The 144179-nt window shown below is 37.3% G+C and overlaps 6 protein-coding genes across 12 annotated transcripts; 2 read left to right on the top strand and 4 right to left on the bottom strand.

Moving 5' to 3' along the window:
• Positions 1-24655: 24655 nt before the first annotated feature.
• LOC110374811 (bifunctional heparan sulfate N-deacetylase/N-sulfotransferase) lies at positions 24656-120036 on the bottom strand. 2 transcript variants are annotated; one of them, XM_021332692.3, is made up of 15 exons: positions 119812-120036; positions 73435-74033; positions 68398-68589; positions 60258-60510; positions 58895-59057; positions 53126-53332; positions 52130-52307; positions 50276-50521; positions 48004-48166; positions 46493-46675; positions 41423-41643; positions 36736-36891; positions 32161-32277; positions 29884-30066; positions 24656-26668 (listed from the first exon to the last, which is right to left on the bottom strand). In XM_021332692.3, the coding sequence occupies exons 2-15, from the start codon at positions 73647-73649 to the stop codon at positions 26446-26448; spliced, it is 2700 nt and encodes an 899-aa protein (XP_021188367.1). In that variant the 5' UTR covers positions 73650-74033; positions 119812-120036; the 3' UTR covers positions 24656-26445. The 2 variants fall into 2 exon arrangements, with proteins under 2 accessions (XP_021188367.1, XP_021188368.1); XM_021332693.3 differs by lacking the exon at positions 119812-120036 and adding an exon at positions 81576-81832.
• A 426-nt stretch (positions 120037-120462) lies between these two features.
• Positions 120463-121355, top strand: LOC110374819 (large ribosomal subunit protein uL29m). Its single transcript, XM_021332706.3, has one exon. It carries the CDS (start codon positions 120559-120561, stop codon positions 121327-121329), a length of 771 nt encoding a protein of 256 aa, XP_021188381.3. The 5' UTR covers positions 120463-120558; the 3' UTR covers positions 121330-121355.
• Positions 121356-121425: 70 nt separating this feature from the next.
• On the bottom strand, positions 121426-125260 carry LOC135116731 (uncharacterized). Its single transcript, XM_064034191.1, has 6 exons — positions 124859-125260; positions 124349-124507; positions 123647-124098; positions 123366-123546; positions 122916-123036; positions 121426-122715 (listed from the first exon to the last, which is right to left on the bottom strand). The coding sequence occupies exons 1-6, from the start codon at positions 125126-125128 to the stop codon at positions 122069-122071; spliced, it is 1830 nt and encodes a 609-aa protein (XP_063890261.1). The 5' UTR covers positions 125129-125260; the 3' UTR covers positions 121426-122068.
• A 1129-nt stretch (positions 125261-126389) lies between these two features.
• Positions 126390-129336, top strand: LOC135116730 (cuticle protein 8-like). The gene is made up of 4 exons (XM_064034190.1): positions 126390-126573; positions 128506-128736; positions 128825-128998; positions 129182-129336. The coding sequence occupies exons 1-4, from the start codon at positions 126556-126558 to the stop codon at positions 129275-129277; spliced, it is 519 nt and encodes a 172-aa protein (XP_063890260.1). The 5' UTR covers positions 126390-126555; the 3' UTR covers positions 129278-129336.
• Positions 129337-129355: 19 nt separating this feature from the next.
• LOC110374835 (stomatin) lies at positions 129356-134157 on the bottom strand. Of its 3 annotated transcripts, XR_010276394.1 has the most exons (10): positions 134046-134157; positions 133799-133893; positions 133316-133471; positions 133075-133172; positions 132829-132990; positions 132469-132634; positions 132159-132251; positions 131952-131998; positions 131324-131415; positions 130991-131035 (listed from the first exon to the last, which is right to left on the bottom strand). XR_010276394.1 is itself a non-coding variant. In XM_064034189.1 (9 exons), the coding sequence occupies exons 1-8, from the start codon at positions 134080-134082 to the stop codon at positions 131978-131980; spliced, it is 828 nt and encodes a 275-aa protein (XP_063890259.1). In that variant the 5' UTR covers positions 134083-134157; the 3' UTR covers positions 130910-131035; positions 131952-131977. The 3 variants fall into 3 exon arrangements, 2 of the variants coding, with proteins under 2 accessions (XP_021188401.3, XP_063890259.1); XM_064034189.1 differs by lacking the exon at positions 131324-131415 and having other exon boundaries at positions 130910-131035; XM_021332726.3 differs by lacking the exons at positions 131952-131998; positions 132159-132251; positions 132469-132634; ... (3 more) ...; positions 133799-133893; positions 134046-134157 and adding exons at positions 129356-129520; positions 129610-129775; positions 130006-130167; positions 130601-130698; positions 131562-131824 and having other exon boundaries at positions 130880-131035.
• A 51-nt stretch (positions 134158-134208) lies between these two features.
• Positions 134209-142153, bottom strand: LOC110374851 (band 7 protein AGAP004871). 4 transcript variants are annotated; one of them, XM_049846927.2, is made up of 8 exons: positions 141527-142147; positions 141404-141445; positions 141090-141190; positions 140582-140737; positions 135472-135569; positions 135167-135328; positions 134506-134671; positions 134209-134418 (listed from the first exon to the last, which is right to left on the bottom strand). In XM_049846927.2, exons 1-8 carry the CDS (start codon positions 141576-141578, stop codon positions 134284-134286), a joined length of 912 nt encoding a protein of 303 aa, XP_049702884.1. In that variant the 5' UTR covers positions 141579-142147; the 3' UTR covers positions 134209-134283. The 4 variants fall into 4 exon arrangements, with proteins under 4 accessions (XP_049702884.1, XP_021188418.1, XP_021188421.1 ...); XM_021332743.3 differs by having other exon boundaries at positions 141848-142147; XM_021332746.3 differs by lacking the exon at positions 141404-141445 and having other exon boundaries at positions 142055-142153.
• Between the last annotated feature and the right edge of the window lie 2026 nt (positions 142154-144179).

The raw sequence follows: 144179 nt of genomic DNA, 5'->3' as shown, positions 1-144179 counted from the left end.
AATAAACAAAAAATATATTTACGACATATTCACAGCCATCTTTGCTACCGAAAATAATATGATATTTTCAGAATAAGCGGTTTGTTATTTGATTGTATAACACGGCTTGATAAACTATTATTATAATTAAGTAACTAGTAGTCAAAAGTTTACACCCAAGTGCAGTTAATAATTGCTTTTGACCCAAATTATTATAACGGATATAAAAATCTAAGCTTGTCGAGATAAACGATCCATCCAAATCAAACAACAGCAGGGATCATTACAAAATTTACATGATTGTTAGGAAATCAATCGTTTTATTGACATTGGTTCCGTAAGCTCTAGAATTAACCGCAAAGAGGTGTGACCGGGTACCATTGTCAACGACAAATGTAAACACGGTCCCTTGTAGGGGAACCGCAAATCCTTTGAGGGTCTTTATCGTACACGATACGACTACGATACGATATCGAGTGTGACGAACTGATTGGTGTAATGGATTGTTATTTGTCTTGCTGTTAAAGGAGAAACGTGATGTTCGAGCTGGTCGGTCTTTTTTTGGTCACGGTCAGAATTAAAATAATAACAATATACTTCGGCTTTCTTAAGATGACGTCATGAAGGCGATATTTTGGATTAATTTTATAGGACTGCCTGAAATTTTTCACGTGCAGTGTTCAATGCTCACAGTTGAATACTTACTAATTTTATAAATTCAGCACTGATTTAGATGTAAGAGCGATTTGAATAAACTGAAGAATATTATAGGTCCATCATATAGGTTCCTATATACTGTAATGTAAATAAGCTGTTTCAAGATGTAAGAATCGTACCCGTGTCGTTGCAGTTCCGTGTATTGTAAGTCCGATCGTGTTTCTACCTATAAGAACCCTTCTTGAGCTCTATAGCCAATATGACAGCATGCTTATTGATCCTTGACAAGGTAAGTAGACTTCTAGATTATTCCAAACCAATATAATATAATGTAGCCGGAATAAACACTTATATGTATTTGATATTCACAGTCTCTTGAAATATCAAAACAAAGTAAATATAATAAGAATTTCCGAGAAGATTATAGTAGACCTTGAGAGTAATAATTTACTGTAATACAACTCGTGGTAAGTCAAGCTTAGTAGCCGGCGGTTCTGACTTGCAGACAGCTGTATGAAAGTTGGTCACATTACAAAAACCTTATAATGAAACATGTCACAAGAGGAATACAAAACATTTTCCCGTAAGAAATTCTAATACAATCTAAACCACATTTAAAATCAAATAGAAAAAAAAAACAGAATGTAAACAAGTGAACTGATAACAGCAACGCAAAGCCGCACTAACTAGTTTATTAGTACAGTTTCGTAGTTTGACTTTGTTAGCAGTAAATTACGAACATTGTACCGCGTATTTTATGTGTGAATACATTTTATTGCCTTAGTTATGTATGGTAGACTGGCACGTTGATTTACTGAATGCAACATTATCAATTCATAGTCTGTTGTTGCCGGTATGTTAATTTTCATGGGACTGTCATTTTGAAGTGCTTTGTATTTTGTAACATACGTATTCTTATTTACTGCTCATTTGTTGCAAGTTTTACGTATGGTGTCGTGACCTAATGTCTGCCTTTGCTGGAAGCTGTGATTGAAAAATTATATGCGTTAAATGGTTTCAGTACAAACAACTTTGCCTAATACCGTAGCTACATTTAAAATGTTTTATTTCAAACAAATGTACGCAATGTTTTTATGCCTTCGGTACCTACATGTGGATTTCCAGGAATCCATTAAGTGAACATTTTAGCCGAAATAGTGGTACATAAAAATAAAACCAGTCAATTAATCAATTCTATTTGCGAGTGATTTTGACACTGAATGGAGGCGTTGGTTTTAACAAGCCTTTTAAACTTTATCACCTTTTTATATGTATAGCTATTTATTTTTCTGTAAAAATATCTGTGTAAAACAATGCCGAGATATTTTTTGATTGATCAAGATTTTATTTGTTCACAAAAAAATATACAGCCTTTAACTATACATAAGTACTTGTTCCGTTTTTAAATATCCAACTTTTTAAAATAGACATTTTGCTTTTATTTTGATTAAAGCGAAATGAAATAAGTCTAAAACATCAAAAAAAGTATTCGAGGTAAGTTGGAATTTACGTATACACGTCCCGTAAATAGAATCAGCATGTATATTTTTATGACGTGTAGTGAAAATGACGGAATATCCAAATGTTCCCATATGTCACCTTGTTCACCCAACCGTCACACATTTTTATGACTGACCTATTTTTATGGATATTGCGTTTTATAATTTATTATACGATATTCAAATTCGAGGTGTTTACCTGCCAGTAAATAACTATATTCCGAATTGAAGCCAAGTTTTTTCTGTCACCGCATATTTCTAAAATCTAAAATTTTCTGAAATTTTCCGATCCGAACAACATGTTGATAAGTCAATCCACAGCAAATTATTCAAATAATTGAAAAACATGTTAGTGTAATATTAAAATCAATTAAGTAAAAAATTTACAGAATTTATTTTGTTTATGTCATTTTATGCTATTGAAAAAATATTATTTTACTTAAAAAGTAGTATTATTGAGTGCTGTGTGCATTTAATTGGCATACACGACTGTAAATTGTTACTTTTATTGTTTTTTTTGGTATGTATTGCTGTTGGTTCCACAAATAAATAAATAAAATGCGCGTCAAGTCATACTAGAAATACTAAACGAAATTCCTCAGTCTGATTAAGTCTGATTCGGACATAATCTCATCTATCAAAGTCCATTCATCATGAAAGCTAAACACCAATTCCAGGTAGGTATGAATAGAGAAATGATTGACCAGCCGTCACAGTAAGCTGCTTGTGAATTCACTTCTAAGTTTGTAGGTTTCCGCACCCAGTAGTTTAGGACATTTACATTGTTCTTTTGACGTTACCTGTCGTTTGTGTGTCCAGTCGCCATCTTGTTGGTGGTGGCCAAATTAGTAATGGTTTTATTGGTCTACTAAAGACTGATACTGATAATACATTTATTTTAGAACATTCGTCATATCTGGCGGGCCAAATACCTGTCGGGGGTGCGGAAGAATGCTTTGGCGATACCCGTGCCCTCGACAATAGGTAATAGAAGGTCACACTGGGTGGGTTTTTAGCCGGTAAGAGTCCGGCACACCCCCTCCACCGACCCCAGGTGGAGGGAAGTCCATGAGGATTTTCCCCCTGCCAAAAAACATTCGTCATATACATAGCAAATACTAATACCTATAAATAATTCTAGTCATACATGTAAATAGTTCTCAAGTCCCAGGGTTGTATAAGTTTAACGCTCAATTGATGTTCTGAACTCAAGAGACCGAATTTCTCAAATACAGAACCATTACATTTTAGTTATTGACCAACTTAACTAATTCTTGTCAGATTGTTTACGGACCAATAATGTAGTTAGTGAGTTTATTACTTTTGTAGCAATATTAGTTTTACCAACATTTTGTTTCCTTTTACTTGAGTGTGTTTTGAGTATACTTGTGGATTCATCACAATTGTTTTTACTATAAGGTACTTTGACGAGAAGTAAGTGATTCTGACGGCAGTGAAATATTCGATGTTTTCTCTCTACGTGACGAGTTACCTCCTAATATTCGCACCTTCTCATATTAGCTTGCTTATCCTCTGTCGAACCCAATTAACGGCAAACGGGGTCATAATCCGGAAGGTATTCATTCATCTTTATTTGTCTAACCCTTCCCGAAAGTTATGAATTATGATATTATAATAACGCGCATCAATAAGTTATTCTGTTCACAAAATCCAACGAAATCAAATGTAAAAACGGCGGGAGTTTTGTTATTTTTATCTCGTCACGTACGTCTGTTTCACGGTGAACTAACTTTGTTCCCTACCTACAGCTCAGGGAGAACGGCCCGTCACGGAAAAGGATTGTGGAACCTTCACTATAAGTTATGTTTTTATTCCCTCAAACTATTGTTATTATTTCGTTAAACTACTGAATTTAAACCCCTGGAAATTATTGAGGCTATGGATTCTGTTTACCACAGTGTACGAAATATGTAAAGTAATATGCTTTTCACATAATTACAATTCAGATTATGAAAATTTAAACACATTTTAATACCACTTATTGTGGTATTAATGGGTAATTAATGATAATGTTCCGGGTAAAAATAATTGATTAATATAAATGACTGGAATTTGTATTTCATTAATCAGAATCGATTATTCATATCTTGGAGTAGTTGGAGTACTGCACTTTCCGCGAATGCATTAAAACCATGACCCACTAGATTCCCAAATGAGTATAATAAACACACTAAAGTTTGGAGATGAGCTCATAATTAATATGATAAGTACATATTCTCAATTGAATTTCCCCAAAATACTGAAGATTTAAATAAGATTTTTTCGATTGAAAATATTGTCACCGGCTGAAGAGGACGACCCTTTACAACTTAAATGTTATGGGCAGGTTAAAGTTAGCAAGAAATTCGATTAATAACCCGAGCAATTATAGGTTCGTTTTACACACACCGGCTGAAAACTCCTTCAGAATTCAAGTATTTCAAATTTCTATCGAGAAATAGTTTTAGTCGGGATAGCCCGTTCATTTTCCGCTCGGCGAAGGAATTCCGAGTCAATTTTGCAGTAGTTCTATTACTTTATAATACGAACTTCAACTCATATAACACTTATAATGATCCTTTTGCGCTGAATTGTAACTTTAATGCGATTTATATTGATGTAGTGTTATTTTGTGCTGCTTTCCTGGAATTTGAGGGAAATTGGTGCTTTGGCGGCGGTATTAGTGAGTACTTATAGAGAAAATATTAAATGCACGATGTAACGAGTTTTCTACTAAAGTGAAAGTTTAAAATACATGGAACACCGATTACGTAAATAACTAGTGAGATTAATAGCATTATTTTATTGTAAAATACGTAATACCGTATTTTAAAGCAAATATGTTGTAAGTAGGTAGGTATGTCCCGGATTTTTTAAAGGGCAGAAAACTTTATTTAAATGGTTCTCAAAGGAGAATGATCATTGTGGTCAGATGTTAGAACAACAATCACTTCTGCGGAGTTAAAGTCGTGACCGAAAACAGTCTAAAGTACATCCCTAATCGTAATTATTTTTATAAGCTTAGGAACAAGTTTTTTAACCATAATAGGTACCTACCTACAACGAAATTATTGAAAATAAATAACCATTGAATTTAAATTAAATTTTAAGGAGTCCTTTATTAACTAAATGTACAGTTTAAACAAAAAGGTTTTAACATTTATATGGATGTAATTTAATCAGTTATTGTTATTCTATTCCCATCCGCAGTTAGGCTGGTTAGTCGTATCATTTTCGCAAAAACTTTTGGGTTTGGGTTATGGGAAACTATTTCTCTACTTTTAGCTACTTTACACTCGTACATATTTGTATATATATGAGGGTTTCACCTACGGTAAACCATAAATCTATACAGGTTTAATCCGGGTCAGAAAAAGTAAATTCATATTTATAGGTATTTATTCCGAGAAAAAATTGTACATTTTTAGCATTGATTCAACATTTTTGTATGCTTTTTTGTAATTCTTGATCCATTTTATTCTCACGAATTTCAAAATTATTTTTAAAATGTAATTCAATTTATATGCTTCCAAGTAATTGAAGTAGCAAAAGTACATTTACATAATTTCCGGGAAAGGATTTACTTTTCATTCGACCGAGATGATAATTTTAATTACTTCAACGTTATTGATGGCTCTGTATTGTAAGGAAGATTATTATTACACAAAGGCTATGAGCGTAATTCGAGGCAACCACAATATAAAGGGCTTAACCCCATATTACGTAGAACATTGAACGCGGATGTCATTTGCCATTAACTGTCCACTTACCTTTCTTATATCATTTTATAGTAAATCCTTTTGACCTTCAAGTTAATGGAAATATCATTCGTAAATCAAAACCAACGACACCCATTGACTGTAGAACCTTTGTCTCTTCAACTTTCATGATTATTGGAAAGACATTTCTAAGAGCGCTTACTCAGCTAACCGATATTTTTATTAAACCAATGAAGGAGGCTTCGTTATGCCAAAACACTTCAAAAAAGCAGCTAAAGTGCTTTCATGAAATTCATGTTCCCAACTTTTATCCGTTTTTTGCCGGGCGCCATTGTACAGTCGCCTCTGAAAATCCTGCCTGGCTCAATTACCGTCATTTCTATGCCTGTCTTGTGGCGTCTAAAATTTTATTGGACGCTCTAAACCTCTGGAGGCACGGCGAAACTTTTCCAACGTACCTGTAATGTCGCTCGTAATGGCATCGATTCTGAATCAAAGTTGAGATCAGCGACGAATGCTTTAATTATGCTACCATACCTATTAAATTACTTACATAAATGATCGCGCCGAGTCAATTAAGTTATCCCCAAGATGAGAGTCTTGAGAGGTAAATTAGATGTTAACGCAATAAGGGGCCGCCATTTTGTGCCGGGCCCCTGACTGACAAGGTGCTTGTGAAACATGCACAACGTAAATTACTTCTATAAATACATTTTTATTCACCTTTGCCACCTAGAGCAAACATTTTCTATGAAATCTACTTTGAGTTTTTTCTGTTATATTCGTAGATTTTCAGACGAAAACTAAAAGTTGAATGTAAGGAACTATTCTAAGGAAATGGGTACCTACAACAAATAGTACACTACCAGAAATTCTCTATATGTATGTGACAATGTAATAAAAAGTAGGACAACCTTTTATTTTAGGTATATTCGCTCGATCACTCGATCAGCCACTTGATATAGCTAATTCAGCAGATTTTGTACGATTTGAATAGAACAATAATAATGGTCCCGTTGCCATGAAGTCCCGGATAAATAAAACTTTGATTTGGATGCTTTCGTAACCCTTTCAAGCTACACGGGGTAGGGCAACCCATCCATCTATTTCTACGGGTCGGTGTTATATTCGAACTATTTGTGTATTCGAACTCATGGAAGTGAATTGTTTACTTTCTTGCTGTTTCCTCATTTTTGCACGATGAGCAACGTGTCCCGTGTCAGTGTCATTGGATTTTAATGTGATTTTGTCGGATTTTGTCAATGAAAAAAAAAAACATAATTTGTTTAATAATTATGGTAGTTATATTAAGGAAGAAAAACGATTAGTATTGACAATGAGTGTTGAACCTTTTCTTTAAAGATGTTATAGATATTACAAATTCTTCAGCGTAATCCCCTTCTATAAGCTAAGCTACAATTACACCATAGTGTTAGATCGTTTATAGAATTAAACCAGGTGTCGCCACCGGTTGCGAGGCCTCAGTCTGACATAAAGTAATTAGCGAGGCTCTTTGGACCTCCTGATTGCATTACACACGTCCTACACATCGGCCGTCTTCCGACCACGGCTTTAAATATGGATAACCTCGTAGGTGATATGCCATGACTTAAGTGACGCTTTGGGATGGATAATTGAGCATATAATTACTTTGGCTGGTTATACTTGATTTTGTATGAGTTGTGGTTAATGAATTAAAGTCTAAGGGGGACAATGTAAGGTGGATTTTGAAAGGTAGAAAATTTCAAAGAATTATTGAAATGATAATTCCTTGAAGTTCTATGTTGTTAGGAATACCAACAGTTAGATTGATCAGTTGAGTTTTGCATGTAAGTTTTCAATCATGATGACTATGACAATATATATCCATTTTTTATGTACCAGGCGTTTCACAACAGTGCAGCTGTGAAATATTGAGAGATATAGTTTAGACATAATTTTAAAATGTTACGACACTATCTCTATTCGGCAACCGTGACAGTTTAAAGTGTAGTGCCAAAGTGGAAACTAGTTTCCATCCAATTTGGCGTGAGCTATGTGTCAAAACATGTCAATCATTGTGACTATCCTAATGGGCACCGATGTGCAAGTGTTGCAAATGTATGGCGACTAATAACGGTTTGCAAATCTGCGCTATCTACAGTACGAATTCACCGAATGCAATCAAAGCCCAGTGTGTACTGGCTTTCAAACGAACTACAAACCACAATACGAATAACAATTTTATTGAAGTTTCAACACTTCAAGATTCACGTGTCTCTGTATGCAGCAGTTTTCTATCCAAAGTATTTTTATAAGAATGAAGCCACCATTACATTTGTTATTTACATTGGTATAAGTTTGTTTACTTTGTTTACCGAGTTGAACATGTCTGCGTCACGGAGCACACAGAACTTTGGCCGCCATCCTTCCGCCTGATACAAACAGTTTCCTCGTGATTTCTCTCAGCACATAATCATGTCTTTTGAAAAATAATGGCCCTCTTTATTCTGCAAAACCTGGCACGATGAAAAGTTACTGCAGATTGAATCGCAGAAAAAGACGCCGGCTTAAATAAGAATATTCAGAGTTTGCTTTTAAAATAAATTTCGAACATCTTTTGCAGTGTGAGCAAATAGAAAATTATGCCGTCACCCAATAAGGAGGCTGTAAATCGTGACGATCAACTTCATTACGTATTCAGTTTTTATTTGAACGTATTTTTACTTTTTTCACTATAAAAGTCACGAGCGCTTTCCAGTTTTATGTTTACAGTTTGAAGAACTATGGTTCGGTGATTTGGTGTGGCCGTCCTGTCGATTGTAAAGCTACTGGTACACTACAGCAAAAATATTCTGTTTACTGCCGATTTCTTATAATGGCGTAGCGAAAAGGGACCGTGAAAGCCAATTTAATATTAATAAACGTTTCTTTATTCTGATTAAATTTTAGGGAGACGATCAGGTAGGGAAAAGTATATGAGAGCGTGTACGTAGTATGTAAGTGGCTGAGAGAATTCGCGAGCGGGCGGCGGGCGCGGCGGCTAACGTAAACTCACTACTTTACGTAACAACTACCTCTCCGCCGACAGTGCTCTCATATTGGCTCCCTTATGTATGCAGTGACCTTTTCGTGAATGCACGACTTAAAGAGATTTTTCAGTATTCCATTATATAGAGGCTCTTAGTTAATATAGCGCCATGCCGCGGCGTGTGTGCTCTGGTATTTTTATTTTATTTCCATTGGACGTGCGAATCCAATAAAATAACCTCGGGCCGGGCTTTGTTTCCCTGTACATACTTACCGAGGCTCGTGCCTGTGATCTTTGGCGAGTGTTGACACTGGCAGTCGATCAGCCGTGCTCGATACCGCACGCGTGGAAATTCCACTCCGTTGTGTGTGCGATTCGTGGTATTTACTAGTCCGCAGCGCTCACCGAATTAGTTTTAAATCGTTTTTTTCATGTAAGCCTATTGAATATCTTGATTGATAAATTCCTGTGACGCAATTGGCCGATATTTCACTCAAACGTTCACTTTTTGCGTGATTGTTTATTTATTTCTCGCAATAACATAAAATTCGTCTAAGTACACATTGTGAGTGGCGCTGAAGCAACGGAACCCTTTTAATTAAAATGTGAACGCGACTGTAAATTAGCTGCTCGTCTATGGGACAGTTGACGAGAGCGGGAAATGAACAAACTTTATATTTTGAAATGTACAAAGGTACGGTTACCTTAAGTAAAGTGTTAAAAGAAAACGTAAATTATTAATTTAATTAAAATGGTAAAAAACTACATGAAGTTTTTGCTTGTGCTATCTGTATTAGAAAGGAATTGCAGTCACAAAGGGCTTTCGTAAATTTTTACATATTTTTTTATGAAGTACTTAATAATAATTCATCTGAAAATTATAGTTTCGTTTAAAAGTTAAAATATAGGCTCTCCCTAAGGTATACTTATGCGAACAAAGTACTCAAAATAAATACTAAATAGTCAGAATAATAAATTTAAAATGAGCACAGAGCAATCCCAGAAGAGCATTCTGTTGATTTAAACTAGTCGTATACTAAACTGTTAAATAAGAAAATACACACACAGCAACACATACAGATAGGTAAAATCAAACAGAAGATATAGAAACATATAAACATAAGAAAATCTTTCTACATAGGTAAGTACAACTTGTTAAGGTTGTTATCGATGGCATGCATAAAATGTTTTAAAAGAGTAAAGTGTAGGTAAGTAGTAGGGGGTAGGGATGCGCTGCACTTCGGGGCAAAGTTAAGAGGATTGGACGATGAAGGCACACGTTTGTTCAGCCTTTGTGCTAAACTTCACTTATGACAATCGATTTCAATTTTACTTTATGCTGCTCTTCTCTATGCTTTGAATACCTACTATCGTGCAAAGTCTGCCATGGAATTTCGCTTGTGCTTAAATATATATATTAATAAATCCTTCATAATTATCATCAATACTATGTACTACGTCTACTTATTAAGTTGATACCAACTTATTTGATTCATAAGATATTGAGATATAACCTATAGGTATCGTTAATGAAAAAGAAAACTTCCCTCGTTACAACGTGGGCGGAGTTAAGGCAAAAACTAGTTCCGCAATAATATACGACGCTCTCGAAGGCAACATCATTTCCCGAAACGACCTTTGTTCCGAAATACTTCTCACAATCTGTATACTAAGTCCACAACTCAAAATGTAGCCACTTAAACAAACCTTTAATATCATGTTCGCATAACAACACGAAATTATTAAGAAACAGCTATTCGTTTTAATAATATCTGTTAAGGGGTACCGAAATTTAAGAGTCGCGTTACACTGAAATTGTTATCTCGGGGGTTTATTAAAATATTAGAGGCAATTACGCGGGTACACAGGGAACTCGGGCGGGATAAAGTGCTGATCGGCTTACTGCGAGCGTCAAACATCTCGGTCAAGAGGCTCTCCTCAAGAATTTTAACCGAGATTAATAAGCGTCGAGTACGCAGTAAAGGTGCTTCTTTTGTGTGCGCCATTAGACTATTATGTGTTCATTACCGGCGATACGCGTATTCACCATCATCTCAAGTGTTTGATTTACACAAAAACTCCGCTGATGTCAACTGTTTCTTTGCTCTAATGAGATTCAGTTCTGTCTTCGAGTTTGTTTTCTTCGTATCTCTTTGTCGTAGTTTATGTAGAAGTGGGTCGACTGAAAATATTTTCCATTAAGTTGTGTGTACACAGTACCTACGAGTAGTTTTTCTGTTTTTATTGCTGGTATTAGGGAAAGAGTGGCTCGGGTTGAAGTTATGAACCGACTGTTTCCAAAAATATGGTGCTCGGAAGATCGGAATAGTGCTTAGATAGAGTGCTTGTTTATTGCTTACGGACACTACCGTAATCTATTCCCCGCAGTTCACTTTTACGAGCTGCACAACTGATACTTGTTTATATCTCTTTCGGTTCTAGCATTCCACTTTGTGACAATTCACACGCTATCGTATAGCTTACGTATCGAAATATATGGCTTTCCAGAGACTATAAAAACACGTATCTTAAAAATTATCCTCAAGTCGCTGTTGCTATCTAAATCCACCTTTAGTAACACAATAAAACGGTTCCTATGTAGGTACACTTTTGTAAAGAAAACCTACAAATTGTTGCTTTTCGCTGCTCTGAAATCCTGTTTAACTGCGATCTGCAAAGTCGTATATCATTTTTAAGAGCAGATGAATTATTGCACCATTAAAATAAATTTCGAATAAAAGTACGCGAAAGCTCCCAAGCTAGACGACACAAAAATTACCAGGAAAACTGGACTAAGAAAGCGGAGTTGTTAAGTAACATTATACGATTAAATTGTGCGGTGGGCGGACCAAGACTGATGGGGATAGTTTTAAATTCAAACAATTTCTGTGTAATACAAGACTGTAGATTCATCGTGGAAGTGTCCACGACCGCCGCCCGCTCGGCACGTTTGTTTCCAATAAGCACGGATCACTTGGCAAATAGTTTGTGTAGGCAGAGGACGGCCACTTACCGGGCGCGCTCCAAAAGTTACCCACATAATATGCGCTGGTAACGCTTTTAACATATACTACACCGAATTCCTATTAAAACATGAGCGTTTAAAACGGACCTTTTTCAACATAAATATTTAAAACGGTAATATACAATTCGGTATTTCATATTTTATTTTAAGCCTTTTATTTTCGTACAAAACATTATTGGTTTTTGTACCACTACTGTACCACGAAGCTTAAAAGTGTTTTGTATTTTTTGTTTTATATGTTACTCATTATGAATTCTACATTTTCAAACCTGGCTTGTTTTATTTCCATAATCAAATATTTGTAATAACCATCGTATAGCGGGAAAATGGTATGTCGTACTGTTCTGTGGACGATAAAAAATTAAAAGCGTCCATACAATCAGATATAAATTATTCCCTGGTGATTTATGTAATTGTGACATGCCGTTATCACGTCATATCGTGCGAAACAAAAGCCTGCAAAGGAAAAACATGGAAGAACCGAACCATGTTTGTGCTGAACATAAAAAGATTATCGCAGCTATTTTCACTTATCAGTCAAAGGGTTTCTGAGAATGAATTCAGTTTATCTCGGGACCTGATAAACTTTGCGGACTGTTTCTAACATTAAAGCTGAATCACATAAGATATATTGGGCACTTAAATATCGTAGTGTGCACCGCAGTACATAAAAAAATGGAGGAATATTATATTTGTTCGTTGCTATGACTGTAATCGGCTTTTTAAATGAATATGGAAAGCTTACGGGGTTATTTTCCGTGTTGATTTAAAAATGAATTGAATGCGTTATTTTCCGAGAATAAATTGGTAAATAAACCAATTTACTTAATGAGGAACAATCATGGCAAGTGAATGTTTGTAAATTGTAATTTAATGGCTAATTATGTCATTAATCTTAGTCGGAGTGGTTACCTATGTATTTTGTGGAGTGGTTGTTTGAATCATCGCTGTATGAATTTCATCTTCATAATGTACAGATTATGCAAATATGAAAATAACATTCTCCTCTCATAATTTAGTTTCGGAAAATCTCATTTAGTTTTAATACGTTCATACGTCGGGGGAAGAAAACATTTTTGTACCCGTTTATTACATAAAAGCGTTGTTAGGTGCATTCATTTTAGATTGAGTTACATTATTGTATCCAGACTCGTGAATTATTAAATCTTTATTAAAATTCGATGGAAGGTGGAATATGGAGCCTGTTGCTGGTGTAATCTTTGCATTGTTGGAGATGATTTTTTGTCTGAAAACTAGCTATTATACTCGTACCTACATTATGAGTATCATACATGTTCGGGAGCAGCATCTAAAAAACAAATGAAGACCAATCCAAAAGCTTCAATAATGTACAGAACTAGAAAGAAATTCTTTGAATAACTCTGTAAATCTCCAAGCCACGAGAAAAATACTGCACCTACTTGAAGCACTTAGGTACTCGTTATTATGTAAGCCATTTCCCATACGCCACAGAACCGACAATTGCAGTCATATTCAATCAGTTTTAAGTTTGGACTTGTTATTAATGGCTCCATCAGGCGGACAAACGGTTTTGTCATTAGAGATTGACAGTGATTTGGACAATTAGCTGGCTGGATTTATGTCGAGCACATTATGAGGGGCATTTGTTATCGCACTGCTTTCTATCTGCGCTTGACCCGTCTGTTATTATCTACGAGGTAAATCTGCTGAATTTTGAGCTGGTAACTATGTTCTTGTAATTTAGTTAAAGTGCTATTTTAATATGGATGAACTTTAGATGTATTGCTTTGCGAGTCTTTGAGAAACAGTCTTACATTATCTTATATCAGGTGCTCAAAATTTAAGATGGAGTGACTTAGATAATTTTAGAGTACCTCAAAGTTTTAATTAAAAAGTCACATCGGTATTCTTAAGGTTTCAAATAATCGTGTTTCAGAAACGAGCACCTAAACCTTGGGGCCATCACGAATTCTAATAGATAACTAGTTGAAAATCAGTTCTTCCTGAGGCTTTACGAACTTTCCGAAGAGTTTACTCTTTGTTTAAAAGATTTCGGATAGATCCTTATAAATCGTAGGCATTCCTTTTGAAATATAGGGATTTATATAGATCGGAGGCGGGTGACGTATAATAATTTTCAATAAGACGGACTAAAGCAAGTTAAAGTACTCTCACAATGAACGGGTAGTATTTTCTTTGTGGCGGATGAATCGCGGTAGATATGTCCGGGGGACAGAGCCTCGCGCACGGCTTACGGCCCACGCTGAAGCCACCCACTATTGTTTGTGCCTAACACAACTTTTATATCCCAGTTATTAATCTGCGAAATTAAAATGCTTCGGAAGCCGCGGGGCCGCGACCGCGGAATTTGTTCTCGAACGATAATAATTATCAAGTCTTTTGTAAACGTAACCCCAGACCGGCGAGCGTATCGCTGTAAACATTTCTATGTACAACGCGTAATTACGGAACAATCGGCCAAGTTATTACCTTTATAAATTCCGTGTTCTCAGCGGGAAAAAGATCCTTTTAATGCGTGCTTAAATCATTTTTATTAACTTGAAAAGGTTGGATTTATGTGGGAGGCTGGTGCTTGTAATTTGCGAGGCCTCGCTGGAATTAGGCCTGGATGTTAGTTCGTGTTATGGAAGTAGCTTGATAGAAACGCCGCGAATAGAACAGCCCGTTAAATCCAACGAGGCTATCGGTCCACGATTTACGAGCAAAAAACAATTCTAAGATAAGGCGGTATTGAAGGATGAATAGTTATTATAGAGAAACCGAGGAAAATTTTGGTTCTTATCGAAAATAGTTCAAACTATAAATGAAAGATTAGGTATACACAAGGTAAAAGCAAGGTTAGGTATATATAAGACATTTATATTTATGTTTTGATCATGCCGGTCTAAATAGATATTATGTGTTCATATTACAATTTCAAATCGCGTATCGCAAAACATTTAAACAGTTCTAAATAATTAGTAAATTATAATAATTTCAAACCGCAAATAGTTGCAGATCGTATCATAATATTATATTCGTGTAATTTTAATTACCTTATTTAGTGGATGTTAATCAACTTTGCGTTATAGCTGGAAATATCGGAAACCAGCCTATAGGATGCGTCGTTATCGAAAATGTGCTGTAATGTGTAGTGCAAAAAGTTTATTTTGAATTGTACAAAAAGTACTTACATTTGGAAGATGTATCGTTGTTCCAAAGAGCCACACAGTTGGCGATGACTTGCAAGTTTCATGATTGCGATTAGTTCACAGATCGATTCGAGTAAGCGGACTTCAGAACAACATTGTTTGAGATATAAAGTTTGAAAATATCAGTGCGGTTACAGACAGTTTGCCAGAACGATTATTCATTTTGTTGCTGAAGTTTATGTTTTCTAAACCGAAAATATTGTATTGTTTGAGATTTCGGGCTGTAAGTTTACATTGTATTGAAATTATTGGCCTTACAGCCAAGTGCATTATTTGGAAATGAACAACGATTACATAGCCTGTGCCTGTTCTGGTACTAGTATGTACCTCCGAGATTATATTCTCTAAATACCTACTTTGAAATCATCCCTTACTTTTCCACATTAAGGCTTTACAAGAGCTAGATTTATTCACACCTGTGACAAATCAGCACCTGCAATGCAACCTTTTTGCAAGTCACACAGCTGCAAAAAAACAAAAGAGCCTAGTCCCGTAAGCACTCAATGCAATTCCCACTAATGTCACGAGAAGCATCGAGCTGCAGTAAATATGAGTGTTATTACTGCACCCGCAATGTTTCAACAGTTAATCCCTCTCAGCTAGTGCATGGGCCCCCGACAGTTTTGTTGCGAACGGCCGCAGACCCGGTGTAAACCTTTTATGATGGTAGAGCGTCGAAAAAAGAAAAATTTGGTAAGTGTCCCGTTTAAATGGTATGTGTTCGTAGTTTGCTGTATTGGCGATATATGTACATAGTTTTTGTTAACAAGATGTGTATATGTGAAAATTGTCTTCTTTGCTTGATTTTACTAAGTATCTTTGTTTTTTTTTTGTGTTCTGTCTTATAATTATATATATATATATTATATGTTCTGTCTTATAATGATATTTCATAAAAGTGCACTTATGTCATTAAAAATCGGGAGTAATATTACTGAAATCCACTGTTATTGAAAACATTTATAACACAAATGCTGTGTCGAATCTCTTAGATGAGATAGTCGACACATTAAATATGAAACACATAAGTAAAACATCGGACATAAATATCGAAGTATCGTGATATATAGCAGCCATTATCTATAAGGAAATTTCCTTAATATCTAATTTTTGGTGGCGCTAACGGCCAAACTTTGCCCCGTTATGGTCAATAAATAACCCATCATTTACTTTTATACGTATAATATACAAACTGCTTCCAAAATACAGTTTTGTAATGAACTAGGGGTAGTACCTACATTTTAATGTTAACAAAATCGGATTTTCAACTTTTTTCAAGAATTGAATGTAATTTTTAAGATCAAAGCACAATTCCTTCCCATATAGATTCAGGTAGATCGTAAACCATTTTAATTTATGGTAAACCATCGATTACAGTACCGATCTGAAAACAATTTTTATGTTCAGCACCATTTCTATTATGCAAATCGCCCGATAACATGAAGGTTTGCAAAATATAAAACGTTTTTGTCTAACATCGTAAATTTTGACCAAAATTGATTAAAAACTCGTTAAGCGTACCTACTGCTATAAATCTGTAAAAATATAAATCTCATATAATTAAAATACGATACAAAGTAATAAATTCAGTTTCTTACGATGAAGCCTCCGAGTGGCTGGGAGCTTGGAGCCATTTTGTACGAGATATTTCAAAGTGCCTTATCATAAATAATATTTTTTCTCCCTTAATTTAAAGATAATTGAAATTCTTTAAAATTCATCGTTTTTTTTTCACAGCTTTTTAAGAGATAATGTCTGAGCAAGGTTTGATTCAGCGGTTTTTGGTGTCTGAATCCATTTACTTCTAGGATTTGTGTTCGCCGACATAAGATTCTCTAAGTAAACTGTAAGCCTGTCGCAATCTTGTGTCCCGAGGCTCCAACCCGATGTCTAGCTTCAGCGAGGTGATATAATCTAATAGCGACAACGTCAACGTCGGTTTTTCAGCTTATTTCAAATAATGATACGTAAACGAAATAATGTTATCTATTGACTTTCTATATTTTACTGAGTCTACAATAAATTATGGCTTATTTCAACTCAAAGTAAAATTACTACCAAAGTTACACCGTAATAACATGGAACAAAATCCGAGAAAGTAATACGATTATAATAACGAGAGTGGTAGGCAGAGGTGATGCTTATTGCTAGCCTTTAATAAAATTAGACTAAGGCCCGCTTTTGTTGAGCCTTCTGAATTATTAATGAAACAGGAATAAGAAAACTTTTACAGTATTTTTCGGGCAATGTTAGATCTGCTTCATTTAGACGTCGCCTGAATGTTTCAAAATCTTGTTATCTTAATACCGGTATCACGTCGGGGAAAGTTTTCGGTGAGAGATAAAATAAAAAATATACACAACGGAAGAAGTGTAGCGCTCCGGTGGCGCGCAAGGCGAGTTCGTGACACGCGCTCATAAAATCTACATCTCTCGTGTATCGCAAACGTATTTACACAGTATTTTTTCCCAATTCCTCTCATGAATGTAACAACAGTCTCATGAATTTTATTGCGCGCCGTGGTCGAGAACGGACGATTGTAGCAAGAATTGCGGTCTCTACTAGTCATAATTGAATTACAAATCATAGGGTGGAGGGCGCGCGGCGCGGCGCGGTGCGGTGCGGCGGCCGCGTGCGGTTGCCGAACACTGGTGGTCCGTCATTCGGCAATCGAGTCCAATATTCGAACCTATATACCGCCGCAACTTTGATATTGCACGCTCCATTCGTGCCAATCCGCAGCCGCAAATTGTGAACGTGCCTGTCCGTCGGCTAATATACCTACCGAATACACGCGGAAAAATCCGAAAAGTGATATACGGACCATATAAGTGTGTGCCCAGAATAACAATCAGATATACAAATATATGCACATGTTTCTGTATGGAGATTGTAAAACGGCACAATTATTCATAGCTCACATACGAACATTCTGCAAAAAATAAAAGACACCTTCAGTTTTCAGGAAATAATAATTGCACATTGGATTTAGACTCAGCCAGGCTATTTCCCGATGTAAGCACTTAATTCACGCTATCTGAGCTGAATCACTAATAAACTTTCTAAAAACAGGATCAAACAAAATGCAAATTGTGGAGCATCGCGTGCGCCGATTGATCCGCACAGCGAGCTAATTAGATCAGGAGTATAATTAATCGAGTCGTTGGGGCGTCCGGCGCGCGCCGCGGTGAGCGCTCCCACCGACTGTCAGGAAATATTTGCTTAATGATGGCTTTGACGAGCCCTAGCGCTGCCTCGTTCAAATACACTCCAAACGAAATCATCAGTAAATTGGACCAAAACTACCCGTCGCTGTACCTACTAGCTCTGTTGTCCATCGCCTAATGTACTCTAACTATAGCTACATTGTTATCTAACTTTGCGTAGGTTGCTAAATATTATTAACACTCACATTTTGTTGCGATTACGGCGGTTTTAATTAATGCAGGCGTGGGCTGAGTAATGAAAGGGTGAACAGATTTATTTTAGGCGATAAGTACCTAATTAATATTCAACATAGTAACCATTGCACAGAATGTTTTATTTCAATAAAAGCAGTTTCGCATTTAAAAATGGTTTAATATTTAAAGGAAAATATGCTTATGCATTCACGTCTTATTGTTGTGTCTAAAACGTTGTTTGGTTGAAATATTATGCGCTGGTCTCGCCTGTATTGACAAAATTTATTGGACACTAAAGTTTTCATACGCTTTTATGTTTTCGGGAGATTACGGCACCAGCAGTTTGCCCGTGCCCCGATGTTTATAAGAGTCCTCGCCTTTCGGAAGGGACGCGCGAAATTGCTTCTTTTTCCAAACAATATTTGTGTTTCAATGTTCTGCAAAATCAATTTCTAGTGCGAGTAGGTACTAACATGTAATAGGAAATGAGATTTGATTTGTGGTGGTGCTTAATTAAGGGTCGCAAGGTGAGCGTTACACTTTTATCTGTTATAACAAAAAGTGAAGCGGAACTTCAGAACAAAATAAAGTTGCAGAGCGAGGTGGTGGCGGCGGCAGTCAGCGGGCGGCTCGCTCTTTCCGCTCAATAAACGCTCGCAGGCCCGAGTTGGGCCGCGCTGGCCGCACTCCGCCCTGCCTACAATAACAACTTTCATCACAACTTTTTGGCAGAAAGCTTCATTCGACTTTACGTCACCTCGCTCAGGATTTGTGTTCTGTTTGAGCGTCAGATTAATTGGCGTACAGACAAATTCGTGTAACAAACTTTGAATTGTGTTTTGAATGTGATTGATTTGTAACAAATGGAAAATGTGTCAGTAATTTGTACGTGACATTCTGTTGTTCAGCTCTGATTGAGGTTTGCATTTGTTTTACTGAGAAAAGTGAACACGATATTTTTGTGTTCGTAACTCAGATATTGTACCATTTGTTATTTTATGATTAACTGAATCAACATAAATATTCGTAGGAAAAAATACGATAAGCCGTCTCGAGTTCTTCTCGGAATCAAGATTTTCTATGTTGACATTGTTTTAATCAAACGATAATCCTTCAGATATTATTTACTCTTAATTGAACTGTAATTTCAATTTGGCGGGTTTATTTACCATTATCAATTACAGAAAAGCTTTTCTTCACAAAAAAACCAAACTACTCAGTAACAACTTCTCGTATTGTTTAAAATTTAAATGATCGTATCATATTACAGTGTCCTAATACATAGAGGTACTACCTAATTATGTCAGAAGATATGTACGTAATAACACAAATTCCACGTAATGCAAACAAACAGGAAACAACCTTTCCGAAATTCCTCAAACAAAATCCCCCAATCAACTTTTTCATATCAGCAGAAGGTAAAATGTATTTTAAGCGAATTATTCCTTTTAATTTCCATTTCCAATGGTTTCCAATACTAAACGAATTTCGTAACTTTACATTATGAGTATGGGCAGACTCGCATGCTCTCGTGTGTTCTAAAATTGAATTACGCTAGAGTAGGATCATTGTCGGTTCGTGTTTAGTGAACTGCGCCGGCATTGATAGGTGTCACCGACGGTTAACCGGATCGACGCTTCAAAAGTTTATGTTATAATCACCGTGAATGCAGCCACAACCTACATGTGAATAGGTGCCTGGAGTATTTTATGAACTAATGGATCTGGTGATGTGTGGTTTGTTTTAGTCTACTTTAAAAGTTTGATGCATGAATGTAATATATTTCTGGATAGTAATTAATACACAGCGCATTTTATTGAAAAGAAAAATCTTATAAGACAAATGTTATCAGCGATCTACTAAAGGCCGGCGCGCCGTAGCAACGTCTACGGCGACCTGTAGACAGCGCACTACGAGTGCTACGACAATGCAATAACGTAGCATTGTGCTACGAATCTTTAACCAAAACACTGAAGCGTTTAACCTGTGTTGCACGAATTTAAATAACACGACACAAGTACAATTGGGGTTGTTGCCGTTTGTCTAGAGGAGTCACACTTACCAACGAGTTGACATCTTTTGTGAGTATTCAAAGCGACGTGAAGATGCCACTGATTTATGAGCATCCATTATTCTTACTTAGCGTGACGTAAACACATGCCGTTCATTCCGACGACCGATACATGCAGAAATAAAGAGGCGTGCGACTCACTACGTGCCTTTCGTTGTTTTTTATATTCGGGAGATGTTTAATGGGAGCTTTCGTTGAGGCTGTTTTATATAGCGGGATGATTACGGCCATTACTTAGAGCTATAATACGCGACGGCGGCCACGTTTTATAAATACGAGGTCACAATTTCATACATCTAGATACTTACGCTTGTCATTGTTTTCGAAATACGCAAGAATATTGGAGTACCACATCAAAAAGTACAATTTGAAGCTACTTCCCGGATGGATACCTTCGTCACAAAGTGTAGGAGACGAGAATCTTGGCAACACAAATAGTAATAAGCTCGAGAAGTCGCTCAAACTCAGCCGGGGCTTTCGGAGTCTTGGCAAATATTACGACAAAGCGACACAAACTTAGATATTGTTTGTTGGCCATCCTTCTGTCGTAGATTGCGCCGCAAGACACGCCGCCGTATTTATTAGCTAGGCAACAATCACCAGTTTATGCTTCAAAATTACCTCTGTATTTTACATTAATTTTGTGCGAAATAACTGCTATAGTACTTGTTTTGTTCAGATGTATTCAACTGAAAATCTGAAGGATCCTTAATGTAGAATAAAAAATTATCGTTATGATTTTTTAAGTACAATAGCAACAGAACAACAGAAAAACAGAAACGTATCTACTAATTAGCATAAAATGTTAATGTTAATTAATATACCTACGATAACGGCTTTTAGCTGTATTAATCGAATGGAAAATATAAAAAAGAAAGCATCGCTAATAAAATGCTGTTTCTGTTGTGTATCTGTATAAGTGCAGGATATGTGCTGGAATTTAAGTTGCGATGTTTTTCCTCGTTTCTACTAGGTGATGATCAAACGAACATCAAAAATTTATAGAATACTTGGAGTGAGGTCGAGGAGCTCGTCAAATTCGCGTTATCACCAGCACTAAAAACACTAGACATCGGGCACGGCGTGGCGCCTCTCACCTATTTCCGAATACCAGTCGAATGCGCGTCCGTGCACTCCCTATTGCAACTACGTAAGGAACATCACACACCAAAGATTTTAGAATTTGGAGCGACGTTATCTCGGTCTTTGTAATAAACCTCGCTGGCGTCGTCACATCATAAAACGGCAAAATGTCTCGTACTCAAATACATCTACCTACCTCCTACTTACATTATACCCAATAGAACCCCTCGCTATGTAATTGGTTGATGCAAATGCGCTCCTGTGCACATTCTAAGACATTTTTATTACGCCCGGGAAAGAGTTAATATCGTTTTATGTAAAATGCTTTAGCCAGCTTAATTTCATTTTATTCTGCCTTTATTAAATCCGTTTATTCATAAAAATAACTGGCTGGAAGTTTTCTCGCAAGTCTAATTTTGTTCGTGTTAGCTGCACTGCCTGCATAACATTTTGCACATAGGTACAATTGTAATGTTCTCTAGGATTTTATTTACTTCATATTTAAAGCGCTAAAAAGACGTACGTAAAGGCGTATGCAGGCTGGGCGCTATGACCCAATCAAATCAATGGAAGAGTGATGATAATGTTTATACTTTACTGACACTCGTTAATGTCCAATGAACTAAATGTTAAAACAGAATTTCTCGACTGATATTAGTAATGTGGCACCAGACCTGGATGTAATGAAAGTTATTTCCATGTCAATGACTCTACTTGTTTATCAATAAATAAGGATACAGACTGGCACGATTAAAGTAACACACAACATACCCGTATGCATAAATCTTATAGGTAATTAGTAAATAATGAAGCAACGCCAGCACCAAAGAGAACATCGACGCTGCGAGACGTTAGCGTAACAACATTTTAACGTGTCAATTTATAGTTAGTTTGATGAAGCAGCCGCCTGCTGAGCATCAGGCGGCCGACCCTTAATCGCAGATAAATGAATTATGTAGGCACCAGTCATCCATCACTGTCGTAATTTTAAGATAAAAGCCATGATGCGAGCTTGCTTCTTCAGCTGACTTATGGCTGGTATACGTTCCCGAGACGAACTAACGCTGTAACTCATAGCAAAAACGCGGTAAACACTGAACTCGGGCTTTGCTTGTGACAGTACTAATCTATCTTTGTCTTTATATTTTAGGTGGTACTTATAATTCTTTTGTTTTTCATAAACTTAAGTAAGTACTTTGGTTACAAGTTTAGGCTATTAAGATTATCTAGTTAAGTGTTAGTAAGTAAAAAAACTGCAGATACCGAAAAGCGGTGCTTCCATATGTTTAATCGAAGTATGATTCTGTTCATATTGTGAAAATATTTATTAATTATGTACCCACAATGTGTAAGTCTGAATATACTTACCTATCTTTATATAGATTTTTGCACAGCTTTTTTTTTAACGACTTCAAAAATCATCAAATGAGCTACGGATATACTTAGCAGATAAGACGTTATTGTACCTATACTTACATTCTTCTTGATTATCATATAAATTCCCTGCAGCGTACCGCTTACAAACGTTTGCGGGTTCAAACTTCAAAGCAACCTTTTGTACCTAAGCTTCTTTGTAAATTATTCTGAACGTTCTTTTCGTAAAACTAGAACGTAAATCATATTTGCAGTTAGTACTTACATGTTTTGTTAGCATTTTAGCGTCGTTTATGTATGTGTAAGCTCGTCTTATGTAGGTAGTTACGTGTATCTAGTGTACCAATCGAAACTCCAATGCTAGTTGCGAACTGGGGCGAAATACGTGCTTTCTTGCTAATGTAGGTAGGTTCACTTATAGGCGTAATAAGCGTTTCCCGAACTTTCTCTGCCTCGATCGGAAATAGTTGGGTAACTACTGAAAAATTGAGTTTATGTTATGCGAAGTCTGTGCGCGCGGTTTGTTTACTGCAAATCAGTGTACGATGGTAGTTTATGCAAGCGGCTTATGCAGCAAGTAATTGGTTTACTTATGTACCTCTGTACTTATTTAGGAATTCTAGGAATATCTGCATACTTTACCAAGAATGTAATGCTCGTGTAAACTTAGATGGCAGATGTCTGTTACCTAAGTAACTATGTATGTATGGTTCACTTTGCTTCATTGGACTAAAAAAAGTCACAGTCTACTAAATAACTATTGACTGATGGAATACCCAATAACGTAACTACTTACCTACACTTTTCAGAACCGTGTGATGTGATCATACATATATAATACCTACGTGTACGACCATAAATAATAATATATTGTATTTCTACTCAACACAGGGTGATTCCAAGACCTATTAATACTTACTGGTACTTTTAAATTGCCTCCGATTTTTCCAGGAGCAACCACCTCATTAGGGGCACCGCACCATGACACAAACAACATTGTAGGTAAACGTTTCCCTGGAAGTAAAATTAGGTTGAAAAGAGACAATATTTCTGTTCTAATTTACCATTATCTCGTTGACGTCAACTGCTCAATGAGATTTGTCACGCGCCATTCGTGTTCCAATGATATTTCTAAATTTCCTAGCTAACCAATGTATCAAAGTATAACTCCACTAATTCCTTTGATCATAATTTTCAGAGTATTATTTTCCTTTTACAGTGTAACTTATACTTACTGCAAGGAAAAGAATACGGAACAAAGGAGTGCGGCTAATGCGTTTCTTTTGTTTAAGTATGCACATATCGATACCGCAACTTATGGCTGGGCATATTTCCCCGTGCAAGCGTTCTTTATCGACTATCGAACAATACTGTAGCACTGGGTAATACATTTTTCAGGGCGCTCGGGGGCGGTTAGTTTGTATCTCCTCAGAATTGCTCTCGACTGCCAATGTTACGTATTACTGCAAATATACGGACGGATATATAAGAGAAGCAATATATCTACATGTCTCAGTTTAACGGTCTAGTGGAACAGATCCGCCTCGTTATCTAAACGTTCGTGGAGGCCATTACACTGCTAATAATTTGAATTAATTCGAGTTAGAGCACACAGGAATTTGTTGGGGTAGAACAAACACGCATTTGAGGTTTAAATCATTTAATAAAATAAGTGATGTATTAATTTCTTATAAAGAACACATTTTAAGAGCAGTCATTGGCTGTACCGTTAGAAACGATAACAAGAAATAACAACTATTACAGAAAATGATTAGGGCGCTGTCTAATTGATTTCACACTGATACGAACTTGATAATTTTCTAGTGGAGCACAAAATATAGTAGAGAGAAGTATATGCGCCGTCGGTGACGTCACAGTGACTGATGTAAACGATCCATGTCTAGACATGTTTACAAATTGCAACACCGTACAGTTTCATAGCTCGCTTCTAAACATTGTAAGGCCGGTTCTACGTTACACACATCTTCACAATATATCAAGAACATCAGAGTTTGAATAAATTTCATATGAAGCCTCTCGACAAACATTAAACAAAAACGTAATAAAATTATGTACCATAAAATATTATTATTTAACGCTATTCAAATATCGATTTCGTTATATTTATTTTTCTGTACTTTTCTATGTATTTTCACGAGAAAAGAATTTTTACAAGTTTTAAGTACCGACATCTATTACAACAAATAGTAAGAAAATTCCTATAATGAATCAGTTTTACAAAAACTTTCATCTTCCTTGCCGAGTTATCTCGCCGATAAATTTATGCATATCAAAATATATACGGAATACATTTATGTTTCATTCATTGGGTCGTCATTGATATTATCATTTATTTAAAATATAACGCGACATCTTCAATATGTATATTAAAAATCCTTACGGCTAATTCGGTAACTGAACTTAATATGGATGTGTGTGATTGAGTAAGCGTTGACAGTTCATGTGACACGAACCATACGCTTGTGCTATGTTCAACGAATGTTATTCTGTCGCATTTAGTAAAAGACTAGTGTTTTGTTCTATTGTAAAATATACGTGTAGAAATTAAAAATAATGATTAAAATAAAATATATTCCAGTGCCACTTGTGTCACTTCATATTTATGGCACAGAAAGACAAGGAGATTGTTTAAAATAATATTAGAACTACATCTATATGAAACGTACAAAATTAACTACAAATTTACATATTGCATCAGGTACGTACATTGTAATAAAAACAAAAATATTAAAATAAGCGTGTAGCAACGGTCGGTTAGAGCGTGGAATGAAATATTATTTGCAACCATTTTATATGTCTAACATAATATATTAATACCTAATTACAAAGCGTTATAAATTTAGCATAAAATCATGATGAATTAATAACATAATGGCGACTAAAATAATCGAGACGAATAGTAATAACCAAACGTGTTAAAGTTGAATGAAACTACTAACAAATAGCACCTAGACCGGCGCACGAGTGCCGGGCGCTGTCCATATAAATATGGCTAAGAAACAACATGATCAGGCAAGCAAAGTCGAATCGTAACCGTTCACTGGGAACACACAGTCATTTACTACACCCCCACACTACATACAGTAAAAATTATACTAAAACAATAATTAGATTCTTCATCCCGTTCCAACAGATCGAGAACTTTAAGTCGTTTAATATCACTCTTTAAAACATTATATTACAAGAATCGATAGACAAAGATATTTGTTCAACAAGGATACTCTCACATTGAAACACTTGGAAAGAACAATAGCGTGACGCGATTCGCGACGTACGCCCACAGTTTGTAACTTCAGGACTGTCGTAATATCGCCGACCCTTGGCCTCGTCAAGGGATCCTGATGACACAGACTTTGATCAAGCCTTGTAGCGCCTTCTTTTTTCGTTCCAACCTTATAGGTTGAAAGATATGCTATCCGTTAGACGAGAGCTCGTCCTTGAGCCACTGCGGCACGGGCCGGCCGATCCTCACCAGGAGCTTGGAGAGCGCAGTGTTGTGCGGCGTGTAGTAGCGCTTCAGGAACTTGGCCGACTTCTCCTCCATCGGCGGATATATCCGACCTTTGGATTTACCCAGACATTTCGTCCGGTCGTTGCCTACTGCTTGGCAGAAAAATCCTTTTTTCGGATCGTACCTGAAACAAATATAGCGTAAAAATTTGGGAAACCTAATACACTTGTAGTTTAGTAGGCCTATTCATACATCACAGGATGCCTTTATTCTATTGAATTTCTATGTATACAGGACTATTATTTACAGGACAACAGGCAAACAATCCATCTTCTATATTATTTACATCTACTTCAACGTCTTACATTCCCTTTCTCATGCTCATGTCTATTATTCCCGAGTCTTTCAATAATTTCATCATCCATTTCGCTTGAAGCGTCTGAACCAACGGAGCGAGTATTCCCGTTATTTCAAACTTATACACTTCTATTGTACCTACGATATATAATATACAGTGCCTATTACGTTGATAAGAGGGCAATTGTCTATATGAGGTCTTTTTTTTTTTTATCGACGTAAAATCATCAAATGACCCCTCGCTGTGGGTTAGCAGCGGTGAGGGATGTCGACTCTTACTGACTAAAATCGTCGTGTTCCGTCATAGGCCTTTTATGTACCAGGGCCGCGGTATCTCTTTCGAACAACCCGCAGCCCCGGCAGGCCAGGCCCTGCTGCCCCGCTGGGTTGCTGACGTCTCTTTGAGGAGCGCGTGGAACAACGCGCGCCGTCGACACGGGTCTGTCGTCTAGGAAGACAGAGGGACGATGAGCCACCCGAACTCACCGCCCACAGACCCACGCCTACGGTGGCCGGGAGTCATCTCGCGACACCCGGCGCCCATGGTGTCTACCTGGTCCAGCGCGACGGCCGGGATGAGAGGTGCGGACTCTCTGGCGTTCCGCCTCCTCCTTCTCGAGCATGACCGCTTCGCAGAAGGAGGCGACGGCATCCCATTCCCTCTCGCCCCGGACCATGGCCTGAACCAGGGCCGGACGCGAGAGGTCGCCGCCGCCCAGAGCCTCGACGAGGACCCGGCGGTGCCCTTCCCATGCGGGGCACACCTGGACTGTGTGGTCCACCGTGTCCTCGGGGCTGTCCGCACAATGGTGACACCCGGGCGCCTCCTCACGACCGATGCGGTGCAGGTACCTCCCGAAACAACCGTGTCCGGTGAGGACCTGCGTCATGCGGTACGTGAGGGCGCCGTGACTCCTCCCGAGCCACTCCTCAAAGAGGGGACTTACCGCCACGATGGTGGCGTGCCCTTCTATATGAGGTCTTAAAACGAAACTATTCAATTTCAGTCTTAAATGGCACTAGTACACAAGTGAGTGTACGAATGCGATACAGAATTCTCATTGGAAGCAAGTCCGACAGCGGGGAACGAAAGGCTATTTTCCTAAGGAAGGCTTAGAATTGCAACAAGCTGCTTTATGTAGATAGGGCATTATGCAGTGATATTAGTCCCAGCGAGTTGCTTCTGCGAAGTTGTGTGCCTAGAGTTTAAGGGGCCATTGTAGCTAAGTTATCGCCAATTGCAGAGGTTGCTGGTCTCAGCGGCGACCGTACAATATCACTTTACAAGATGTGTACCAGTTTTATGTCTTCGTACCTCCTCGAGCTTGTTGTCTCAGCACAATACAATGTCCGCCCGACGTGAATTAATGCTCTTAAAAGGCGCTCTCTTTTACAAGAAATTTACGGAGTTCGTAGCAAAAATTGTATAATTATGTGACAGCGACGTCGTAATATCAAATTAGAAAGGCATAGAAATCTGCGGAGTACGGAATGTTACTAAGTGGAGCTTGTACGGTAACATCAGACTTTTGCATCTGTGTGAGTAACCGGTAAAAATAGAAGGACATTTTCATGTGAAAGCGGCGTACACTCCTACACACACAAGTCTAGTAGGTACCCTAATTACGTAACTGTTCAACTTGTAATTTTCCAAGTTGTCAACACAACCGAATCCATTGCTGCAAACGTTTGAACCGTTCGTTTGGTTGACAACTACATTAACGCAATGTAGGTACACTGCTGAATACAGTAATTACGCAATTAGGGTGGCCCGCTGGTCTCTTTGCTTGCACTGTTCACAAAGAAACATTAGTCGAAATTTCTAGACCTTGGTTTACCCTAGTTTACCATAACGGTCATGTAAAGAATCACATATTCAGTAGTGGGCACGAACTAGCACGAATGGATGTTTTCATGCAAATGTAGAAGTCATTATTTTAAGTGTTTATGATTTGTACGAACAACTAGTAATGGAGTGATAGTGCTGTTTATAAAGCAAAATTAACTATTTATGGATGTAGTGTTCAAATACTTCAAAAGCGATGCTAATGTGTGCTGCGCGGAGCGAGTACATTATTACGAAACGTTATTTTCATTTACCAACATTAGTAGAATTACATGTCTGTACAACATTTACATATGAGAACGTGAAGGTTTTATTTAATTTACGAATATTTGTAGCATTAATTACACACACAGAAAAAAGTCCTACTATCAGACTAATTTGCCACATTAGATATTTTTGGTTAAAGTAAAGACTATCAAGTCTTTGGGCTCGGAGAAGTGAGTGTATATTTAGAAGCAAATCAAATAATGTTGTCTATTACTGTACTACAGAAGTACTTTGTCACCGCAAATATGTATAAGAGCTGAAAGATTAAGATATTTGTTTTGTTTGTGTATTAGGACTTATGATCATTCTAGAAATCTCGACTCTCAATACGGTAGTTTCCAACGAGTCAAATTCATTACTTTTATTTAACTGTCAAAAACTGTCACTTTCTTTGCAATATGTATGTAAGCGCAACTTATGACGTCACAGATTTTTCACATCAAACTGGATTCTTATTTAGCTTATATTATCAATAAAAAAATTTAATCAATTATTCCATCAAAACGATAAATGGAAGTGACATTATTTTTAGATGCTTCACTAAATGAATATGACAACGTAATTTATTTTTGACCTAGTCATCCACCCAATTGTTTCTCGAAAGTCTGTCAGGCTCAAGTTTACCTTCAACATAAACGTCCGTTTTACTCAAAACAACTGTTTACATTCCAAGTTGGATACGTGAAAATTCATAGTAGTGGTTTGACGATGAACTTGAGACTATGTTTTTTAAATAAGGGTTCATCTACACGGTGCAAGTAGCTCGCGTATGTTGAGGCACATGCGCAGGTTACATGCATTTAAAAAACGTGCAGGTCCAGCGACTGGCGCATGTACCAAAACAAAATACACACCCAGTGCTCTTGTCACTTGCGCATGTTAACTTGCTCCAGCTACATGCACCCTAAGAGGATTTTTAGATTACTTACTTGAGCAACTTATTATAGTCGATATGCGGCGATATCTTGAGGAACTTCTGCAGCGTGTTCATGACCGCGGCCGGTTCGGAGCGCAGCAGGGATCCGTCAATGATGTGGAGTTGGTGGCTGCTGTATTCAGCTAGCCAGCGCTCCAGGTAGTGACTGTACTTGCCTGGGTTTAGGCAGCGGTTTCTAAAGGAAACACTTGGATTAAAGATAAGGCTATAATAAAAACATATTATTACATCATACTAGTTTATAAAACTACAGGGTTTGTTTGAACACGATAATCTCAGGAACTTGGAACTTCAATTTGAAAAATTGTTTCAGTATTAGATCGCCCATTTATTGAAGTTATAAGCTACTTCTTATAGAGGCTCATGAAGCAGTTACCATAGGACGCATATGGACACTGCTGGCAGAAGCTAGTCTTGTTATAAAACTGAAGAACTCTTTTGGTTGATAAATTAACTCATCTCAGAAATTCATTCGATTTACAAAAACCTGTAGGTGTCAAATAAGTCCATTAACAGAGTAGTTAATAACATAAAAAAATATTAGAGACCGTATTAAAATAAATATTAAGCGAAATTCTAACGTGTGTAATGCTTGTGAATATTGAGGCCATAGAGCAAGAATGCATGCATTATAATGAGATCTGTAGTCCTTGGTATTTATGCAAACAGGTTGTCTCTCGTACGCTCATATCTTAAAACTTGTAGTTACATCATCTATGTATATGAAGAATAGGTTGTTTAATGTTTTTACGTAAATAACGATCACATGTACTTATTACATAGAATATACCTAATGATGCTTGCATAGACAAAAATGACAATTAAAACCGCGAATATAGAACGGTGGCTGGGAGGTTGAAAAAAGAATGTTTAAGTTAAAAATAGGGGGAAACACCCCTCCGTTACCGGAAAATCATAATATTTACAATATAAAATGCAAACAATATCATTTATTAATCCATTCAGAGCACATTAGCTTGCGGAGGAAATGCGCGTGATGCCTGATAATAAATTCATGGCGCTGTCAAGTACACAATAATCTTTGAGTCGCACGCTCACAAATATAACTGGCTTATTTTAATGTTAAATGGATTTCGGCTATGTACCGTCACGTAGTCTTGGGGAGCCCGTCTGGATTACAAACGGTCGCTGTAATAATATGATGTGTGAAATTGTGTACCAAATTAAGCGAAGTATACTCGCACTAATAACATTCGTGCCACCTCATGTGGGCTTAGTCTGAATACAACTGGGATTTACGGCACGGTACAAAACAAACATTTCTTAGAATTGGGTCATCGATTCGTACCTGAATCTATTCAAGCATAAAAAGACAAGCAACAACAAAAGGGGAACGGCTTTAATATTGATTTAAGAATCAAATAATAACGACGCGACTGCTCCCGATCTCCAGATCGCAATCAGCACTTCAAACACAGAGTTGAAGTACCTACAGTTATCTAGATAAATCCCTTTCTATGAAAGTTTGAGCGTATTGTTCACGTCTCTATGCAAATAATATAAGATCACATTGCACTTAACACGATCAAGTACAATATATTTTACTATACACACCAAGTTGGGCTGTTAATTGAAACTAAATCGTTTTCATGCCTATTGGCCCTCTGAACGGGATTACGTAAGTCAATAAGTCCCCCCACTTCATCCGCGCCGTAATAGCGTGAAGTTAAGGAACCAAATGGTATAAACGAGAAGGGGATGAAATAATAGTACAGTGAAGGCATTACATTTGTTATTAATGTACAAGAGCCGGGGCTTGCGAGGAAAAATTGTGATCCAATATGAGAGGGTCGAAAGCGGGCGTAAAATATACGCCTTTGCCTCGCATCGAAAAAAAAAAAAGACTATATTAGGAAGCCGTAGTTACCAATGTCTACGAAAAGTTTTATTACTGTGTAGAACAAAGAGCCATGTATTTTACGTTTGTTTTGGACAAAAGCTTTACAGTAAATTAAAGTTTAAATGGCTTACTCGTGTAATGGAACGTGACTCTGCTGTGGAAAGCACTAAGGGCATGGCAAGGATTAAATTATTGATGATATAAAAATCACGGTTAATTTTTGTGTTTTGGTCGTTTGAGTAGATTACATTGTGAAGTACGTTTTAGTAAATATTCAATTGTCATCATCTACAAAGTAATCTAAACAAGATAAAGTAGAACTAATTACATATAACACAAACTCCCTAAAAGAACCCACTATCCTAAAAAACATAATATACCTATTTAAATAAATGTTTAAAAACTTACCTCAAATCCCTGAGGGGTTTCGGTGCGGAATCATTCGCCGCGATGACTGTATGGAACGTGTAGTTGTTCGCGACCGCATCGCCGTGCGACCGAATGTGCTGGTACCACGAATACGCTCTGCACAACAAACACACGGATTTTTATGTGAATTATTCAGAGCACGACACGTTATAGGCACTGATATTAAAAATATTTTTTTGTTAATCTGTAGTTGGTGCTTTTATTTTTTGGTTTGAATGTTTACGTTGGCGATATGGTTCACGTAAAACTCCCCTCGGCTCTCACAACGTACGCCTTAAATGTCATAAATATATGTACTTATGTGTAAGTAGACAGTAGTGGATCTCTACACAATTGGCCAATCATGATAATAGTCACTTAAGTAATTTCTATGATATATATGGCATTCAAGATGTTATTGTACGTTACAGCAAAAAGAATAGAACCTAGTCCTCAGTTTAATTTACTCTGCAATCAGGTTACACCACGAGCACACATTCTTTTCTGACATTTGAAAAAGGATGTGTATTTATCAAACAGCTAAGTCAGTAATTTTCTAAATGCACTTCTCCCAATATCTAATGTACCTAAGTTACGAGGTCTTATTTTCCAAATATATCTAAATGCAAAGTCTTAGCATAAATTCAAGATGTGCAATTCCTTGTCACCGCAATAACGTTTCGGATTTGACCGAGCAGTTTTACTGGCTTGAGTTACGAGTTTCTTGCTGCCCTACGTTTTTCCTCAATCGAGTGTAATTCAGTTAAGACTACTAATGACGAATTACACGAGATAGATTTTCCTTGATGTGTTTCTTTTATTTACGGTTCGTCTGATTTGTAAATAAATTCCACCCGAAGGCTATGGACACGCGATTTCTTTCAGTCGTAATTTGTTCTCTTTAAATCGATATTCACAATAGGATGAAAAGTGTCTTATAGTTTGTGAAATTTCTCATTATAATATTATGCACATTTTGTAATATATTTTTTCATAGTTTTTTTTTTTCTGTTTCAGTGTTCGAACCGTCTTGCCTTTTCTCAACATACGGTACGTTGGGGTGGGCTTCCCGTCTAACCGAATGTAGCTGGGTACCCGTGTTTTACATGGAGCGACTGTCTATCTTTCAGAGTATTTATAGTACCTAAAATAAATTACATATTAAATAATGCGGATCTGTCTGGGATCGGTGTACGTGTCGTAATTCACCGGGTTTCTCCTACAGTTCTTAGTAAACCGTCTCAATTCACAGATGCTTAACACGTACTGTAATTAATTATACCGTATCTCTTTATGCATTTTATTCCCCTTCGACGTCCACTATGAGCATATTAAGTACTGTAATAAATACTCCTATTCATGGTGTTACTACGGTTGAAATAAATGCCTCTTGATGAGCCTTTTATTAAGAACTACTGCCCAGTTAGTTTTTAATTGAGCGTAGTTGACTGCAATGGAAATTATTATATTTTGATTGCCTTCGTCAAATTTTTATATGGTAGAAATAACTTTTCCGTTAGGAGCAACACATCGGATTGCGAAGAATGTTAATAATGTTAAAATAAACTTACACTATTCATGGAATTCGCTAATAAAACTGCAAAATATCAGGCGTCTAGGTTGTTTTATATAAAAGCTTTTCAAAGTAATTTCACGATTAAACAGATAAAGCTGAATTTTTAACCTACCTATCTTTCAATTTTCTGTTACCCATTACAAAAGATAAAGGTTTTAAAAATTACATCTCTATTCCATCGAAGCATACTAAAAATAGTCTCATAAACGAATTCAAATGAATTTCCATGAAAACTTTTGTGGATATAAATTGAGATTTAAAATTTGCATTTTGATGAACGAGGCCTGACGGACGCCTGATAAAACATTTTCTTTTACAATCTTCTAATTATTATTGAGGCTGTAAGATTGATGTGCATCTTAGCACATTTATTGTTCCCTCGCAGTCGCGTGGTTTTATTGTTAAACGCTCGCACGTTTGAACATCAGTTATAATTTTATAATAGCTCAAGACGCTCTTAGAACTTTAATAAAAGGAATATTAATTAGGACAGAAGAGTCGTTTTGACTCTTATAAGTGCGTGTCCTCAAAATTGTTAACTAAGTTAAGACCCTTTTGAGGACTAAAAGGTCATGGAATAGGTCAATTAAGTTATTAGGTGTATCTTGCCTTTATGTACTTAGGTAAATGATGTTCGTAAAATATTCGCGTACTTTTAATAAGCTCATTATATCGACGTTAGTTTTCATCGTCAAAGTAATGAGTAGTTGAATACTCTTGGACTATTTATCACAGTGGCCAGTATTAAGACCATAAACAATCTGTCTCAGCTTAAATTCTGGCAACACTGTCAACTTAGCGTCAGTTTTCGCACGGCAGTCGCTTCGCTAGGCATTGGGGTGCGCGGCTGAATCGCCAATGCGTTAAGTCCTAGATCCTCAGGATTTACATACAAACCAGTGCGCACGATACCGTGGCTCCGTCGCAATGTATGTGCACTTGTGCAGCTGGGATATAATTCCCTACCAATTGTTTATAGTCATTGCATTATGTATTTTGTTGACCGCGGAAGTTGAGACAAGAAAAAAGTACGTGACGTATGCTTAACTTAACCCATTAATTTTTAAACTATGGAAATACAAAATTATTGGAAGTTTTGAAAACACTACTTTCCAATTCTCGTCTTATTTACATAATATTTACATTAATTTTAAAAATTAAAAATAAACTTATATGTACAACTTAAAACTAATACATTGCATCAAAAAATTGCTCCTCATCGCTGTCACCGGGTAATGTACCCAGAAGGCTGGCAGCATTGCCACGTTGGATGGCAATGCTCAACCTCTGTGCGAAATAAAAGCCAGCCCTTGGGTCACGAGAAGTGTCAACAAGGCGTTTAGAAATTTCCTTCGCAAGCGCGTGAGCACTCGGACCCCACGGCCCGAGAGTTTCAACCCCAAACGGCTCAAACATGTAATTCCCGATAAGGCTACTATATTTGCGCCGTTTGAGGTCCTCTGCTTGTGAAGCGGCGGAGCCAACACAACACGCAGTTCTAGGAAGATGGGATGGCGCAAGAGTGTCGACGCAGGTCGCGTCCCACACTAAAGTCCTACCCATCTTCCACGGAAATAGCGACATGCCGTCTGGTCTCTTGCCATCGTCGCGTGCCAAACCATTTGGTTCAAGTACGGCTGGCACGCCGACGGCAACAAGAGCCCGACGGATCACGTCGTTGATATTCGCATGTCGTGGTATGCGGCCCGCACTCCGACTGCACGACAGGCCGTGGTGACCGAGGCTGTTGACAGCTTCCCCGCAGTGGCAGCGGTGAGGAGTGCAGCACGAAGCCCCCAGACGCAGGCAGACAGCGAGTCTGAAAGTGGTGTCGTCAAACATGGTGCCTATGTTTGCCGACGGAAATGCGTGAAGCCAAAGACCTGACTCCCATTCACCCACAGCCAGTAGGCGTGCGCTCCGCAGAAGTAATTGACGTATCAATGAGATTTTTCCGTATTACTCTGCAGAGCGGCTCATCCCACTGTCTCTGGGAGGATGGGTTGGCGGGTAGATCGGTATTCGGGCATGTGACTTTCCAGGCATTAATAGCCTCTCCCAGGCATGGCACCTCAAAATTGATCAGTGTAATAGGTAGAATTTTCCTGATCAATTTGTCAGTGCCATGGACGGAGGAAATAAATGCCGGTAAACTAATACTGGAAATTTTGCGGACGCCAAGCCCTCCCATACGGATGGGAAGTGTAGCTTGAGACCAAGCTTTGTCGTCCAAGGCCACATTTAAAATTGATGAAAGTGTATGTCGAATTATTTTATCAATTTGATCCAAAAGGTTGATGTGCTTCCATAAATGAGAAGCACGCAAGATGTAGGTTAATTTGGGGCCAAAGTAGCAGTATCGTAGGATGGTGATGGCTGAATGTATATTAATTTTGAATAACCTTTCCGAAATATCATTGAAATTTTGAATTTTGTTCTCAATAAAATCCGAAAATGACTCTTCTAGTACTGGTGACCCCAGGAGGCAAAGAGAACTTTTGTCTATTATTTTTATGCCATCGGCTACTGCGTTAAATTTTTGGAGTGTCGTCTGTCTGTCGGTTGTGTCAGATATAAAGAGTTCGCATTTGGAAATGTTTAGGTCAAGGCCAATGTTATGGAGTTTGTCTCTTAGGAAAATGAAATCATTAAGTACGGTATCTCTGTTGCCTCCCAGGGTCCCATCGTCGAGATACCAGACGTTAAATTCAGAATTTAGTTGCCGAATTATTGGGTTAATTGCCAAACTAAAGATCACAGGCCCGAGGGGATCACCTTGTTGACAGCCAACAGCGGATTCTAATAGGTTGTCCCGATAAAGTAATTTGGTTGGATGTCTATAGCATTATTACATTATTCTCGTCTTTGGGTGCAAAGTCGTGTGTAACGGATTGTTGTTACCAAAAAATAAAAGTTAATTTGCATCATTTGTCCATAACATAACCGCTGCTGACAAAAAGTTTCTTCTTCAAAAGTAGCTATGATTTTTATATTCTTACCTTTTAGATGGTGATATGAGTATAGCAATAATCTTAGCATTGGGCAGCAACGCATGCGCTCGCCTCGGCACCAGGTCACCGTCGAAATATGTAGCTGACTTCTCAAACGTGATCTGAGTGGTGTTGCTCATATTCGGCGGGAAGAAGTTCAGGTACCTGGTGGAAAATACAAAGAGGTTTAATGTGAGGAAAATACGCTGTTACTTATTCGAGGAGTATTTTGGAATAGGTACCTATGTACTGAACAGACGACAGGACATCTACCTTCATCTGTCAAAATTCTTGAATAGATTTTCAATCTTATCACAATAGTGGAAGGTTCGTGTTTGTTTGGCAAAATTTTACAGATAAGGGTTGGTTGACCAGCTGGCGTCTGTACCGATAGTTTGTTTTTTTAAAAGACGGAAAATATGTTGTTCTTTATTTAACGAATACAGTGGAATATGTAGGTATGTATGGACAGTCTATTGTTTCTTGTTTAATTGGAGGCCGAGAAATATGTCCAGAATTTAGTGAGCTTTGGGGAACATGCCAATCATTGTTATGTTATTGAAGTCTAAATAAATGGTAGCTTAGTTACAGGTTAGGTACAATAGGATAGTAATAATTCTAGTATTAGGTTGTCAAGGAGAAATACAATGGTTTGGGTGAAAGATATTATCGTAGTTGATGTAGAAAACCATTGTCAGGATTGTCTAACTTATCTTACACATACCTAGTCAATTACAAAATCCTCAACAGTTATCCAGTAACTGACAATTAATATAAATCTCCTAATACCTAATTTATTTAAGACCGTAACGAAGCAATAAATCAAGACATAAAATTAATTATCTACCCAAAAATTAATCCTATCAGCACTTAATTAAGATAACACCTCACTATACAGATTTTAATTAATTAGCTACTAATAAAATCTGTATAAAGACCTTAAGCCCTAATTTTCGATATCTGATCTCATCACTAACGGCCGTTTCCAATATTGTATCCATCGATAGTTTTGCTTACTAAGTTTAGGAAGTTGTTATTACTTCATCATCATCATCTCCTGAGCCTTTTCCTAACTATGTTGGGGTCGGCTGTCAGTCTGGCTGGATGCAGCTGAGTAAGAGTGTTTTAGAAGTAGCGACTGCCTAAGTATCTGACCTCCTCAACCCAGCTACCCGGGCAACCCAATACCCCTTGGTTTGGCTTCTGACTGCTCGTAACGACTGCCAAGGATGTTCAATGACAGCCTAATAAGGGGCTAATGTCAAAATAATATCTCGAGCAATCAAATGAACAGATAGATCGAATATAGGGATCGGCCGTGACTGTCAAAGGCATGAATATCGTGAGGCGTTCGTTCCCTTTCAAGCCACGTGCGCAGTTAACAAGGCAACATACGTGCGTAGTTTCACCTAGTGGTCTAGAACTTATCTAGGCTACACATTGGTATACATGAGTCTTCTTACGAGCTTATTATGCGGGATCTTGGTGAAACTGTTGGGTACTGATTAATTAGGTAGGTACAGTAGTGAAAAAGAGATTTGAATTGAAATATACTTCAAAGATACAAACAAGCTGTTAGAGTAAATAATTCGAGTATGAATCGAGATCAGCAATGATTGAATATAGATTCGATGAACGTTGGATTTGATATGGTATAATAGTGATAAGTAGCACGTATTATTGATCAATTTTGAACAGACTTCGAGGAGGATCTGATACGTAATTACAAACCGAATAACTAAAGCTAAACTACGAGCTATGAAACACATCACTAACTTAACTGGCTAATTAAAAAGAACTATTGGAAAACCAACCGTAACAGTAAGTGTGAAAGCATTTAATTCTATTCGCCAAAATGCACATTAACATGCGCTAGACCAAGTCTCTCCCATTATAGTCGCATTGTAACATTCTGTGACGTCATTTAAATAAGGAGGAAAGCATTCGCTGGGAGCATTAAAACCTGCTGTGACCATTCTTTCGTCGCTGGTTCACCAAGCCTCACCCACACAGACGTACCTAAGCACTGTAGAGCAGTTAGAAACTATTTAGTTTTAAGATTTTGTTTATTATATGTATTTAATGCCTGGCCGGACAATTATTTAAAGGTCTCTGCACACAGCGGGCGTGGCGCGGCGGGACGGGACGGCGACGCGACACTGAGCAGTTGTAATGTACTAGATATTACGGAGGCTGCCACACAGAGCCGTCCCGCTCGACGCGACGTGACGCGACAATCTAGTACATTGTGTCGCGTCGCCGTCCCGTCCCGCCACGCCGCGCCCTCTGATGTGTTTCATGGAAAAGAATAGGATTAGGTTTTTTATATTGAAGTTGTTACTTCACCATACGAGCTCGAAACGTCGAATTATCGAAATCAAGTTTTTCATTTGAGCAAGCGAGAATCTCCCGGTCCCACAGTACCTAAGCTACTAGTTATTATATTCCACAGCATTAGATTACGTACGTTACGCTGTTATTTTTCACAAAGCCCCACTTAGATGAGTTGAGAATTTAATGCTTTTAGGATTAAGAGTTTGAGGTTTTATTATAATGGTTTAGGTTGAGACGGGATTTGTTTAAATCGTTACTTAATGTAAGGTAAGTAACGTTAATACTGCATAGTTGTCTGTATTTAAGGATTTGGGATTAGATAAAGTGGTAACAATTTTCGGTTACAATATCAGTTTATTCTTCAAACGAAATTAAGAAAAGCACATAACAGATAAGTTTTGAAGTTTTACTTGGGAAATAAAAAAACAATGTAATTTAACAGTTAAATATATGCTTAGACAATAATTCTATCATAGCAGTAGGTCCTCGCACACCTAGGTGTAAATACAAAAGGCGTGCAATTTATAGTCGGTCGTAAAACAAGTTACACTGTTGGTTCACAAAGGTTCAATCAATTTCAATGGGAACGCTTCCGCACTTTAACTTAAAGTTGTACGCAATTGTGCGAAGAAAAGGAACCATTGCTATGAGGCTACAATCGAGAAATAAAACAGTACAATAACACTGTCGGGCAAAGACCGATTGGATAAAGATGGAGATACAAATTTATTCAGAAGGTGAACTTGATACTCTTATCGGGCAATGATGCTCCGATAGATATGTGAGTGCAAACGCCCCAACGCTCGATCAATATGTGATAATATGTCATACATGAACCACTCCAGAAGATCTAAAACAAAAGACTGAAGAACCTTCTTTCATATTCGCAATTCATAACGATAGTATGTCACTTCTTACATATTCAAAAGTTCGCGTTCCAATTTGACTTGACTTTCGGCTGAAACTTTTTTCGTGAGCAAGACCTCTATTTGCCGTATGGCTGCAGTCAGTTTACTACCGCGTACCGTTCGATCGCGATTACAGCTTTCAAAGCCATAAAGCTCCATTCCACCGTACCACAACAAAGTTACAACTAATTCCAAAAATATCAACTACAATTCTGTTGCTACCGCAATTCATAATGAGTATTTCAATAATCGGTTAATGATTTCTCCATATCGCGAATTGCAAATTTTGCGGTATCTATAAAACAGATACGTTTGGTAAACACAACTTTTAATATCGGGTAATTAATTTCCTCAAAATATTTTGTAGCCGCATTCATTTATTATTTGTAGGGGATTTAATAGTTAGCATGACCGCTTTATTGGATCCGCGCACAAAGTGCGATTACTAAAGTGAGAAGTTTTGGCTTCAATTCCGAGATTCGATGTCGTTACCGAGGATCCGCGAAGAAGATTCGCAGTACGAGTCGCTTAGGATTGGCATTGTGCCCGTTAAACGGCGATGAACTTGTCCCATATCAGATGAGACCTTAAACCGGCCAACTTCGTACACATACTTCAACTGCTAGCAACACGACCAAAAAACCTGACAAATACATTATGACACCTAATTAATAGTTCCATCGCATTTCCACAGCATTTTGTTTGAATATTAACTTAAATGTCGCTCGTATATTACTTTAATTTAAGCATAGCTGGGCTGTTGTATTAATGAGATGTAACGCGTCACGCCACTTTTGAAATATACGTGGGCTTTGTTACCGCCGCGGCATACTTAAACAGGTAATACTTTTTACCTAAATGAAAACCGCGTAGAAAGAGAACATTAAATAAAGTAAATAGAATAATTAACCCCACACCCCAGATACATATCTTGTTTTTTTAAATATATTTTTCCGGAAAACCTGTGTTGGACGTGCCTAATAAATTGGGGAGAAAAAAGTGAAATAAATTGTTGTAATTTTTCACTCGGAAAACGTGGACATTCGTTAGCTTTAACAGGATTTTTAAATGCTTGTTAAATGTAGCGTCTCACATAATTGCTCAGCATTTCGATACTTGGAGCAAAATGATGTTAGTAGCTCGGTCTTGCAAGAGGATATTTTTCGCGTGTGTGGACTTTGAGGCAAGCCTCAACCGCCGAGTGTGTGGTGAGGAATGTTTATAGCTCGGTACTGCAGTCTGAAGTGGCCTCTTTACTAAGAACCGCGGCAAGAATACCGCAACGCTAGCTCTCCGAAACACAAGCAAGAAAAGAGCATTGCGACCAAAGCATAGTTTGTCTGCATCGCATAAATACATGCACATACAGCTGCCAGTCCATGTTCCTCTAAACATGATGGAAACTTAAGCAAAAGATCTAAAAAGGTGGGCAAGTTGAATGAAAATCGACTTACCAGTCAAGTCCCTTCAGGTAATTGTTGTTATTGAAGAACTGCAGCTCCTCATACGTGGTAGGGCTGGGCAAGTTTGGCACCAAAGCGGGGTGCATCGCCAAGAAAGTATAAAGGGCGGTGCTTCCAGTCTTCTGCGGCCCTATGACTAGTACTCGTGGCAGGGTCCCGCACCATTTACTCTTCGACCAGATGCGACGGTGGCGGATGTCGTCACACGGATTCTAGGAGACAAACAAAAAGTTTTATCATGGATATTTATTTTTGGAATAAAATATTACAATAAAGAAAAGAAGGAAAGTCACAAATGATGAAAATGCCTCCCACTGTGCACCTTTATGCCGATCCTCATAAATCTACTATCTACTAAGGTCTTCCGTCCAATAGCCGTTTTATCCCACTGTGGGTGGATTTGTTAAATCCTACCTGTCAAATCGCAAGCATTATTATAGTCCTGAGATTTTGTAGTTTGTGGATTATGTGGTATTTGGCTTTGTATTGTATTTTAGCAGGCAAATAGAGCCAGTAAATAAAACGGAATACTTTGGAGCGATAGCACAACCATTCAGAAACGGTATAAATACATTCATTCAGTAGGAGTTATTTAAGTACCTACTCTCGTATAAATAATTATTCTGGCAAAATTTTACTACACAGGAAAATATATTGGAAGTGAAGTAAATATTATTTTAAAGTATCAAAGGCATGTCAAAGACCAAAACTGTTTATTATAAACATCGACATGGCTGAAAGCTTCTCAGAAATAAACGACGCTAGCAATATGAGAAACACGAAAACGGAGAACCATGTAAATCAGAGTTGTATATTAAAACGAACAAACATAAACACTTCAATTAAATAATTCTTGGAATTCAAATTGAAGTTTGTATCCTTGACATATCACCATCGTATGAATGCAATATAAATTCTAGTTTTATCAGAGCAATAAACAAGAGCTTTTACGTTCCGCAGCACAAAATATGACGTATTTTCAATTTCTCTGTCGTGTTCCAATGATATCGTACGTATCTCGTGGCCCAATAAAATATTAAGACTCGCGGCATGCATATTGTTTCTCACAAGTCCGTGCTACCGTGTGAAGCGATATATGGAAGTATTTGTGAATATATATGACTCGTAGGGATCGTTCATAACTCGCGATATTTGTGTCAAACGAGCACGCTTTGATTAATATCTTCATGTAACAGTAACATTATGATTTGGAGACCCCTGCCCTACGATAGTGTGCGCTAAAGGCTAAAGATCTTTGTTCGAGTATCGTCAAACAGCTTTCAACAAAATTAATTACTTTAGGTTGGTTGTTGCACCGACGCTAAACTTTGCTAGCGTTTGATTAAATATGTAGGTGCTAGTAATAAAAGTATTTCCTAGAATAGGTAATCATTAATTTGCATCAAAACGTAAAGCTAGTAACGAAGTTGCGGTGTACTCAAACGTGGTGTTGATGACCTAATTACAAAGTTTAATGAATAATAACTACATTTTAAAATGTACACATTTTGAAATCTACTATTAATAGTTAATGGCTTTATAAAGTTATTATTCATATTCACAATGTTTCTCCTTCCAGTTTTTCCTCGCTCTGTTGCGTCTAATTAGTAGCTAGCTTAATTAATTAACACTTGTTATTAAGTTGATTAGAAAATATTATTTTCAATTTTAATGAAATATTACGGAGCATAAAACGTCTCATTTCTCGTTTGAAACTCGTCGTAAAATAAACCAAACAGTTAAAGTGAAACGGACACTCTATTTTCCCCAAAGTCATCCATTTGTTTAAACTGGAAATTGAAGGCCACGAAAATTTCACTCAATATTATAAATACGGAACGGAGACGATAGAAAATTTATGATGAATATTTTCCAACTTTACGGTCCGAATGTATTGAAGCGGAAATGGGGAGAGCAACTGTCAAACAGTAACAGAAAGTTAATTGATTCGAATACAATAGGTCCTCAGTCGACGTCTCAAAAGCGTAACAGTCTATTTTATTTGCATCAAAAGACTCATCGAAGTTTGTTAAATAGAATAACTGATTAATAGATTCAGAACTCCGACTGTCAAAGGCATGGAAGGATTCAACTTTGCGTTCATTCAGATGGAAGTACCGTGTTATATAGAGACTGAATAAAATCGAGTTCCTTTGTTTTACTCGTGACGTTACGGAGGATGGGATGAATATGAAATTTCCTTGTAAGCGTAGGTACTCGTACATAATTGTGGCTGAGAATCTCGACGCGTTTGTTAATTTGATGGGCAATGTACGGCGCTAGCCTTCCCTTGGTGCGGGCTTTGTACATAATTACATAAAAGCCTTGTTTCAAATTCTCAACAAAACCAAATTTTGATAAAGGACAATTTACATAAATATTTGGGTCAGGTCAAAGCTGCATTCATCAACGAGTATTTATCCAAGTAAACAAGAATATTACATTTAAAAAGCCCAACTACGCTAATCTATTAAATTAACGAACACTGTTGAGTACTCGATATTTTGGTATCGCGCTGCTGGTGTAATCAGCTTACTATAGTTCGGCCGCTCAGAGAATGCGTTTCTGACACATCGCGATTGAACTGACGACGTAACTTTGTAATGGCGTTGCAGTACGATAAAAATATTTTTTCTGGTTGTTTATCGTTTTAACAATTGATGAGCATTAAAAAAACATTATTATATCAATAATAATCAATGAACGTGTGAGAGGAGGCCTGTGCCCAGCAGTGGGACGATAAATAGGCTGTAACTAACTAATAATCAATGAATGTTGTAATTTTGTGCCAAATTGAGTGTCAAATAACTTGGTAAACAATATTTTTCTAAATCTATACTGCGCTATAACAAGGTTATGTCAGCGCTTTATATTTGTAGTGCTGTGCTAAAAATAACAGGCAAGTATCGTAATCTGTTCTGGTTGATGGTTCTTATACAGTTATACTTATAATATAAAATAATACGTTTGGTTTTTCTTTTTAAGAATTTGAAAATAATGGACTATAAGATAACTTTTATGAAATATAAAAATAAAACTATGATCAAACTGAACGCGCGAAAGAAAGTAGCATTTTTATATTTAGGTTGAAAATGGTAACCCCAAATGGCATCATGGGCCGTCATTTTGTGACGCTAAATAGTCGTTTGTTGTCGTTTCGTGCGCTAAGACTAAGTGCCCTGCCTCATTAGGACGCCAATGGCGACGTCGCCGGCAACGTATCATAGCAGTTAGTATTGAAATGTATGGAACCTAACTCACTTGGCGACGGTTTGGCAACGTCGCCAAATTGGAGGCGTGGCCACGAGCTACAGTTCCCTATGTGGCTTCTGGCTACCGTGGCAACTTGGCGACGTGGCCACAGTAGCCACTAAAATGTACACGGTAAAGCGCACCTCCCTCACACAGTCGCCAATGTGGTCGCCAGTCAGCTTGCAATTTCTTGAGCGACGACGTAAACAATTGACTGTCGAGACGCCATGGCCACTCGACTTGGCGACATTTGGATGCCAGAAGTAGCCAGATCTGTGCCGCTGGCGACGTCGCCATGGCGTCCCAGTGAGGTAGAGCTCTAAAAACCTGATTTTGGAAGATTTTGACCGAGATATCAGGATTGATTCTGTTATTGATAATACCTAATATAATTATACACGTAGGCGAAGATGATGATGAAGACACCACCTCCTCAAGCGAATCGGAGTCTGATTAATATTCTGTACGCACATTCAATTAAATGTACTTACTTTATTGCATAGAAATACAGATTGTAACTTTGTAACAAAGAATAAATAAAACGATTTTATTATATGAATATTACCTTTTTTTGGTTTCCACTTAAATAACTAAAATATAAATTTTAAATGAGTCCGCCAATTTAAAACGAAAATAATCTTAAAATAATGCGGCGGTTTATTTTGGGGGAACGGTAACGAACTCAGTGTTATGTTGTGCCCATCACTAGTCGTGACGAACTGATAGGTGTCAGGAACGCATTCTCTGAACGGCCGAACTATAACAATGATGTGACACGAAATTAATCGATGCTTCATAAACGTGAAGCGTACTGCAATACGAGTATTATTACACAAACTGACAATATTCATCTAAGCCGTTAATCACAAATAAACAAATTGCCAGGAAATGGCGCGTGCAGGTTAAACGCAGGACGCGAGCGACAGGCCCAGTCGGTCATATAAATACACGGAATTGATCGATGGCCATACATTAGCTCGCTATCTATTTTCATCGCAAAAACAAATGTTTAGGAAAGATTTTAACATATCTCTTCGTCAGCGGTCAACTATCGAACACGTATGAGATATTTATGGCCTTGTTTTGCTTATTTTTCGGTAAATAAGTGGTTCCCGTGAGAGCTTGATTACGCTTTCAGGAAAAAATTAATGGCCGTAAGTGAGAGGACCGGAACAGTCAATATAGTGCGATAAGAACCTATATTAAGGAAAAATAAAATCATTATTATAATGTTAGTATTATTAGACTCTTCTATATGAAGTCATCTGATAATATTGCATTTAATAAATATTTTCATACATTTATCAATGAACTTCCTTATCACGGCTTCAGAGCTCACCCACGTGTTTCAGATTAAGTTACCAGGAACACATAAATGAAAGCAAGTGAGCTTCGTCATATCAATGATGTACATTATGTATACATGTGTGCGCTCAATCGTGATACATTAGAACCTATTTCCATTACACGAACAAAAACGTTTAGCTAATGTAGGTATGAAGGAAGCTTCTGAATATATTTTTTGGTTACGTAATGGTGTAATTGAATCGATTTGATTGAGTGAATTGGAACATAGTGGATTGTAAAGATTGTTTGTAATGCGTACTATTTTATTGGTATCATAAACTTGATATTTTTGACTCCACAAAGCGTAGAGCTAAAAATGTCTAGACAGGAAAATGAAAAAATAACGTCCACTTCTTTCAAAAAGCTTAACCCAACCACACATAGGTATAACCAATAATTTCATCACGTTAAAAAGTGTGTGACATATTAGTGTGTTATTGTGTAAGATATATAAATACTCACCCCCCACAATGGATTGAGCTCGTCCGGCCTCAGTTGGAAGTACTTATCGGCCAGTGCGAGTGGCGGCGCAGACGCAAGCCTGACGTTCGTCCAACAACGTAGGAACTTCACCACAGACTCGAAGGTGTAGAGGGCAAGACGGTCGTTGCCGTAGTTCGACATATGGGTCATGAACACGTTGATCTGGGAAATAAATAATTATTTAATAGATAGTTTGAAAAAAAAAAACGAGGGCCAAAAAGTCGCAAGTATACAAAAAATATGAAGTCCAGATTTTCGATAGGAAAATTTCGAAGTTCATATTGAAATATAGCAGAGGCATTTTCAGAAAGACGAGGTACATTTCTCAATTTAGTAGTCCTTAGTGAATGTATAATACAGGCTTACTCGTAAATCTTAGTCTTTAAATGTAAATCGGTCCAGTACCAAAAGGCTAGCAATAAGTCTGATCATCATTATGTACCCACCCAGCACTGAAAGCTACATTATTCAATGCGCATAACAAAACATTTGCGTATTACACAGTACTATTAAACCTAGTACATGATCAAAGCTATGATACAATTAGTGAGTTCATTCATCCTGTAACAGGCTTTTGTTTTCAAATACAATGTTCAGCAACTGAAGTAGTCATAATGTTTATTGAGGCACCAGTACGCAATTTATTTGGTTACGGTATTCGGTATCACGTCACTATACGGCTACAAGTGGTCCGCGTATCAATTGCTGCATGTTTTATCGATACTAGTGTTGTTAACTATCGATATTTTTTGACATCTGAGCCGTCCACTTCAGTGGTGGCAACCATTTTCATTGTTATATATGAAAACCTTCACAAAAAATATGTTCAAAAATATAAGTACTGAAAACTTATTCGTGAGCGTGATTTACATATGTAAGTTCGTTTTAAGATTTATGTAGTTTTTTTTTTAAAGATACAAGAAATCATAGAAATTGACAAACCATTTTGAAAGCTAAAGATTCGGTGCAAAGAAATCAGACACTGCATCATTTATTAATATCACAAAGAAGTTAGACAGGCTTGATATTAGCGCAAACATGTCAAGTGCTCACAGGGTTATTGATGACCATATGAAAGAATTGCCCGTTCTCAATGGACGAGGCTGCCGGCTACCGGCTAGGACCCGTCTAACTATCTCTATACAATACAAGTCCAGCGATTTTGACGCAAACAGCTTTGAAAGGCAGCTGGGGATAAACTATTTTAGGCAGCTGGCTTTACAGTGCAAATCTCCCGTAGGAAGACTTGTGTCCGACCCCTCGATGCAGGACCTAATATTTCATTTGGCTTTCAATTTGGTTAGAAAATGTTGAATGAAATGAATGTTGCAATTTTGTGAAGGAAAATGTATTCAGAAGCTCACACAGGTCTCGTTTATCTGACATTTTGGAAAAACACCATGTGAAACAATATTTGGAGTTACTTTCAGGTCCTATTAAAGACGTCTTATGAATGGAAGCGGCTATTAAAATAGAAACAATTTACTTACGGGGTTATTGATGACGGTCTGGAAGAGTTCTCCTCCTTGTATAGATCGGTCGAGACGATGCCGGCCACCAGGGTATCTTTCTAGAAGCAGCGTGTGAGTGAACAGTCCACACGTCTGACGCGGAAGAACCATCACGCCTCTATGTCGAAAACCTCTTCGCAACCTGTAGGAAGGGAATTCTTTATTTAAAAAGTTGGAAAACAAGGAGGCGACAAGCTTCTATGGAATTAGATGGCCACTAGGTATTAGGTGACCCAAATTGCAGCAACAGAGACATTGCCGAGACAAAGCTGAAATATTTCATATGCTTGTAATTACACCGTCATCCATTTATGTGGAACAAAGCAGTGTTACCTACTTGGTAGAACCAACCATAAAGTATGGTGGAATGGAAAATTGTGCCCTTGGGCCACCTAAACCAAATCCTTCGCAAAACCAGTTTTAGGTATGTATGACATCTGTATTGTTTATTCATTTTATTACGTAACAAAGACACGGTTATCAACATGCCGCTGGCTAAATATAGACTCATAAATTACATATTATCTCAGGGCAAATAAAACCGTCAGATGCATTAACCCGCAAAATTGATTACCTCTTGTTCCATACAAATTGTAGGTGTTGAGACGGCACTCGTTCAACTCGAAAATTTGAATTAATCCGTCGAGCAAATATAAGTTTTAATTCCCACCAATTAGGTGCACATTCGCATGCCGGTGAACTAATTCGTTTCCTGCACACGTGAACATGGAAACGCATTGGTATACAGTACTATTATCTAATTGTAGAGCGTGCACTGAGAAACAAAGCGGCCAGGTATTTACGTACGAATGCATTTATGTACACCCGAGCACAATATTAAACACACACATAATTTTAACAACGACACATGAATATGTAAAGCTGCATATTAGCGCGTACGTTTATGTACATTCCGTATCGTGCAACCAGCTCCCCTGAGGGAATGAAGCAGATTATATAATTTAAAATGTACCGTTTTTATCTGCATATCTTATGCAGCTGTACTATTTGATTTAGGTACATGTTGAAGTACGTGCCATTGTGGAGGTTAATTAGGTCACTGAAGACGGTATAAGGTGTCCTAAAGTAGTCTGCATGCAGTCGTGATATGTCATATCAAACATATTCTGGGTACAATTACAGTGCAGTTATGAATGGGAATTAGTACTTGAATCAGACCCAGTCGTACATCATAATCGACAAAGCTGTAATTGCAGACTAACAAGTCTGATTGCATACATCCAATTGATTTGTAATGAGAAAATGACTACGGGTACACACAATACAAGATTTTAAACCATCACAATTTGTCTGTGTTATGACCCTAAGGTACAATTACAAAAGCTTCGAGAATTCCATGAAAAATTTGACGTTAGCGCCAGCTAGAAAATAATCCCAGAACTGAACTTTTTCTAGCAACTAGCTCTTATGATGTTACTATTTACTAAAATTAAAACCATCTACTATACACATTGCGGAACACACAGCGCACTGCAAATTTTAATCAGCATCGATTTCATTTCACACATTTAAAACAGACTTTGTTCAACGATATTCCCGTGCATTGGTATTAATATAATTATTGGAATTTCATTGTCGGCGCCTGGATATCGAGATACTAGTGGCCGCAACGCAACGTTTGCGGTCAACATGAGTTTGGGCGAAGCCGCACGCTCGCCGCAAACATTCGCTGAACAGGACACTTATTGCGTGCGCTACTCTGATCGCTACTACGATTAATGAGTTAGGCGATGATGTTCCTGTTGCAATTTATTGCAAGCACTATATTATCTGCTTGTTTAGAATTAAAACACTGCTGAATAATGAAAGACATGACGTTTAAATGAACAACAGCCAGAACAAGTTCAGATGCGAAACGGACGACTTTGGTTTTACTCCATAGGAGTCCAAAAAAGTAGAAAAACCGTAACAAAAATGTTTTGAACATTAACACGACTCGCATAAAGTTCTCATATAAAGGCGAGTTCAAACCAAACGAACACAGCGCATGGAAAATGAATTCCTTCGAAAATTCTTTCGTCGCTCAGCCTCGTTAATTAAATCTTTAACTCCTACTCAGAACAGGATAGAATTTTTATTCTTTTCATGTCTGTTTGGGTAATGGAGCAACGTGGGTACATACAACATACCTACTTTGAATTTAGAACACGAATGTTTCAAACTATGTTGTTTGATTTGAACACAGAGAAACATAAGAACAAATAGACGGATCAAACTACGGTTAACTTACCTAGCGGGTCTGAGATGCGGGTATTCCTCAGTGCTGGTCACTTTGACGTCCCAGACTTTCCTCCAGGCTTCGTACAGCGGCTCGTGTACGGGGTAGACCCCGGAGTGGTGGGGGGAGACGGAGTAAGATGAGTTGGTAGGAATGCCGTGCTCTATGGCGAACTGTTTGTTGAGCATCATCTCCGATTCTAGATGCGTCACGTTGTTGTATAGGTGAGGCTGCTGGTGGTTCCACATGTGACAAAACCTTTGGACAAAGATATCCAGAATTATTTCAATAGAGATTATATTTTTTTTATATAAGGCTGTTAACGTGAAATTAATGAATATTCAGTGACGGCTACATTCCTTTTAAAACACTGTTCCTTAATTTTTCAGTATATTTTAGCATCATATCATATTTTTTCCTTTTATGAGTGCAGATGAAAGAGCCTAACCGAGACTAAAAGCGGAATAAACTCGATTTTTACGAGAATTACTTAAAGAACTCACTGAACCAAGACCGACTGAGTCGTGGGCGGACTTCACCATTTCTGTTACCTCAAACACGAGATTAGACGTTAATTCGGATAGCTTCACTGATTACTACGTTAATTTCCTCTACCAGTAGGGTCAGCCCAAGGTAAACTGACATAATGCAATAATGCGTGCAATTGAGACCACTTAGTACAATAACGCGGGTTTTGCGATGAGCGCGATAACAAAGCGGTCAGCTCTAATAAGGTTACATGTCCAAGCTAATAGCCAACATAGTTCCCTTATCTATTTGTTTAGACATTATGATAATGTGAATGAATAGCAAAAACTGCTGACATGTTGTATTGATTAAATTAGTTCAGAAAAACGATAAGGAACATTTCGCGTATCTTGAGACACGAGTGGGTACTTAAAATGTTGCTGACTGATTGGGCCGAAAAAGAGAGACATTTTACTACATTAACGCAGATTTTATCTTCGATCCGTCAAAGAAAAATGGGCTTTAATTAAACGTATCAAGGGTCTTATTTACACGTTTCAAAGCCGTCGATATATGCATATACCATGCTAGGTTGATAAATGAAGCGTCAGAACAGACAGGAGTGAACTGAAACTTGGCGCTCATATGCATATTAAGTTCACGAAGACTTGTCGGGTTGAAACTAAGTCCTCTGTAACCGCTTACCTTGAGTGTTAATATCGTACGTAGGTACGTACACGACTGTATATCTCTGTTTCTAATAGAATATGGGAGAACAAAGGAGATGTAGGTACTACATGGTTATATGCAGAGGAACATTATGTAGCCCAATTCCATACATGCAATCTAAGTCTCTGATTATTTATTTACAAATTGGTCAATAGGAGTGCAGACATCGCAAAAACTGGAAACCATAATGTATCACATGGAACTATGTATGTAACTATTTTTTCCGACCAAACTATTTCAGGCACAAATAAAACGGCATATTATAATCCTGCATCGCGTCAAACGTAAAATTCGTCTTCCCAAAATCCTAGTAAGACATGTTTACAGTAGTTGCACTGAGAACTGAGCATGCTATCCAGTTTTGCGTTTCATCTATCACCGCTCACCGCGCTTCACTCCTACGCCGCCGTTGGTCAATCAAACTCACGCTACTAGATGTAGAAACACTATCCTAGACTTGGAAATTGCAAGGATAACAGGACATCCTTGTTGTGTTCGAATTGAAGGAAGATTTACACTGCGACATGATTTTACACTTAAAGTATCTTTGCGTTGTACGACACACATAGGTATAATATTGCATATTTCATGTAGGTGACTCTAGAGCGTCATTTAAACTGAAGACGAATAATATAGAAACAATCAGAATAAACTTAAGAAGGTACTTACCAATTAAAATGTTCCCTGTTCCTCAACAAAGCGTCATCGCCTTGATTTTCTAAGGACGTACCGTGATGGTAGTACTTAGCGCTGTAGCCTAGGTTGAACCTAAAGCCAGGAACTAGCCTTTGCAGCGCCGCCTGCGACGCCAACATGGCCGCCACGTCTTCTTCATGAAGACGAGTACCTATACGAAAAAAAAGGGGAAATAAATAAAGGAATGTAGCACTTAAGTCACTGTATTAAGATTTGTATTGCAATACGTGCCACATTCCAAGGTTAGTTCAATAAACTTGTTAAACACTAATTGCCAGGCGTCGTAGTGCCTATATAGCACAAAGTCTAACAATTTGATTAGGCATGAGAGCCGTATCGGCGCATACGTATTAGTCTCTATACTATAACAGACGTATAAAGGGCACCAATTATTATTCAATGCACCTAGGTGCTAATATTATTCAGATCTTGTGCGCATACTAATAGTAAGGACAAAGGCAACTAAACGCTATACAATGTTGGATTGATTGAGCTGTTTATTAATTTATTCCTGTTTTACGAGTACGTTAGGAAGTGGTTAACATTCCGTCCATATTTCTGGCTTTTGTATCGGTTTCTGGAAATGAATATGGGTAATCGTCGATATGTATGCAACACTCAGAGTCCAGTACTCCTTAGACTTTGATAACACAGGAATGGTATAATAAAAGAAGTCGATTGAACTATTCTGTGTACGTTAATACGAAAACGGGCAGTAAAAACCAATGTAAGTGTACGATAAAGTTTTAGTGAGTGTGTTAAGCGCTTGTTATTGAATTGCTTGCTGGTAGTTTCAGATGTAGAACATAGAAATGCATAGAAATGTGTTTTAGTTCGTGCTCTGAATGCTAAAGACAGGGACATCTTCAAACTATTCAACGATAAATCTTTGGAAGAACATTTTCATAAGAGCTTTTGGAGCCCATTCCACAAAAATATAAGCTGATTAAAAAAGAAATTAGAACAAACCTCTTTCTCCCACGAAGATATCATCAATATCGACGAGTATCCACCTGTCGAGGCTCAAGCTAAGCTGGCCGTGGCTGAGGTAGCTGAGCGCGTCCAGGAACAGAATCCTATGCAGCCAGAACTGTAGGCCGGAGCCGAAGAGAACTCGTTGGACGCCGTCCAAACGGCCGTGGTCTTGTATCACTGTCGCTAGCGGCATGCGCTCCTCTGTAAACATTGCTATAATTTACTGTTCTGCCATATTGACTTTGCTGATTTCGTGCTGTTTTGCCTGCGCTAGATGGATGGAACAAACAGTTCGGGACTATTGGCACGGGTTGAGCAATGTCCGCGTTTGAATAAAGAAACGAGTCCCGTGTTTGTTGTTGTTTTGACTTATTTTCTACTGAACTACTAAAACGACATAGTCAGCGGTATTTTGTGCAAGTTAGCTTCCGCAGCTTAAGTTATACGATGCAATTAACAGTAAATATATTATTTGACATTAATGCGTATTACCAATGTATTGAATTAAAATTATTGTCACGAGGAAATGAAACGCCAAATAAGATACTGTAAGCATATTTATTCTCTAGTTCGTGCAATTTTAGCGGATATTATTTCTTAAACAATGTGAGGAAACTGAATTAGCATACTATAAAATAATTTAATAAACTTGGACTGCTTCGAATCCATTTAAATGATAATGATTATGTATTTATAGCCCAATTAGTCATGAATCACGGTGGAAGAAGGAAAACGATAGACAAAAATACTGTCTTAAGCAAAATTGACTTGGAGTATGTAGCCAAGAATTACAAAATCTGCCGCGTAAAGATTTTAATATTTTATTATATCACTAGCTGTTGCCCGCAACTTCGTCTGCGTGGGCAATATAGAATAGTCAAAATACTACTTATCCCGTAGGTGCATTCTTTCACCTGACAGTATAATTAGGATTAGCACTTAGCAGTCGCATAGATTCATTGATCAAGGTTGTGTTGTGGATGTGACCATTTATCTAAACAAAAGAAGTAAAGCTTGTGACGTTGTGAATTTCTCTGGATCTAGTCAGCCAATTTGGAAAATTATTACGTATGGTGCGTAAGTAATTTTCACAGGAAACAGCTATAATCTATGTCTATATGCTTTGAGTCTGACAAAGCTGTCATTTGTACATTTTCTGCAGCTGCTACGACTAATCAGAAGCCAGATAGTCTGTCAGTCTTAGGTACCATGGATATCGTCTTGTGTAGTTGACTGGATTGAAGATAGGTAGATAGGTAGTCGCTCCAATCAAAATATTGGTACTCAAACAGATTCGGTGACTGGAAGCCCAACACCAACATAGTTGGGGAATAGCTGGATGGATGATAAAATGAGTCATCATCATCAGCAGGCGCATAGGGTAGGATAGTTTCACTACTGGGGAGCAACACTTGTATGACTTGTATGAATTGGGGATTTTCTGTGCACTTACTCACTATGGTAAGGCTGACCCCACATTAGGCGTGCGTGATCCTCGGGCGTGTGAGTAGCGCGGGCGTCGCGAGCGCGCTGCGTGAAAGTCGCGTTTTGCTGCCCTGCGGCATCTGTGAAGAGTGCAAGCGACGCGCTCGCGGCGAGCACGCGGCGCTTGAGTTGCGTTCTTACCCCTTCGCCCGCTATCCCCGCCGCCCGCTAAACGCCTTAGCAGTTAAACGTCAAGTCGAGCGCGCTGCAAATGCCGCAGGGCAGCAAAACGCGCTACTCACACGCCTGAGGATCGCGCACGCCTAATGTGGGGGAGGTCTAAACCGGGAGGGACTCCACCGAAATGTTTGCATTAGTTCACGAATAGGCAAATATCTGTGAGAGTCCACTTCATGTGTTCGTACTTGAAACCTGCAGTTTTGCCAAGATTTTCAAAATGTACGCTCGCAATTTGTCATTTCTTGGTGGAGCCAGCAAATCAAAAGAAACAGAAGTGTTGTATACTTGTGCGTCACTACCGCACACCGGGAAAATTTCGCTCTTGCGGAGGACGTTTATATACCATATTTTGTGTCACACGTAAACAGGACGACAGTAAGTATCCACCGAAACACTTTCAAAGATCTGATGAACGAACAAATCAGACCTGACTTGGTCACCTGGGGCCAATCAGAGCTCTATGAAGCGATCATACGCTTTGGCTCCTACTGTTATTGTGGTTTCTGAAAATTTATTCACCTCATTCAACGATGGATGTAATTCTGATGGTACTATTAAGAACACTTGCTTAGCGCAAAAGCTGACGTTGGCAGGCCGACTCTTTTGACTTCTCGAATAGGATACCATTGGTTTTTGTGCAATGCACACCTGCAATGCATGCTGGATTAGGATAGGATATAGGTGGATAGGATTTGCAACAGAGAACAATTCTGTCTTTGTAATTGAATGACATCAAACGTAGTTTTATATAAAAGGTGTTTTTTAGACTTGGCTCGGGTCTTACTGAGACTGTTCGTAATCGTGAACAGTGTATTTGCGATCAGAAGTTGAAAGTAAGCATGTCTCTGGTATGCGACGCGTAATTTGTACGTTTCCAGACGCATAAAGCATTTTACGTGTGTATGGTATTAAATCGAAAGCTCCCATTTCTTATCTGCACTTTGTATCTGGGCTTGTTTTTAAAGCTACAGAAGCCTACATTACCTACCTCACGCTTAGCAGCGCTTGCGAGAGATAGATCTTCCTTTCTTCTAGGATTAAGTTTACATATTTTGCATCAGAAAAAATAATTAAGGTCTACTTAATACTACTCACTCAAAGTAATTTGTTTTAAGGCCACCACATTAGTGGAAGATAAGCTAAACTATGTTTATGAAAAAATCCTGATATGAACTCCATCTGTTATTTTAAATGATAATTAACTGTTCCACTAAAGTCATCATTTTTGACATAATGTTCAAAAAATCATTTAGATGGCACCATTTTTAATTTGGCTGAGAACTATTAATTTTCCTTTCATCAAGGTAATAATTATAGTTGGATTTTGATGTGGTACGGCAAACTGACAAACACTATTGAAATGTCTATCGAAAAATTACACTTTTAAATATGGTGAATTACGGAAAATACACAACTCCATCTGTTGAAATAATAATCCTCTATAAAGAATGTATGGTAATTAATTGTCATTACCATCACCTCGCTCCTTTGACAAATTTGATGTATTTTTACCACAGATGGAGCTACTTTAACCTTGGCTACACAAAATTTTCATATTTTTTTTTCTTCCGAAGTTACTTATAAAGGTGTGATTTTCTGTGTAAAGATTAATAATAGGCCGATCAACTAATATAAGTACAACTTTCAAATGTACAGTTTTGACCAACAGATTGCGTGTCGTAATATTTTACATCTTGAATTCACAAAATTAATTGTATCTTTTGATAGAGTGAATCGATTTCCATGAAACAAAAACTAAGTAATACCCCAAGTTACGTAGAATTTTTGTATGTAAGCATTGTCTGCATTGAATTCGTAGATTTTACGTGAATCCCGAACGAACAAACAGATAAACAGACAAAAATGACAAAAATGATGGAAATGGGTTCTGTTAGTTATCCTTTAACATGCCGGCTATTTTTTTTGTCAATTTCTTCAATGTACAAAAATTACTTTTCTACAGATTTATTATATGTATAGATTTGTCCGTATAGCCGATTGTACCCTCATAATTTTTCACTTCTGTAATTTTAAATCTGTTTCAACAGCTGCGTCCAGCTTTTAGGCTTAAGTTAAAATTAAACAGATTATTTAAATTAAATTTAATTAATTCATTGTTGCCTTTTGCTTCCGAGGGACCTTCTTTAAAGCATAAATTAATTTTCCTCTTAATCGGTGTTCAACATTCATTTAATTTTTATCGGTGTTACGAGAGTAAACGAGGTACTTTCTTGCAGGTTTGACCATTTTCTTGAAAATTACTGAAATCTAATGTTTAGATTGTATTGATTTCTAACTACGAAGACCTCAAATGCTGAAAAAAGCACTGGTTTGACAGGTTAACTATTGTCCTACTTATAGAATCCTTGAGCGATTTCAGATTATCCCAGCTGCACGGTCATATGAAATCAATATCTGGACACCAATTTTAGTTTAAGGACCACTTAACCGTCTGAAGTGCTTCTACATAACCCGATGCCTGTTCCTTCGAATAGTTTGTTGTTTACATATCTATAGTAAATCCAACTAAATGTGTGCTAAGTTGAGACAGCTGAATAAATAGATATTACGAATTCTTGGAAATTATTTGATGATGGTGACTAACTCCGCTCGTGTATTTAATGTTAGATCTTGAGATTGGGCCTGGGGCTTTGATGTAATTTCTAGAATATGTCCGAAGGAGTTCTTTTGAAAACATTGAATAGTAAATAGGGCCTGAATATAACGTCGTAGTACATTGTATTACAGTGTTTTTGTAATAATTTGAATGTTTTGTCAAAACTTTCTAACACATTTGGTACTAGGCATATACTACACATGTAAGAAATAATAAATGAACGTATCCGATGACACCAAAAATAACAAAAACATCCATAAATAATTCGCACACAAACCTTGGTAGAATTACTGTAATAAGTATCAAGAATAGATCGCACGAATCTATGTAAGTGTTATGGCATTCCTTCCATTAATTAGGACATGATGACGGAGCGTGATTAATATTAATTGACGTTATTCGAAACTACCATTAGATTTGAGCACGATATATCGGGTAATGTGTTACTATATTCGTTCTTTATGATTGTTCACTGACTGTTATTGCGGCCGAACTATTTCGATGTTCATGTATCATGGAAGGATTATGAGCCGGTCTAAGTACTTAGAACAATGAGCTCTATTAAATTCGTGACGCCCCGTCAATGTACGAAACTGATATTCTTCGTTAGGTATCTCAGTACAAAATATCACAGTTCAAAGCTAGTCCATAAAGTCGGTTGTTTACTGCGAAAAGCAAATGCCTATTCATCCTTGAGATTTATTCAGTATCAAAGTAGTAAAATTATCATTTAAATATTTATTGACCTGTCTTAATATTGCAGAAAGCTGTTTGCTTATGCAAACATTCCGATCGTCAGTACGGATAGTAGCTACTATAGGAAATAACTTAGTACTGTATACAAGTAAGATAATGTAAGCCGCCTGTTTAAATTCTATAGTCAATTAAACACGATAACATCGACATAACATAACTCAAAACGCAATTAATGTCAAATAATTTGCAGCCGGATTCTAAAAGCTGATCAAGTCTCTAATTAGTGAATCTAAATTCGCATCATTAAGTTAGTTACTGGATTCTGTGCATCGGAATAAGAAAAGGTAATAAACTCATTAGTAACAAAAAGAAACCGACTTAATGATGCTTTAAGTAATTTATATATTAGTGAGAGCTGTTTCCCGGAATCTCTCGGATCCTGAAGGAACTACAACTTGATTAAATTATTGTCTCTTCCTAGAATTCAAGCTATCCAACAATTACTTACAATGTGATAGACTAACATAGTTGGTATCACTGACAGATAATTTTACCTTAAGTATGCCTCAAAAACAGGAAAAAAAAGTATTAAGACTAACCCCCGCACTCAGAGACATTTAATGATTACTTAAGTCACTCCTTAGTGACAGATTCTCATAGAAATTCTGCACTAAGGAACGGCTTAAGTAACCATTAAATGTCTCTGAGTGTGTCCATAATGTCTTAAACGTGTGTCGATACGAAAGTAATACATATTTTTTAAGTACAATACAACCATTGCTCACCGTTGGATCCGTACTCATTCTGCCGAAGCGCCCAAGCTACGGGTTCGTAAGTCGAGCTGTTTGCCCTGAACACTGCCCAGTGGTCCCCAGGAAGAGGGCCCCAGGCCGTTTCCCCGGCCCGCGCTAGCCGGAGCACTGGTGATGCGGGGTTCAATGTTGCGTCCTGTTATAAAACATGGAGATGAATATTAAGAATTACTCACTCAAAACTCCACTTAGCTTAATTAAGCCTTAATTTTAAAGTCTGTTTTCTCAGTATCCAAAAATTTTCTGGGTGAGATGATGATAACTTTTACCGTAGGTATAAATTTTTATCATGTGTGTATAAGTGTTTTTATGTGCAGGTGGATGTAATCCAAATTTTCGACAAGATAACAAATACCTCGTTTGGGTACAAAGCAAATGCAAAGGATGCGCGTTATACTAGAGATTCCCAAACTCCATTCATGTGTGCCGAGAAAGGCACTGTTGTGAAGTTTTATTAGATTGAAGAAGACGGACAATTGGAGTGATAAAGGGTTCAGACAGTTGAAGGGTATCACTATTTGTAGGCGAAAACAAAATGGGAACCTTATAAAGGGGAAACATTCCAAAACGTTACTCCATATTTGATAGTACCTACCTACGTTTCAATGTTATATCTAAAGTAACTGTACATATCTTTTCAACGAATACATTTAGTATGTTTACAGTGTTGTTAAAGAGATTACTATCGAGAATTTAAATCCAAAGCTGATGGAATGATTGCACGATCGGTTGTTTACAAACTAACATCAAAATACAAAGTGGTTAATTTAAAACTTTTAAGAGAAGTGCCGAAGACCAATTTGATGTCAATATAACGGAGAAATCGACTAATTCCAAACTGTGGACTGAATTAATGGAACGCTATGTGCTAAGTTGTGTGGAACAAAGGTTTACATGTACTGTTTGTAGACTATTGCTTATAGGGCCTTTGTTTCAATAATTAAACTAGTCACACATATTTGCTCATGTTGTTCGCGAAGCTTCTAAGACAAGGCCCGCGTTATGCAATGTGTCAGACCTGTGTATACTTTGTTCAGAGTACTCGAAGCACGAATGTTTCTTGAAAGGATCAGACAAAGCTGCAAATAGCACAGCTCTTTGGATATTTGCGTTATAAAGTGACAAGTATAGACAAAGGATCTATTTATATCCCAGCTGTGTATTGTTACGTCATTGAATAGTCGTGAAGAATTTGTTCATTTGGAAAGTGCGTGTTGGCCTAGAGTTTCCTTCGGTATTTTTTTGGGAAGATAACATGAGAATGCAATCTTCAAGTTTATTTTGTCGAGTAGCTACGTTTGTGGGAGTAACTGCGTAATGAGATGAAAGCACCCACCTTCAGCCTCAAATTAGTGTGCATGAACAGAGGGAATCCTTTCAGCTGTGCGCCGACAAGAGTCTCTTCCCCGGGCGTTGCGAACGCAACAACACCCACGGAATATTCCCTGCAGTATTTATCGAGAAGCTCTCGATTCCACTTGTCCATGTTCGCGTATTTCGATAGCGATTCGAACACGATCACGCCGTAACGCCCCTTGTCCAAAGTGGTAAGTACGGGCAGACTCTTGCCCGCCACTTCCACCTTGTACCTGAAACAAAATAATCAATTGAGTATACTCTTTATCAGCGTAAAAACAATACTATAAATATTCAGCTTTTGCAATATTTTTGGAAATGTTTGGTAAGGTACACGCAGCTAGGATAACATATTCAAAAGGCAATGACATGTATCTAGGACTCAATAGAAATCAATATCTATGCATTTTCAATTTTATGCACTAAGGGTTTTGATTTATGGTGCTGTAAATGTGACCTGAATACCTATGGAAATAGACAATTTGTGTAATTTCATAAATTGACATCAGCAGACAGTGGGAGTGCGGGTGTTACTTGTTGAACAACGATCTTCGTGGATAATATTTTTAACAGACCATTTACAATTGTGGCAATTTCTCCAATCAGCTACTTTGTTTGTTCGTTGGCAATGTACATAAAGATAATCACAAATACAAAGCAGTGTAAATCACGGGCGATACGATTACATTGTTTATGAATGGCCATTCGCATACAAACAGAACAATAACACATTTTTATGGAACATTTGAGATAATACCGGCCTCATACCAACACTCAACAGACTTTGTATTGATTTCACGATACTAGTCTGAAATAAAAACAGCGATAACAGTTATTAATACAAATTATTAAATAGTACTTATCAACGGCTATGACTTTATCGTAAAATACGAATTTCGGCCTATGTTTTTGGAATCGATAACACATCCGTAGCTAATTAACTAAATGACCCACAGTATGTGCCTATTGTTTAAAGGTATGCAAATAATTATTTTGATCTTGGTGTTATATGTATATCAGTAGGTATTTGGGTTTTTATTGAGTGTTCTAGTTAAAATACCTGGGTATTGCATTCTTATAAGATTCTCATTACTTTAGATACCCGGCTACATAAATTAAATAACCAGTTCTTCTCGAGTAAGAATAAAGTAGCTTTAAGTAAAGTTGCAGTCGGAATACTAGAATAATAGTCATAGTGCAATCCGGCTTACTGCAGATGAGAGTCTGTTCTTCGAGATCAATACAGCGAAGGTGAAGTAGCTGCTGGAAATACACTGCTATTATATAAGGTATCTACAGATTCTCCATCTTGCTTATAATGCAACCCACTTTATGGTACCGCGGAGCCACCAATACCTCCCGACTGGTTATTATACTAACAAATAACGACGGTTCAGTTTATGGCTTCATTTCATTTCAGCAAACGATAACAACGTAACCAGAGACATTTCAGATTCGAAGATACAATTTCAAAATGATGTCTAGCAATTAAATCAATGACGGTTCCACCCCGTGTTATAAAATTGTACAGTTTAAATAGCAGACGGCAATGGCGTCCCCTTGTCAAACAGTGAACAAGCCGCGCAACTTGATTGGCAATATTGAAAATTGAACTGTCCAAACATTCGCTTTTAGGATACTTTCCAATTTTCAATCAAAAATACCCATTTACCGATATTGGTAAAATCTGACAAGTCTTTGATTTCAATGCAGGCCAGGGAATGTGAAATGCACCGAGCGACTGGTGGAAAAGAGTTGGAACATACAGGTATCGAGGCAGTTCATTTTGCTCCAGTTAAGGCTCGTTTCAATTTGGCAGCCTGAGAGCACTCCAGACCGAGTCTAGGGCGAATGGCAACTTGCAAATAGCATTTACCCACTCAAGCCGGTCCGTCTTTCCGTCTAATGTACGGTGCACTCGTTGGCAACTTTGCCCAGCTACTCGTATACTTATTCGCCGAGCAAACGGTCCGATACAAAAGTTTGCCATTTTCATGCGCATTTTAAAATGCGGATGCTTATATAGTTTGGCGGTCATAAAGCTCCACGACGAAACGACGGACGTGAGCACTGCGTCACTATTTAGCTTGCGCTAACATGTTTCTAATTACCTTAATTAGTGTCCTGACATTAAAACGGGAGAGAGCTCAGTTTAAATTAGAGCGCGCAAAACGGCCTACTTTGTCCGTGAACTGAATGCGAGGAGGGCTAATTCGTGATAAGGGAGTGCGAGTGAGTTCAATAAAGGGGAGCAATGTCACGGCGCGGCGTGCGACCCCGGTGACCTGCCGCCCCTTAGGATAACGACAGTTATCGTAAAGAGGCCGGTAAAACTGCGCTACGGTTAGCCAAAAAGCGGAAAAAATTAAGCGAATCTTTATATTATTCCCAATTACGTCGGTTGGTAACAGTGTACCTACTTACATTGTGAGCTGAAAGCTTAGCCTTACGCAACTAACCCAGTGTATTTACAAACTTTCAAGGGTGTTGGGGTGTGTCAGTCGTAGCACCTACCTGCCCGGCATAGTTTATAACATTTGAGTTACGTTTGTGTAGGCGTGTGAGTAATGTAGGACTTTGTTTAGTACATCGCTAACATCGACTTATATGGCATCTAGGTCTGTGCGTAATCTCTCTGTCGATAAGAGCTGTGAGCGTGCGAATGCAATAGTAGAAACAACTCTCCGTAATACTATAAACTAGCTAAAGACAGTATAGCAATTACCAGGCACCCCAGTTCGTCTCATTTGAGGGCAAGTCGCCAGTATTCAGAGACTCCTCTGCTTTATGTTCAGTACTTATGGTAACTTGCGACTTCCTAAACGAAGCGTTGGTCGTTATGTGTCCAATGGTACTTGTAAAAGTAAAGCCTTGTGAGACACGAACTCAATTAAGGGCATACATTACCTAGCCAGTAGATACTGAGGCCTGCAACATAAACTCCTTAGAAGAAACTTTTATTACGAGACTTTAAATTGGTCAATATAAATTCGCTCACTTTGACTAAGTTTTATTGTCGGGAATTTTTATTTTTCCTTATAAAAGATAATGTTTTGAAGAGAAAAGAAATGGAATAAGGAAGTCGTCAAGACTAAGGGAACTGCTTTAAATGCATTGGAAGGCTTTGAAGGGTCTCTCTGAGAGTTGCCCTCCGACACTAGAGTATAGTAACCATTAACGCTCTATTAAAAAAGCGGTTTACCCTCGTGTACACTATAAAGTGAAGTTTACGAGGGCTGAGTGTAATAAACGGCGCCAATGCTTACATCACGTGAGGGTCAAGCGCACGTTAGCAATCAAACTCCAAAACAAACTACGACACATGGGAGGGTTATCAAATAGCATTAGGGAAAATACATCGCTCCGAAGTATGTACTAAGTGCAGTTAGATCGCCGCAACATTTTATTGTAGCAGTACTACCGCAGTTGTTTTGAAGCACAAATAAACCGGCTAATCTTTCTTTCACACTCAATTTCCCGTAGCCGTTGTCTCTAAGTTTTAAAGCGAAACTCGATGGAACGAATCGCCGTACCTTTATACATTTGTATATGCGACGCAGTTTACTTGTATTTACGAGGAAGGTTTCGGGCAGGATTAAAGGAAACAGTGTCAAAACGACTTAATTACTTTATATTAAGTCGTTTTGACACAAACGAGCATTAATGGAGAACGAGGCGGCGAGATAGGGGGCGGGATGCCGCGGGCTCGCCTCTAATGGCACTACTAACTAACTAACTGTCGCCACAACGATTCGCCGTAGACGTCGCAAGCCTCGCCTCGCGCGTGCCACCTCCACGACTCAGCTGTCACCTTACACCTTGCTTTATATTTAATTAAGCTTACATTACTACCGGTACACACGACGTACCAATGCTGAAGTTCGTATCCGAATTATCAGCTAATTAGACCGCACTGCATTACCGGGTCGAGGTAATTTTGTTTAAGCAACAATATTTGGGTCAATGGAATTCATAATAAAGAGGAATTTCAACAATGTAACTTTTGTTTGCATTGCGAGTTGAATCCATATTGTATGTATATTGTGATGCTAAATCATTCTATGACGGCAGTAACATTTACACGGATGTGGAAATAGCTGCGTATTTTAATGCTTGAGTATATTTTACACTACTATTATATTACATACAGTAAATGCCTTATGTAATTGTTGTACCGTATTATTGCAAATGACTATGGACATAGTTCACAATTTTCCGCATTACACGCTTTATTTTTATTTCGAGTTCAGTTTTATGACAAGCTGTTGGAACAAAATAAAGCCTTTGTTTTATTTGTGTATTTTGTTTTATGAGTGGTACTTACTTAAACATTTGTCCAAACCTTTTATAGTTGACAATTACATAGAACGTTAATTACATACATTCATAGGTACCCACTTAACATTATTTTTTTTTATATAAAACATCTTAAAAATTAGAATTATAAGCTTAGTTGTTTGTATAATAACTTTTTGGCATAGTCATGTAGAAAATAAGCTCGTATCTTCGTAGTCATGTTACTAGGCCACTGGGTCCAGACGGATCTCTCCCAGGGGATCTATCTCGTGCAAGCTGTAGTTACTCATAACTTTAAAGGCGAAAATACTTATGTTGTTAAGATAAAAAAGTTAGGTAATGCCAGAAAACAGATTTCGTTAGAATAAGAAGTAATAGAAAGAATAAACTTTTTGTGGCCAAGTAATTAGGTATTTTAATTCATGAACTTAAGTAACACCAACCTACATAATTATGGTCTTTACAAACAGTTGATCGTGAACTGCTTAAGAATATTTTTTCAACTAGTTTTAGATGAAGTTTTCTCTAGTAATTCTCGTACTACTTTCGTTTGAATGCTGAGTTTACATGAAACCGATTGTGTCCTATTGTTTATCAGTTTTACTTGTTTTTTATTTATTTTCATACCAGTATAAACAATTGTTAGTAAACCGAAAAAACAAATAAAACATTCAATAATATCAATGACGACTTAGATGAGTAATTTATTTTATATTGACATCTATAGATTAATTTATTATTAAACGGTTTTATTTAGCTTACCCTGTTTGTTTTATTTATTCTTTCTTGGGTCAAATTTAGTAATTCAAATTTAAGTACCTTGCTGTTGTCAGATTGATCTGAAATTTGGTACACACCTTTGATTCCGATGACAATACAATATACTAATATCAATAACATTGTAAATCCAAGATGGCCGCCGGTACAAAATGGCGGATTACATATTTTTTCCACAACCCCCTCAATATGGGTATCAAATGAAAGGGCTACTCAAGTAGAATACTGTCAGCAACCCCAGCGGGGCCCAACAGGGCCAAGACCTGCCTGGGCTGCGGGATTATCCTGGTACATAAAAGGCCTACGACGAAATACAACGGTTTTTAGTCAGTAAGAGTTTGGCACTCCCTCACCGCTGCTGACCCATAAATAGAATGAGGAATATTCGGTAGGCATTTTCATTAAATACTAAAAACTAGAAAATAAAAAATCGGTAAAAAAACTTTTAAGTTAAACGGTTTTATCTTATGTGCACTGAAAACTAGAAAATAAAAAAACTGTTACTTACCTATAAACCTACATAGGTGGTCCCGGTCATATTAGACTAAAATAAAAACGTGGGGGCCCTCTGAAATCCTACCTATGGCAAAGCATATCTTTATACTTTGGTAGATCGTGAGCTCGGCGTTCGCTGGTGAAGCCGCTACGGCTGATTATTGATTGTCAAAATCTCCAGTTACGATTATAGTAAGTAGAAATCCACACCTATTATACCTCTAGAAGAAAGTATTACAGCAATAGTTAGGTAATGGGCCCCACGTTTTTATTTTAGTCTAATATGACCGGGACCACCTATGTAGGTTTATAGGTAAGTAACAGTTTTTTTTTTTATTTTCTAGTTTTCAGTGCACATAAGATAAAACCGTTTAACTTAAAAGTTTTTTTACCGATTTTTTTTATATTGACTCATCAAAATTCTATAGAATCGCAAAAAATATTGTTCACGCAGACCCAGTCAATATCTAGGCTATCTATCATAACAAAAAAATATACACTACGTCTGCAGCAAGAAATCCAGATGCGATAAAAACCCGAGGCCTAGGGAAAAGGCTGCGATAAAAAATATCAAGGAGGAAAACTAATTCCTGACCCGTCAAACATTTCATAAGCAAGCGTGGAGTTCACTGAAGCAAGGCACTGCTCGAGAGGAAAGCGATTTTTACCCGACGGGAGCAAAAAGTCTCATATGACGCAAGTGGGTCGGCTGCCCATGAGACACGACGTATATACAGGCTGGGAAATAAACGGAGACACTTTAATACTGGACGATTTATGAATTAATTTAGTGATGAATGGGCCTGATAATATTTTAGGAAAGGCTGTAAACTTAACATGGATATGGATATTCGGCAATTTTGTGGTATTTAACGACCCAATCAATTTCGAATAACACTTGTAGTTAATCAACGAAGACATGTGAAAGTTTACGTTTTTTTTAGTGTTAATACTAAAAAAACGTAAACTCTACGTAAACGTAGTCTTCTAATGAAGATGTCTTTTACTAACAGAACCTTACTTCAGCTATCTTATCTCTGACGACAACATTCTACATTATATTTTGAAGCAAGCCCCGATACCAGAAAGCTGGCTGTAGACAATTGCTTTAATTAAAACATCAGCGTCTTTATTTATCTCAACAATATGACGAGTTCTATAATTAGATATGACAACTATTTCTTTAATGATTACCGAAAAATCCCTGATAACTCTCATGAATGTGCATAATTAGCTGTTTTCGGGTATGAAAACAATAGTAAATTCACAATGACTGATAAATAAATCCGTTGAAGTATACTTACATCGTTATCTCGGGGTTAACAAGTTAATTTTATATGTCGCGATAACTTACTGTTTACGTACTTGTATAGCCATTCATTACAACAATGACTACATAATTATTAAGAATTGGAAGTCAATAATAATATCTATCAAAGAAAATTGTGCGGGTTATTATAGATCTCATATAGGGTTTCCCACTAGGCTAGTAAATATCAAGGATCAAAGATTCAATAAGTGGTTATTTATACATAGGTACATGCATCGGTTTCCTTAACGTAAGTACCTATAAATAAACTATTAAAATAAAATCCAATAAAGTGTTCCTGCACGTAATTTAGGACATTAACAACTCTAGTTATTACGAAACGAGGCTATTTTTAATCTATGACCTACATACAAAATACTTACATTTCAAAACATTGATATAGAACCATGAAAATCAATCGACCAACAAAAAAGCTATTCTCATTACACCAACTATAAAATAAGGAAAGCAATTTCAAGCTTTGCAGCTCAAAACTGCCATTACAACTGGTTCTGAGTTACAAAAGAAAAAAAGGGTTGTTTCCCCAATACGCTTCCGATGCAGTACATCACCTGTTCGCATATTAGCTGTCAGCGGGCACAAGCGATCGCCTCGCGGGCTCTACAAGGGAAAACAAACAAAGGGAGACTTCGCCCCATAACGGCGATCAAGCGAGCCGAGAGTAAATATTTACATGATATCCTTAAGAGATTGCCTCTCAAAAGTCACACGCATCTGAATATGGAAGACCTACGGCATAATTGGACTACATCCTTCAATGTTCATGTTGGATTACACGCGAGAACCTATTTCACAGAACACAGCGAAGCCTTCAAAAAATGCGAAAGAAAAACTCTGTAATACCTAGCCCACGTACGACCGTGAATGCTGAAAATACTCGAAGCTGAAAATTTTTGAAAGTTAAATAAACTGTGAAATATTTCACGGAACTAGTTTCATTCCAAAGCGAAAGCTACACGTTATGTAGCGGTCAAAAGTTTAATGTTTAGTAGTGATTCGAGTGTTTTATGCTGTTTTTGTTTCTTGGCAAGGAATGAGCGAATGGTTTGCGAGGTACTTACTAGGAATAAGATGAAGACGCTGAGATGATAAAGATGTAATGTAAGAAATAGGATTGACAAAAAAACAATTTTGTCATGTATCATACATTAAGATGAAAAGAAAAAGAAGATTCGAGGAATATTTCTATTCCTATAATTCTAAGGTCGTTCCCAAAACTTACCGTATACGGTTGGCGACAAGCAGTTCGGCGATATCGCGTCCAAGTCGCGAGTAGGCCGACTCGACGATCACCAGTACCTTCGCGTCGATGCGTAGACGCGCGTCCGAGCGGTGATCGCGCGCCGCCTGTTGCTGCGACGCGAGCAACGAGCATTGCGACAACGGTCGCGGGACGCGGTCTCGCCACACCAGACTGTAAAATACCTTATATTGTAATAACTTGCTTCTATTGGTGTAAAGAAAAGGTGGGAAACTATATGGAAGACTGACTGATCGATTTATGCATGAGGGTAAATGGTCAAGGAACGAGCAAGGAACACCTAAAGAAAAGCGTCTATTGCTGCTTGGTGCAATTCCAGAGGAGTCGCAAGTATATTGACGGTTTACTTGAAGGGTTACCATAGTATTGGTTCAGTAATACCATAGGCCACCGTTCATTGTTTTGCTGTGGGTGGCAAGTTTTCAGAGAAACTGCTGGAATTTGGCATAAATGGTCCTAATGTAAGTATAGACTAAATAGCGAATTTCGGATATTCGTATGGACTGGCGATAGAAACCGTGGGAAAACTAGTTAATATATGTATAGTAAAATAAAATAAAAAACTTGTGTTCTGGGATCTGGCTTCGTGTCCAGTTGCTGGTAATAGGTTCGACCCATATTACAAAAACATATCTGGCGAATAGAGGGACCTATGTTATAGTAACACCTCCCAGCCCCGATCCCTGGGGGAGTGGGCGTGCTGTGTTATGTAATTTTGAAATAACTTTTGTATTTCACATGTTATTTTAACCGATGTTTTTGTTGTTGGTATCACAATTATGTCACCACAGTAAACCGCACCCCATTACATTTATAAATATTTTCTACTATTTTGAAGTTTATATTTTCATGATAAAGGCAGGTTAATTAAAATTCAAGCATATGAAGCGACTTCAAGAGAAAAAACAGTTCAGTGAAATGTTTAATAGCAATTAAGATTTTCTCATTACATTTTGTTTACCTATTAATTATAATTTACTTTCGTATAAGACACTAATAACTGAAGTTACACTTCGTTGAGCAACATGTAAAGCGTAAAATTTGAACACTGCTCTATAGTCGCTGTGTATTTTGTAACCATATCGCGACTATCTAAATGACAGCTAAATGGACTTTCCTTGTCCTTTCATTTGTTTTATGATACCACCTATATTTCACTATCTAATAATTGGTCTGAAAATAAGGACCACACTGCTTGTTTATAATCACTTATTGCACTGAGCGACCTTAATCGAAAAAAGTTCTGATTACAAAGCCAATGTAAATTAAGGTTCTTGCGCACCTGAGCAAATGAGTCCCCAATTAAAATTCAAGTTACACCATTTGCCTACTAAGTCACCCCCGAAACTAATTTTACAAGAAAATCAATCAAAGACTGCCAAACTTAAAGCTTCGTCCCAAGTAAGAGCCACATCAAAGCGCCATTAAGGTTTATCTCAATGGCGTAAAATAAATAAAGGCAGGAATTTGTGGAAATATTTTATCCTTAGGCGGCAGTGGTCCTGTGAGCCGCGACTGAGTCTTGTGGCCTCTTTGCTTTAATGAAAGCCACGCCTGAATCAACCGAGAGGAAACTTTAACGTCGACTCATAAAGCCTTACCTACCTACGTATTGAACACAAATACCACCTTTATTCAGGTCTTACTGGTGATTTACTGTTCCTAAACATAATTAGCTTTAATCTGTTGATATTTGTTTGCAAACGAAGGTGGAAATTCTGACGGTTAACTTGTTTACGGTTTCATGGTAAATAAACGTTTGTAAAACAATATGCTTTTAAATCAGCGAGTTGGCAGCGCGTTAGCGAAGCAGCTTCCATTAATTAGCCAGAACACAAGTTTAGCTATAAATCCAACTGAGTCGGCGAAACTTGCCACCCCTGCCGCTCATCTCAGGCGGTGTAATTTTAAGCCGATAAAATAAAATATTATGGGTCCTAGCTACACGCCATCTGCCCTAATTACATAAAATCACATTATAAATTACTCTGAAATATTCGCCTCCTCGTCCTAATTTAGCTGCGAAAAGCTGCCAAACAAAGGGCGACAAGGACGCTCGGCACAAAGTTAAACGTCTTTAATACTTCCGCGAAGCAATTTCCTCGCGGTATTAAATGCCAATTTTATGCATAATGAATCCTCTGCTATTGAAATAAAAGATAAACATTGTAAAGCGATCGAGTTCAGTGTTTCTAGTCACATGTTCGTGTCACTTGAGTTTTCTTCTCGTGCGACCGGAAAAGATGCAGAAAATGGGAGTTTTCTGTTCGTGTATTTCACAACATGAGATAAGAATAGGATGAGTTTATGCAAATACGTTCCCACAAAATCTTGAGATATAAAACGAAAACATCTCTTGCATGTCAAAGGGTTTTATAAGAACAGCCCTTTATAAAAATATGAAATACCCCGCCGATCAAACGCCCCGACAATTCCCTCGCCTTCGAGGACGATGAAAAAGCGGAATGTCTGGCCGACAGCCTCGAGGCTCAATGCTCGCCTAGTACCCAACCGGTCGACCCGGCTCACCTACTAAAGGTCGAAGCCGAGGTCGAGCGCAGATCCTCCCTACCACCGCAAGAAGACCCCGACGATCCCTTGCCTCCCGTCACTCCAGACGAAGTGGCAGAGATCATCAAACGTCTCAAACCCCGTAAAGCTCCGGGCCCAGATAGAATAACCAATAAAGTGTTCAAAATCCTACCCGCTTCCCTCGTAATGCTCATGACCGCGATCTTCAATTGCGCCATGACCCATAACCTGTTCCCACAGGCATGGAAAGAGGCAACCGTAATCGGTATTCCCAAACCCGGTAAACCAAAATCAGACCCGTCCAGCTATCGCCCTATCAGTTTACTCAATGTGTTCGGCAAGATCTACGAGATAATTATCTATAAGCGTCTCAAAGATTACGTCGAAGCAAAGTCTTATTCCATTAGAACAGTTTGGTTTCGAACCCATCACTCTTGTGTCCAACAAGTCCACCGCATCGTGGAAGGTGTGAGCCACGGATTCCAACGTGGCCAACTCACCGGCACGATTCTCTTCGATATAGCAAAGGCATTCGACAAAGTCTGGCACAAAGGCTTGATTTACAAGCTTTACCAACTCGGTGTCCCAGACCGTCTCGTCGTCATCTTACGAGACTTTTTGTCGAATCGCACCTTTCGCTATCGCATAGACGGCACTCTTTCTTCGGCCCACCCTATAAAGCTGGCGTCCCACAAGGCTCGGTACTCTCCCCATCCTCTTCACGCTATACACTAGCGATATTCCTAAGAACAAGCATGTTCAATTAGCCCTATTCGCCGACGACACGGCAATCTACTGCTCAGGCCGCAGCCCAGCCGCCATAGTGAGACATCTCCAAGCCTATTGCAACACCCTAGGTGTCTGGACTGGCTATGGAGAATCGAACTCCACCCGACAAAAGCCAGGCCATACTCTTTTCGAGCCCCGCCGTAGGCTTCCTCCCGCGCCCCCGTCAATCACCATGTTTGGTAGGCCGATTCCTTGGAAGGAGCATGCCAAATACCTGGGTGTAATCTTAGACCAGCGCCTCTCATTCGCCGAGCACATACGTAAGGTGCGCTCTAGAGCAGCTTTGTGTACGGCAGATTGCACTTCTTGCTCAATTCAAAGAGCAAATTATCTCTTAAATCCAAGCTACGCCTCTACGGATCGTGCATACGCCCGTCGTCATGATGTATGCTTGCCCTGTGTTCGCACAGGCAAGCCATCGCTGCCTTCACAGAATGCAAGCCCTTCAAAACCGTGCTTTACGGAAAATCACAGGAGCTCCCTATTATGTTCGAAATGAGATTCTTCATCTCGACTTAAAATCCCTACCATCCGCCAGTATATGAAGCGTGCCGCCATACGGTACTTCGAACGCGCTGAGAAACACGATAACTCACTTATCGTGTCAGCCAGTAATTATACTCCCTCCCGCATCAGTAGGATTCGCCGCCCTAGGCATGCCCTTCTAGAACCTGACGATGAGATAACTGTCCTCCAAGAGTAGTAAACTCACTAGCACCCTATACAAACACAAACCGCGTTCGTACAAACCTCGCCGCCGAGGTCCGCCGCGACGTCCCGTTCTCTGTCCTCCCGACCCTTGCTCATCGAGCCAGCCCGCGAGCTGAGCCAGTAGCTTTAAATTCCCCATTTAATAATAATGATCATATGATCCAGCCTGTCCCTTTGCTGCCTCCCCAGCGACGCCCTAAGCCGAGGTCCGACCCCACAGGGGGTACCCTTAGCGCAGTCGCTTAGTTTATAAGTTGTTTTACGCCCCTGGCTGGAGGCCTTAAATTCTAGGCATCCACAGGGAAAAGTCCGGTTAAGCAGTACACGGCCTCCTAGGCTGAACTGCGAGATGCCATACCAAAAAAAAAAAAAAAAAATATGAAATGATATTTTATGAATTTTGCTTAAAATTGTGGCATTATTTACTCAGTAAGTATAATGGGAAATATAAATAAAACAACAAAAGAGAAAACAGAACTATGCACTTAGCCTCATGCCTATACTAATCCCAATAAATAACAGTGTGACATAACGACGAGCTGTCCAAATGCGATAATTTCATATTATTAATTCGTATCAGCTACGTGTTTGCTCCCGATAGGAAGTAAATTGGATTTTATGCGAATGACGCATATTTTCAACTAGATTAATTAATTAAATTATGGCGCGTTTCGGTAAAATTTTAATGAGTATAATGTTTTAATGAGAAAAGTTTACCGTTCGATTGTGTGAAGTGATTAACTATCACATAATCGCTGAAGTTTTGAATGAAATAGCATATAACAGCAGAATCATAGAAACAATAAATCAAACGTCGAGTATAGTAGCGTGCTTCGAGTGATTTATATAACACACAATACAGACATCTACTTTTGCTTTCATGTTTACGTTGTTCATTAATGAAACTGTGTGTTGCGCTTCAGTTGAGATGAATGTGAAACCAGTTGAGTCAGTTCATTGACTTACCTAGTGAGAGGTACTGTGACGTAATATGTATAGAAGAATATGGTGAGGACGGATAGCAGCATGACGCCGGCGACACACTTCCTCACATTGACGTGGCTCGCGAGCCAGAAGCAACATCTCGGCGCTGAAGTCTTGTGCGGATGTGCGAACTCAGATCCTCCGCACTCCAGCAGCGGCGCGCGCGCACTTCGGTTATCGCCCGCCATCCTTAACATCTATACACCACTATATTTACACACAAAAGTAACACTTAGGCCTCTAAGGATTTCACTATACAAAGTTTCTATCTGGGAACCCTAACGGCTGCGTTTGTCCTTGGTGGTGACGTTTTCTGTCGCCACTTGCCGTGTTTCCACATTTCATAGTGCCGCGGTGGAGTATGGGATTGCGCGTGCGCAAGGAGGCTGGATGCGCGTACGCCGCGATTGACGGCCATCTCGAGCCGACAAACGCGTCAGTTCCCGGTTTAAAATGGCCGCCGACGCATTCTGGCGGGTTGTGCTCATCACGCCGACGTCGTGCGCTCCTTGGGATAGAGCTCACGGCATCCGTCTCCACGACAGATCAAGATACGCTGCGCCTCGGCTCATCGGTGATATCTGCAACAATAGAAACAAACGTTTTTAGAAGTCATCTGCAAGGATCCACTACTGCTAAAACATGTCTAGAGGATCTGATCCTGAACCTCCAATCAGGCAAACCCAAAAAAATACATGTTTATTTAATCTCCTAACTTTAAATTGTAGAGTCCAACAAATATAAGTAAGTAGGTATTGAGTATTGATGTTTAGTGCATACGTCTCGACATCTTCGGTAACCTTTAAATTACAACATGTTGTAGGTAAATTATTATTCCTCTAATACATAAATTATGTTAAACCAGTAGAAATATTTTACCAGTTTCCACTGTGAGAACCCGTTACATATCTAAATGGCGAGACAAGAATATAAAACAGTCTGACTATAAGTGGCGCTATCATTTATCCATGGAAAATGCCATTAATTACAAATGGACTAGTCGTAAATTTTAATTATAATAGAACAAGTGCTTGATTATAACTTTCCCTGCGGCAATAAGTTATGCTGCGAAGGTTTTATTGCTGCTAAAGACAGGCACCACAGGTTAGGCCTATCATTTTTCAAGATAAGTTCGGGCAATAGCACCTTAGTACTTAATTTAAAGGTTCGTTACGGTCGTTTAAACTTGACCTCAATCCCAAATAAGCCATGTAAACAGACGTAACTCTGAATAACGTGTTACTGTTATTTACAGTTGAACCAAAGGACCGAATCCAAATTCTCGGAAAAAGAGCAAGCAAAAATAAATACTTTATCAATTAGTAATATTCCGATTTATCTTCGGATTTGTGTGTTTATTCAATCGTGAATATTTCACTTGGACCGGCCGTTCCTATAAATCCCCCTTCGTATTATTTGAATGTAGGCTTACATTGAAACATTTCTTTGCTGTCCCGAAACAAATCCATTCAACCGTAAAATTGGACGAACAATCCTCAAAATTCTGAATTAAATTTGATCAAAAAGTTAAGTAATGAACGAGAAATCAGATTCGCACAATAATGAAATAATCGACAAACCTGATTGTGGAGTGCCACAATTTTCTATTGATTCTCCTTAAACATTCCATAGAATAGATTTAAAATGCGCCTCATAATAAGCACAGTTTACTTTGGCATACTTAATCTGCTTGAAAATAAAAATTTATCAATGAGGCCTTCACCAAGATCATTCACTTATCTCCTCTTAGTAGGATATCTCTTGGGAACGTGCAAGCGAGGGTGTTAGAAAACGCGTTCACGTTTATTTATAGATAACGTAAAGAAATGGTACGACCAAAGCCAGTTCGCGTTTATCGGACTCCAGCGACCTTGATTACACGAAAAACGTAACACTTTCATATTTTACTTCGGTGTCTGTAGATAAGAAAGAGAATTTTTATACGTCAGTCTTTGTGCTCAGTAAACGAACGAACCGTAATAGAGGTCCCAGGCTTATGCGAAAATTCTGCGATACCTATTGTCCGAACACATGCTTTAGCTGTAATGAAATTTCATGTACGCGCCCGTTCTACTGTTTGCAAAATTTTTGTTTCGTCTGACTAAATTGTATACGTAATTTTACAGACAAACAATGTAGGTAGTCTATTTGGTAAGTAAAAGGGAGGTTTTCGGGCGGTCACAGCGAGCGTCGGTGGAGCAGAGACGCGTACGGAATCCGTGATTGTGCGACCCTTTGAATATTAACTAGCAGATGACCCGCTCGTAACCGGGCCACGAATCTACAAGGCTACTCGAAAGGTTAATTCAAACTGCTCACTGTCGGGACGTGCTTTATTTCTTTGCCCCCGATAAAATCGTAGGGTTTGATGTAAATTGAAAAAGAAATACCTATTTCGTACTCGGATTTGCAAAAGTAGACTAGTATGTGAACAATACGCTTCTTTTGCTTCAAAACAAAGGAATTTTTGTGAAACAATCTGACTTGTTAAAACTTTAAATCGAACGAAAATTAAATTATTCTACAAGTTTCTCCTGTGAAGCCAGATCCAAGAACTTTAAATCGAAATTAGAGTGTTTTACAGCTGCAAAAGATCCAATCTTAGTAAAATGTTATTTAAAGGTATGCGAAAAGATACCCCTTTCAAAAAAATATATTAGAAAACAAGAATGATTGCAGCGAAATGAACAAAACTCGAAGAAAAAGTGAAGTAGGTAGCTAATTAAAGGAAACGTCCATCTGGAGCGCAGAAATGACTCTGACGATAAACTTTCTGTAACGATAAGTACAAGAAGTAATATAAAGTAGGATTACAGGTACTCTTTCAGAATTATTGTTATAGGTATCCCAATTTCATTAAAAGTATAGCCATTGTAATAAAACTCTTAAAAAGTCTGTAGATACCTGTTACCCAATCTATTACAGGTCTTAACAATAATATCAAAACTTCATTCGGTAAAGTCAATGACAATTGTTTTACGCAATTCATTCATAATTGCATAAAACACCAAACCGGTTTGATATGATAAGATGATGATAAGGCAAATAAAATATCTACGCGCATATAATACAAAGTAAGATAGCGATGCATTAATCTAATTAAGAGAATGACCGTAAACGATCTGGACGGGTTACTATAGTACGGGTAACGGGCGAAAACAATTATTAGTTAACCCTTGGCCCTTTCACGAAAGATAGCGGACCGAATTACCTATTAATGATTAGGGTTAGCCGGACTTTGTGTGAGATGACTGGCATAATAAGAGTTCTATACATCCTTTGACTAATTTAACCAAAGAAGATATATGGCTTATTAACTGATTCATTAAATAAGGACCCAAAGAAAATATCTATGAAAACAAAGTAATCGAAGTCAACAGATTTTATTCACAATGGTGTGATATGAATAACAAAACAGGCAAACAAACTTATTATCAAAACAAAAAATAGACGTATGTAATGTTGCCTTTATATCGGATCAAAAGACATTGGCCTCGCTTCAGAGATGAAGGGACGAACTTATTATAACTTTGCTCGTTCACCACACCTCGTCGTCACTGGGCTCGTTCAGAAAACCCGCATAATAATGCTACCATGAAACTCGTATAACACGAAGATCAAACTTCTAAAATATTGAACTGTGTGAATCAGACGATACGCTGGAAATGACAGGGGTCTTTTCGGATACCATTAAATATTTTCTGAAAGTGGACAACGGGTATTACTCCGTCACAACGGGTATTACTACGTCTTTGTGGTCCCACTGAAATGACACGTTATTACATTGAGAACATCGTGTCACTGCTACTGTTCAACTGAAATATTTATCGGATATAAATCAAACTCTATACCGAAATATTGAAGCAGAAAAATGTTGCGTTATTCAAAACTAGAGTTATAACATATCTATCGATCGTTTTTTTTGTACTATTTGTACGTTGCAACAACATAAAAATGCATGATTCATAAGGGTAGTTTATTAATCTCTTAGATTTAATTCATTGTAAAAGAGCTTTATGTTTTGCAGATAAAAAACGAGAAGCAAGCAAGGTATTGGAACATCGCAGAACCGTCGCCATTAGACTACGGAGGCGAATCCCACAATTCGCCCGCATATTTGGTCAAGATTAATTGCCCTTAACATCATCTGTCAACCCGAGGGACATTCTGTGGACATTTTGTTTGCTGTACAAATAGCTCAACATATTCGTCTTGTAGCACGTTATTAATTGTACTGCGTCTGGGTTTTAATATAGACATGGAGGTATTAAAGGACGCAGCAATTAATATAGGCACATTATATCATGATCCAAAATAATTTTCAATTCTTTATTCCAAGGCACACTCAGCTGCAATAAATAAATTGAAGTAAAGGTATGATAAACCGAAATGAAAACAGAGATGTAGCCATTACTTAGATAGATAGGTACAACATTGCATCATTGCGGTGGCTACTGCAGGTAATATTGAATTCGTATTCGCAGTGAAAGCGGCAGAGGGTAACAGCTAAGGAAAACAGAGTGTGCCGTTTCATAATTTATTTGTTGAATCTCTTACCTGGTTGTTTCATTTGCTAAATGCAAGTTGCAGGGCGAACAACAATCGAGCGTTAATTGTGATTCCACTAATTTGCATTGGCGCGACGACTTACCCGTGCTTGGCTGCCGCGCCCGCCCAACTTCTCTATAGCAAACAAGCTCGCGCCGCGCACTACGGCTATTTAAACAGGGACCCACCAAATCTGATTAAAATTAAGGTTTCATATAGCAGTGCAGGCTCTCATTTAGCTCTTTTTATTATTTTGTTTGCGTTTTAAGTATTATACCCATATTGATTACACTGCCTTAAAATTTCTGTTCGAACTTGTACTTAATGGATTTTCAAGTGCCTCTGTCATTTATTTACAACTTTAAAATCTTCAGATTAATCGAAAGTAATATGATTACTGAGCCGAGGTGGATACACCTCCTAAGATTTTCAATCTCGTTAAAACATTTAATTCGCTAACACCGCAATTGCATTGTAGGGAACACTGAACATTAATAACTCAAGTGCTATTTAATTGATCAAAGGCAATCAGTGGCACCGTTTCGATATTGATTCCCAGTATAGGCAACAATAACCCATTCTAGATTGCAAGGTAATGCAAGTAGCATACAGGTATCTCCAATTAACGCAGCATTGGCGCCATTAAATTCTTGTTATTGCCGAGTGTTCTCATGCATAATTAGTGGATTCACTTAACAGAAGCAGAAACGTAGTCTCGCAGTGCAGCTGTTTTAAAATGTCTGCCTGTGACGTTTTTAATGTAAACAGCATTGCTTGCATTAAATTATGCAAGTGGCACTGGCTTTACACGATTACAGTAAATTTATGCAAGACATTATCCGAGGACAGCGGCGTCGCATAACAACGCCTTCAGTGTCCGAGCGCACGGCCCGGCTCCTCGTCGGCGTCGCCTCCTTTATGAAAACCCTCACTATGATATATGGGGGTGTGCCGACACGTTATTGCCACCCTCCACGTCTTTTGTATGCAAACGTCACTACTTTTTATATTAGCCGTTGCAATATCAGTTGATTTAGGCAATCAATTAATTCGCTGGTATAGTTAAAGCGACATTATACCCGCTAATGACGATGGGTGGGGTAAGCGCGGGACGTGGACGCGTGATAATCTCCCAACCATTAGGCCCGACCACTCGCTCGCAAATCGTCCGCATATTTTGGCCAAGATTAATTGTTCTCGAATATCATCTATCACGGTGAGCTCTCTCGTGACCGTCGCTGGCAGTGCGTACGACGTTTTATTTAAGGCACAATAGGCCCCTAGAGCACCACAGTTGAGGTAATTAAATTTTTGTTAGAATAATGATACGGACCCGTAAAAACACGGTAAGTATTTTGGTAGAAAGAGGAACGAATCGCTTCGAGCCATTGTGGTTTATGAAGGTGAAACGAGGGGTGGTAATTAGCCAAATGACTATTTAATTTTTATGGAGGATTTAGAAAATTATCGGATTTCGCATAAACGGCGTAGGTATTTCTTTTTCATGAAACTAACAAGAGTTCTAAAATTACATATTCTTTTCGAGGTAGAAATTATATGACATTTTTTAAATGATTGTAGTTAATCAAGGGATCGTAAAATACGAAATTTATTTAAAGAAGCCATTCTAAGTACTAATTTGTTAAGACGAAATAAAGTCGATTACAGACTCTTCCGAAAGATAAAAATCCTTAGTTAAAAATACCCTTCGTCGAGTTTATTTCGTAACGGACAAGAACAAATTGAGTCAATCTTTTTTTTGCTGGAGACGAAAAACCGAAACGGTTCGCATTTCACCATTTTCAACGTGTAAAGTTCGAATATCAATCAAGTCGACCTTTTTTCAATAACGCTACCACAGGGATCCTTTCCGAACCAATTTTTCGAGTAATTTCGCTCTTAGATACAGTGTCCATTGGCTTTCACTGAGTTTGTTTGAACAAAACAATTTGTTGATGAAACTTTTTTTTCTGTATGTTTCGTGTTATAAATCTGTCTATAGCCATTCAATTGTGGATTGTTAGGAGTTTTAAATAACCGATTTGAAATCAATTGTTACAACTGACACGAACGAATTTGAATGATATGCCAATAAGTAGGTAATATATGGCCAAACGGCATACGTTAATAATGCGTCTATAGATAAATGGTTCCTTTGTATACTTAATGTAGCAAAAAATATATTCAAAAATATTATTCTCACGCACATCTAATGTCATAGCCAGCGGAAGTTAGGAGAACACCTTATTCTTTCTTCTTAAATCGCACGTACGAGAAAATAGGTAAGTCAGGTTTTCATAGAAGACTACGTTTCTTGAACTGCAAAGACATTTGCTAGTCAATCCTAATATATTTTAACGCCCACAAAAATATGTTAGTGTAGCATCATAGATCACACAGTGGTTTTGTTTTTGAGGTGTGCGAGGCAATGGCATAATACATTTAAACGGAATATAAATCAATTTACATTGTATTTATTATTAGAAAAAATATATATGTGGTTCTGTTTATGGCGCAAAGGATTGTAAGCCGCGAAAGGAGTTGATTAAAGAGCACCAACTGAGTGCGAGTGGCGACAATGAATATTCAGTGCATAAGCATAATACGACCGCAATCTTAGTGCGCGCCGACGTCGCTGTCTCAACTGCATCGCTGCCCATTTCTCATCTTAAATGGCGAGCAACGCCCGAACTACCCCTTATACATCCTTTTTTCATAACTTTCTTTATAAAGAACGAAGGACCAAATGTAGCTCGCTCAAATCTAATCCGCCAAATGACATCGATTCCGTACAAATTGCGGCCCGAAATAGGCTCCGATGTAATAATATCATCAAACACGCAGGCATGAATGAGATCCATCACCGTCTCTAAGAACACTGATATGGAAACTTTGTACGCGTAAGGGATACAGCTAGTTTTTTGCGGCCGAATTTTACGATCCTAATATTTGCGACCGGCCAAAGATATGCCTGTAAGTAACAGCATAATGCATGAATGAAAACGCTGACATCATATAACGTGAGCAGAATCTCCATATAGATTGCTAAACATCGCCTGATCGACAGATCCTCAGCCAAAATAAATAAACAGACTCTATTGAATGTTTACTTATCTCTCAAAATGCGAACGCATTTTATGTCACGAACACGAGTTAAATAAGACCAGTATTTTATCTCAAAACAACATTGTTAGGCAGCAATGAGATCGTGTGAAGACCCAACAAGGTTGACATAAATACCAATTAAAACCTTTGAACTCTCCCAGCGTGTATCAATTTATTTTAGGATATTCGTAGGATCTTCTATGAAACTTAATAATTCGATTAAAATCTAATAAAACAAACCTGACGACGTGGTGACTCAACGATGAAGGCAATATGGAAAATCACAAACTAATGTGCGATGAAATCATAAAGCGGTCGCGTGCGAAGGTAGGTACCACATTGTTCACTACCCCGCCATAAAATTCAAGGACAAAACCGATTCATGAATGTTGTATATATTTAAATTTTTTGTGCAAATATTGGAATCAAAATTAAATAAAAGTATAACAAAACATTCAAAATCGTCTTACCCTTTTTGCGGTTGATTACATTCGCAGACAGGATAAAGTTATATTTACACACTTAATTTTACTTAAAATCTTAATAATATAAAAGTTTTAAGTATAACAGCGTTATTTGTCTATAAACACATCAAAATTTTAGATAACAAAGAGGAAGCAACACTTATTGTCACACATTTCGTACGCGAATAGTGAGCGAGATCGCGGCGCGCGCCACACGTCCGACCTCGGTTGTGTCTGGGGCATACTGACTCTACTGACTCGAGTCTGAATTTTATTGGTGATACCGGAGGCGGCCAGCGATATCAAAGCGGGCGGTCGGCCTGTAGGGCGGGCGCGGCTACGAGAACTCTACGCTACGCGCTACGAGGCGAACAACAAAAAATGTTAAATAATATAAGCAGGAAGATTGTATCATTGAATGCGCGTTTTAGGTAAAACAATCTTCTTATGGAATTGAGATACTCTCTTATGCTAACAATACAGATAAAACCAAATGCTGGTAGCAGGAAAAGGAAAACAAAGCGTGTATGAAGCGGCGAATTAACTCAGTAAGCAAATTTTTCGCCAGTCTGGAAAAATATTCACTGTAGAAAAATTAGACAAGCTCCAACCGCGACAGTCCATCTATTTGGAGCCGACAACGTACGCTCGCGCCCTCGCGATACAAAGGCACGATCCTCCCCGATTAATACTAAGCACGCCAATAAATATTGATACTAGCTTCTTTGTCTTGCACGGAAGATTCGTTCCCTTTTATTAATGGGACACTCACGTTTGCCTGACAAATAGCGTACCTCAGATACGTTTTGGATTTCACATTATTTTGCTCCTGGCGTTGCTTTATTGTATCGATATATTCGCATTATTACGTTAATGTAAGCGCATTTTGATGTTCTTGTGACTTTCTTATTACCTACTTTCGCGAAATATGTGGCTTTATTGTGTTATTCTTATACAACGAACTGTCTTTTATTAAATTCGATGGGAAAAATCAGTCTCAATTCCCATGAGAAGTAGGTAAATATGAACATGTGCGGTAACAAAGGAGGCGAAACTGAAATATCTCATGCTCCTGTAATAACACTCCATGCTCTTAAAACCGGAAGATAGTAGCAATAAGATTGCCGATAGAAGCATCACTCTGGCTTCTTGACAAACAATTCTCGTATAGCTTCCATTACTTCTAATTACAAATATAGGGGATGAATACTTATCGACATGTACTTTAGAACGCTAAATATAATCGAAGACGTCTTTGGCGTTAGCGAACAGATCAGCGAATGAAAGGAGCATACCTAATTAATGTATGCCGCTCGAACCAAAGGCTTTGACGTGATATACAATGTAATCCATCGATTCAAAATATTTTGCGCGCTCTTTATTCTATTACTTCGGTTTGATAATAATATACGCGTCTGACATTCGAGACCTCTAGTTGTCATTAGGGACGATCGGCGACCTATAGACTTCCAAGTATTAGGTTCACAACACCTCTAATGATCTTATATTCGGGCTGTTTATACAGATGGTATTGAATATAGAAGTTACTAGAAACTTTATGATATTTGAGAACAGGGTTTGGGTTCAATTCTCTGGTGGGTTAGTCAGTAATGAGTTTGTCATTGCCCTGTGATATAGGCTTATTGAGTTAAGAGGATGATTGATAGGCAATTTACAAAAAAGAACTTAAACAACTTCACAAGAGATAGCATAAGGCAAATCGAACCTCACGAAACGCAACCTTCCATTTATGAAGGTATCAAATATATATGTAGCAACTATACTATGCGCAAGCTAAAGAGTATCATTGTTGTTTTCTTTAGCAGCAGTGTCCTGTATATTTTAAACACCTCTGCTTAGACTCGTGTCACGTAACGTGGCGCGTTCATCATGGCCGCTGCGACGGGCACAAGTGCCGCTTGCTAGAGAACAGGCGTCCTGAACATTATGGCCACAGTGTTGCCAGATGTCACCGCTTTTCTAGGACGTCCTGACCGCTCGCGCTCTGACTTACGAGAAAATCTGACACGAATGTTAATATCGAAGATAGTTTCGATCCTTTTAAAAGTAGTAAAACTTAATCCGAGCTTTTAATCTAAAATACTCTGTCACGTTTATATAAAACTTTCTATGTGGTGAAAAGTAATAAAAAAACACCTATGCGCTTTTTTATTTTGAAAAACATAAGTGGCATTTAAACTATAAAAATGCATTGTGTTTGAGACGCTAAACAAAAAATATGCAATTCAGAACGGTCTTAAGTTGAAATATAATATAATTGGACACCAAAAGTTATCCTTTTAAGCAAAACTAGAAGAAATTTTAATCATAAGCTACGATAAAGCTGCTCAATAGGGACTATTTACCATTTAAATTCAGATTAACGAACTTTTGCACCACCTGTAATAAAAGCCAGTCCCGAAATCTGCTTTATTGGAGTTGGCAACACTAATTACGGCTCACTCTCCGACAACAGGCGAGAAAAAGCAAAAGCGAAAAAGATCCTTATTCTTTTATTGCGCTTCGTCCTCTACAATTGGTATTACGACAAATGTATGAAGATGAGCCTTGGAGGCCTCACCTTTTTATTGGTCATTAAATCCAACCATGCCTCCGAGGAAACAATAAATCATCGATTTATTTCTGTGATGACTATGTTGCTGTAATAAAATAGCAATAAAAATGGCAAGTATCGATTACTACGTCATCAAGATTGTGGAATCGTAATCACTTGTTATTTACGAAGCTGTATTTGTACTAGAATGTCAACGACTATAAAACTCCGATTTAATCAAAGTGAAGCGACATAATCACATTATCTGCTTACATAGAAGTTTTTATCAGGTATCAGGATTAGGTCGCGATTTTAAGTATGTATATGGCAGACGTAAAACATTCATTGCTATTTCTACAGATTTATAGACAGCAAAGTTATGAATTTTGTCCCAACTTTCGATTGAGGTTAACAATCCACAACGGACGATTATAGCACTCGGCCTTTTTCTACAACGTGAAATGAAAGACAGCGTGCACAATAGCAATTAAGTGACAAAAACTGCGGATTACCCGCGTGGAAAGACACGCGTGTTGAAGAAAGTGATAAATGTGTTAGTGGCGGCTACGTTTGTGGCAAGCAAGGATGGGTATCAGTGCGCGCGATGATTGCATGTACGGCTACATTCACGCAATCACCAGAAGCAGCACAGGCCATCCTCACGCGATGTACCGTCCCTACACTTCGCAGCCATGATCTACCCTCCCTTTCTCGCTCACAAACGGCGAACTCGTAAAATTTTCTTTTTATTTTTATTGCACGTAGATAACACGGCAATGCTTGATAGGCATGAATTATTTCCTTAATTATTCTTCAGTAGCTTCTTTCCCGGTTTGACATAATAAATAGTGCACGATTCTTTATAATTAAATGGACCGAATTTAAGCCTTTTGTACAGTTACATTTTCTTAACAAAGAAATGGTTACTTTTGCATTATATACGAGTGACCTACACGGAATAAGCTCCATGTTTTCGATGGTTGTAATGTTTCAGATAGAGGTACATAGTTTATTCCTTCGGAGGAATAATTAAATTTTAATATTTAAGGCTGTGCTGATAGTTCGTAATGAAATTCTGTCAGCAACGTGACAAAGGTCAGCCTCGACCCATCGCGTGATTAAACCCAAGAATTAACTGTATATTATTTTTCACTTGTTCGATATACTATTGGGAAAACTAAATCATACGCACGGCTGGTACCTATCCCTCATATACCTAGCTCTACTCCATGTAATTGAAAATACATGGTAATATTAAAATTGAGTATATCCTAGAGAGCGTAAACGTTGTGGAGAACATCCAACAGAACCCCCAGACTGTTGTCGAGAAGATAAAGTGGAGTTTTCCAATAACAGCGTGAGAACTTGTAAACAACATGCATTAATGATGCAACGACTGATAGTTGAACGTATATGCAACGTTCGAGACACTCCAAACATCCTTAAGTACTTACGAACTGGTAATAAAATGAGAAACGTAAGCGCGTGTTCGGGCTTGGGTACTTTTGCATAGAATTCGGGGAAAATTCAACTGTTCCAATTTTGCTTGAAAGCTTATGTCCTATATTGTCTGATAATGTACAATGGACTCAATTTACAAGGCTTTTATGGTGACTTTTATTCAAGTTTCAGAGTGAAGGCGTACATTAGCAAGCAACGTACATCGATAGAGATGACACGTCATCTCATGTTCAACGCGTCATGCTTTTAATGTGTCGCTGAATAGGTACGTGTGCTCCATCGCACCAAGTATAAAGTTTCATACGCATATAACAACGGAGGCTTTTAGCCACCTTGCACTCGCTGTAGTAGTTTCATTTATGAAAAGCTTTCAGGTTCGACACGGTTAACGGGAAGCTCTATTCAAATCGCCTTTCCTTTCGACAAGCCTTTACATAAATCAAGTATTGAATAAACTATTTTCTCCGCTGAAGATTTGTTCCCATGTAGCCTGTTGTCTATTTATCTATTTTGCGCTTTATCGGGTTGGTTTTGTTTCAGAATTTGAAGCTACGTTGACTTTGTTTTGTTGAAGTAAATCAAATACATTTTCCACTAATAGAACCAATGAACAAAATATGTAGACGGATAGTTATGTATTACCAAAATTTCGTTGTCCTAGCTCCGGGGATTCGATTAAATGGCCGATAACCAAACATAACCTAACGTAAACTAACCTAAACGGAATCCCTAGAGTCTTTGTCAAGATAGTGAGTTTGTGTAAGGGATTTTTACTTATTCCGCAGAAGCGGAATAAACATTTTTTGCTCACGGATTAGTTGTGATCCCATGGACTAATACCACGCAAGGGTTTTGGCATGATATTATAGAATGTTCCGAGTCATCAGTCTACGTGGAATTCCTTTTTTATTTAGCTATGGGATTCAGTAAAAGGGTTGTGTCGAAGTCAGCTGATGTTGTTTTGTTTGGCTGGGATAACCACATTTTTATCCATATGCGATGCTTGTTTGTGACTGGAAAATAAAATGAGTTGAGAGAGAACATTATTATGTTGTAGCTCAGTCGGTAATTTTTAGAACTAATTCTTCGCGAAATTAGAACTCCAATACCGATTTCCGCGTCATTAGCTTAGCACAATTTTCTGTATAATTCAATTGGAAAACGGGAGTTTAAAGTAAAAATATTGTTGGAATCGACACGGTTGATTGGACGCCTGCGCAAATAGATAGGGCAGTCCAGCCGCAGCGGTGCATAAGCTTCGGGGCGCGTTCGTGACGGAGGTAAGCGGCTCAGGCGAAGTGCTACCTCGATCTTCAGGAGCTACAATGAAAAAGCTTTTACCCTTAAAGTAGAAATCAGTTATAGTACGCTTTTTTTAATAAATGTGTTATGGATGAATCAGGAAGGTTGTTGCTCGTGGTACTATGTTGTAATTTTAATAGAAGGAATTGTCTCTATGGAGGGCTCAATAGTAAGCGCTCGATTGTGCTTGATAGAAGACATAACTTTAAGTATCTAGGTTATTAGATTGATCAGCATAGCTCATTTTACTTTTCTCAAGGCGCAAGTAAGTAATTATAATCACAAGGAAGTTCATATCATTGACATATGCCCGCTATAAAATTATTCATACCCTAGATCTTAAACAGACTTACGTTTTAGACTTGCACCTGAGTTCGAGTATCATGATTATTTTATTTACAAGTGAAATTACTTTAAGTGCCTTGTGTTTAATCTCGTAGGGTGAGCCAAATTAAATGTCACAGTTGGTCGTAATGTAAGTGATTTTAATATATGAAGAACTTTGTTAATCTGTTTGGTTTCACAATCTGTAATGAATCTTGCTGTTATGACTTGATTAAATCGTTTTGGCAATATCTGCAAAAACAATACCTAAGAATACGATTGAATTGGGTACGCATTGTTATTTGTGCGTTATGTATGTAATGGTATTGTACGGGCTCATTGCACTTTTGATGAGAAACAACTGAAAAGTATTTTGTTTTGGATAATAGTATTGATCTAACAACATGATATTGCATACTAATCTGTATTTTTTATATACTAATACATATACCTATACTTACAATATAAATCGGTTTACTATTGCGTGTATAAATGCACAAGATTTGGAACGAACAAGAATTTTCCCAAGGCAAAACCCGTAGCGGAGTGCAACGGATAAAACTTTTTTCATAAAAGTACAACGAGGCAGTGGGCTGCGAAGAAAGAGCGAACAAGTGAACAGTTGTCGAGGTTACTTATTAACTTTTATAAGTTCAACATTTTATATTATTTGCATTATTGGCAATACAACTTACTAAGTCACTGGAGGGAATACGTTTAGCAAATAGAACAATAAAGTCGATATTATGAACATACGCACAAATGTAATTTGATCTCCAGGATAATATGTGCCTAATTCCATTTGCAGAATCAAATAACAGAACAAATCAAATTTATTTGCGTTATTGGGAAAGTATAAGGTTGCAAATTTCGTTTAAATCAGATTGTAAAACGAGGCAGACAAACGTACATAAATAGAGAATAAATTCAACCAAAGAATGGTAGAGACAATGCCAAGAATGTAGAGGAAAGTTTTTTCATAAATGTGCAAGGAGCGAACAGCTGACGACTGGCTCCGGGCGCTCTGTCTCACTGTACCCGACTTTCTGGCAAATGTGTTAAAACGGGAAAGTATCTCGAGAATTCTATCCTTAGCCCGAGGCAATACGTATTACGGAAAAAAACTGTTAAATGTTCCGTTCGGAAGTCGAAAACGATTTCATGAAAGCAACATCTTCAAAGGGAAGTTTTCTTATATTAACGTTCAACCTGCTTTAAAATTTTTCGTAATGGAAGTTAAATCCGCGGCATCAAGGGCGATGCTTATCAAAGCTTCAGTTTATATTCAAAATTGTACGGTGGAAACGGTTGTGACAACAGTAACAGAATTGACTTTGATTGATGACGTAACCTATGCTGCGCACTGTAAAATGATTCGATGATGGATGGCAAAAAAACAACAATAATGAATAGGCGCAGAGGCAATCGTGTTTTGACACAAAAACAGGTTTCATGGCTTTTTGAATAACAAAAGCATTTATTGTCTACCAAAAGTCTATAATGCACAATTATAATGATTATTCTAAAATATATACCTACAGCATGTTCATATTTCTAGTGAACAATAAGTTCAATAAGCCTTTCACAAAGCATACGAGCAACATTCAGTTCCAAACTTAACTATAATAACTACCTATAATTGGATTCCTTACCATTACAACAAACGGATTGTCGTGTCTAAACTAAATCAAACTTTGTTTCCGCCGGGAGTCACCGTCGAGTTGCCGTCGCGTTGCCGTCGTTACAGGAGATATTGGGAACAAACTATAACCCATTTTAGTTCATTATCATATTGCTGCTACCAACAGTCGAAGCTACGGAAGGAGCGCTTAAATTGCGCAACAGAGACAAGATATGAATAGTTCAAGCCTCGTTAAAAGTTTAACGTGCACTGTAATGAAGAGGGTGCCTATCGGTTCGCATACTAAGATACAAAAACTAGTAAGTATGTGGTTCCAATCGATTACGTTTTCGATGTAATGAATGAATTAAAATTCAAAGAAGTGTTATGAAATGTCAGCCGCATTGTCAATGCGACATGTGTCCGAATTAATTATATTGCAAAAATGAGCCGCACAATTAATGAATAATACATGTACGTATCGTAGTCATCCATGCACATCGGTGCAGCTACGCTGATGGAGAGAGTGAATGACGGGAAAGTGAAATCGCTATATTTCATATCTTCGGGTTACTCAAACGTTACAGATACGTTAATTTTCGATGCTCAGAGCATATGTTTTTTCTTTTTCAAATATTAAAAACACAATATAAATGATTATTTCAATAGGAATCGTAAAATATTATAGCGTTGGGCATTAGACACAAATCTTGAACAGACGTCGCCACTTAAAATAAGCTGGCACGATTTCAAGTGCCGCCAACCTGAATGCGAAGTATTCAGTTCATCAAAACCAGATGTTTCCGAGTCCTATGTAAACACGGAAATTTACGCGGCACGTATGATTAAGGCTCCGCACTTCGAAAACATCAGTTTTTTCGTCGGGTAGTATGAGGCCTGGATACATTCTATAGATCAGAAAATTTAACAGTGAGTAGTCGAGGATATTGACCAGAGAATATGAAAAAAACCTACTAAAAAAATAGTCTCACACATAGAAAAAAAAAGGCTTGAAAATGCCTCTCGAAAAATTTTCGTCAGCTAATTCTCAAAATATTCAATGGTAACCTACATGTTTTATCACTAAACGATAGAATATTTCCTAAGCTAAAGAAAAATACCACATATATATGGCTTTATAAAGCACATAAGGAGAAATATTTAAAAACGTATAAAATTCAATGTCAATTTTCATTTCATGAATTTTACCTTCTATGAACGGCGTTCCGCCGTGAAGACGAATGGTCATGTCGCTTTGTCATCCAATGACAGTTCATCCTTCGTATTCCCAAAAATAATATAAAAAAAAATATTTGTAATAACATCCTATAAGTTCTTTTTTTATGACTGAAAGTGGATTTATTTTAATGTACTACATATAATTAGCTCCAAGGAAGATGATCATGAGTGTTGTGGATGCTTTACTCTTACAAAAAAATGTTTTCAAGCGTATGATGTGAGATTACAGTTTTAGACGCCTTCCACGGGTCTTAAAAAATAGGAACATTAAGATAATGACCGTTAAACTCAGGTAAATATGTGATTCCATTCACAAAATTTATTTATTTTCCAAATATTTATTTGTATTAGATTGTTAGGTTGTTTATTGCAAAACGTAGTTGTCGTGGTAGCCGAATTTAAACTGTCATTGCTTGACGCGCAAGGAGGTTTGTGTTTGTAGTAATTTATTTTGGAATCTGACTAATAAAGAAATTAAAAATGATTTATTTACGATAGCGAAAAAGAATAATTTACGTGAGAACGTCGAAAATAATTAATTATTCCGTAATGAGTAAAAATATGAAGTAAACATAGAAGTTTTGTTTAGGATATCATATCAACCATTTCGGATGATAGAAAAAACGATTTATAAAATTTATATATTATTATGATACAAAACCACTTATTTGAATTTCTACCTAGGTGATCATTCTTCAGTTCAAGACTACTCGTAAAAGCAGTTGGACCCGAAATTAAAAATAAACCTGATCAAAAAAGCCAAATAGAGCTTCATTGGAAGCGGTGAAACAAAGAACTAACAAAAATGTATAGCAAAATGTTGCTATGTTGCCATTCAGAAAGTAACGGGTTTGCGAAGATATGACTATTTTAAAGAGCATTTTCTCTAATTTCCTGGGTTCATGTCTTAGGGTCGGTTCATATCTAACGGAATATGCGTCGCGTATTATCGGTCGCGTAACGCCAGAACTGACAAATATACGGTAAAACATTCAATCATTCACACATAACCGATGATGCGTTAGTGCGTCGACCATACATTTACGATACGCTCGACGCATTTTCCGTCAGATATGAACCGACCCTTAAAATTACGATGTATTTTTCGCGACCTTTTTTATAAGATTGCTTGGAGGCAGTTTTACAACCACACTTCTGTAATGAAGCTAACGATGTGCCTATTTCTCAATATTGTGAATGTTTTGTGCAGTACACAACTGTTTTCAGTCTGTCAGTTATACAAGGCGTGGAAATGGTCTCTATGCCTTGTATGCCTATGCAAACAATATTTGGCAGGGAAAATCATTACAACGAAAAGTCCTTTGGAGTTTGGGCGTTCCTTACGGCGGCCAGCCATGAAATGGTATCAAATGATAGCTCTAGTAGTAATTAGAAATAACTTTTACTATGGGCGCTATCCCGCGGGACATTTAGGAAAAAGATATTCGGTTATTTTGCATCAGAAATGTATGAGCTGAGACATCCATTTTTTCGCAGTTTTTGATATAAAATTAACTTAATTCTGTTATTTCGTAGGTATTTGTTTTGTTATTTCTAATCAATCCTGATCATCTAATATAGGTTTCTATTAAAGTATTTTTTTGTTCTTGTATGAAAAGTAGCTCGTCGCTAAGTAGCGATTTCTTCAATGTTACAGAAAGCACTTCTAGCTATGCTTATGTGGACCCGGCGGGTTATTCCCGGTAACGCCCTTTCGTCGACACTGTGGACGATCGGGAAAAAAAGTTTCGTTCGTTCACAGTGTTGACGAACGCTACTTATTATTTCGGGTAATTCCCATTCGGTAACACCGTCGTCAACACTGTTGACGATCGGGAAAAAAAAGTTTCGTTCGTTCACAGTATCCATGAATGCTGGTTTTTATTTTTAAAATATAGAAATAAAAATAAAACGTCATGGATTTTTAAAGTGTAAAATAGTTATTATGAACATGATAAGGCTATTTTTTTATTTTCTAGTTAATTGTGTTTTAAAAGATCCAACATAATCCATTAAAACATTTAAAAAATCCAAATATAGGTAAAAACCAGCATTCATGGACACTGTGAACGAACGAAACTTTTTTTTCCTGATCGTCAACAGTGTTGACGATAAGAACGAAAGGTGTTACCGAACGGGAATTTCCGAAATAATAGTAGCGTTCGTCAACACTGTGAACGAACCTGGTCCCGACTGTCAACAGTTCACGAAAGGTGTTACCGAACGGGAAAACCCGTCCTAGCTATATGTTTATTCACCTTGGACAGTTGTTATGAGTAATCAGAACCCGTTTAAGGCGTACCTTTTAACTGGGTTGTGTGACAATAGGTGGCAAAAAAGTTCAAAGTTCTTCGGTTTTAAAGTACATCACGGAGATAGAACTTCATAACAGTAATTATAGGACCACACTTATGACCACACTACATTCGTTAGTACCAAAATCATCGCTGGCCGCTGATAGTCCGGGCTCCATAGAGATTTGCCCATTGTCCTTTAAGAGGACGAATTGGAATTTTTGGCGCCAAGGATTTCAATTTTTCTCAGTAAATACAAAACGGATCAAAATACAACTTGGTTACCTGAAAGTTCATGATATAAACCTTATTTTGTTAGAAGTAGAAACATGATTAGGTAACTTTTATAACAGAGAAAAATATATCAATCATACCTCTTTTTAAAAAGAGATTCACATATTATGGGCATACGGGACCGATTTAAGCCTCTTAACTTTTTTAGTAGTTGAGTATATACATACTCTTTAAAATTGTAGAAGGAATTTTTATCAAATTATCATTTCTAAATAATAAAATTACAAAACCATTTTGTCGCTTACGACTTTTAGTTATAAGCTAGCGCGCGTATTGTTATCCTCGCCCCGCTCAGACGCTCCGACCCCTTTTGGCGCCTTAGATGCGCGTGCCGGTTATGGAATTATTGTTGACCAATTCCTCGCCTTAAGTAGTTGTTATTCAAAATCCAAAATTACCTGTAATCTATAAAAACTCTTATCTCATACCATATTCTATTTTGACCTTCGTAGGAATATTAATCAAAATTATAAATGAGACGTCTGTTTGGGAACATATTAATGTGAATCATTTGTTTGCGATTTCTAAAAAATCTAAGAAAATTATTGCAAGATTATTATTTGGTAAAAAAGTTTAGTTTCCTACTGACTACCTTATTCCATCCAGTGAACACAGGCAAGGATACGAGTTATGTCAAAAATCAGTTGTCGACTGTTTTCGTATCGGCGAAAACGTGAGCGGCGCCCCGAAGTGGGCTCGTACCTCACCCCCTCAGGTTGTCGATTTTGACAAGACAAGGAGCCTTAAACACTATCCTATAATGAGTGTTTACAAAACTGTTTACTTATTAAACACCAACATTTTAGTATCGGCAGTAACCCATACAGTTGTTTCTGTAAATACAAAGTTTATCGCGTGCCAGGAGCGAATCAAATTGAATTATAATCGAATGTTCCTAACGAACACTTGTTTTGTTTGAAAACTTACATAGAGCGTCAACAAGACATCCTAGTTACAATATCAGCCTACAACATAGTTGATCAACATATGGGTCCTGTCTCTGTGATATCTAAAGATTTGGTTATCATTTCCTTGTATCCTTATCCTTACTGGATCCGAGTTGCTTACCCTGATCAGTTCAACAGTTATGAAAAATCATGAAACAATTTTATCAATCCATCACAAAGGAGGAACGATGTAATAAAAGGTTATTACCTTGGCAGCTTTATTATTTTCCGATCGACATGATTACATTGTAAAAAATGAGTGTAATCCACGAAGCCGAAACATTGAAATCGGAAATTGTTTCAGAGGGTTGTAGCCTGCCGATTTCGTAAGAGACGATCTTCGGAATGCTTATAAAAATTCACAGTGGCCACGCTTGGGGAGGTTCGACGACATTAAACGTTTTAATGTTATAAACAAACAGTAGATGTTGGCCATGGTCCAACTGGGCTGGGCGCCGGCGCTACCGTTACGTTAGAACTGCGTCCCGTTTCAGATACACCTATTGCTCTATCGCATAGTTGATATTAAGATCTGCGGCTAATGAATGAAAGTAGTTTTATATCTTATATTTTATCCTAGTTTAATTCAGTAATCCGTAACGTCCTCTTTGTCTTTTAAGATTAAAATTTCGTCATAATTAAATTCAGAATACAAATAAAGACTGAAGACATAATCCCAAAATGCAATAGAGCTGGAGGTGCCCTTGTCTCTATTTCCAACGTCAAACAATTAAATTATAAAATTAATCCGCAAAGAGGTTGCCTATTTATATTGTAAACTTGCCCAGTTTATTCTCGGCTTCAATTAAATCGTGGCTAAGCTCGCAAGTTGCGCAGTTATAGAGGTACTATTATCTGCATGAAATTTGACTCACAAACCGCAGTCTCCCTAGTGGTAGTGGGTCGACATAACTCGACCCAAGTTGAAAGCTTTAATTACGTGGACTGAGTTGTTCACGCAGGTGACTCCTTAATTACAGGGCCGAAATTGAGCTGCCCATTCAACTGACACGTTTGCAAACGGATTATCATGACCTATATCCAAAACTTTTATACATAGCTTATAACATACATAAAACCTTCATCGTTGTCAGGAAACACATCCACAATGACACTGATTAAAAAATTACTTGACCCGTGAATATTTTAGGCACGTGACACACCTACCATAATCGACAAAGCTGGGTATAATCGCATCATGTTCTCAAACTAATGAAATAATTAACATGTAGATTGACTAAAGTGGAGATAAAGCAGCCTTTTTCGAGTTTGAACCTTCTTAAATTGCAACTTTTCGATCTCAAGAAGGTAAAATTGATTATTACTGCAGACTTCACAACTTTCGCGCTAGCAAATTGTGTTAGGTGTACTAATTAAAAAACTTAATCTATTTACTTGCGAAGCCTTTGACGGCAGATTATCTAGAAAATTGCCGCGATTATTAAATTTGAGTCTTACAATAAGGTTTTCTATAGTAATGTGATGTCATTACTTGGTAATAGAATTGCTGCGCCTTTCATTGAATAGTGTCTGAAATCGAATCTACGTGAAGTAATGGTAATAAAAGAGGTACAGTGATAGTTACGACATTTAATAATTTCTCGTAATAATCTTGCAGATTCTTGAGAGCTTTGTAGTGTTCATATGACAACTACCTTTATGTCATGTTCATGTCAACCAAACCGTAGCAAGTATGCAAGTTTGTAAGTTTATTTAATTTCTCAAACGTAGGTAACTAAATCCCTGTCCGATATCTTCCTGTTCCCGAAGACAACTAAATTAATTCAAGCTACTATTTCTTGGATAGAACTGTAGGTTTAAGTGGCATTATACCGTACGCATTTAACGGGTACGGAAATTAGCATTCAAACAGGCAACTGTTTCAACAAGTGAAACCATTTTGGAGTTAACGATGCCGCTTTGCCGAGATAACAAACGAAATTGTTATGATGCAGGCTCAGACTTTGATGTTGTTAAGACTCCTGCTGTTTGGTTGAGAGTACGCACACCAAATATTGACACCCAATTGACATACTTATACCCGTAGGTAATGACACTAGGGTGAATGTAATAAAAATCATACATGGTACGTTTTGATACGGAATTATTTAGTGTACATATTTTGGTAAGATTTTGTCTTTTGTTTTAACGAATAATTGGATTATGAAAGGTTTTCAGGTAAAGTTGTAGATTGGTAAAGGCCGTAACACGTAGGTTCGTAATTTCAATATATCATGATCACACATGAACGGTAGCAAAACAAGCAGATAAACTGCTTAAGTCCTGAGGAATCCTATCAAAACCAAGACCTCATGTATTTACTGCGAGATCAGGTTGATGTTCAACTAAATGGAGATTGATGTCAAAATAAAGTCTAGATCAAAAATATCATAGCAGCACATTGGAAAATCTATTGGATACAGCTAGATGTCACCCACGACTTTTACTCCATATAATAGTCACAAATAGGCGCACATATTTGCTATTCCGCCTACGCCTGCCTGTTTGAACAGCCAATTGACTCGTAGCAATACGTTTTGCTTTTGGTACGTCAGCCGTGCACGCGCTTCAACTATTTAATACGACTTCTGTGACTTTTGATTCAAGTAGAATTTATTGCTTTAAGCATATTTACTTTTTCATCAATCAACCTAATCGACGGAAAACCGAATCAACCTAGCAATGTAAATATGAGAAAGTTCAACGATCTTGTTTTTTCGTTGTGAATCTTTATGTATGTTATACAAATAGGAAATCATTTGTGAAGCAAGCAATGATAAAAACTGAATTGTATTTCAATTAACGGTTGCTCGTGTAAAAATAAATTAAAGATTAGTTTATTTTTCCATTATTCATGATTAATTTATAAAGCTTTACGTAGACAGCAAGAACCAGTGCAGCGAACAATACTCGCTCGATGAGTTGCGTGACATTTACCTTTCGTCGAATGTGTCACGTTTTCACGATAAATTCGATACTCCAATTTGTTTTGTTCTAATATTGCAACCCGAAGGCATAAAGTCGATGTTTTATGCACGCAAATTGAACACGATATGCTGCGGTATTGTATTTTAGTCGATTGCAATATATTTATAAGCTTTCAATTTTAAGTAGTTGCGGATATAAGTTACGGTTTTGTTATGAAATAAAAAAAAAATATGTTTGAAGCATGCAGTACATACACTCATCGACTAATAGCATAACAATCCGAATCTAAACAATGAAGCCAGACTGGGCTTTTGTTAATTTTCATGATTTTGGAGTGCAGAAGGGACTCGAGTATGGACGTGTACTAAATTTTCACACAAATTAAAAAGGTTGTAGCTTCGAAGCCGCATTATTTCGGCCGGTCTATCCCTCGTGAATCCAATTTGTGGCTCCGGACGCGACGTCTCTTCTAATGGGATTTCGGCCTCGTTCTAAAAAGGCTATTTACACATTTCAACTACCTCATAATACGCTATTAGCTGTATACAAACAAAACAACCAGTGTTGATTTTTAATAACTTAATGAGGAAATTGAATGAAGAACAAAAACATTCATGACGAGGTTTTGATCCGACGCCAAGAAAGGTTATGTACCTACGTCGCGCTTGTCTTGCGAAGAACATACTCTCTCTTAGGATAACCTGTATCTTTTCAGATCATAAATTCTCATTTTTCAGGCAGGCAGGTTTCCTGTTTTTAAAACATGAAGTAATGGTATATTTTTTCGAATCGAAAGTGGGTCATACTTTTACGCATTAAATCTTGATCTTTAGATTTGATGCAAAAACACAACACGTTTGGTAAAAAGCTCATTAAAAAAAGCTGATTTCCCCGCCGGTTTAATTAAGCCCGGAAATTAAACGTGGAAGTTGTCCCGGAACGAATCAATGGAGAGAAAAATTCTTGATTGGACGAAGTTTTTTAATAGGCGAGTTAATCAACAGGGATATTTAGCAAGTGATTTTCTGTAACATGCACGCGAATGCTGGGCGAAACTCAAATTGGATTTGAAACGATTCAGTGAAATAAACACGAGTTAATTCCAGGTCAATTAACCTTCTAGCATATTTACTCACTAGATACGTTCCAGGTAATTGCTTCAGGTGACAGAGCTTTCTCAGGTTCGATTTTATTAAAAATGTTTGAAATGAGTAAACGTCCCGGGCTAGGTAGTTGTGAGTGACAAACGAGCGGTTGAACACCGGCTGCGTCTTCAGGCGAGTCCGTCACGTGCTCTCGGTAAATAAAATACGTTCCAGTAAGCTGGCCCGTCTTACCCGCCCCAAAACCAAACCCGGGATGACAAATCTCATTCCGCATGCAAATTTCACGGTCTCGTCTTGAGCAACCTTTACGATGTTTACTCTACTGAATTATAATTTTTATGGTTTGAATATAGTCCTTATTAAATGTTGGGATCAACTCACTCAAATGACTAACGAGTTTTAACTTTAATATTAATACTTAAAGTTTATTATTGCTTATCGAGAATAACTGCTTGTGGAAAGCAGTGGATGCGGGTTGCTCAAGATAGAGCAAAGTGGCGAACTTTGGGTGAGGCCTCTGTCCAGCAGTAGACGTCTTACGATTCAATTTATTATAATCTATGTGTCAAAATGCTAAATAAATATTTTTCTAAATAATCATGAGCTACAATCATGAACAGGGCACCCCTGCACGTGGTAGCGAAAGAGCGACTTATCCGAAAAGAGCGGATGCACGCGGAATCGCAAAGTAGTAAATCAGTTCATTGTTGTGAACGACTGAATATTCAGTTACCCACGGGCATTTCGGTGAATAACATTTGCATCTAGATAAGTCTGCGAAAGTGATCGCATGACCTATTCACTGCATTGTCTTAAAAATATATTTTTAAAGTTTTCTGGGTCATAGTAGTAAAAAATACAAAAAGTCGAAAAGGCTTTTTTCTTTGAGTGGGTAGGAATTGAATACATAAGTACCTACTTAAAAATATATGTTTAATGAGATCCCTCGACACGACCGAGAACTGTGGCTGCGGCTCAGAGGTCCTCGTGCATTAGCGCGCAGGAACCCAATGTTTACTCAGCGTTACTTTGTGTTTGCCCAACAGGCTTTGTCGGCCCTGCCGCTTCTCTAACCTGTTGGGTTCTTTGAATTTATCTCTATACTCGAAACGAGTTTTCGTTCACGGTTCTAAACGGTTCCACTCATGGTAATGTTGTTATGCATGCGTCACTAAGTTGTTTAATGTTCCAACAAACTATTTCCTGAGTGGACGGCACAAAGTCAATAAATTGCTTCGTTTTGTAGCCCCCAAAACCGAAGAAGTCTGCGACTGTGATATGTATTTTGAAAACGGAAATGTAATTCTAACTGTCAGTTAGCTTGATCTCAGCAACATGTCACAGCCATGGCACAGCGTAAGCGAATGTCCGCCTTTTATAATTCTGGATAGGAACTGTGATTGCCGACAGGATCGAAGAACGCCAATCGCTTGACTGATATCTCGTTTGAAGCTAAACTGCGTTTACTTTGGGAGTGAACACGAAATGAACTGGCATATAGGCGCGTGCGAGCCGGAAATCGTAGTCGTCGACGAACCATCATCGTGTCGTCGGATTGGCCCGTAACTAGTGTTGCCCAAATGCAAGAACAAGACGAGACTTAGCCAGTCTTGGTCTTGGTCTTGCGCCAATACACCTGGTCTTGGTCTTGGTCTTGGTCTTGCGCTCCCAGTCTTGGTCTTGGTCTTGGTCTTGCAGCAAGAGTCTTGCAAGTCTTGCAATTACCTATTAGTCTATTACTATTTATTAAAGTTTACTTTAAATCTTAGAAAAACGTATTAGAATTGGAACATTGTGAGCTTGAATTAACATAGCCATAGTAAAGATCAAGCAGATTAATAAATAACTGAAGATTTGATAAGAAATTCGAAAAATCAACTGACCGACATATATGTCGTTTTCCATGGAAGTAACTGTTTCTTAATAAACATTTATGATTTATAAGCTTACATTTGCTAAAACATGTAAGAAATATAATGACTAATTGTACAATAATAGTACCTAAGTAATTAGTTTAAAACCATATAAGTAATCAATATTATAATATATACTTACTAGAATGAATTAATATGACATCTACTACCTATCTTTACCATTTTATCCTAATCATAATACTACTTGCGTGTTCAGTATAATGTATCCATTTTCATTCTAAGCACTCTGAAACTTATTTATTCTTTGGAACACCTGTAGGTACTCTACTAGGAAATTATTTTGCATGAGTATACCTACGCCCTACGGCGGCAATCAAATAGTGTCAAATGTTATGATTTCGGCGTGGCGGCAACGATTGTTGTAGATTTCAAAAGCCGGCGCGTGTATCATAACCATGTAGGTACTTCCGAAATGCGGCAAATTTCTCTGAGAAGTAAGTACAAAACCTTTGATGCCGCATTGTCAAAGTGCCGATGGTTAAAACATAACTATGCATGCACAGTTTGATTTTAATAGATATTTTTTTATTCGCTATGTTTATGGTATTAGTCGTAATGCGCATAGGTCCAGTTTTTCATATTCTTTGATACAGTTTTTTGCGTCTCATAGAATTCCTAAGCGTACCTACCTATACACAACTGTTACACCTAACAACTCAGTGAAATAGCGTCCATAAGTCCTAGCTGCAAGACGCAAGAGTCTTGCAGGCTATGTCTTGTTCTTGCTTAAGTCTTGCACGGTCAGTCTTGGTCTTGGTCTTGCTAAAAATACGCGGTCTTGTTCTTGGTCTTGGTCTTGCAAAAACGCAAGAACAAGACCAAGACTGCAAGACCAAGACTGAATTTGGGCAACACTACCCGTAACGCGGGGCCCTATATCCGCCGCGAAATGGAACGTGATTCCACTTCCAATATAGTGGGATGCAGCCCTACAGATACACACCAAGATTTGTGCGATGTGAAATTGCCAATCTTTAAAACATTTCGCTCACAATGTATTTTACTGCTATGACCAACATTTCAACAATTCTATGACGTACTTTCTCTATGTAAATAGTCATATACTATATATTTCAATAGATAGTACCTACATAGCTACGTAAAACATTATTTGAGATAGCGCATAAATCATATAGTTCTCAAATACTTCTATCGAATTATAATGTCGATAGGTCTTTCAAACATAATCGATAGCCAAGATATGAGATCGCGCGAAACTAAGTTTGTGATTTATTGGATCCACCTTTGCGGGGTTTGGGTAAACAAAGATTCAAAGGGTGTGGCATAAATAGACAAGTTTGATTTATTTCAGGGACATTTAAATAAATTTTCCTTCATAAATGTATACCATATAACAATATCGAATATGTTAAAGAGCAATAATATGAAAACACTCATGAAAATGATAAATAGTTTTCATGATTTATGAGAAATTGATCTGGAAGTGTCTGTAATAGATTTTCTGAATGTGAATGCATAATGGTCGTTAATATAATAGATAGAGTAATAGGGTATGACAGTGGTTTAGTGGCACGTAGCTAGTGGAATAATGGGCAAACAGCTGACATCACGCATGATACACGCCGTGCTAATCGCTGCTAGAGTTCATGTTTAGTGCTAAGCTGTGACCTAGAACACATGCAAGATATGGTCTCATTAGCAGTGAACGCGACATAGTTTATAGACATTACGCGATGCGCAGCGGATGCTAATTTGATGGCATTATGTTTCATATTTTTTATTTGACATTTCAGATGATTTCGATAGCCGATTAGATTGCTATAAGTAAAACGATGCACAATTTTGATTTCAGTGCATGCAGTCTGTTATTTACTGTGACAATAATAACAGAAGTAATTATGTTAACGAAGGATAATGCAATATAAGATCAACCGTTCAAGAAAAACAACCTCAACAGCCTGTAATATTAAATTAAAATTATTTTTGTGTCGTAAAGAAAGATGTTTCAAATGATGGTAATTGTAAAAGAATTGAGCGTTGTGTTCAATGAGTCCGAGTTGAAAAGGCGACAGATGTTTCCTCTCGAGAAACTTTAGTTTTAAGTTTTCATCTAAAATAATTCTTCGGGAGCAGCGATGTGATCGATCTTTGTTCACATTTTTATGAAAAATTGTGTAACGGTTGAAACTAGTACTGGTTAAATAAGCAGTCTCTCGTTGTGTTTAAATTCAAACGTTACGTGTACAATCAAACCTTTAAAAATACATATAAAGACTACGTTCTCTAGCAACTTGATGCAGATTTAAGCTGCCGTATTTTTTATAGAGACTATTATGGTTGACAGACCCGACATTTCCCTTCTGCCGCTTAAGATACAAATATTATTGTGGACTGTGATGAAACGATCTTGGTAATGCAAATGTCCATAGCGTTAAGAGAAATTCAAGCGGGTTAGTCTCTCTTAGTTGAAATTATCTAACAAAATGTCACATCGTTTAAACTAAAATAAGTGAAACCCACAACAATATACTTTACATTCAGAATTTCTAGGACACAATAAAATCCTTTCTCGGTTACATAAAATGTTGCGAGAATCGCTGGGTGGACGTCGCACCATGTCACGAGCCGTCACTCTCTGCATGGGAGAAGAAACACCCGAATTAAATTCCTGTCCTCGTCGCCAATGCGCATGTTGCGGCTCCCTAGCACAAATTTCGCTAGAAGTTTAACAAAACCGTGGAGAGATTTCTAAAATTAGGTACATTATTTAACTGTGGCGCCACGGCACGACTCGTAAAGGAGCGGTCGTATCAAATTTCGCGCTAACGACGCGTTGTGCTATAGCTAAAACAATCGTGAAGTGGAAAAGCGAGTTATGGACACAGTGAAGGGAGAGGACAGGCGAGTGCATTAAGATAAAGCGCGTTGGGCGGCAGCCAGAGCGTCTCAAGTGTCCTGCTGGTGCCAAGACGAGGAACTGTCAGGCGGGGTGCACCGTCGCTGTAAACTGCTAGCACCCCATAACGCAATCATTTTACACATTTCTACTATTTGTTAATGTATCATATTCAAACTCTGCCCGACATGTCTGACAGGGGTGATTGTTATGTTATACAGCATCGAACCAACCATGCTTTCCATAAAGGAAAAAACACGTATCTACCCTTTAGTCCTATCCCTTTCTCCTTTTGTGTACCGTCGTCCTACTAACGAACGTTGTAGAAACAGCTTGGCTTCTGTATAATTTGAGTAAATCATCTTAAGAACAGTCAAGTGTTACTTTGTCATAAATTTCAAGTCGCGTGTACCTTTCCACTAGAATAAGGACGAATTTTAATTAAAGTCTCGACGAAGTCAGCCTCATCTTATTAATAAAATATCAGATTCTTAAAACTAATGTAGCGCGGTTTTGCATTAATAAATCTTGTGGTTCTGTATTCGCACGCTTGAATGAATTATACTTTATAATAAGCAGGTTCCTGGAAGGGTTAAGCTTGCACTTTTTTGTCAACATGTTTAAGATCATATACTTAAGAAGATTGTCATTATCACTCGGGGTTGTAATGAAAACTGTAGAAATAGTTAATTTAACTTGGATGGATAGAGTAACTTCTACACTTAAGCTAGTTCGATATCAATAAACGGAGTTCCCGAAAGTGCAATAAACCGCTAAACCCTCTCACGGGTCGACATAGAGTGGAAGTCAGCAGTTTCTTTGAAGCGCATCCTCACTTGGAGGACAATAATGAATTCAGGCCCGAGGTGGCGAGGGGCGCGGGGCGCGGGGCAGGCGGTGCTACAGCGTGCTTGTACGCTCCACTTCGCACTTCCTCTCTTATAAAGCGATTAATGACAGTGCGACCTTTGAGGAGACTGACGATCAAAATAAGAAGGAAATAAAATCCAATCACGAGACTTCCTCGCTTCCGATAGAGTTCTAAAATTTTAACACTTTTTGCTAGTGTCCTTATTTGTGTTTCTGCTCCTTTATTCGATCGCTTCGTGTGGGTTTGTTGTAATTTTTACCGCTCTTTGTAGAACACTGTTAATGTACACGAACCTACGGTTTTATAAAAACGTGCCACAAAACGAAAGTAGGTACTAGTTCTCTTAAAATAAAATGGTCATAAAATAAACACACGTAAAGCCCTCAGCAATCTGCAGTTAGCGAAACGAATCATAAAAAGCAAATATAGCGAAACACTACGAATTTAATGATATCTCGTTTTCGCTTATGAACTATCAACGTAGACATGTAAGGCTTGAGCTCGGAAAATACATTTCCTGGCTTATAAACATATTCGGGGAAAAGCGCTGAGGTAATACAAGCAGACGTAAGGAATCATATTTTGATGGGGGAGGTACACCCCAGTATTTATGTTTATCAGAAAACATGTGCCTGTTACCAGCGACGAGGCGAAAGAATAACGTCACTGGAAGAAAATAGAGTGTGCTATTTTTGATAAACAATATTTTTATTTACACAGTGCAATAAATATTTTACTAAAGCCGTACCCAGTCTGAATAGCAATGGTATAAAAACAGACGACCTAGATCTTTATTTTTCTTTTTAAATAAAGATGGGTAAATTAAATAAGTTATTTTACATTTGATGACTGGCAAAAAGTTATAGTGGACCCCTAGATACTAAAAATACTTTTTGCTTAAGATAAATAGACATTTCTATAAATGCAAGAGCAAAATTCTCATAAAAAACAAACTGGCAAAGAAATAGCGAGGGCAGGTGCATTGGGCATGGAGCGAGGGAATCGAATAAATACTGTTAGATAACGGCGTTTGTGCATTTCCACATTATCGAGTAAAATGGAATGTCGCCAACAATGCAATTAACTTTTTAAATGCTGGAAACTTTTAAAATAGATACCAAATGCGGTGATTTAGTTGCACCATCTATTTTAATCTACGAGTATATTTGCAAGGCTGTTATTTCCTTTAGATGGCAGTGCTCTGCGCAGAGCTGCCGAGTCCATTAGATGAGAGCGTTGTTGTACCATTAGTCGTGACTTGGCATCGAGTTAGCTTGCTAATGTGCAATCAAATAGCGCCGCTGACTGCCACTTAATTATGCGTACGCTCTATGAATTCAAATCGACCGAGTAATTATTACAACAATGTCTTGTTTCTCTTATCTTTTAACCTAAATCTCGTCATATGCTACGACAAGGCTCAGATTCAAAAATTTTATTTTCTGAAATTTTCCCCAAACACCTTTAACAGATTAACTAAACGCAAACGGCTCCAAGTTTAAATATTTAAATAGTAACCAATTCCAACTTTTGAAATTGTGAATTATTTACGCAAAATAATTTCAACTCGGCACAGTAGGTAACGTAAAAGTTTTCCCAGATTAAGACAGAATTTCCACTTTTATTTGTTTAATGAGCAAACATAAACAAGAACTTGTTCAAAGGGTGGAAATGTCTCCGCTAACCGCCGCGACCCGGATTTCGTGCCAAATATTTATTTTAATTACATCTCGGTTCCTTCAAAGCCCAAGTTAAATGTCTCTACCACCTTCTACGCCAATATTTCAAAATTAATTTAAGCATTTAACATTTCTCTCATTTTAGTGTTGCCGAGTTTTGTTTACTGTTTATGTAACAGTCAGTTATCTATTTGCTGCTATTTACATAACGCAGCGAGAGGAAATGCTCATTCACTGTAAAGAAAACTGGTAGAGTTTCAAAGACCACTTGAATAAACATTTGTTAAATGTACTATAAAGAAAATGGAACACCGCTAAGAAATAGTTATCAGCGCGGACCATCGATGAAGAGGTTCCTTTGGGAGTTATCGTAATATGACTACCTCATAATGAGCTGGAGAGTGGAGACCCACTTACAATAAAGAGGCAAGAATTGAACCTTTACGTGCATTCGCTGGGATCGTACAATCGGAAATAGACAGTCAAAGCAACTTAATTAAAACTAACCGCATGCCTCAGGGGACAATGGGTGTGCGGGACAACAAAGCAATGGAAACCATCATAACTGCTGTCAACTGCAACCACTAAATAGGATCTTAAATTACTTTTCAATGAGTTCAACACGACGAGGCTGGATGGAGAACTGGGAAGGGTCTGTATCGAACTCTACGCAATTGAGCTCGGTAAGATGAGATACAGAGTATGTAATTTCTACTGTCTTTCTTCAGCAGGTAGGTAATCTACAAACAAAATTAAATATTTGCAGATTACATGCAGCCGCTATCGTAGGCGCCACTGTTTGTATAGTGGATATCTTGTTTGGGTTCTAAATTACATTAGGGTTAATGGTGTCGAATGTTGCACATAATATGAATATTTGTATTAATAGAGAAATTGCTACCTGTTACTGACTCGTACATAAATACGAACAAACGAGCTCATTCATTGTGTTAATTAAAAAGTAATTAGCGAAAATTTTAAGTTTAGAGGAGAGATCGGGCGAGGAGACATCTGGTGATGGCACCGAACGATGAATTTCTTACGGTTGCAAGGGCGCAAACTAAGAAAACACATCTGCGCATAAATTCTGAACACGTCCGGCTATATAAATTCATAACTTCGCAACGAACCGGAGACAGACGGTACGCTGGGGCCTCTACGAATTTATTAAATTTATTAATTGAACCAAAACGAACATAACTGCTCGAATATTGAATGAACTGTGGCAGAATGACAACTAAAACATTGGAGGAGCATTATTTTATTTAGACACCACTTCAGCCGTATTAGTTTTGTATGTAGAATATAAATGTGTGAAGTTCTAACCTAACCCGCTTTTTACACAGCTTTTTGTACACATTTTCAAATAAAAATTCTTTAGCCAGCAACAATGAACAAAGGAATGAAATAATGGACACAATGCAATACGAAGCGTAACAAAAAATAACAAAATCAGATAAAAAGTAGTGCTGTATCTTCAAAACACGAAATTAGTTTCAGATACAACTGTTGTACAACAGCGGGTGGGACCCAATTACACGAGCGTTACATCAACAAACATTTGTGAGGCATTAGTTAGCGTAGTGGCGTAGTGGCGAGGCATCCACTTTCCCAATAAACCACCCGACTGAGTGCATAACGTGCCGAGATTACTTATAGCCTCCGGACCAGACCAAACAACAATATTTGTTGGCCCCAGACACTAGATTAATTTTTCCTGGGGCATTTTACTCAACGTTATCCGTGAAAACTGTCCGCAAAATAAACTTGAAGATTTTCATTTGATTGCATGCATGTAGAACCTCATGATTTAGTTAGTGGGCTCCGACTAACGAAACTTTTTTTATAATCGTTATCTAATGTCAATAAAGAGGACAGTTAATATATTCAGTGTTGTTTTCTCGCCAACGGTTATATTATACCTTTTATGTTCGCCCGTAAAACTTTAGCAGAATTTAACTTTTCTATTTGTATTGTAGGCACCGTTTCCAACAGGTTGTAGCCATGTTGTTAGTTACTTCCGTAATTATAACAGAAACCAAACAATGGAACGCTGCAAAATGCTGTCTCTACATAAGTTAAAAGTATTGTTATCTCGTTTTTAATGTGGCTTTTTAATACTGAGAGAACAAAAGGTTTTATTTACTTAATTCTATATTGGTTGTACAACGTAGACATACTTTTTGCAATAAAGACATCAAAAGCAACATTCGCGGAATCATGGCGGTGTCTGTAGCTACTATTAATGTTAAAATATACTGATAGTACACTTTTTCAGACAAAATTCAAACTTTAGTTCTGTAAGGTCAACCAACAGAGACAAAAGTTCTAATACTTGACTAATGACATAAAATAAACGCGTCATGTTAAGAGGTAAGAACATTGACAACGAAGATTGCGATAAAGACAGAAAAGCACTTGCAATCTAGGCTAATTAAGAGTAAATAATTTACTACCTTTGAACCAGATGTCTCCTACAAGACAGTGTAAAGGATGTTTTTTACGTGCACAAAGATATTAAGAATGTATAGAAACTGGCAAAACAAGGAACACTATCAAACATTGAACGTTCATCTTAAGAGAAAACAAGTTGTTATTTGGATATAAATAAAGTTGGACAAGTGCTATTGATCACAAAGTTGAGGCCGTCAACTTCATAGAAGACAAATAGACGGACCGGGGTTGCCACTCGTCGCGGAACATCCTCAACATAAATAGTGAATTAGCAAGTAAATAGGAACATGAATCCGTTGGTCACCCTTATTGAATTATCTGCGTAATGATCTTAATTAAACTAATTAATGGTTTGAACGTTTGGCTATATGAGCGGTGTTGGTGACGCCTTGAAGACTACCTCAATGTGTGGGTACATACCAGGATCGAATACCTGCCTAAAGTAAAATCTTGGTTTACATAAATTTGTACGTGACAACAAGCAATATGCTAATTATAGATAGATATTGATTTATTTCGTAAGAGCTACTACAGTTGATCATAATCTTAATTCACAGTCCCAGTGTCACGACTGAAACAGACATCATTCATGATAAATTCGATCACAACACAAAACCAGTCTTTAAGAACATTTCCTTACAATCCTGTCAATGAGATTCAAAGGTGAATGGGAAAATTGTAATCATTAAATTAAGGAACCCTTTCATGGAAACTCCAAATAAATGCTTTATTTTCAGAACTAATTAAATACGTATATGTACTTCAATAAATAGGTCGCTTTATGTAGGACGTGATGTCTCGGCACGTTTATGAAGGCTTCCATTTCTCCCTAAGTCCATGAATATTAACCTAATTAGGCATTTATGTGAATATACAATGATGTTAAGGAGAATCCGATTAGCTTAATCAATTAGATATTCAGTTAGATAATTATAAGGTAGTAGGTATGTCTACCACTGTGGGAGTAATGTTTAATAGTTGAATAGGTAAGTTATGTTCTATGCCATTAGGATACCTATTGCCATTACTCTTATGAAAGAAAGGGAAAGGAAATAGATTTTTCGCATATGAAGGCTTGGTTTTTTCAGGTGCCCTTTTAACTAGTTACTAATGGATTTCGTATTAAAATACAGAAGATAAATATTTACATTAAAAAAATTTCTAAAATGCATGAAACCTGTGAAAAAAACAGAGAGAAAACAACGAATAAATGTGGCAACACACAAAAACAAAACACAAAATATGGATATTATCTGCGGTAACAATTGCGAGGACATTGTGTTATAGCCACATATGGCATGAACTCATTAACGCGCCATAGTCGCAGCGCAGCGAGCTAACTGCCGCAATCCAGGTCTTAACGGAAGGTAATTTACCATCTGCCATTTGTGGCCGGCTACCACCACTGTATCGCTTTTATGGAGCACATTATATGAAAAACGACGGCAGGCCTATGTTTGATACAGATTCAGCTTCATTCAGGTACATGGGAACGAGTTTGAGTTCGGTTGTTAAATTACCTGTAGTACAATTTTACTTTGGGGTTTACTGTCATGACGCTGCTCTAAATTTTTCTTGTGTTTTACATGCATTTTGAGGATACTCTGAAGAGTTCATAAAAAGCCGATGGGAACGAATAGAGTACAGAAGCGAAGTTGTACGTTGAATCAGATAATACTTATACTTTGTGGTAATCAAGCGACATAATAATACAGGTGTACACCACTAACACAATTGCGTCACCGTTGTCTCCTATCTTAAATAAGACAAATATTCTTTTTACGCACGCATTGTCACCTTAATAAGTTATCTAGTTACTTGTGTCAGTGATAAATAGACCCAGTACGACATTAGCCCTGTATTTCCCCAAGATTTGGGTGCTGAATATTGCAAGACTTAATTGTATTTTATGTTTCCAATTAGCACGTTTCCTGGTTCCAAGCTTTTGCATTTTCCTCCAAACTCAGCAATGTGACCGTTGGTGTGTATAACAGATTGCGATAATGTTATCCGTTTCTTGATTAACTCGCTTGAAAGATGAATTCCAGTTAATTACGAAGGTATAGGGGTAAATTGCTGTGGTCTTGTCGAGCATAAATTGATTGGGCGACATTATTTCGGGACTGTTACCCTCAGTAATAGTGTTATGTGTACTGCCATATTGTGTTGGTATTTGGTGGTTATTGCGAGGTGAGGCGCATTAATTGACGACGGCGACGTGGGCCAATTGTGGCGAGGAGGTTCGTGAGATCGCCAGCGACGTGTTTAATAAGATAAAGTAACACGCGTCCGTGCCCCGGTAGAACAAAGGTGTTCCGACGTAGCGTCGCCGCTAACAATGCCCGTAACATGTTCATCATACTGTCCTGCTTGTATACGCATGTAGCATTATAGGGCCCCGTTACGCAATATCTTGATGAATATGACGTTAGTTAGAATCACTTACTTATTGAATGGGTTAGCCAAAAACAACAACTCTTTACCTTACTGCTTTGCTTGCTGGATGTTTCGTCCATCAAGATATCACTTTAGTTTATGGATTGGTTAATAAAACGTGACCTTTTGTTTTAGATTTAACCATTTAGCCCACAAAAATAGTTTTTTAACAAAATCATTTTCTTTCAGTAATCTTTCAATGTAAATTATGAATTGACGTGGGCATAGGGTGCGTAGGAGTAACGCCCTGTCAGGCATAAATACTAAGGAGTAGGCGTAGGTATTAGTAGCTTTCCTTACAGAATTAAACTATATGTCGAACGCATGTTACATAACGCCTAAAATGATGTCATGGGCAGAAACAGATGATCTAGTTGTAATAATAACATCAGTACGATTGAATCTTATGTTTTTATATGAACAGCTATAGAATAAACATAGTAGAGAACGCATATTCAACAAAAGGTAAAAAAGGTACAAGCCTTTTTCAGTTCAGTCATTCTAGCAGAGTTATAAGATATGAATAGGTAATTAACGAACAAAATAATCCATCTACTATCACTTTCCGTTAATTCATACTTTCCACGGAATAAACCTACTGAAATGAGCCAAAGAATTAACTTTCATCTAACTTTATCAATAGGTAAGCCTCTTTTTGCCCCACAACTTAACTGAAATCCAAACTCTCAGGGGATTCATTTCAAATATTTATTTAGATGACGTCTACGTTTTAAGCATCGGAATAAAATATCAGCGGAACCATCAATTGTAAATTAAACCTTAATCACTGTACGAATAACGGCTGGTTTGGCATGCCGCCTCGGGTCAATGAGAACCCCGACCTTAATAAATATGGATATAAATTAGAGCTCTCACTTTATACCAACAATACAAATTGACAATAAGAATTTCTGCCGAATCCCTAATTACAGTTCATTACCAAATCGACAGGAGGGACGCAGTTTTTGGAATTTCAATTCCAACAGTTGAACACAGAACGTTTTATGTGTACCGTAAAACCGTTTGCGGTGAAGATGTTTTATCTCACGATATCAGGTGTGTAACATTGTCGCTATATGAATTGGCGACTTTGCCAATAAGTACTGAGCTTTCCCGAGCTAATGCATGCAAAGCCAATGTGCATGTATATATTGTAATTTACCCACACAAGTATGGATCAGTCGATTTTGTGAAATAAAAACTTATAACATGATTGATTACACAGTACACACCATTTGTGGTACCTTTGAATAATTATTGTAAGCAACGAAATTTTCAAAATAATATACTACATTTTATGGTACAGTAATACAGCATCAAACTTTAAAAAGCTTCAAAAACCATTTCCCGTTCATAGGAAACAAGAGGATTCGAAATAAACACGGATTTCCGTTTCCATAGCGAAAATGTTGCCAATTCGATTAGTACTGCTGAATCCCATGGGTCGAGTGCCATTAAAATTTCAGCGGGTATCCACGATTGTGCTAAAATCCGAACGCAAGTAGGTCGCAACGCAAATCGCAATAACGTTCACGATTAACTAAAATCAATTCTGTATTGTATTTGACTTGGTATTTGGTCCGAAGATATTCGCCTCCGCAGCTTCGTCACAACATTCCTTGCCGACAAACTCGGTGTATCGCGGTATTCCAAGTGTCAAGCCAGCTGACAGTCGGAGCTCACTGCGAAAGGGATCGTCAGGAGACTATCTGTCACTAAACTTAAAGCGATTAAATAACTGGCGAAATACGAGCTAAGACAGGGACAGTATTAGGTATGAACAACATAATTTTATACATAGCATTATATATGTTGTCTATCAATTCCATATCTATTCCTACTGCCCAGGGTTCCTTCCACCACGCATAAGGAAAGTAAGTAGTGGTTTTGTTACATTTATTTTGCCAGGTACTAAAGGCAGTTCATGCATTAACTTAATTAAGTTAACTAAAACTTACGATAAGGATATTTAATAAGAATTTAAAAACTGTCGGCGCCATACCTGCAAAGAGAAAACATGACAATGAGATGCAAAAGAAATAAGTAATTGCCAGAATTATGATCAAAACATAAAAAGATTATAAACAAACTGGTGTATCTACGTTTAGTGAGCGCTATCGCCGACCACAAGCCACGAGAGGCACATATTTAATGCTCGAGGCTTATCTCAAACGAGGCAGGGCGCGGGCGCGGGAAGAGGCACGTGCTACAATATCGAGCCTATCTTTCTACTAATGGCCTACATGTGAAAGGTGAATAGCTCCATCCTCACGCGGAACGAGGGATAAGCTACTCACAGACGAGGATAGATGGCGATTTATTAAGTTATCTAATCTTTATACCGTGATACCGTGCGAAAACACTACAATAACATTAGGGAACAGTAAATGGTTAAACACGAGAATATACGTGACCATTTTAGATGAAATCGGAAGCTCTACAAAAAACGGGTCGAGTAATGCATAAGCAAAGCAAAAAGCATTAGAGGTGCGACCATCAATTACGTTCATGTTATAACGGGCGCTCGCTACCGTACAGTACGCGTCACTGATGTCCATTTACGATGAAACATGTTGGTCTAATTAATGGACACAGTCTATTATTGTGCGGAAGCCACGTGCCGAGCTTACTTATGTATCGCGACCTTTGTATAACAATATCTCTATTTTATAATTCGTGGAACCACAGAGCAGGCTTGGCTTGACCGTATTCCGTAATAAATGGCTACTAAGAAAACTTTCAATGTCTCTGGCGTGCTTGAAAGAATTAATTAAGTGCCAGTTAACTGGAATTAAATAGAAATTTGAGAAGTTGAGCCGAGCATCCCCTTGGTAATAGTGCCATTAACCTAAGTTTAGATAATGCCATCGCCGATCTTTGGTCGTTAAGGTTAAATATGTAAAATTTTAACTAATAACCAGAAATTGCAAGTAGGTATTCAAAATGGAAACCAGTGACATACAGCGGATAGGAGCTACAATATTAATACAATTGACCCTGGTAAGCACCAGAGCCATAAAACACAGTTGTTATTACGTTATAAGACACAAGAAGTGCAGTTCATTCCGCATGCCGTCTAGCTGAGCCATCTAGCGCCTGGTTAAGGATGGCACATGTCGCACACAACCGTGGCCCACTACTACACCAGAACTCGGTTTATTACCAAGCTGTTCATCTGGTGCTAAAGATGGAGAAATAACAAGACTCGGAAATTGGAGCGCTTGCAATAACAAGAATTCTACAAGTTATCACTTCAATAAACGTTGGATACTTCAGGTAGAAATTCGTAATCTTGATTGCTGTAACAAAAGGTTCGTTACAGAAATGAACTAAGAAAGCCACAGCATTAATTTTCATTGGCAGCAGAGCGAGGTAAGGCAACAAATAATAAAGCCGTAGTGTAGAGTAGTATGAATCATGCGGTCGGTTGGTGAGGTGATTGAAGACGACAAGGGCTTGGCTGTTGTCGAGCGGCTCGGGCGGCGGCGAGGTGACGGACGGACCAACGGCACCTGAGTCCAGCCGGCGACGAAGCGCCCTAATGGCCTGTCGCTCGTCCATCCGCGTCCGTGATTGATCGACACACCCTGTGACGTGTGCACACACATCGCTTACATCGCCTCCACGATATCGCGCGTAATCCATCACAAATTCCAAATTTGTGCCATAAATGGGAGTTCAAAAGTCAAAACTGCGTATGTTGTCAGATACTAAAAATAACGATGTCATTCAGTTTATTTCTGAGCAATTAGTAACAATAAAACAGATAGATGACTCTTAAAATATCTGCAGGAAAAAGTCGTATTTACTTAGCTAAAATTATATGCTGAACAAATGCTAACTTCTAAAGTAAAAATGTTCCATAAAGTCCATATCTGGATAATGTTCGAACAAGTATTAAGACGGCGATCTCGTATTTTAGTGAGAAAAGTACAGACTAAATTTGGATTTTATTAGTAAACTTTTCCGCTTTAACTACACGGGGATAAAATACATTTTGCATTGTGACTTTATGGCTCCGATGAAATTTATTTAATCTAGAAGCTTTTTAGGAATATACTTCAGTATACATATAGCTATGTGTTAGGAAACGAATTAAAAGAAATGTTTTTAAAATTACCAGTGTTGAGTTCTTTTTCATTTCACTGTCTGGGTTGGTTAAGCGAAGGATACATTTGGCATGGGAAACAAATAAAGCTGATAACGAGTTCTGCAATAACAAGGGCGGGTTGTTCAAGTGGAAGTGATCAATTTTCTCAACAATTTCACCGTCATCTTGAATCTTTTCAGAGGCACAAAACATTTAGCCAATTCAGCGCACAGGGACCGACCGTGATAATAGAGCCTGTTGGCTGGGAGGGACAGTCATCGCAAACATAAGCCATTAGCGTATTGTTAGCGTCTTTTCAACTGTACCCTCCATTTTCGACGTTTTTGTTGAGTATCTTCGAGTATCTATATCAAAATAAATTACATTTGTCACAACAGAAATCTGATATTAGAAAGTAAACAAAACACAAAAGCAGCAAAAATGGTAAAGTAATATTATTTCACTACTATAGGTTGACAATAAATATAAGGAGAATTATGCTGACCAGAAAATTAAACAACCTAATTCTGAGTATTCTTGTACAAATGTATGCTGTGGTGAGCTAGACGGCTGAAACAGGTACGTAGGTATACCTGTGTAGCCGCAAACTCATGAACAGGTCGCGTGCGGCCGACAGACGATAGCGGCGCGAAGCCGGCCATTCTCCTCTGAACAAAGCTCCCCTGATCTAATCAACGCAACAATACACCTCGGATAACTCCACAATTGAGCTGGAAAATAAACCGGCCGCCACCCGTGCCAACACATCCGATATTTTAAATTACAAACAATATTACACGGCAGGGATACAAACGAGTCCATTGTAGGCCGTGTGCGTCCGACAGCTGTTTTAGATAACGTGTGACCTCTCTAGAATAAAGCGTTTCACGAACGATTACACCAACAATAAATGTGTAAGCATCGTAAGCGTAAACTGAAAGTTACAAGAAAAACGTGTTGATCATTGATCAGTGAAATAACAGTTTCTAACGTAGAAATAGAAATAGAAATAGAAATCGTTTATTTGCTGAAAATGTATGTTACAGATATGGTGGTAAATTAATTGATATTGTCTCAATACATTTCGCCTTACGGCATGCAAAGTATTTGTTGACGTTGACAATTTAACTTAATTATATTAAAAACTTATAATATTACACATTTTTAAGTTAAAATTCTACCCAAACTCTAAATAAAAATAAAAATCGACAAAACTAAAATACAAAAAATTCTAAATAGAAAAAAAAAAAAAAACTTAATGAATACAAAATAAAAAACTAAATAAGACTTACATTAAATTTCAAAAGTAAACTCTACAATAAACTCATAATTTACTATTTACAGTAACAAATTTTAATCTAATTCATCATTTAGGAAATCGTTAATGTTGTAGTAGCATCTGTCCTGTAAAATTTTAACTAACGATTTTTTTAATAATTTTGTCGGTAACTCTTTTAATTTTTGCGGAAGTTTATTGTATATCTGAGGGCCCATATGTAGAATATTCTTTTTTAGTAAAGCGGTTTTGTGTCCCCCGGTATACAGCTTATCTTTATATTGCGACCTCATTGGTCCGGCACGTTTCCTAACTTCAGTCAGTGATGTAAATAGGTGTTGTTTTGTTTTTACAAATAGCGCTACTTCCAATATATATAGAGATGGAAAGGTTAGGATTAATCGCATGAATCGAATCGCATGAATCGAATATGGACGTAAGCGTCCATATTCGATTCATGCGATTGTGTGTTTGGTTTGTTTTGGTTGACTCATTGCATCGATTTGCATTTTCACTCTCGCAGCCTTTAGTGTCCAGATTGTAATGGGTGTTTAACATGCATGGGGGTGCCGGTTTGATGAGTCATGTTTCCTTTCTTTCAAATCACTAATTAGAATTATTAATCACTAAGGTTACTGCACCTCCCTCTTTTCTTCAGGTTTTCATGGAATCCCGTAATAAATATCTAATATGTTTGAGCACATTTTTTAGTTTTTCATGAAGACTTTTACATGTGGATACTTAATCTAAAAAGTAATTCGATTTGAAAACGGCTACGTGCCAAGTTACTAAATCTACTGTAGGCAGTTGATGAACAGACCGAACACCTGAATTGCCTTCAAATAACTATGCAAATGGAAGTATTCTCAGTCCGAGTCTCGATCGACTGAAAGCGTTAGAAATGGCTTACATTATGGGAGCCCAGCGTAGTATTCAGATGATGAGATACTGATGACTTAATCAAATTCTCACTTACTAGCAAACTTATCTATTGCATTTTCAATGTCGAGTCCTGATATCGTTCAACAAATCGTTTTAACCATATCAGCTACTTGCGAGCAAACAAAATGGAATGTGGCCCCTAACGAATATAAAGAAAGAAAAAAGTACCATCTTTTATTTATTCGCTTGAATAGCTTTGATCTTCAGTCCTTTGAAAACGTCTTTTAAGATTCACAAAATACGTTAAATAAATGGTTTAATATTAGAGCGTAAGTACCACATTGAAAAACTATGGTTGGAATAAAAAATAAATGATCGCATTCGATTTGTATGCCATTTAAAAGCCGGTGACACAGCCGATTTAAATGAAATTCCAAAAAGGTCCAAATGTTTTAGGGACCCATCATTAAATGCGGGCGGAAACACCACCAAAGGTATTGACAATATAACAAGTTCGATTGGCCAGATTTAAGGATAAAATACCTGTTGAAATATCGATTAAAATTAATGAAGTGGATGAAATAAATATTTCTACATTTAAAAACGAACTATTCTCTTGAATTTCTTAACTATTTCTATTTTCTCCGATCACCTAGATCCCATAATTTTACGGATCAAAGTCAAAGATTTCACATAATAATAGGCGATTTCAATATTCTCTTTAAATTATCAGGCTAGGTCTTGCACCTTAGGATAAAGATACAATAAAAATATTATTAAATCACACTACGAGATAGCTGAACCATGCTAAAAATATCTAGCAAGGTCGACCAGTCATCAGGCTCTGTAGGACAAATGAATGCTGATAGATATTTGGTATGACTATGATAGAGGTTTGTTTCCAGGGTAAAAAATAAGCGATTCAAATTATTTTACTCATATTAGAGATAAGTGTCGCTGGTACACCTATGTACATTTTGTTTTGGCTGTAAGTAGACAAAAAAAATACAAGCCCCACAAAGACTGAGCGCTCTATTCACTGCATCTAATTCAACTGCAATTCTGTTTTCATTGAACCCGGGTGTATGCGACATCTTTGCGAATGTTGCATTAATTTCGATGTCCTATTGTGTTACGCAATACAATCATCCCTGTCCGTTCCGGGCTCATGGTCTAGAGCTGTGAGATGTCCGACGTCACAAGCGGGTCGAGTGTGACTGACAAGCATGCGAGATAATGCGATCGCTGCCTAAACAAAGCGACGGCGCCTGATTTAATCAACGATTCTATACGAAGATCCTATGTAAGCACCTATTCGGCCGGTGACAGATATAGTAAGTGGGACGTGACGGTAATTCCTAATATAATTCCGACGTAATAAATTATGTATACGAGTAATAAATCGAACATGGCTTGAGTGTCGAATCCTAATTTGATTCGACATTTCTTTTTACATTTCTATGGTAAGGATCGTAACGTTATTTATGCAGCAATGCTAGTCGAGTATATTTTATTGATTAGGTAGGAAGCGATTATAAAGACATTTCATTATTATGGCACAAAGTAGATTCTGATTGTAATGGCAAAATGTGAAGTCTGAACGAGTCAGTGAGTGTTATTGAGCTGAAAGTTGGGTGATTTCTTTTAAGTAGCATCGCTGCGTCAGTTGGTGTCATAAGCGTGCCATCATGTAAAATGTTTATGACATCGTCGGCAGGCGGAGAGCCGGCAGAGGCGCGCAATTGAGACGTTACGTTGTTTAGCGTGCGGTTCCGTGGGGCCCGTAACGAGCGCGCACAACTTGCTTAATGCACGCGACAAATTACCCCCCGCAACACACGCCGAGAGGATGGGCCCCCATCTTAATTAACGTATTTTGTCACCTTATAAATTGTACGGGAAACGGAATTGTGGCACTCCTAGTTAATTTACAAACAGATGGCAAATAGTGGCGACATGCCTTCTGAGAATTTGGTGCCTCATATTCATGCAGATGTTGTGTGTGATAATTGTGTGTTTTGGGTAGGTATTTACATATTCAAGCAGCAATACTCTGCTTACTGGTCACACATACTATTTAACTCTAATGTTTATTAAAAACGTAAAGAAAAAGAACGCAGACATTAGTTACTTATTTTCAAAGTGTACCAAGAAAACAATATTTCTTGAAACAAGAGCAAGGTCATAGAAAGTATCAGAAACTATCTCTAATTTTTAAGTCTTCTTCTGGTTATGAATTTAACTGTTAAAATTGAACAAAAGTTAAGAACAAATTCATAATTGAATCATTTGCTCAATTGTTTTTGGGTGGTTTACTCACAGAATCAAGATTTAACTTTCCATACTACATTCCTACAATGCTAAAAATGTGAAAGTGCCTATGGTAATGCTATATTTAGATAAAACAGTCCAAAATTATTCATGATATTCAGTTTACCATAATACTGATACAGCTTCTAATTTTTATATAATTTCTACTAGCTACTGACCCTAAGGGGACAAAATATATCCGATGTTACTCGGGAAGAGTGTAGTTTTCCAACAGTGAGATATTTTTTTATTGGTTCAATAGTTTCTGAGCCTTAAGGGTACAATCAAATAAACCAAAACGTGATGCCTCTTTATTATATTGGAATATTGTACATTAACTGTTCCCAAGGTTTGACCAAGTCCTGAGAGAATCTCTTTCAGTGAACGGACCTATATTCTATCTCAGGCTCTACGATATCTATGTACCCAATTTGTTTCAATGTGTTCAGTATAAATAGTGTAATTAAAGAATATGGATATAAAATCTTTAAATAACTGATATTATGAGGAAATACTTTTTTAAGTATTCTGTGATTTTGTTGTTACAGTCATCACAATAAATATGTTTCCTGAAACTTATTTATATCCGCTTTAGTTGAATCAGGAACAGAAATTGATTGTTCTGTCACATATTGTTAACCCACACATAAGATATTTAAATGTTCAGAGAAAAAAACACATTAAGTAAATAGTAACATAATATTAAGACTCATTGGATATAAAATCAACAACTTGCAAGCACACCAAAGTAATAAACATTAAGGGCCTTTCTACAAAAACTTTAAACCCTGTTTTACACTTGTCTAATAAAATTTTGGCTGCAAAATGAACCATATGTCAACGTCATAATTTGTCATTTTTTTAGACAAGGCATAAACTGACATTTAAAAGTTTTTGTGGTAAGACGGTAAGTCTTTCGATAGCTTTTGAAGAAATTGAAAAGCTAAATTGTTGCTAATTACTCATTGTTTACTGCCTGGCAAGTTGTTACGGGAAGTACTGTTACTTCCTATTACCTATCTAAAGATCAAAATATAAAATTACTACTATTGATAGTTATTAATTAATTGTTTGTTTCATAAAGCACCTACATAATATCCTATTATTTACTTCCGGTTTTTATTTATTTATAATAGTGATGGGTTGGAAGATCATGCAGAAGTGATGAAATTGTAAGCAAGTTCAATAAAAATACATAAGTAAACCGTTTTTTTTTTACTTACCCATTTTCTTAAAAGTATTCTTATTCGATTTTATAATGAAAATGATTCTTTGAACGTTATCTTAAATCAATAGAACTCAATAATAAAACGAGGCCAGATAAAAATGTTTACAACTAAACAAAAGTTTCATAAAAATAAAAGAGGTGAATGATGTTTGTACCTTTGATGCTTCCTCTACGATGATGGAGTCTTTGTAAATAACATACACTACACAATTCAAACAGTACTTCAGTCATATAAACACTGGGAGCACATCAAAATTCACGTGAATTAATCGATCATTTGAATTTGTTTTCATTATCATTTCCAGTATTTCGAGGAAAATGCGTCCTTTCAACCACTCACTCCAACCACGACATTATTCAACTCATACGTTTAGTTGTCCCTTTTCAATGTCAAGCTGTTTTAGAACAGATTTTTTGGGAGTTAATTAGAATATATATTTCTATATGATAGACTGCGAATGTTAAATATTATAAAATTCACATTAGTTCTTTGAAAGAGCTTCTAAGTGTACTTTGTAAAGCCTTTGTGCCTTTTAAAATCTTCACAGCGTGAACTGGGTTTTGAAATGCCATTCGACACCAACTAACTAAACGCGAAAATATGACGTAAAGATTTTCGTTCGAAAATAATGACTCAGGTGCTATTAGGCAAATTAAAATACATTAGCACGAATATACATGAATTATCCTTAAAATTTTATTAGGTTGCGTTATTAGGTAACTCGTTTAATAAACTACTGTCATAAGTCAAGACAAAATTAAAATTATTACCATGGCTATTTAATAATTCATCACCATAATATCATTACTTCAGAACTGAATGGTTTTTGTCAAACAAAAATATAGTATTAAGATAACCTAAAAGTGCAGTTTCTTATTTAACTAACGAACGATTTATTGCTATGAATACGATGTTTGGTAATTTGCTAAGAACTACTATAACCCGTTGCTTTCGCTCACAAAATGTAGTCAAAGTTGCTGCTGCTCCAATCATCAGACGCGAAGTGCATACTACAAACCCCTCATATGATTTAATGGAATTCTTTGATGACAAGAAAAATTGGAATGAAACTAATATCAGAGTTGGCAGAGCATGGAAATTGGATGAATTGCGAATAAAATCGAATACGGATTTACATAAACTATGGTATGTACTGTTAAAAGAACGAAACATGCTGTACACAATGGAACATGAATGTAAGAACAAGATGAGATTGTTTCCCAATCCTGAGAGAATTGACAAAGTTCAAGAATCGATGGACCATATAGAGACAGTAATAAGGGAAAGGAATGTTGCTTACTACAAGCTGGAGACGGGAGAGACAGGTGAAAGGCCTGTTGAGGATGTTGTTAACCTCTTTGGCTTACCAGACAAGCATGAGAAATCAGAGTATCACATCCCTCAGTTTATGAACAAACGCTGGGTTAGACCTTACCTTGAAAATGGTTTCATAACCAGTGCAGCAGTCAAAAAGTTTTATAGATTGTATAAAGAAAAAGAGTATAACACTGCAAGAAAAGCTCGCAACCGGGACTTTAACCATGTACAACATTTGCTGAAGCGGTTCCCTGACCTGGATATGGAGAAACTAAAAGCTGAATACCCTGATGTGGATATTGAAAAAGCTAAAAGATCCAAAAAAGCTAGAGGACATTTTATGCCAAAATACTAATTAATTAAACAATAATAGTGTAGTAATATTATTTTATTTATTCATTGTTCCTTAAACTTATTATAAGAAATATCAGTAATTGTAATAAAAAATATAGGTAGTTAATATTAGGTTACTTTACCACATCATGTATTTCAAGTTTGCTACCTTAATACATTAATCATTTATTGGTGGGATCAGAAGTATGAACATTAAGCATAATCAAAAATACTTAATAACTAATAATAATAAGTTACAAAAAATTTGTACAGAAACAAATCAAAACCTCCTACGTATATTATTGTAACCAACAAAGTGTCGATTTTGCTTTTTTTACATAAAACAACTTATTTTTATTTTCATTTATTTATTTTTAAACATATATTTTACGCTGACGAAGACGAAGACGCTGGATGCAGGTCGCCTCCAACAGGTATCTGTGGAGATCTAAGGGGGAGGCCTATGTTCAGCAGTGGACGTCCTATGGCTGAGATGATGATGATGATATATTTTACATTTATATTTTTTTTCTTTGACATTTTGTTGGTTACGATAATATACATAGGTGTCGAAATACTTTGCTCAAGTACCTTTAGGTTGGCTATTATTTTTGGTTTAAAATTGCTGCATTAGACTTAAAAAAAAAAACATTTATGGCACAGGAATCAAAACTATTACATCCCATTCTAAGATTTGGTCCCATAATTCTTTCCTTCCAGCCTTTCCTTTCATCCTGCAGTGTTGCCAGGGCATCAAGAGCTTATGGTTCTAAAAGGCTAATAGTTTTAAAAACTTCCAAAATATCTGGCATATCTCCACTATTACTAAGATTATGATAAACAATTCGTAATTCCTGGCTTGTTTTCATAATGTGCTTATATTTTTTAATAAAATCTTCTGTTACAACATAACCCTGTTCAAGTAAAGTTTGAGATTTATTTTCACCATCTTCTGGATTCTCATTTAATTTGTTCCATGTTTCTTGCACATCTTGCACATTGTATGTGTCCAAATATGCTTCTAATGTAATAAACAGAGTATGAACAACATTGTTCAAGCTACATTCTGTTTCAAGTTTAAGGGCCTTATTGTCAAGTTTATCATATTTAACATTATTCTCCTCAGGCTCATCCTCAAGAGACCACTTCTCACATTGTTTTAGCAAATATTGTATTGTTTTCTTTACCTTTTTAGGTTTCTCAAATAACTTTGGACAGATTTTAATTTCAGAATCTTCTGGTGGATAATTCTGCCACTGTGATTCTTTGAAAAACTTTATCAAAATACTAATAATGCAATCACTATTTATTCCAAGCAGTTTTTTTATGTGTAACATGCCCATCATATGCCTCATAAATGTTGGTTCAATTTTTTCCAAAATCCTGACAATAGAATCATGTGGCATACCTGAAAAATACATTGACAATTAGTGAAACCAGCATTAGTGTCTATTATGTAGGCACTGATAGTTTTTATTGGAACAGTGTAAGAACTTACAGGGCTTCAACAAAAGCTAAAATTAAATTAATAAACACTAATGAAAATTAAACACTGTTATGATCTTGTGCAGACATTGTGAATAATTTAAACAGTTCAATATAACAAACCTGAGATTAGTTTATAGAATTCATTTGCAAATGTATTGCAGAATTTGGCAGTATTTGGATAGTCAACGTTTGCATAACTCTCACATAGATAATATGTCTGGACCATTGTGTTCAGCCATATCTGAAAATCAAAGATACATATTTCAATACATAAATGTTTATAGTTAAATTAATCACTTTTTGACAAGTTCAGTAGTTCACTTGCCATGGCGGATGGCCTAACATGGAAAGTAAAATGTAATCCAGCACTGTGTGGAAGTAAGTATCCTGTATCTATACTATACTAATATAATAAAGAGGAAACATTGTTTCGATTGTACCCTAAAAAAATATTTCACTGATGGGAAGCAACAGTATGCCTGAGTAACAAGGCTATAATTTGCCAGGGTACAGAAGCAGAATTACAACCCAGAATGCTGTTATTACTTTTATAATTATTTGTTTACTTACTATCATAGTTCTTTGCATAGAATCTGGGTACTGCAGATGAATTACATGTGCAAAAATTCTCATTATTTGCCTGGAGTTGGCGGTGACAGCACCAGTGTACAGTACGTTGGCTGACCACAGAACAACTGCCATTAAAGGTTTGGTTGACCTCATAATGTGACGTGTTATATTGTTGGAGTGCCTGGAAATATCATTTTAATACATTAGCAATATGTATGTATGTCAATGAAATTATGACTTTGATGTAAATAATTAAATTGTTAATAGGGCTTGAACAATACCTTAATAGCCAAATAGCCAAATCAAATTGCAATAATTCTACAACACTCTCTAGAACTATAAACAAGCGTTCTATCCTGTTTGGCCTATCTAGAAGTTCAAATATTTCAAATTTCTCTTTCTGAAAATGTGTGCCTCTCAGGCTTTGTTTCATATCTTCTGGTGTATTCTCCTCTTTGTCCACTAAAGGGCCATCTTGGCTGCTGGCACTCATTTCATACTCAACTCTATTCATGCAGTACTTTACTATTCCTTTTCTGTGTTCGAACTCAGCTCTGTTTGTGAATGTGTCCTCTTTTAATTCCATAGGGGAAGTTAGGAAGTCTATATAACAGGTTCTTAAGTCTTTGACAAGGCATGGCGGGTGTGTGCTGAAGTTGAGAGCCAGGATCTGTTGGCTTTTGTTTATAATCTGAGACACTGAATAGTCTGCATATTCATCTTCATGGGCATTCTGAAATGTTATAAAGTTTTTATTAAATACTTTAATTGGATGATAATATTGTTAACAGGGTTCAATTAAGAGTGTAGAGTTTTGTTTCAACTGGTGAAACGGGACATACAAAGAGATTTAAGTACCTCCTATAAAGAGGCTATCTAAGAGTAGGTACCTACAAGCAGAATAGTTTGGTTTATTAAATCTATAGTTAGTTTAGTAATCATTTTATAATTCATGTTTCAAAGATAATTTTCTATATACATACCAAAATGATCTCCACAACTTCTTTGAGTACATTAGCGGATAAATATTGAACAGGTGTTATGCAAAATTGGCAAACTTCTAAAGCTTCATACCAAATTTTACTCTTAATTTCTATTGAGAATGATTCCTGTGCATATGATGGCATTTGCTTGATCTCTTTCTGAAAACATAGTCAATTAAACAATTTACTTTATACATTTTATTCATGATTTCTAAAGAAGTTCTTATATTTTGTTTTAAACTGCACATTATTGATACAAAGACTATAGATGCATATAATAATTAACAGCCTTACTTATAAAAATCTCTAATCACCTTCTAAGCAACATTTTAACTTATCACTACTTAAAGTATTAAGGGTCAGTGGGTCGTCGACATGGTTAAGCAACGCTTTTAAGGAAGAATTTTCTTGATCAGCCCTTGAGTATTACTTATTATTTAATTCACGTTTATAATTAAGGCTGTTAGTACTTAGCTAGTTTATAAAATAATAGCGACTCATTTAACTTACAGCGTTCTTGTCATGGTGTTTGCAAACACTTGTTTTGGTACATGATGGCAGATACAATAACAGTAGTCTTGCACGATGATCAAAATAAGCGCTACATGAAACCTGTCTGCAAGCCTGGATGAAGTTCTTCTTTTTCTTGGTCTGGAGTTCCACGTCAGCGTTCTTCACAGCTTTGGCACGTTTCCGGGAAGACTCATCGGGACCATTTTCCCGCTTTAAACTTTTTTTATTATTTGGAGACAGTTTAGGCCGTTTCTTCCTAGGACTCATTATTTTTTGCACTGTTTTATATACTAAAAATGCAAATTTTAACTTTGAGGCTACCTTATGTTATAGTTCTGGAAATAATTATTTAATAATCGTTGTTTTTTTCCAATTCACATTCACAAGAACCGCTCGCTAGTTGCTGGCAAAATGACAAATATTGACAATGACAATTTGACTTTGACGTTGGGAGCAGTTGGGAGCAACCTTTGCGATCGTTTCGTTTAAAAATGCTATATGTATACACTGACCTCTATATTTACCACTATGTGGTAAATATATGTATATATGTGGTAAATATAGAAGTCAGTGGCTATATATTTCAACATAAATGGATAAAAAAAAATTATAGTAAAGCAGTCAGGGTGTCTATATTTTACGCCAAGTAGATTTATCATACATTTTAATTGAAGTGGATTTGTTTTGTATGAGTTCATCTTAACCATCCTTTTATTTTCTAGGAAATCAGATTTATATGGAATAATTGTCAACATTTTAGGTATGTTATTGATTTGATTTGCCTAGTTAACATTAGATAGGTATGTCGACTAAACTTAATGCTTCGCACCTACGTTCTTCTTCTTCCTCCTGCCATGTTCCCAATTTTATTTGGGGTCGGCGCAATATGTCTTCCGTTTCCATTCTTCCCTGTCACTCGTCATACTGACTCTCCCTTCTTATTCATGTCATCTTTCAGGCAATCCATCTATCTTTTTTTAAGTCTTTCCTTTCCTCGCCATCCATCTACATTCCTTAGCACACATTTTGTTGCATGCGTATAATCTCTCCTCATTACATGCCAAAAGTGTTACCTACATGCTTTACACTTACGTTACTTCCAAAGACTACAATGTATATACTTAGAGAGTTACTTCGCTAATAAGTCTTATGCAGGAATATTGGGTCAAGTTGACCGATTTAGATGATTTTTTTCAGAAATCCCCGAAAAGCTTGACGTTAATATAAATCTGGTAATATAACAACAAAAAGCTTATGAAGTGGCTCGTAGTCATGACTAAACGAAAACTAGTTACCAATTAAACCCGTTGATCCTTTTTAGGGTTTCCATAGGGGTCATTTACCTACTATGGCAGATATCTAAATTGAATTCAAAGCTGCTGAAGGTACGAACTTGTTAACCTAAGGTAGGTTGGGTATGTGCAACAAACTGATTAAAAAATATTCAAGGTTGTCGTTATAAACAAACTATTGATAGTTGAAACAAATCTACGCAACTTCATTGTAACGTTCGGCTGCGTACCCAGTGCCAAATATTGAAAATTATTGATTCATAGTTTGCCGCAACCTGTACAAGTTCACGATTGCACTTTATTCTAGTCGAGGTGACAGAGGTATAAAACCACAACACTGCCAGCTCGGGTATCAGTTCCGCAGGGATCATTGGAGACCACCACGACACTACCTCCCGAAAAATGGCTTTCGTATTCAAGGTAGATACAATTTTTTGTTTACTTGTTAATTTCATTTCGTATTTTTTTTTAATTACAATTAATTAGGTATTGAGAAAGAGATCTTATGTTTTATTAACGTTATGTAGGTATCCTTATATTTTTTAAATTCATATCTAATGGTTACTTTTAAATATCTAAATTAGGGAGATTTTGCAGTTTATTGGTACTTTTCTGGTTTTGCTGAGAATGTGACATAGGTACCTACATACTTAGATACTTACAAGTGCATGCTAGATGGTAATTGCTGATAAATGCTAGGTGTTATGTTTACTGTAGCAACCCTTGCTTGGCTTTAATTGAGAAACTACAACTTGAATTTCGCTAACTTCATGATACACATAACTTCCATTTATTTCATCTACCCAAACAAAATACTTACTAGATTGAGTCCCCTTAGACACAGATTACTACAGATACTTCACTCAGTAGAAAACTTCCAATACCTATTACGATAATTGCCTACTCCTTCGCGTCAGCAACCACTGTATGCTAAAATGCGCCTAAATGCTCAAGCGTACAGCAGTGATTGCTTCGCACCGCGCGATTCCACAGTAATCGCAGGGCTGCCTCTTCGGTAAAATTAAATTAACATAACTTTTTATCTATGTTATTGAGAACTGTGAATATGTTCTGACTTTTATGTGGCAGTTAAAAATTTTATCATTTATAAAATATTTAACCAACTTAAAAAAAAGGAGGTGATTAGACATAGGTACAGGCCAAACTGAGAAGTTTGACTTGTATGGTTTGTAGGTATGTATGTTTGTGCGCGATAATTTCGCGTTTGGCTAAACCGATATCGATGCGATTTTCAGAAAAGGATTTGTTACATTTAGGAGAACGTTTTAAAATAAGTATAATACTTCTTAGTTTGATGATGATCTTCGGATATGTTCACTAGAAATGAAAAAAAAAGCCTTAAAAAAAGAGAACCGACTTCAAATAAGGCACAAAGCCGTAAGAAATAATTTGGTTTTTTTTTTATGTTGGTGCTAACAGCCGGTAATTACGAATCGAAAAAGCACCGACATCAAAAAATTAATTATTTCTTACGGTTTAGTGTTTTGAAGTCGGTTCTCTTTTTTTAAAGTTTGTTTTATTATTTTTGTAAGTTTGTTTTGTTTTATATACCTATTGGTGCTGACTGTAGAAGAAACCTAGATAAAACATAATTAATCAGTGTGTAGGTAAAATAAAAAAATCTTTAAAGTTACAGCACATAAGGCACCACACGGCATCGTAATGCGCGTACGAACGAACAGCACTATTAGAAGTCGGTTAAAAATTGAACGGCGTGCGCGCGCTTCGCTTGTGAAAACCGCAACTGAATTTGATCCGCCGGCGGACCGAGACCGCTCGGCTGGGCGGTAGGCACTTATAGCGCGCAAGTACATGGAGTGACGGAGGCCTGCCTTAGAGAACTAATATCAGTCTTCATCCTATCAATGACATCTAATATTTTTCTTAACTAAACACAACCTTAACCAAATTAGCTCGACCCTATTTTCGAATAAAAATAACAATGAATTTCAATCGTTAAATTAGTCTCGTCAGCTTATTATAAAAAAAACCCTGGGTCTCACTTTCTTCGTGGCCGATTATTTTTCATTGTCGCTATTGAGTAACGAGTTAATAACTGCTGACCGTGAAGGCCGTGACTTTTTGTCGCCTCTAACTGGAAGTATTGGTAAGAAATAAAAGAAAATAAGACACACCATCGAATTTCATCGCGATTTGCGGTATTAGCGTGGAATTTTCCATATTTGCTTCATGCACTAATGCACCTTACAGAACAAACGAGATTTGGGAAGATTTTGATTTCTTCAGTTAAAACAGCAATTAAGATCATTGCACCTGAAGCTCAAATTGTTATATTTATTCATTCAACTAATCAGAGTTTTATACTTCCAGTTCCTCACACCGGTAATGTTAGCAACAGTGGTGCTCTCAGGCAAAGCTCCTGGTGGCTACTCGTATAGTCGCTTCAGTGGGCCAGTCAGCGGTCAAATCGTGGAGGTACAGGTACCAGCTGCTGAAGGTATCCCGGCTCAACAACACGCAGACTACGGTTACGATCACCAAACTGGTCAAATTCATCCGGACACTGCTAAATACGCTCATTTGAAGACTGTTGATTACGTGGTACGTATATTTTTTCGGTGAGACAAGATCTACCTCAGATTATCGTAAGAATGGTGATAAAAGGTACATGACATGACTTGTGTTTTAGGCCAAACCTGACTACGCTTACTCATATGGCGTAGAAGACCCCCACACCGGCAACCTTCAGAACCACAAGGAACATCGCGATGGTGATGTTGTCCAGGGAGAGTATTCGCTTGTCGAACCTGATGGCTCCATCCGTCTTGTAAGATACACTGCCGACCCCAAAAATGGTTTCCAGGTAATATTTATTTCCCTTAATTTTCATTGGTGGCTTGCATTATTTCAGGTCCCATGTGTAGCAACTTACATTTCAAAGTTTTTTTGTCATAAATGACGATCTAGAGATCAGAAACGATTTGCAACAGTATTGTGTGTTAGTAGATAAGTCTATCTAATCGTTCCTTTTTATCCGTTACTTCAGGCCACCGTCCACAAAAAAGCAGGAGGTCAACCACAGAAGCTTGTCCATTACGGCCATGCAAAACAAGAACGAGAAGACGACTCCGGAGAGTACTAGTCCTGTTACATTACTTTAGTGTTTTGTACGTTGTTGAATATTTATTAAAGCTTTTTGATTAATAAAACAAAATAATAATACAATCACTCGTCATTTAATTTACAAATCCAAACACAATTTTACACTTTTAACTTGTTCCATAGTTCATCTCAATAATGATTTGATCGTGTCTTTCGAGAACGGTAGCACTACGGTATGGGTTTTATCTCCGGCAATCATTTGAAGTGCTTGCAAATATCTTAGCTGAAAATTTTCAAAAACAGACCAGGGAACGATAAGTATACCAGAAGCTCGACCTTTTTGATTTTTTTTTAAACGATGATGCTACTAACCTGCATGCAATAAGGATTATCCATGAGCAATTTAGTAGCCTTTTGAAGGTTCTTGGTAGATTCTATTTCAGCGTTGGCTACGATAATTTTAGCGTTCGCCAACCTTGATGACTCGGCTTCTGTAGCCATTGCTTTTTGCAGCTGCAGAGGCAGACTTATGTCCTTTCTGTGATTGAGAAAAATGAGAATACCTACATGTTTTTTATCTTAACAGAATACAGTGTCAATAGATTTTGCCCTCGGTTATCGATGTGTTTTGTGGGAATCGTGTGATGCATGAGCGCGAATGTAAGTATGACGAGTAAACTGAGAAGCCCGCAAAACAAAATCCTGCTTGGTACTCGCATTAACCCCTATCACAATAGATGATCAAGACAAAAATGTACTTCTGCTTACAATTCAAATCTCACGATCTCAACCCCCCAGTTAAGGGTGAGCGTCTTCATATTTTCGAACACCTGATAGCTCACTGCGGGACGGTCGACGAGGATTTCAGCTAGTTTTCGAGTCCCGAGAGCATTGCGGAGTGTAGTTGCTGCTAAAAATTGAGTAGCTATCCTATGGACAGACAAATAGAGGACTTGAACTTTTAGGGTCAATTCCCACTGAAAGAGCAGCGGCCGGCAGCGGCCGTAAGAGCAAGTAACTGCGAGCAAGTGAGTGCGAGCGCGGCGGGCCGCGCCGCGCTCTTACATTGTCCGTGCTCTTACGGCCGCTGCCGGCCGCTGCTCTTTCAGTGGGAATTGACCCTTATAAAACACAATAATCTACAGCAATGTTAAAGAGGTCGTAATAATATCATCGTCATCCATTGCCACCACCAATATCAGTCTTACCACCACGCTTGCTCAAATGGATTACAGGTCATGTAAATCCACTTTTCCTCAACGATGTTTTCCTTCCGCGTTAGTCCAAAGTACTTTTTGTCTTTTGTAAACTTTGTGTTTACAGGTACCTACTAATGTACCATTATATACTTGTTTTTACTTACTTATAATCAGCAACGTTAACAACAGCCCAAACCGGATCGTTTATTTTGTAGAAGACAACTGCATCCACAGCAATAGTTAGAGCATCTTTCGTCAAAGCCTGTTTATAAAGTGTAACCTAAGTAATCTGTTTAGGTATTACATGCTAGCAAATTATTGTAAGTGCTTTACCTAAAATTAAGTGTCCATATATTTAAGTAATGTAAGCTTCAAGTTTGTAGCAGTCTTGTAAGGAGGACCCTATGAGTTAAGTACTCTATACTAAATCATTAACCAATTACCTCTTGTGGCGGGACGGCATAACTAATGATTCGGAGGTCGGTATACTTGACGGTATCGACACATGGTAGCACGTAGACGAGACCAGGTCCATACGCTTTGTTCTTTCGTAATTTTCCATTACGCAAAATGATTGCTCGTTCGAACTGTCTAACTACCTGTTTGAACATTAGAAAAATTGGGAGGCAAAAATTTATTAAGTCAATGAAACTCTTACGTGAAACTTGAAACAGCAGAAATTGCGTGTAAAGAGAAAGAGAGGAACCAGAATCCAATGAAAAAATACTTAGTGAACATAATGTTTGACCCTTTGCGGACCAAAGTTCCAGCGCTGATTTTGTGCTACAGATGTAGGATCTGCCTGCCTGCCCAGCCTTTTTAAAAACTATGTAGGGGTCGGCTTCCAATCTGACCTTATCTGAACGAATATTGGAAATCTCACTCACCACATAAATGGTAAACAAAGAAAATGGAAACGTTATTATAACTAGAAGCAAAGATAGGAACACGAGGCATGATTCTATGCACTTATTTTGATCTGAAAAAGAATGTGTTAGTCAAACCACTTATAATGGAGTGCGCAGCTATGAGCACTCACTGGAGTACCTAATTAGAAAATTTATTGGATTCTATTGGATTTGGAATGGTAAAACATTAAAGTTCAACTATTTTAAAAGATATAACCATTTGAACCAGCAACTTGATTTAAATTGAAGCCATGTGACATCACTTTTGATGCTCTTTCTAAATCCATATCTGTACTTTTGGCTGCCATTGAGATGCCATCATCTTGTATTTTTGTGCTGCTTTTTGTATAGGACATTTTTTTTTTCAATTTATTTGTTTAAAATACGGAAATTTGGAATATTAATGTTACGAAAAGTGAGGTTACCAATTTGACGGTTGATGACAATCGAAAACTATTGTCATAGTATCAGAAACAGTTCTGAAACGTACAAATTGACTATTTTTGTCGATCGCAATGTCATGAAAACTACCTACTTTTTCTGTGAATATTCCACATACTTTGCCTAACAAAACTATGTAAGAAGATAAGGAAAAGAAGATACCTACTTTTATTTATCTCTTGAGTTGTGGATTTAGTTGCATTTATGGCATTGCTGAAAAAATAAACAGAAACATTCGCACCTTCGCTGTAAAAGTTCTATTAAAGATGCAGCCAAACCAACGATTTCGAGACACGTTCGCGAAGGCGTGGTTTGGTTGCTCATTGAAAAAATATGTATTGAATAGTTTTTATTCGTGTATTTAAAAACTTACTGGACGTGCTCCTGGAAGTTCTATAGGGAATGGAAACAGTACAGTTGTAGACTGGTCTGCAGCAATATAATTCAAAGTTTGCAGGTATCTTAGCTGAAATAATATCGTGTACGATTCAGAAAGATAGGCCTTGTACTCGAAATGATAAACCATTGAAACAAATAGGTAGTGTTGAGTCACGTTACAAGACAGACCAAGTGAGACTTTTTAATGAGTATAAGTTTATAACAACTACTTTTATTTGAATGTGATGAGAAATTGTAAATTTTGTAGACCTGTCGATGGACAGGTAGATTGACAAGATTTTTACCAGCATAATATGTGGATTCTCCATCATTATGAGAGAAGCTTCTTTAAGATTTTCTGCTGCTTTTATTTCACCTGCCGCTTCGATAACTTTGGCTTTAGCTATGCGAGTACCCTCAGCTTCAGCCGCCATTGCTTTTTGTAGCTCAAATGGCAGGAATACGTCTTTGCTAGAAATCATTGGAGAAAGGGCTCTGATGATGCAATAATTATTAAGTGAAAATATGATGTAAAGCGCTAGGACGACAGAATTGTGGGCATTTTATAGGCAATGACTTAATGCACTGATGACAATACTGATAGACTTTAGCATGAAACTAAAATAGTAATGGAAATATTGTGTGTAGTGTTAAATTGTATTTACATTTCAACTCGCTCTATTTTAACGCCCCACAATTGAGTGGTCTTATCTATTTCAGCTCTGGACTTCTGACTTATTGTTTCTCGACTCGTTAGTAGAGTGTATAACGAGTGCTGGCCAAGTATATTCCTGATAGTCGCTATTGTTATCAGTTCGTTTGCATACCTGCAATTGAAAATGGACATTAACTCCTTTTTAATAAAGTCTGAAATGAAATATCATGTAGGTAATATGTTGTGATTCTATTACTTGTTTGATTGGATGTTCAAGAGGCAATGAAGTGGTTTGTCTATGTGGAAGTACACGACTGCATCTACAGTGACCGTCACTGAGTCTTTTGTGAGAACCTGAAACATGAAGATTCGAAAATGGCAAATTAACAATCATGGATATAGAAAAAAAAACACAATAACGACCACTCTCACATTAAACTCGATTCCATTGTTTAGTTACATACACAAGAAACAATTATACAAGAAAATTTACTTACTTCTTGAGGTGGTAAGTTAAAGGACTGAGTCCTGAGATCCACCATATGAATACTGTCAGTGCACGGTATCACCCATATTATTCCCGGTCCAGCTGGTGAGTCTTTTCGAACTCGCCCGAACCGCATGATTATCGCCCTTTTGTATTGTTTTACCACCTAGAATAATATTGAGAGTTCTGGTACTAGCGCGATAGTGTGTTGGTAATGGTCAATGTCATTTGATTGGAATATCAGCATTTTCATAAGTAGAATGAGTATGAGCAGTTGAAATGGAGTGAGCTATCGTTGTAGATCTTGTATAGAAAAATGGAATTGCAGTGGTTCTTAAATATACGTTTTGTAATGGGTACACACTGGGCTTACGTCCAGCTACTATTTACCTGTAAGTTATTCAATCATACTGACATACCAGCTTCATGGTGACTATATGTTTACGTGGTCGAAGCTCGACTCTTGACATGAATAATTGTAATACAAACTTACCCGAAAGCAGATCAGCAAAATAAGTGGAAATAATATTATTCCTATAATAGCCAATATCCGAAATACTTTTTCTTTACGTGATTCTTTGTAATATCCTATAATGAAAAATATTATTTTAATGTATTTCGATAAAAGGGTTACACAGTGTACGTTTACCACATTGATATTCATGAAGATCTTTCGGCTAAGTCTAATTTCTTAATTGTTAAATCACAAATGGTAATTAAGAGTTGCATGTACTATTTACTTGTATTTGTAGTATCTGTTTTTGCTCTTTGTTCCATTATATGAAATTTTTTAACCAAACATAGTATTGCTTAATGTGAACACTATTTACAAAGTTATGACATGTAACGTCAGTCAATATGTTGATGTTTTAAAAATCTGCATTCAATAAAGTAAAAACTGAATAAAATTTTCAACAATTTAATTAAAATTATTTTTTTGACTAGAATTAATATAATTGGCGTCATTTGAATCTGTATTTATAAGTTGACTTGGTGCTGAGAGCTCGGGCCGGGTCCACCCATGAATGTTTTTAGGAAGTCCATTGGGAACGGAAAGATGATTGTGGAGTTCTTTTCAGCCGATATCGAGCTAAGCGACTGGAGGTACCGCAACTGAAAAAGAGCATTATTATTTGTTGTAACTAAACTGAAACCTCCAACTAATTTCTAAGGAGGTCATCCGATGTAAGGAAGTTTTACCTGTAATGCCATAGGGTTGTCTATCATAACAAGGGAGGCCTCCTTTAAAGCTTTAGACGCTTTAATTTCTCCCTCTGCCGCAATAATCTTGGCTCTGGCTTCTCGATCAGCTTCTGCTTCTGCAGCCATCGCCCTTTGCAGCTGCACGGGCAGCCTCACGTCCTTTCTGCAAACGTTCAAGTCAGTTATTGCTTAAGAATAAGCGTTACTTCGAAAATCATGCTTTGTGCTTTTAGGGGTCACATCTAGTCTACTTCTAAATACAATACATTACCATCACAGCCATTACTACAGAAAAGCAAACCTTGAGTCGACCTGCGATTCTCAGTCAAGCACGGTAAAGGGTCCACTTAGCTAGGAGTGAAAAACATCACCGCTACACTGAGAATAGCCCCTTGGAGAGATAAAATGGAGAGACTGGAAATGGAAGTCAGTATTTGAGACATATGTATTGCTTCTTGAAAAGAGAACATTTGAATATGGTACACAAGGAGAAGTAGACTGGAAGGTGGCGTTCGCTAGTGCTGTGGATGACGGCGTGTATGAATGATGTGCAGGAAAAAGTGCTGGACATTAAAAGGATATATTTACATTCTCATTTAAAGAAGAAAAATACATATGGCGTTGAGTGATTCAATAAGGTATTCAAATACTGGCTTACATTTCGACCCTCTCCACTTCAACTCCCCAAGGTTCAGTCGCTTCATCGAGGCTGGCTTGCATCATGTGACTTATCGCTTCTCTGTCCGACAGCAGCTGTGCCAAATCGCGCATGCCCAGAACATTTCGCAGCGTTGTTGCTGCTAGAAGACGCGTTGATGCACTGGAAAATAAGACGAATTACAATATAAATGTGTGCAGGTCTTAGGAGCTCATTTACTAAACAACCAATTGGTGGTTGTTTAGTTTTATAGGAGTTTTACTTCATTACGTGAGATTTTGGAATTCTAAAATGTTTACATATACCTGTAATCTGCAACACGGACTACAGCATTCAAAGGTTCCTTGATGCGGTAGTAGACCACAGCATCCACGGCGACTGTCACTGAATCTCTCGTTAACACCTGTAAATGTATTTATGTAATATTTACAACTGTACATAAACTATCACGATTGGTATGGTAGCAAGATATAATTACTATATCAGTGGGGATCCAGCCCTCAAAAAAGGTTGTAGGCACATTCATCATACACATGTGGGTTGATAATTCATATCATTCACATTAATTAAATTCTGCTTATGGTCCTGTACCTAAGGGGAAATAAATTAATTAGGGAGTATATGGTGTAAGTTCTTAAGAGAGTGTATGTCTTAAGAAAAGTATAAAATGTATTAAAGAATTAACCTACATAATGAAGAACACAAGGAATTAGGTTCCATTTGAGCCACATCTTTCTGGGAAGACGCATTTGTCTAGACGTGGTCCTAATTATTTTGGCAAAAAACACTGGAAAAATGATCAAAATTTATTCGCCGCCTGTTTCGGTATATATTTTTTTAAATTGCCTTATATAATGAATGCTTAAACAAACCGAAAGGATGTAATTGTAACTGTATGGCAGTTTACTGGATGGCATTTGCCAAGTTCAAATGTCGTGGGAAGATGCCGCTCTCCAAGCGACATCACGACGCGACGCCTGATTAATTTCGTTAAAACACATGGTTTTTATCAATGGTTTGTACTCCTTTTTCTATAGGAGCTATGCTTATTTGGGAATCGTCATCGAGAATCACGTAAGCTACTAGTTTAATAGAACATCATCAGTGCTTGCTTTCTTGACAGCTCCCTCCGATGACAGAGTTAATCGTACAATAATAATTTATCACTCGTAATAACGAATTAGTACACAAGAATGCACTTTCGGTAAAGGTAATGACTACTTAAAGCGGCAATGTTTTAGCGATACTCACTACATTACAGTCGTATGAAGTAGACCTGTGTTCTCTGATAGTATCGTTATCACCAATTAGCAGTTATATCATACAAGATCACTGAGTCGATTGTACTGATTTGTGAGGCCTTGCTATGGCTTAAAGATGCTACAATTCACACAGTATCTAATTACAATGATGCACAACCACAAACACCGAACACAAATGCTGATCCAAAATGGTTAATTGAAGATGAATCACAATGTACTGTGCAATCTCCAGAGCAAGGCCAGTAATAAATCTTATGCAATTTGTGCAAGCAAGTATACCTCGGTGCAGGCGCATTCAACGGTGCACTCGAGTGTACCCATTACTTTTAAACTCTTATGAAAACTTAGCTTACTTAACGATAACGTAAGTGTAGGTAACAAAAACTTAGGTTATACAGTGATCAAATAGTTGCAACTGTAACAAAAACTGGCCAATGTTAGTTGCTTGATAGAGATACATTTTTTGTCGATCTTACATTTTAAGGAATGTTTAATCAATGTTCACGATTTTTTTGTGGACCTTTATAGAGAACAGAGCCACTATGTACCAACAGCTTATTAACACGTTACTGCAGTATGTTCGACGCCCTAATTCTATCATTACACGGTGTAATCGTCGTTAATTCATCCGGCAAACAAAACGTATCCAGGTCAAACGGGCCGTCTGTTCTCGACAGAACAATGGGCATGTTAAAATAAACTGTCTTGCATCCTTCATGATATTCACCATATATTTACATATGAACGGCTCAAGTAATTTTTTGAACAACGATAAGTGGAGCGACTTGAACTGGGCTCTTATAAATAAACGATCATTATGAGAACTTACACATGGAAGTCAGTTTACTTGATATATTAAGTGCAAAACTAACAATGTTGATACCAGAATTTCATAACGTGAGAGAATTATGATGGTGACTGAAATAAACCAGACCGACAAATCTTGGGGATCACATAGGTACTTATAAAGGTACCGATGTGCCTATTATAAAGGAAAAGTTTGAGAGGAAATTAAGCCGCTAATTCATCATGAAGTTTATTTTCTTCTTCTGAGTAGGAACTACGAATAGTAGCCGTTTCCATAGTTCCTCTCTGTATGACGTTTTACTAGCACAAATAACCCACTTTTAAGAAATTGGTTTATGAGTTTTTGTTTGAATACCAACTGTGCTGTTTTTGTTTTGATTGCAAAGATGTTTGTCTTTAAGGTGATTTTTCTGTTATTTTGAACTTATCGAATTCAGTTCGTTGTTAACCAATTTGCAATTTTATAAGAGTTATTGGCACCGACCATACCATATGCGTTTACCTATGCTTCGAACACATGTTTTAAATCTAGCTTCAATAATAAAGTAAATAATGTTACCACGTGGCTACAACAAAACGGCTCCGGTATGGCATTGGTATTGAAAACCGTTAACCCAGTTGTTCCCGCCATTCAGCTGGCTAACGATTAATTGATGTGGCTGTAAACTATCAATCAAAGTTTTACGACATGTAAAACAAACGTTTCTTGTAAACCAATTGTCTGGAAATCGACCCAGTAATCAGACACTATTTGTAGACAAGGGCGAGGTACAGATTGACTTTTTGAACACACAATTTTGTACAAAATTCATGATGATTTTAGTTCACGAAGATGCAATAAGAAAGTTAGGTTAGGTTTTTTTATTTTAACGTATGAGTGTCAGGTTCTTTCTGACTAAAACCCAAAATATTCCTTTTTAAGGTTTTTATTTGCCAGGGCCATGATAACTCTTTCGAACAATCCTGCAGCCCCGACAGGAAGAAAGTTAGGTCATAAAACAATATTAAAAAGTTGGGAATGGAAAATATTGGTGAAAAATTTCTAGAAAGTATAAAGTTTGTAGTTTTTCAATGAATTACGGCTTCACAAACCGTAAAACTGAATGACTTCCACAAAAGATAAACGCTCAAAAATCGCAAAGAATGCCACTACATCAATACGCGAAACGCTTTTATTACAAAGCTGCGGTAATAACATAAATATTACTGAAAGATTTACCTAAGTAGTACCGAATAAATGCGTGGGTATGTTTATTTAATTTATTCGCGTGTTTATTTTGCACTGAAAGCCACTGACCCGAGTTGGTCATGGCTCGGTTTAGAGTACCCCCGCACACTGCACACTAAACAGTCAATTGCCAACCAGTAACTCGACTGGTTGGCAATTTTTAAAGAGAACTTTGATTCCAATCAAAGCTTTCAGTCAGTCTGATACCAAGTATCAGCGGGTATCAGACTGATTTGGTATCTTGGTAATGTGGGTACAACCATTCACCTTCATACTTATTGATGAGTCACAACAAAATATCGGCCGACTAAAAGTGCAGTGTACAGGTAACGTGCAGTTGAGATCGCACGGCGGAACTGCCAGACTCGTAATGGACGTCATAAAAATCTGTTTTCAGACATATCATAAAGTCTGAAAACAGACTTGTCTTATAGGTCATTTGATGTTTTCATTAAATAAAAGGTGATGCATTAAACCTAGATAGAAAGTCATTCATATTTAGGTAGATAGAAGGTGAAGTAATTTACGGGAGATGATTGTGTCCTGAATTAAAATATTCAGTCCCTATGCTATGTAACACATACCAAACAAAATTTAAGATACCTAAAGGGATGAAAAGAAACCGATTGAAAAATATTTATAATATATAATTTTTATTTTGTGACGAAGAACCTACATTATTAATCTATCAAAAAGATGGTTTCAGATGGTTTCAATGCATAGACCAGAACCCTATACGTTACGTCTGATACTGTAATTGATGAAAGTAACAAATAACTTTGAATACACATAACAGTTGATTGGAAATATTATTTACTGTACTGTAATAAGTAGCCATAACTTAATAACTAATGCTTATAATTCAGAAATACGGAAAACATAAAATGATTCGATTACCATTGAGGTTACATAATTGTAAATATAGCTGGGAATAAATAAAGTATCATTATATAATTTCGCTTTGCACACAGTATATGATAAATTGATTGATCAAATGTAAATCGCAATCAATCGATCGTGGTCTAAGTGGAAAACTGAATAATGATACTATGATTGACAAGCTGATTAAAGCCTGTAGTATGTATTTCATTTTCAACCGACTTCAAAAAAAGGAGGAGGTTCTCAATTCGGCTGTATTTTTTTTCTTTTTTTTTATGTTTGTTACTCGATTTGTCAAAGACGCCTTTACCGATTTCAAAAATTCTTTTTTTATTTGAAAGGGTATACTTGTCATTTGGTCCCATCGTCATCAGATCAGGATCTGATGGTGGAAACCCTGAGAAATCGAGGGCATCTCTTGAAAATTGTAGGCGAGCATGGGGTAAAAACTTTATATTTATGTGTATATCTGATGATACTACAATACTATGGAGGTTTAGGGCAGATCTGATGATGGAGACGACAGAGGATCGAGGGAACTCCTAAACGGCGCATCTTAACTTTCTCGTGTTTGGGCTTATATTATTCGTATTGATGAGAACTTTCCAATTATGCGGATAGTGACAACTATTCTTATCACTGAAAAGCTAAAAATAAAAAACTTTTTACAAAAAAATAAAACCGACTTTCAAAAACACTAAAACGCCAAAAAAATAATAATTTTAGGTGCATCGGCCTAGAAGTCGGTGGCAAAATTAACTTAAGGACATCCGTTAGACACCGACTTCTAGGCCGATGCACCTAAAATTATTACTTTTTTGGCGTTTTAGTGTTTTTGTTGTTATCTAACTTAACTATTTCAAACGACGAATTGCTCAATTCATACCTAATAATCTCTAATTCACCTAAATCAGAATTTCTAAAAGCTAATATTTTAGCTCCTATCAAATCTGTATAGGTATCTGCTAGAAACTATTAGATACATAGTGCTAGTTAATTATCTTCATTAACTGCCGAACAAAAATACATTGTTACGCTATGAATGAATAGTCAAGGTAAGTATACTTTAGCTACTATAAAAAAAAAAAAAAACAAGAAAGAACCTACTACTTAAACAGGCCTTCTAACTTAGGACCTCTGAATACTGCCAAAGGAAACTACTTTTGTCTAGTGGCTTTGAACTACATATAAATTATAGCAGTCAAGTCGGAATAACTGTTGAAGTCTACAAGTGCTTACCTCTTGAGGAGGGACGTCAAAGGAGACAGTTCGCAAGTCCACTTTTCTATATGTATCGATGCAGGGAAGTACGAAGAATAACCCTGGGCCTCTCGCACCTCCCTTCCTTACTCGACCGAGACGGAATATGACGGCTCGTTCAAATTCTTGTACGACCTGAAAGATTAGGCAGTTTAATTAAGAATTAATATAGAGCTTTTGTCGAGCTAGTCAAATGCTACTGTATTTAGGTACTCTTGCATAAAGCACTGCATATGTTGCTTACTAAAAAAATCTGATTCAATTCAATGATCAGCATCCAACAGCGTGCAACGATGTTCCTCGTTATTGTTTTGTTGATAAAATTCAGCGAGCAATTTATACTACTTTAATCAAATTCCAAACTAGTAGAACAGAGTTAAATATTTCCATACAACTCCGAATTAGGTTCTTCAAACATCCGTTTAAAGATTGATTGTAATCCATCAGTAAATTGGGTGGGTCAATAAATTATAGTAAAACAAGGTACCTTGAAACATTCGAAGAGCGAAAATGGAAAGGTGATGATCACGAGCAGGAACGATAGGAATGTTGCAAATCGCTCTATACATCCCACCGCCTCTGGATTCGCTGCCACACACAAAACATTTTTCGGTTAATTTTGAAAGGACAACTAAAAGTCTGCAGAACCTACAACACTTTGGCCCATATCACGATTCGTAACTTTATCACAAACACAATATTTATCGCAAAACTCGAACATCGGTTAATAAGTGCGACGAAAGCGCGAATTATTTAGTTAAGCCGCCTGCAAGCTTTCACTCTTATTGTCAAGGTACTTACGCATTTGTATCGTGATAGCGCAAGAAGTACCCGTATCGCAATCTAAAATATTCAAATGTTCAAAATTAGAGCTTATTTAATTTGTGTTGAGACGCAAGCGCACTAAGTTGAGTGTTTACTCACGACTGGGCACGTTGTCACGCCTAGTGCTTATCGTTCTTAGCTCCGTGCGCATTTTGAGAGCCCGCCGTACCTTACTGTGTTATTATGTTATTGTTATATCGGAGGGAGGAGCAATAAATTCGCAATAACAGCGTATTACTCGGCTAACAATCGCGGACTGCGCTGACATACAGTCTAACTTACTGTCAGAAGAGTCCAGCTGTTTACACGACCCAAAAACTACACTGATTCCAACTAAAAATATCAATTACAATGCGATGTTCCACAACAATAAGAAAGCTATAAATCACCGTTGATAGCGTTTAGTGAAAATGTATTTACGTATTTCGAGGTAGCACTCCACTTCCCCCGAATCCTTGTCGTAGCAACCGAAATCCATGTGGTACGTGAGATCGCAAAATGTTAAATGCATTGACCGTTTTGTCAATCGCGGTAAAGTGGTCGTGTCTTCAAACCGCTGTCTATATTGATACTAAGGTGAGACGCGCGGAAGATCAGGTTGTTGATAAAAATAAATAAATAACGCACTTTGAGCCATAACGATGGGCGGGCGCGGGCGCACACCGGGCCGCGGTGCTCCAAATTGTGAGAATTAGGTATATTGGGCGTTCCATGCGCCGCTGCACTACATAAATTATAACAGGATGTTTGGATAATAACTGCGCGAATATCAGATTGTTTTACGACAGCGCGGGAGCGCCGGATTTCAAGAGCAGTCATTATGACAAGTACCAACTGAATTTACGTTTCGCATATAAAAATGATGTGGAATGTCTATTTTCAGTATTCATCATGTGTACAATGCCGTTTGGTTTGAACAGCTGTGTTATGTAATGTTGCCGGTGAATAAACTATAAAATATTTACATCACAAATCAATTTGTTGTCTAAATATTGTAGCAGCTGTAATAATAATTTGTTTACTAATCTCATTAAATAAGTGATTGAGAGACCAAGCTTTCATTTTAAACATTTATGGCTACTAGAGAAATATTTTATAACACAGAAGTTGCGAACCTTTCATGAATGTATATTTCAGGCAAAAATATATTTTTAGCTGCTGAATAAGCACTGAAAACTTGTCGATTTCTAAGTATGGTTTACAAAAAAAAGCTTCTGAATTTGTGTTGAACAAAATGTTCCGCAAAGGCACTTACCTACATCCTTGTACCTACGTGCTTAAATTATGTATTATTTGTAGTGTATAGGTACCTACTATGATAGTACTCCTGATCAATTATTACTCCATTTAGGCGTCATACCCATAATTCTAAATACCAAGAAACATTTTTTACTCAATCTTAAATAGGTCACAGACTTACCCAAGTCAGTCGATGTCCAACTCACAAAGCTATCTTTGATCTCCGTTTGACGTCCCCTGGTTTATAGAGCTAGATACCTATTGAAGTTATTTTTAGTTCTTAAAATACTGCAGTCTCACGTCAACCTACGATTTCAATAAAACGATATTTTCAAATGATTCTATAAAATTGAGAACTTCATGGTGTTATAGGCTTAAAGTGTGCAGTGCCCATATTGTTCTCGTCGAAGAACAATCCGAATGTACTTAGTCGTTTTAGAAGCTCTTAACAGTTCATAAGTTGACACGACATATACCTACGTTGCGTGATATTTTCATGATATTATGTGTCATTAAACTTTCTCCAGAACTTGAGAAATCTGCAGAAGAAGACAATTTTGGTCTAAAAGTTTTTTATCCATATTAACGTGAAAGTTCCCCGAACTTTAGGCATTAGCCTAGAATTTACCGACCTACTTAATTAGGTTAGCGTACTATACGTCGGCTCCTAAAATAAATCTTTTTAGTTTGAGCTCAGTAGCTCGACAGTTAATCGTTGAGCGTTGAGGAAAAGGTCGTCAGTTCGATTTTATTCATGTAAACTTGTTGCTGATAAGGAAGATCAACTCAAATTACTTCCTCAAAATCATACCAATTATTGTATCCGAAGAAATATTAATGAATATTATTAATATAAATAAATGAAATAACTCATAATCAGGAACTAACCGGATCCAATACTTATAATTATTATCTCTTCAGTATAAAATGAATGCTCTATTTAAGCATAATGTTTTTCATTTTGGCCCTCACATAATTTGATGGCTGCTAGCCATGAATAATATATTCAGCCATCTGCATCAGCTGTCATCAGGACCAAAATAAAATGGGGTCAGTTCTAAACGGTAAAAGGTTGAAAAACACCAAATTCTGGTCCATTTGTTTATTATCTCGTGAGATAGAAAAGTCAACAACGATATTGTAGTATGGTGCCCTGCCAACTCATCTACTACTCGATTAGTAACGGGTTTTAGTTTCACGTTTTCTTTAAATTCATATTTTACGGTGATACGGCGAGTTTTCAACGAATGGTTTGTAATTTCATCGAACTAGTGCTAGGTGCGCGATCCTAAGTGGTATAGATCTTCTCAGCATATTCTCTCACATGAGTCAAGCCTGTTCTATTATTTTCTCTACAAGAAAATGGCTAGTCATAAAGACTTGCCCATTCTTGGATTAACCAACGTCTGTACTAATTTCCACATACATAGGAAAAACAAAACACATCCAATAAATCTAGAAGATTTACCATAGCTATAGCAACATATCTTTGATCAGCAACTATGTAATCAGA

The sequence above is a fragment of the Helicoverpa armigera genome, chromosome 4 (assembly GCF_030705265.1).
Source record: "Helicoverpa armigera isolate CAAS_96S chromosome 4, ASM3070526v1, whole genome shotgun sequence".
Classification (NCBI taxonomy): domain Eukaryota; kingdom Metazoa; phylum Arthropoda; class Insecta; order Lepidoptera; family Noctuidae; genus Helicoverpa; species Helicoverpa armigera.
The sequence above is the reverse complement of the archived record's forward strand: the minus strand, read 5'-3'. Positions and strand labels throughout refer to the sequence as shown.

Bases quoted from the DNA above. Each gene is read 5' to 3' on its own strand.
- LOC110374811 (XM_021332692.3), bottom strand. From the start codon at position 73,649: ATGTTAAGGATGGCGGGCGATAACCGAAGTGCGCGCGCGCCGCTGCTG. The intron at 53,333-58,894 runs GTGAGCAATGGT...CAATGTTTACAG, and splicing joins GAATGAGTACGGATCCAACG to AGGAGCGCATGCCGCTAGCG. The intron at 36,892-41,422 runs GTAAGTCGATTT...ATTTTCCACCAG, and splicing joins TACCTGAAGGGACTTGACTG to GTACCTGAACTTCTTCCCGC.
- LOC110374819 (XM_021332706.3), top strand. From the start codon at position 120,559: ATGAATACGATGTTTGGTAATTTGCTAAGAACTACTATAACCCGTTGC.
- LOC135116731 (XM_064034191.1), bottom strand. From the start codon at position 125,128: ATGAGTCCTAGGAAGAAACGGCCTAAACTGTCTCCAAATAATAAAAAA. The intron at 124,508-124,858 runs GTAAGTTAAATG...CTATGTTTTCAG, and splicing joins AACACCATGACAAGAACGCT to AAAGAGATCAAGCAAATGCC. The intron at 123,547-123,646 runs GTATTGTTCAAG...TGATATTTCCAG, and splicing joins TTGGCTATTTGGCTATTAAG to GCACTCCAACAATATAACAC.
- LOC135116730 (XM_064034190.1), top strand. The intron at 128,737-128,824 runs GTACGTATATTT...CTTGTGTTTTAG, and splicing joins TGAAGACTGTTGATTACGTG to GCCAAACCTGACTACGCTTA. The intron at 128,999-129,181 runs GTAATATTTATT...CCGTTACTTCAG, and splicing joins ACCCCAAAAATGGTTTCCAG to GCCACCGTCCACAAAAAAGC.
- LOC110374835 (XM_021332726.3), bottom strand. From the start codon at position 131,700: ATGTCCTATACAAAAAGCAGCACAAAAATACAAGATGATGGCATCTCA. The intron at 131,416-131,561 runs GTTATATCTTTT...ATTCTTTTTCAG, and splicing joins TCAAGTTGCTGGTTCAAATG to ATCAAAATAAGTGCATAGAA. The intron at 130,168-130,600 runs GTAAGTAAAAAC...GTCTGTCCATAG, and splicing joins GTTAACGTTGCTGATTATAA to GATAGCTACTCAATTTTTAG.
- LOC110374851 (XM_021332743.3), bottom strand. From the start codon at position 141,938: ATGCATTTAACATTTTGCGATCTCACGTACCACATGGATTTCGGTTGC. The intron at 140,738-141,089 runs GTACCTTGTTTT...CTAATCTTTCAG, and splicing joins CGCTCTTCGAATGTTTCAAG to GTCGTACAAGAATTTGAACG. The intron at 134,672-135,166 runs GTAAGCCAGTAT...GAACGTTTGCAG, and splicing joins GAAGTGGAGAGGGTCGAAAT to AAAGGACGTGAGGCTGCCCG.